Below are 139,040 nucleotides of genomic sequence, written 5' to 3'. Positions count from 1 at the left end.
GCATGTTGCATGTGCCTGTGAGCGTGCCCCACTGGCTGGCTCATGGCAACCGCACTGCACTGCTCTCATATGGCGTTTGCAGCTGATAACGCCGCCCTAATCCAGGGCGTTGTCACTGTTAGCTATGTCAGCAGTGTTACCGTTGTTTGCACTGCTAGCACCGTTAACATCGAGCTGCCGGCTCAGCCGCCTTTTCCCCGTAGACTTACATTGGGAAAGAGATGTCTGTAACTCAGTGGATATTATTTTTTATAGAATAGCCCTTTTTATAGAATAGCCCTTATGTAAATCATTAGGTCCTAAACGTTGTAAAATGCACTAATAGCTGAATCCAGAGTTATTTTCCTTCCTCCATTCATGTGTATGAGACCCAGACCGACCGCTACTGCGCCTGTTCTATGGGCCCAATGGATGCGGAAGATCGCCGGATGATCCAGGTACTTCATCACTCGGCAGTTGAGCTATTTTGGCTTCATGCACCACTGACCAACTCTCATAGGAATGTACGGGAGCCCGCCTCCAACGCTGTATCCAGTTCTCTTTATACATCCATGGTAATCTCCCATTCATCAGGCCTCTAAAAACCCATCAAAGTAAGCAAGAAAACAGCTCCCCTTTATCTTTTCTTTGTTATTACAGACCCATTTCTACCGGTATTTGACACTGAACAGCTAAAACTATGACTTGTTTATTTTGACATAAACATTCCATTTCTTCCAATGTATTATTGGGGTAAATTATTGTGAAATTGTTCTTCCCCTTGACATTTTAAATGTCTTTGGAAAGAGTTTCTGTGATGGATGTGATGACCAAACTGATGCTGTGTGATTTGTCCTGTAAATCTCACCCCAAAAAACAAAATACACAAATCACCGTTGCTAGACTTTCAACAACAGACAAAGTGACATTCCCCGTTAGCGAAGCCTGTTCCATTCACTTTCCTCCTGATGTTTGGTTTTCTTTCCCCCCCTTCTAATGATAAGACAGCAGCTGCAGCCTGATGAAAGGACATGATGTACAGTCCAAGATAGATGAGGCTTAAGGTAGAACAATTCAACGAAAGCTGGACAGCTGAGATGTCCGAAAGTGTACTAATCTTTTTCAGACATCTCTTTGAGTGCAGACAGATCTGACACTTTCCTAATTTGTCGATGTTATGACAAACCCCACCCGAGCAGCCCTTCGAGCAGGATGAAACAAACGCCTCGAGAGTTATTTGCAAACCCCTCCGTGACCCAGGTCTGGTGAGCAGGAGGAGGAAGACAGAGTGCCGGGCCTGTCTGTGATGATGAGAGTCATCCAAACATCATTAGGACCATTTCCTCCATGTGACCCTGTAGGAGACGCCGCACATGCAGATGTGGATTTCCTGGAAAGAGAGACAAACAAGGAGATAATGAGAGAGCAGAGGATGGAGAGAAGAAGAAGAATGAGAGATACAGTAGAGGAGGAGAATTGGCTAAGCCTCATTGACCCTCTGAGACCCACAATAGACCCGTTTTTGTCTTTTTTAGGGGGGGGCAGGGGGTCTTTAGGTGGAGATAGCAAGTCAACAAAAGATGCCACATAGAAGTGGTGTACATCATCTGAAAATATTGATGATTAATTTGAGATGCACCTCAGTACTGTGTGTCAAGTTGTTCTAGTCATAAATCAGAAATAAACATGAATTATTAATCAATTAAAATAAATTGTGAACGTGTATCAGGGCTTAGAACATTATGATAGAAGTATATGATGGCCATTTACATGCTCTATTATATGATTATAAATAATCCCAATAATTCCTCCAAAATACCACAAGACCTTGAGGAACACCATAGAAGAAGCCATGCTGTGATTTGGTATCAAACTTTTGACATTTTAAGATTTCTGCAAGAATTGCATTTTTGGGTGATTGTATGGCGAGCACGTCTGTTGTGTAAACTGCTCAGAAACCCACTTATTGTCAATCTACCTAGGAAAGCCATCCATCCTCTGAATGCTCTAGGTCTCTAGTTTGATCCCTCCATCCTCTGAATGCTCTAGGTCTCTAGTTTGTGGTTGTAAAGTTTCATGAGGCTGTGATTATCCTAGAGGTCACCACAGGTCATTTTATACAGTGAGGTCAAATAAAAAAACTAAAAATACATCTCACTACAATGAGATGGCTACTATGGGGATTAACATCATCACACATGAATACAGTTGATACAGTTGGGCTCATTGGATCCACAAGAGTCTCAGCTTTACAGTGATACCTAATTTATGTAATTCAATTTCCTCGTCAAAATTTAGCGTAAATTTGGGACGTTATTTAGCCTCCTTCCTGACAAGTTAGCATGATGAATGGATTCCTCAGGTTTTCTAGTTCCATATGATACCTGTACCTTCTACCACGGGATTCAGGGGGTTAAATCACTGTTGGCCAGAGCATCGCTGATTGACTGAGTGAGCACCTTTTAAATTTGACCACTCTCATTACAAAAAGTTTGGTGAGTATGTTCCTGTTAGTGACGCAGCTCCTCCTGGTTGGATGACTGTGTTCTCAAGCTTGAAAATGAACTACAGCGAAGCCGCCATCAACACTTCCACTATATTGCACTCATTGCGGTTTTCATAATAACTGCTTCTCCCATATTAAGTTCTCCTCCGACCGCCAACCAGATGCCAATGGCTCACGCTGCAGTGTGTTGATTGACTATTGTCACACTGGCTTTCACGGCTCTTCTAAAGAGAGCTACAGTAATGGATGAGACAGAGAAGCCAGGCGTCTGAAGGGTTTCTGCAGTCACATTCCTGCATAATTACAGCACGGTGTCGGGAAACGGCTCCGATGTTTCAGTATGTTGTAACAATGCAACGAATCAGGACTTGATGATCACTCTGGTAAACTGCCCCTACGCCCCCGAATTCATTTTAAAAGCCACATGAGAGCATGAGTGCTTTTTTCTTCAACCAATTACTGTAGAAGTTATGCATTTTTCAAAACCCACCATTTACACAAAAAGGGTCACACGTTAGTTTTTGAATGCCATTGATATATTATCCTGAGATTCAGGATCTGTAAATTTGACCATTTGTATACCAAACCACAGTATTTCCCTCCGGAATATTTGTTTTTGTCAGGATTGAAAAGCCTCTGGAACCCCAATGACACACTAAAATTGTCCACTGACATCCAGAGTTTGACTTAAAGGTTTTATATACAGGATTCAGAGCACTAATATAGCAGCAAACAACTATTTGCAACTATTTCATCGCAGAAGCAAAGTGCCCATTCTCCAGTTAACTCCCCCAGGTTAACAATTCTGTCAGCACTGTTGCTGTTGTTTGCACTGTTAGTGCTTTTAGCACCGTTAGATGCTAGCCGCCGGCTCAGCCGTCTCTATGTTGAAAGCTGTGTGGAGGCAATAGATATGCTCTAAATTCTGTATTGTGCAGCTTTAAATTATTAGTTAAAGGACCAGTGTGTAACAATTAGGTGGTTGTATTGGCAGAAATGCAATATAATATTAATAATATGTTTTTTTTTGTGTATAAACACCTGATAATTAGAATTGTTGTGTTTTAGTTTTGCCCATGTCCCATCTACCACCATAGAGGGGGCGGGACCTTCACTGCAGCCAGCCAACAGGGGCGATTGACATGTTTTGGCTTCACTTTTAGGGAGCTGTTATGTTGTCCATCTTTATATACAGTCTATGTGTCTGTGGAACTCAATCCAATTAGTTCCTAATAAAGACATCAGTCTTTAAAAACATGTCCCAAACGTATAAGGCTCAATAATTTCCATAAACAGCTGGTCACTGTAGTTTTTAGCAAACGTCACACAAATAGGAGTAAATAGTGCATTTATTGGGGACTATTTTCAGCAGCGGATTAATACACATTTGGTGCATAAGTATTTCTGGCCCCAGATTGGTGTATGTAGAATTGTCTAACCCCAAAAGGGAGTCACCTCTAGTGTGTTTTACTGGTCTCATCTCAACATCAGCATTTCCCAGAGCTGTGCAGCTTTTCCCAGCGGAGGAGGAGTGTTTTAGTGAATAAGGTTCTTGTTTCTCCAGCCAAGCCTCCGACATCCACAGCTGTTGCGGCAGACAAATGGAGAAGGAGTCGAGTCTCCAATATTACACTTATATTTATGCCTCCTGTGTCTCACAGTTAATCAGGCTCGTACTCAAATAGCCTGCCATCTTCACACAATAAATGTAACGCAGTGTAACAAACAGCGACCGCCCTGCTTCACACACACACACACACATACACACACACTCAGGACTGTAGCTTGTCTCCTCTCATTCCTCATGTTGCTCTGCTGGTGTGGTTTCCAACAGACCGTTCACTGAAGCTGTGAAACAGGCAGAGCACTGTACATGTTAATAAAGATCAAAACCTCTTTAGATGTTTGCAAATCGAAGATAGCCTTTCTATGTCTCTGTCGAATTTGAACCACAAGTACAACCAGCTGAGCAGATGTCAGTTGTTATCTGCTGTAGATGTTGCTGGTTTCTGATTTGGAATAAACATTAATGTGCTGAATTCCTGAACTTCCGTTTCCAATAAGTACTTCTAATTTCAAGTATTGACATATTGTCACCTTGTACAGTTGGTTGTGGTGTTAGCAAACAGTTTACTGATCCTGCAGTCATAAAGCAACATTAGCATTTGGAGTCATGTTTGTGTCAATCTGGCAAATGTCAGTCCAAAAGCCACTATCCTTTTACCTCTGTTTTGGTCTCCACCACCTCTTTAGAAGAATATCTGACTCTTTAGCCTTTAAATTCTCAACTATGTTCACCAGCTAGTTGCTAAACTTTTTCTGTCTGTCGTTTGGAGCTGAGCAGGTCGTGTACAGTGGCTTTTTTTGTACTTTTTCGCTGTCAAATTTGTTTAACGCCACTAATTTCTTTAACGCATAATGCAATCGATCTTTCGGAGGATGTACCAGGCTCAGTTTTGAAGATAGAGTGAAGCTACTGGTATCATATGAAACTAGAAAAACCGAAGGAATCCATTGGTCCATGTCTTCCTAGCTTGTGGAGGCGAAGGGGGCTAAATAATGCAACAAACTTACACTCAATTTTGGCAAGGAAAAACTGGCATGGCCATTTTCAAAGGGGTCCCTTGACCTCTGACCTCAAGATATGTGAATGCAAATGGGTTCTCTGGGTACCAACGAGTCTCCCCTTTACAGACATGCGCACTTTATGATAATCACATGCAGTTTGGGCCAAGTCATAGTCAAGTCAGCACACTGACACACTGACAGCTGTTGTTGCCTGTTGGTCTGCAGTTTGCCATGTTATGATTTGAGCATTTTTATGCTGATAAGAGTATTAAATACTTGACAAATCTCCCTTTAAGGTACATTTTGAACAGATACAAAAATGTGTGATTAATCGCGATTAACTATGGACAATCATGCCATTAATCGTGATTAAATATTTTTATCGATTGAACACCCTTAAAATAAATTCTAGCTGAAATACGCAACATGCTGCACAGCTGAGGGAAATTGGGAGTCGGGAGTTAATTTTCTGTAGATGACCTATTGTTAACATAAAAATCTTGAACAGTGCAGCTTTAAGTAGTCATAAAGGATAGTAAAAAAGCATTTTTCCACACTGTATGACAATTTTATGTTCTGTATGCTTTTTCCCCGACATCTGATTCCAGCTATGATACAATGTTAATATGGCTGCACTAGTACATCAAAATTAAATACTTCAGATGTCTGGACTATATGCATAAACATGACAGATTTCGGAAACTCAAATGCAGTTCTGTGGGTTTGAACAGTCGTTGGCTGTACAACATGTGCTGGTTGTGTTGGACCCACGGGTGGGTTTATGATGATTCAGACATCAGTTTTTACATGCTTGTTGAAAATTGCTCCACTTCTGAACTCATTGTAAGTCAGCCTAAAATACGAGATTCAGCTAAAAGTTATGAGTATGAAACTGAAAGTTAGAGGAGGGGAAAAGAAGAGGATGAGGATCGTAGAGGAAAATAGAGACGGGCCGAGGAAGAGGACGGAGGTGTCGGGTAAAAACAAGAGGGTGGGGTGTTTAAAACAAGGAGATCATGGGGTTACAGAGAGAGAGAGAGAGAAAGAGAGGACGAGAGAAGCTGCGGTAACATTGCTGACGCACATGTGAAACATGGAGGGGAGGGAGGGATGGAAAGGAATCTCTGGCAGGGATCACCAAACCTCGAGACGAGGTCAGAAAGCCACTGGCGACATGACGAACACACACACATACACACACACACACACACACTAGAGTCGGGGTAGTAATAATAACAGTGAATAGTAGTTTAATAGGTGATAATCATCGATGGGGTTATGATCGTGAAAACCACGAGGAGCGAGGGAACTGAGCGGCGAACCCAAAACCTCTCTCACACACACACACACACACACACACACACACACACACCTTTCCTCTTCGAAGACATTAAAAGTAGAGATTGTTTCTCTGGGTCAGCCCTCTGCCTCCACTCCTCTGTCCCTTTCCTCGGTGTGTGTGTGTATGTGTGTGTGTGTGTGTGTGTGTACATGCATTCTGACATTAGCCAGTGTGTTGAATGGTTTATGTTTTGGTTGTTTGTGTGGCTCTGTTTGACAGTTCCGCTGAGCGTTTTCTGTTGTGCAGCTTTTCACTATAAATGTCACACACACACTGTTTTATGTTGTATATGTGATTTGTCCAACAGCTTGTGTGTGTGTGTGTGTGTGTGTACTTCTGTGGGTGTGCCTCTCTGAGTCTGCGAAGGCTTGCGTGACCCTACAAGTGTTTTTATTTTAGCACGGGTATGTGCATACATGCATCTGTGCGTTCAGCATTCGTGCGAGTGAGACAGATAGAGATTCTCATCGGTATGTATACGCGGTACGTATGTGTGTGTGTGGTTGCATGCTTATGTGTTCTGGCCGGTCGGAGCGTGGGAATGTGGTGAAGGATTTCTGTGGTATTTTTAATGTTTGTTATTAAATATTACCGCAAGGGACCACGACCAAACCCCAGACACTCCCCCTCTGCTCCTTGTCCTCGTCCTCGTCCTCCTCCTCATTCTCCTCCTCCTCCTCCTCCTCCTCCTCCTCTTGTAACAATGAAAACAAAAAAACTCACCACTTGGTTTAAATAAATCTGAACACTTAAGGAAGAGGCCAAACTAATTTAGTCAGAACCAAACTATGGCAGGGTCAAAATAACCAGAGAAAACCATGGAAAACAGAGTGACACACAGCAGCAGGTGGGAATGATGACAACAGGTGTCTTAAATGCATGGTGAGACTGATGGTGAAGACCCACTGGTAGCAAAGAAATCAGGCAACATAGAGTAACACAGTCGGAGGAGCTATTTTGAGTGCCTCTGGCTCTGGAAGTAAATTTCCAATTCATTTCCCCCATAAAGAGTGTTACATAATCACAGCTAAAGATTACAGATTTTACAGTGTGCAGCTTAAGAATTCTTTGAATTCTCTACTGCTCTGATTTGCACCTCTGATTGGCTTCTCCATAGTGACCAGTTCTCGTGGGTATTGTAGTATTTATAGCTGTCCGCCATGCCAAACTGGTGGCCAAAACATGATTTGTCCCAGTAGTGCTAATTTGTCCCAGTGGTCATTTGCGTTATTGCAAAGAACAAATTCCCTGTGTCCCAAAAAACATTTTCTTATAAATCACCGTTATAAAAGAAAGAGACGTCTGTGAAACTGTTAGCAGGACTCAAACAAGGTCATTTATTAGTCTCTATATTATGATTTTTTTATTCCATAGATGTTTTATATTTCTAAAACTTTCCTAGTGCCTAGAAAAGCGATGATGTCATCCCAAAGAAAAGTTTATGGGATGGGGGGGGATGTGCAGGCAGAGCCAGTGGGAGGAACATGTGCATGTGCAGTGAGCCGCTCAATGCGTAAGCAGCCGTTGAGCAATTTTTTAATTCAAGTGACTTGGCGCTATTTTTGCATTCTGTTCTGTTGGTCTATGTTAACGCTACGAGGAACATTAATTTTTTGTTGATTTTGGCGGTCCCTGTGGACAAAAGCGGTAGTGTTTTCATGAGCACCAAAGTCCCTTTAGAAAACCTCTCATTTTACTGCAGCAGGGTCTGACAGTCTTCCCCTCTCATCTGGTTCTTCCGTGCCTCCCTTCCCTCCAGAGCGCCCGGTAATACGGCCTGCCATGGGCCTCCAGCGGCAACCGACGCTCTGCTGCTGGCCGGAGGAGGACCGACGCTCTGCTCCTGGCCGGAGGAGGAGCCGCTGCTGCTGGGCGCGCAGCTCTCCACCTCCCGTTGGAGCTCCGACTTGAAGTTGAAGGTGGGGCAGCGAAGCCGTATCTGGGTCTATTCGCGGCGGGCTGGTTGCTGCCGGAGGCCCCCGTTGGAGTCTGAGCTGAAGGAGTTTCAGGTGAACCTGCGTTGCATAAATAATTTCGTCTGATCTCGTGGGGAATGGGACTCGATGGCAAGCATTAAGAATAACTATATGGAAATGTACTCGCTGATGGTCTTGTTTACAGTATGTAGGTCATATCGAGCATCAGCAGCCCGTTCTCATTCCCAGGGCGTCAAATACCGACGATTTGTCACGGCCGTCGGCATTCGATACTACTAGGAGATGGACCAACTTTCCATTAACTACAATGTAAACCCATCTGAGGCAACAGTTACAGTAACACTCAGGGAGAGTGCTGTCATTGTAAAGAGAGAAAGAGACACACCGGGCAGACGGGATGGGAGGTTAATAGGTCCAACAAACACAGGGCTTTCATCCAGGAGACCGCTGTTTTTGTCCCGTGTGTTACGTTTCACTTCGACTTTAAAATCAGCTGATCGTCTGTGTCCCATTTTCACAACGTCAAGTCACAATTTCACCTGAACAAACATAGTCATGTTGTTTTTTCCTAAACCTAACTAAGTTGATTTGTCGCCTAAACATAAGCAAGTGATTTTGTTTAATTTACAATTTTTACTGCGACTGAGAAGTGACGCCAAGGGGTCTGTCAAAGCATCAGCCTCTTGGCGTCTCATCCAGTTGAGATGAGAACGTGTTGGCATCAGTATTAAATAGAGACTGTTTCCTATCCAGTTAAAAGTTCCTTGTGGTAACTTTAACTAAGATATTCAGAACCATAGAGTTATGTAAGGCTAACATTAAGCTACCTAGCTATGAAAAAAAAAAAAATTCATCAATTTCTTTCCATACTGATGTTGGCATCATATTTTTAGAGGTTTTATAAATTGGTTTATTCTGTCATTTTCATTCAATATTTCAACACATGATGGTATACTGCTGTCGCGTCAGTCCCGTGAATCACAAAGGGAGTTAAAGTCAGTTGAGAAACCAGACGGTCTGATGATGTGTTGGTCCACTTGTAGTCATAAAAACAGAAACGGGAGTACTGAGAAGAGTCAGAGCAGTTTTTACAGCGATACGCCGAGTAAACACTGTGAGTGTTTATCTGATCCTCCCTGCTCTACGCAGCTGATGAGTCCACAAGATACCAACCATGTTGTAAAGTAAGCTTGTTGAGTCACTCCAGCTGAGACGATTATCATCATCATCCTTTCGCTTTTGTCTTCATCTATCTATCCCAAACATGAAAACAGAATCCCATAGGGGCCCTTAATAGTTTCCCAGAAGTTCACCAAATATATTAGCAATTGTTTGACTGAAAATGACGATGACTATCCCCATTGATTCTTACAGTATGTCCCACCTACTCTGGAGTCATTTCTAAAAACAAAAACGCTTCCACATGAGGGTCAACATCTCATCAACGTTTGCTTGTTATTGTATTTAGGCTTGATATTCAAAAAGTGGGTGTAAACTATAGAATTCACCTCTTTTTGTTACTCTGCTGCTCAGTATAGCGCTTCATTCCTCTGACCGAGAGGTCTGGCATTAAGCTGCATTGTGCTCTCTTGTTGTCGGGGGTATAGGAGTTCAAGTTTTGGGTGGAGCTGACAAATGGAGGCTTTCATACCATACAGTAAACATCTTTTTTTACTTAACAAATGTCGCTTTTCCTCAGCGGAGTGCTTCCATCCTTCAACTCACACACCATCTAAATTCGATTCAAAGCTTTTTGTTTCGAACTCTTCCTCTTGTCCTAACCGGGTGATATGTGTGTCATTGTGGTAAAACATGAGGTTGATTTCCTGCCAAGGCAGATATATACAGCAGATCAGAGGTCATATAAACAGGAATTACACTGAAATACATTGCAGGAGGACTTATTTTTAGTTTAATACTGTTTGACATGAGGTAACCTCTTGTTTTTTTGTTTTGGCACAATTAATGAAAGATTTATTTTGAGTAGGGCTGTCAAAGTTATCATGTGAAACTAGAAAAACCTAAGGAATCCATTGGTACGATGTCATACTAGCTTGTCATGAAGGAGGCTAAATAACACTACAAAGTTACGCTAAATTTTGGTGAAGAAAAAATGGCATTTTCAAAGGGGTCCCTTGACCTCTGACCTCAAGATATGTGATGGAAATGGGTTCTATGGGTACCCAAGAGTCTCCCCTTTACAGACATGCCCACTTTATGATAATGTCATGCAGTTTGGGGCAAGTCATAGTCAAGTCAGCACACTGACACACTGACAACTGTTGTTGCCTATTGGGCTGCAGTTTGCCCTGTTATGATTTGAGCATATTCTTTTATGCTAAATGCAGTACCTGTGAGGGTTTCTGGACAGTATTTGTCATTGTCTTGTGTTGTTAATTGATTTCCAATAGTAAATATATACATATATTTGCATAAAGCAAGCATATTTGCCCACTCCTATGTTGATGAGTATTAAAAAATGTGTGATTAATTTGCGATTAGCTGTGTACAATCATGCGATTGATTGACAGGCCTAATTTTGAGCTTGAGCAGGCTCTTTTTCTCCCTATGTCACATTTTTTTTTAGTTTATCGATATCAATTATCAATATACTTAAAGCATGCTTCATGTGTTGTTCAGGACGTGTTTCAGCCTCAGAATAGTTTCTGTTTATTACTTTTCCGTTGTTCATCCCATATGTGTTTACAGTGCACAGACCTGTGTTGCAAACTTTTGACAGGAGTCCTCGCATTCCCCCATCAGCCCCCTGTTTTCCTTTTTATGTCATCCATCTGTTCCCAACTTTCTCCATTCCTGTGTTTGTTCCCCTCATCTCCGACTCGCTGCCTCTCAGCTATCTTTCTTCTTTTTTTTAAGAAGTATGTGAGAGCGCAATCACAGAGACTCCAAGCTTTTCCGCACAAGCAGCCAAATTTATCCTCGTGGTTTTCCGCATGTTTATTTTGGGTTTTCTTGAGGGACGACATATCTGCGGGAAAACCAAACGGCCCGGAGCGGGTGCTTTCCCTCTGGGGAGCATCGCGGCGCATGGGTAAAAATAGGAAAGTCTTTTTTGGGAAATGGAATTAAGGATTGGTGAGCGCCTCCCGAGGGTCCCGCTCTCTCTCAGAGCTGGGACAGGACGGGAGAGATCATCACTCATTTATTCCTTTGTTTGTTTTATTCCTCTCTTTCTACTCCGTAGAGCAAGTGAAAACAACAATTTGGGTCTTGTTTTAGACACAATAGAGAAGTACCACAGGCAGCCATTTTTAATATCACTGCAATTAGCAGCAAAACATCACATAATTACTTCACACACAAAACCCCCTTTTATAACAGATTAAACAAATCACTCAAACAAATCACGCTCTTCTTTCCTCTTTCTGCCTCCGTATGTAAATCTACTCCGCAGGGAGGATTCATCTGTCATCCCCTTCAAAACCCTCTTCTGCACTTTCCCTCATGCTTTTCTTCCCTGTCAGCTGAACTCGATGGCTGTCACTGTAGGATGTGTGTGTGGGTTGGGAGGAATTCTGGGATAGGAAAAAACCTCCTCCGCTCTGACTTCTTGGTTTGACCTGTGTTTAACATGCTGTCTGCTACGGCAATCTACTACTACTACTACTACTACTACCGCTGCTGCATTCATGGAAATAGTTCCTCTGCAGGGTGGGCGACCTGCTCAGGTTGCATCGAGAGGGATGGTGGGCGAGTAAATTATTTCGTTCACCCAGAATTTTGCTGCAGCTATCCTGCGGAAGTCTTTATAATATCTCCCTTTGCTGATATTGGCCGTCATCCAGCAACTGTCAGCGATACTGTGTGATGGAGGTTCTCCCCTGCAAAACCTTTGACCTTTTTAATAATTCTTTCTTCACTGGAAGGCAGCGAATGAGTATGGAAGCTGGCCTTGCAACAAGCTGTCAACACACCAGGTTTTTATTACTCCGGCTTTCTGTGGAGGGTTTTGGTGTCCCATGTTGTTCAAAATCCACTAAGAATGTGCAATTATTCAACATACAAATCTTCCAGTTCCACCCATATCTCCAATATCTTATTTTAAACTTCATGTTTTTACTTACTATTGTTATTTGTTGAACAGGAACAAGCATAACTCTTTATATCCATAGTAGGGCTGTCAAAGTTAACGCGATAATAACGCGTTATCGCAAATTTGTTTTAACGCCACTAATTTCTTTATATATACATACATTTGCATAAAGCAAGCATATTTGCCCATTCCCATATTGATAAGAGTATTAAGTACTTGACAAATCTCCCTTTAAGGTGCATTTTGAAGAGATAAAAATGTGCGATTAATTTGCGATTAATCTCAATTCGATTGACAGCCCTAATCCATCGTGCTTGTGCGTACCATGGCTACAGAAACCCCATCCACTATGAGTTCTGGCCTGTCAATATCAGGCAGCTCAAAGATAGAAGAAGTCATACCATATGCACATGGCTTTCAGGCTCATTTATGGAGCTTTTATTTTTATAATAAAAAAAAAAAAATGCATTATGCGTCAACGAAATTAGTGGCGTTAAAACAAATTTGCGTTAACGCGTTATTAACTTTGACAGCCCTAATTTATTGCATCAATGTTTACTGTTGGAGATAAATATTTTAACTGTAAATGGAAAATGAAAGTGAAACAGCCATTTCTAGTAACAACAGTTGGCCTGATCCTTTCCCATGTCGTCCTGCCTCGTCCTGTAGATGACACTCATAATTGCGTGGGCAGATGTGTTAGAAATGTGAACAGAAATTTAGCTGGAAACAAAAAGGGGATGTCTGTGGTTGGCAGTTGTTGTCCTGTTGGCATCAGCAGTATGATGCACAGCGGAGGTATGTGGTGAACTAAGGGAGAACTGTGAGGCAGTGAATGCTTTCGGAAAACTGCAGTTTAAATGTACAAACCCCAGGAACATAACTTTACTTACAAGGCAAACAACATGCAACTTATTACTGAAGCCAAGTACTGTCTATAATTATTGATATTCGGACTGCTCTTGTTCACTTTTCTATATTAAGTTGCCTCTAAGCAGCGTTATGTCCATGTCAGCACTGACCACAGCTTTCATCACTCAGCCGGTCAGTTGGGTGTGGTCGGTGCTCAGCAAGCTGCTGTGTCTGTGACTAATGAGACACAAGAACCCTCATGCTAGCATTCACACATAGAAAACTCCTTCAAGAGGAAGCTGCATTCTCAAGTATTTGCAGGAGAAATTCATATTCAAAACATAGTTTGTAATCTGTTTGATATACAAAGTGTTTGTGTGAAGGCTGCAGCAGTGATTGGAACCAGAAACCAGGAGAACATTGAGTCAAAACACATAGAAGGAAAACACAGAGTTAACAGAGAGCATTATTAAAGCCCTTACAGGAACACTGTGTAGCATTTCGGAGGATTTATTAGCAGAAATGGAATATAATATTCATAAGTATGTTTTCATTAGTGTATAATCAGCTGAAACTAAGAATGAGCCTTTCATATCTACATAGGGAGCGGGTCCTCTTCACGGAGTCCACCATGTTGTTATTTGTGCTTCCGTGGAGTTTGTGTTGGAGTCTGAGTTGTGGTGGGTGTTTGTTGGCGTCAGCGGACTCCATGAACGTTAGCTATGGTTGCACACTGTTAGTCCTGAAGGAAGTCACGAACGCGCATGACGTCAGATCCATTGGATTACCTTGGAAAAGCGGGCCCAGGTTCTTCACACTGAAAGCAGCCTTCAGGCTGATGGAGGAAACCCAGAAATTCACGGAAGGTCTCATTTTTTAGGTTAGGTTACAACCTGTTCACACATTGGCAATACAAAACGAATACTTTATGTTTATATGTGTAAAAACTTACATACAGTCCCTTTAACATTTCATCAGGTATGACATTTTTTTTTTAGATAAATTTGTCTGTACTTGTACGTCATTTGTGAGTCAAGAAAAGACTTGAATTACTGGCTTCGGAGTGGAAATAAACTAAAATGATCTCACTCAATTGATTCCCTCTTTAGGAAAAACAGGATTTTTAGATCAATATAATGTTTATCCACAGTTTCTCCAATCACTGAATTATTATTTGTTCAGCTGTTTTCACCATCTATGATTGAGTAGAGAGCATTCTTGGGGTTCCTTTTCTGCAGGTCAGGTCATGGTCTCTGGCCTCCGACCTGGTCAGAAGGTGAATGTTTTTAAAAGAGACTTGTCACCTCAGATACTACTATAGTGTTTTGGTTCCGACTACTGCTGGACAGACGGATATCTCACCAACTATGATTTACCTTTAAATGTTATTCTTGTCAGATGGCAGATACACACCAACACAAAGCATCAATCAATTCTACAATCAGCTTGTTATCGATCTAACTGCATCAAATCCGTCATGTCAGAGGTGACGACTGGACCAGATGTGATTTGGGGCTCCACACTGGTCTACTCAGTGAGTCCTGGTCTAGAGGACTGTAATTCTGTGTGCAGCCACAGAGTCAAGGTCCCCCATCAAAGAGGAAATGACTTCACGAGACTCAGAGGCCTCTGCAGCGCCTGGGGGGAGGGCTGGTATGTGACACACACACACACACACACACACTGCAAACCCATGCATGAACGTGCACAACAAGCTGCCACACACAAATGCACAATTGCAAGACACGATCAAACACAACACTGCAGGAACACACGTATAGGTGCTTTAACTACACACACACACACACTCTGGCCCTTGCCCTCCCAGGTCGGGTGCTGAGTGTGTTATTTATTTTAGCGCAGCCTGTGTGAGAGTTAAAAATGGAATGTTTCAGCTACATAAAACACTTCCTGTTTTGACGACTCCCTCGCTGAGCTGTTCCCTCAGCTAAATAGTCCCAGAGCATCACGTAATGACACAAGGGGAAAATGTGTGCGTACATAAACTGTGTACATTGACTCACGGCTATCCTACTCGTGTACGTGTTCTTGCACATTTTCGCCACCAGACTATGTGCTCGTGTGTGGTGGATGGTTTTGTTGTCCTTGTTTGTGTTGCATTGTTGCTTGTTTGCCTGCCCTTTATGTGTGTGTGTGTGTGTGTGTGTGTGTGTGTGTGTGTGTGTGTGTGTGTGTGTGTGTGTGATACCACAAGAACAGAAAGAAAGCACCGTGCTTCATTTGATGTGTACCTCACAGATACTGTTATGGTAGCGGACTCCGTTTACATTCAGCAGATGCTCTCCATGTTTTTTTTAGTGCATTATATTTTCTCAAACCACAGGTCAGGACCCACATTTAGGCTGCAGGTCCAACTCCTGCTGGGCACCCAAGTGGGTCTCTTGAGTCAATAAAACAACACTAAGGGGGTGATGATCACACTGAGACGTGCTGCTCCAGATGCATAACCCTGAGCCCTTCCATTAGACCCTCCTTTCAAAACCCTCACACCTCCAGTTGGTAATCCATGCTTTCTGTTGGAAGTCTCAAACCCAAACTGTGATAAATGCGTCATCAGGGTTATTTTTTTCAAACTTTGGGAATCTCCCTGCAGAGCCACAGAAGAAATTATGAAGCTGTTGTCACAGGATTAGTTGGACTCCTCGTGATGAGTAAACTGGAGTGCCACTTTTAGCTTGTTGCAAAAGGAAAAAATAAAACCATGGAAAAACTAGAGATCATCCAGCCATCTACTGCGTATGAGTAGAACACATCCTCCAATTGGACAGTATAAACAGAACTTTATTTATTTTAGAAGATATAAGTACATTAACAATATATACATACAAAAACTGCTCATGTCATTGGGTACATTTATAAAGCGAAAATTTAAATAAAATAAACAATATAAAAAAATACATCTATATGAAGAAAAAGTAATACAAATATCTTATTCTTAATGTTTCTTATCGAGGTGCCATATTGTCGCAGTTCTCGATAAAAAAAATTCAAAATTAGGTTTTGGAGTCCGCCCATGTCTTCTTATGAATGTGGAATTTCCCCAAAATTAGAATTAACTGTACAAAGAACATAATACCTTCAAAACGTATAAGAAGGTTTTTATCCTGAAATTAAATTGTTTGCCCAGTTTTCCTTCTTAAATAATGTTGAACATCCACCCAAAATATTCTGGTATACATACATTGATGAAACAAATGACATTGTTTCTTCTTCTAGTTCACAGAAAAAGGAAATTTCTTAAACTTTAAGACAAAATGTGTACCCAACTAGCCAAGTTTTCTGCCAATTAATTTCTCCATAAAGCGAAGCCCAAAAGAATCTTCCTGGACAGTATAAACAGAACTGCTTCGTGTCTGTGGTGTGGTGTCCTCAGCTATCCACTGGTTGGGGAGAATCTTTTCTGAACAACAACATATGTTTTGTTTAATGCAACGACAAAATAAACACTTATAATAACGTTCTAAAATAGGAAAGGTACCAAGCGAAGAGCTCTCCAGCTTGCAGTTACACCAAAAGACATCATTCTTCTCATTGTCAGATTTATTAACCACGCAAACCTCCTTTGTATAAAATTTGTCATCATTCCATAGTTATGATTAAAAACAGATAATCATCTGATGGCAGAAATCCCAGATCCAGATGTCTAACCATGTGATTTTTGGCCAAATCCCTTACTGCTCTCTGTCCAAATCACTCACAAGTTTTTCAGACATTCTGCTGACAAACCAAAGAAAACACAGACTCCTGCAGAGAGACGAGAGCTGATTACATCTCTGCACTGCGACACTGTCGACTTCTGGCTCAGTGAAAATACAGGTGTTTCCAACAACAAAGTATATATGAACACACACTTCCCACCCGCTGCCTTTAAACCACGAGCCCACCGCTAAGGCAAACCAACATATAGACACTTGCTATAGCACTGTGTTACGTATAGTTTGTGGTGCTGCTGCTGACTGTTCTCGTTATCTGCACACACACACTACATGCAAGAAAACACACTTGAGTGCACAGATGTTTTTTATATCTTTCCGCCACTTGACATATTTGTCTTTCTCGCCCACAACTCTTCTCTTAGTCGTCTCACACATACATAAATACACATACACTTCGCTTTACAACATTTTCACTCTCTCAGCCCCTACACACCCACGCACACACACAAACACACACACACTCCCTCTTCCCTTTCCCTCCCTTGTCTGTAATCCCTGCAGCTGTTGCTCTTACTCACACTGCTGCCCCCTCCAGCCAAAACCTCATATGTGTATGTGTGTGTGTGTGTGTGTGTGTGTGTGTGTGAGAGAGAGAGACAGACAGAAAAGCTAGATTCTGAATGAAGGAGGTGGGACAGAAGGAGCGAGGAGGAGATGTGAATGAGAGGATGGGAGATGGAGAGGTGGAAGAAAAATCCCCCTCCACTTTCCCCCTGAGAGAGCCTCCGTCTTCCCTTTCTTCCAGACCCATTGTGTTCCCTCCTCACCTCCTTCCTCCGTCCATCCATCTCCACATCCTCGGCTGTGCATTCGGATATCACAAATCTATCAGCCACATCTGGCTTCATCATGAATGTCGAGTGGGGAGTTTGGCTGCATGTGCAAATAATAGCTAAATATATAACAGGGATTTTATATCTCTAAAGACGGCTGTGGTTTTGGATGGAGTTCATAATGTGAGTGAACTGAGTCTGATAAAGTAGATATGTTTCCAAATGAAGGTATACAGTGACACAGGAAATCTCTTGTTTTTAGCTCTCTTTTCCATTTTTGTTTTATTTTCTCTGCTCTATCTGTTGCTGCACCTGATTCGACTGTTATCATGCCATTAAATAGGTGTTATCAGTCACTATAAACACCTTAGATGTGGGTCATTATGGGCCTACTATGCCTACTACGTTGTAAAAGTGAAAGGGAAAGTTCTTTAGGTTTAGGCAAAAAAAATCACTTAGTTAAGTTTAGGTTAAAATAATTACAAAACATAAAGACAACTACACATTGTTGGTTTTCACACGGGAGGCAAACTCCAGTCTCCTGGGTGAAACTGTGTTTTCTGTCCCATCCATAGTCCTCGACCTCCACCCTTTATGAAGTTTCACATTGTCTATGCTACAGCATCTGACTTCATCTTCTGCTCCTGTCATAATTACTACGGTAGCTAGAGGTCGCTGTCCTGTTCTTTTATACCTTCTTCCGATGATCTACCATGTGACTAGATGACAAAACTTTCTAGTGGATGTAGTAGGCCCCTACTGACCCACATCTATGGGGCTTATAGCGACTGATAACGCCTATTTAATAGCCTGACAACAGTCTAATCAGTTGGTTGTTTTGACTAAAAAAATTAACATAAAGCAACTGTTTTCATTCAGTTTTGGCCAGGTTGAACGTTTAGTAACAGTCTGCTGTTCACAGGCACTACAGGCCATGATCTTAAGGTGGCAGTATACTCCATCATAACTGCATGTTGGATGGTCGAACACCTTTGGAAACCCCCTCCACCGACACCTTTCTGATGTCGGACACCGTCTTCACACAGCAATTGGTCCGTAAGAAAGTAAGCTGGGTGTGAACTCTCGACACAAGCTTTGCTTTTTCATTTGTTACGCAAAAAATGATTGTTATTGTTTGTCTTTACATGTGTTCAAGTCTTCAAGTGTCCAGAAAATAACCCTGATGATGTCAGGGGCAATTTCAGACATATCTATAACAAAGTCTGCGTTAGAAAATAAGGGCATGAAATTTGAAAGATGTGGCTTTACCAGACAGGGTAATGTCTAACGAAAAGATGCTGTTGAGTTGCATTATGGGAAATGTAGGATCCAGTAGTTTTGGAGCTTGACCCCTGTTAGGGACAGACACCCCATTTGCACCTGGTATTAACACATGATTTGTCTGGATTAGAAAAAACACATGCTAATGCAAGGTGTAAATGCGCGCTGAATGCATTGCGATAAGCCAACAACAACAACAGCCTAGCTGCCAGAAAAAGTTTTGGCATTGTACGTTTTTGCAAACCACAGGATACAATGAATGTCAACATCTCTGAACCGAAAATACGTTTCATAAATACATTCCATTACAGCCTTGTATCACGCTTGCAGAAATGCACAATGCCACATAATTAACATTGTGAAACAATTAGTTACAAAACTATGGTTAGAATAAAGATCATGGTTTGTGTTAAAATAATAACATAACAAAGTAGCGTACAACGCAATCTAACAACGAAATCAAACAACGCAACCTAACAACGTAACCTAACAACGTTACTTAACAAAGTAAAGTAACAATGTAAAGTCATAACGTAAAGTCCCAACGTAAAGTCCCAACGTAACTAGCGTAAATAAATACATTTCTTACGTAACGTTATGTAACAAGCGTAAAGTCAACGTTTGCTTTTGGTTTCACACGGGACACGAACAGCGGTCTGGGCACCAAGTCATTATTTAGCCACCAACATCAGGTGTATGGGCTTGATCTCCATAGTGTCTTCATCACCTCTGATTCCAGCTGGTAAAAATGACCAAAAACTACTGTTCACCCCAGTTTTCTGGTGGTAAAACTACAGGAATAGTTATCAGGCTCAGAGTGTCATTGCATAATTTTCTGTCTCTGTATAAATCACCCACAGGTGCCGTGACTATAGTGACAGAGCTGCTATATAACTCTGTGTCATTTTAATGGACTATATCAAATGTGCATGTCATATCCAGATGTCTAAATTCACACATGCTATCGCACTGTAGATTACACACACAAAAGTTTATGCACATGCAGCGGCACACACTTGAATGTTCTTTTCTCATCGAGGGGATTTTAGGCTGTTTGACACTTTGGTTTATAAATACTCCGTCATCAGTCAGCTGTTCCCAATAGCTTCCTGTTGTTTTTTTTAATAGTGAGATTCATCCACTCTTATCCGATTTGATCTTTTCTGATTTTGTTCATTCAGTAATTTCCGACACTGCTTTATGAGTCTGTGGCTCTTATAAACAGTTTTAATGCGCTGGACAGACTGAACTGTCTACGCTGCCTCCATGAAGCTTGTATACTTCACTGGCAGCATCATGTACACACTGATGTTTGGATGAAACCATGGTTTATTTACATTCAAGTTAGGCCGTAACAACACACTGAAATATGACTGTTTATGCAGGCTGTGCACTCCTAATGATGTGCTGCTGTTAGGGCCAGCTTCATATCGGTCTTTGGCTGGACCGCAGAGGGCCAGCCCTACAAGCACAAAAATCTGTCACTGAGTGAGTGACTGAGTGACTGAGTGATGAAGTTACACGATTGGTTGGCCGAGTGTTGGAGTTTCCTCATTGGCCGCTACAGTCCTTTGTTTACGTTTTCAGGCAGGCGTGTCAGTGGTTCCACTCACCTGCGCGAGTGATCGCCTCGCTTCCCAGCACTGGATGCTTGATGGGCTGCCATTAGACACAATGCACCAGGCACCTGATTGGACAAACGCTTTTCTTATTGTCAAATAGTATCAATATACGTTCATTGCTCGTGAGCTGCTGCTCCCAGCTTTGAATGATGAATGAAAATGAATTTCTGAAAACATTTTATGCGAGAAATAAGCCATGCAGTTGCTAAATCTGTCTTCATTTTGGATCAACAATGGTTGGTCTAAAAGTTTCTAGGGAGTTTCCAGAGGCGACGAGTCGTGCCAGACTGCAACTCGATTTGCATAAAGTAGCCTAGACCTCAACCACGATACCAGAATGCATTGCATGCAATGCAGGGCAATGCTGCTTACGTAGATAATGAATGGGAAGCATGGAAAGGACGGAGGCTGTGGACATGTAAACAGGCGCTCTCTGAGTGTCGATCATCAGCCAGTTGAGACCAGTGATCCACATGTTGACCTCCTCCTCACTGAACGCAGCTACGCTAAGGGTCCTGAGGCGAAACTCCAGGCCGTAGAGCACGATGAAGCAGTGGCCGGTGTTCAGGATTTAACATTATAAACATGACCACTGACTATTTGTATAACAATTTTTGCCACAAATTCACAGACTGACTTGTTATCAGATTGTTACATGACTGGAACACAAGTTGTAATGCTGCTTTGCTTTAAAGCATAGCCTATTGGCACATTTGAATCTGAATCTGAATTTGTGACCATGTTTCCAGAGACACCGTTCTTTCTTCGTGATGTCATCAAGGGATAAATCCTGGATACGCCTCATTAGAGGTGTGTGAAAGAGTGTATGGCAGCTTTGTTGCCACAGTGACCATGGGTGATTTGGACACGTCCTCTGCTTCATAATTCACATTGTCAGTCCAACAGTTACTGTCATAGCTGTGAAACTCTACATTCTTGGTGATCTCATACTGTATGTGATATAGGTTCAGAGTTGTGTGTGTGTGTGTGTGTGTGTGTGTGTGTGTGTGTGTGTGTGTGTGTGTGTGTGTGTGTGTGTGTTAGTGTGTCCTATGTGGTTCACTAGCATTGAACAAAAAAGACATGACCCGTGTTGGAAGGCTGCTGCTTGAGAGGCCAGAACCACACCACTTAACCTCTGTATCACACACACGCTGCATACACACATCCTCGCCACAACCATTCACTGTAAAATCCTCCGACATATGGATGCTATAAATTCAAACAGACCTATAAATTCTTGAGCAACGCACTTCAATTTTTCAGCAGAATTGTTCGGACTCCTCTGGGTTTGATGCTGGTTTTTATAACCAGTTAAAACCGTAACTCTTTCCTAAAAGACAGCTGGCATGTCAAATGGACCATGATATTGACGAACCGTAGACTCTGACCCACGGGGGTTCATGCAGCTCTGTTACATTTTTTGTGATAAAAAGTGAGAAAGGTGGGCTGAGTCTTTGTGCTGCTAGCACTTTGTTAAAGAGGAAAAATGCTTGAGAAATGTTGTTTTTCTGAATGATTGTGTTCTTGACATTTCATTCTTTACTAAACAATCAGTTGACAAGTGCTTTGTGGGACTTCATTAAAAAAATGTTAGTACGACATAAAACGGATGAAAAACAGTTAGAAACTCAAAACAATTCACCCGAGAAGCAAGACATTTTAAGACCCTGCTTCCTTAATTATGCATTCTTTCAGCAACTGCTAATAAAAAGATTAAAAAAACAATGTGTGTTGCTGCACATCGGGTAGGAAGTGAGTGAGTGAGTGCTGGGAAGCCGGGGAGTATTGCATGTCATCTAACACTAACATTCTTTAAGTAGGTCAAGTAGAGAAGTGATTCCCAGCCTTTTCCATAAACCTACTGATGTAATGCTGACCTACAAAACAGCAGCAGCTGCTGGGATCAAGGGTCTGGACCCCATCGTATCCCCTCCTTCCTCCTCCTGCTCCTCCTCCTCCTCTTTGTCCTCCTGCTCCTTTCCTTACCTTCTGTTAGTTTCACTTTTACTCTTAACTTCACCCACATCATCATTACATCATTCTTTGTCAGTATTGCTATGGAATTACCCTTAATCCTACCCTTAACCAAATAGTTTTAGTTGCCTAATCTTAAGCCTAAACATAACCACAGCTGTTTACTCGTCTAAAGTTAAACTTTACCAGCATTGTTTCCCTGCAAGCGACATGGATTTGTTTAGCCTCACCATTTCACTCATGCAGAGTGTGTTATTAGACTGGACCGAAGTTATTACCTTTAAAGGTCTAGCTTTACATAACTGGGCCACATTGTTTACATCTGGGTTTCATTGCAGTGGCTTTGTAGAAGAAGCTCCCATCCCTTCATTTGATCGATGGATTGAGTCACAGGTGTTCCCAGTAATGTAGGCCAGTGGTTCTCAACATTTTTCATAAGGACCCCCTAAACTGACACACATTAGGTCACGGACCCCCATTTGATTAGATTTTGCCTCAGGGCCCTCCATCTGAAAAGATTTTGGTTGTTAGATATGATTAAGACCAGAATCTATAGTTGTCAGCTACAGTACAGAGGTGCAGAGGAGGAAGTGAAACCTATCAGAATAGTCACTATGACTCTCACTCAGATTGGGCTCACTTTTATAGTGAATTACATATTGAAACCCATTTTTCTGGGGACAACATGGAACTCCCTCAAGGACCACTGGGGGTTCCCGGACCACTGGTTGAGAACCACTGATGTAGGCTATACACAGCCTGCCCTAACCAAAGAGGCTAAAGAGCCATGGCGTCATACTGCATCATGTCATTTGGGTACAACACATGCACAGTCAAATTTGGTCTGCAGAAAGGCTCAATAGCTGCCGCATAATCATAGAACATGGGGATGATTGATATGTTTCATTGAAGGTCGGAATACGTTTTATATGAAAAATAAGGTGGACCATGTCATTAAATGAATCCAAAGAGCACCTGAGCAGACACCATCCCTTTATTTCTAGCACCGTCTGCTGTAACCCTTCAACATTGCCACTCCAGTTACATTGCACATGTGTCATACATAATAGCTCTCATGTGTCTCAGTCTTCATTTAATATCCTTGGCCATAACTTATAGAGTGCTACAGGGTTGTTGAGTTATTTTTGCAGGCCAATCCAGAAGTTAGAATCGCACGGGTTCCCTCGACAAAAATCCAATGGAATATTTCCATTTGGTTTTGGATTATTGCAGAAAATAAGCTCTGCGGCAAACAAACATTTATGATACAGTACTTACACACTTTGTTCAGTAAGATAATCTCCAAACGCTACTTTATGAGTTTTTTAAGTGTGAAAGCAATCGCCAGAAGTAAAAAGCTAACGTCAGACCATAAACAAACTACACCACGGTCACATGAACGCGAGTATACACAACGAGACTGTAATGGCGGACGAGTCGGCGTGATGACGTTTAGTAGTCTCATCTAGCCACTTGTTAGCAACAAGTTAAACGTTAAAATCTCTTAAACTTGTGTTAATCACAGACCTTAGTTCAGGTATTTAACTAAAAACCCATTCAAATTACCCATTGACTTCCAGATGAAGGAACACATTATTATCGCGTTAACTTTGACAGCCCTAATACGAATATCTTTACCTGCATATGAACATACATTTCTTACTGTTGATTTACTGTAATCTCATTAACCAGTACCCTGAACAGCAGCTCATCTGTGACGATCAGACATTTCTAGTTACTATGTGTTTATATGTAGTAAATTTCCACCAAAAAGGAAATTATTGATAAAGCTTCCTTATGAATGGGGTAAATAATGTAAAAGGCTTGTTTACTGTATGAAGAACATTGTAGTGCGTGGGGGAAATTCCGTGATTGACAAGCCAGCCCATTGTATGTGAATTGTTCTGAACACTCAGACCTCGGCCTTGTGTTTCTTCTCCTGACAGCGGGACTGATTAGTGAGGCTTAGCAGACAAGGCTGGTAACCAAAACAGAGAAAGGGAGGTGGAAACACACAACACAGCGCACTCACTCACTCGCTAATCACTGTGTACAAGCATCACACCCACATCTGGACGCATCTTTCCATGAGTGTGTGTGAGAGACGGCGAGTGTGAACAGGAGTTTAGTCAGAGAGAATGACAGAAAAGGTGTGTGACGGTTTGTGTGAGTGTGTGTGGTTAGGACAAAGATGTTTGTGTCTGTGGTTTGTTGAGGTTGAAGTCAGAGGGGTTTCTGGTTTGATTCCTAGTAGTGACGTTGTCAACGGCAGATAAGGACGTTTAACCTCTTTTAACAAGAGGAACCAGAGAGTAACATTCAAAAACAGTGCAAATCTGCTTTGTATGTGTGTGTGTGTGTAGGGTTGTTTTACTCATATTGTGAGGACATAAATCTGTTTACACAGTCACATTGTGGGGACTCGCCTTCCTTTTGGGGACAAAATGCATGTCCCGATAATATGAGTCATTACATTTTAGGGTGAAGACTTGGGTTAGGGTAAGGTAAGGTTAGGTTTAGGTTAAGGTTAGGGTAAGAGTTAGGATTAGGCAAGTAGCAGTTAGGGTAAAGGTAAGTCTCCAGGAAATTAATGTAGGTCAATGAAATGTCCTCTAAAGTGATGGAAACACAATGTGTGTGTGTGTGTTTGTGTGTGTGTTTGTGTGTGTGTGTGTGTGTGCGCGTGGATACCCACCCCTCCAGAGGGACATCGCCCTTGTATTCAGTCATTTTAATGATAAACACATTCTCTGCTTTTGGACACACACACACTTTCTTTCACTTTTTTTTTTAACACACACGCACGTGGACACACTCCTTATGTTTGCCATGCATTTGACAGTGACGCACGGCATTGTTTTATTTGGCCGAAATGAGACTCAGATGTGTTGAACACGTCTGATAAACAACCTGCAGCGAGCCAGCCGCTTCATCAGGCTGTACTACACAGAACCAGTGGAAACGCTTGCAGATCTGACCCTCTTAATACAAATTAAAGCAAGAACTTTTATTAAAATATTTCATCCCCGGGATCCAAATGAGAATTTAGTGTCTTACTGTGGGGCCCAGGATTGCATATTGCTAGCTTGTGTTCTGGTGGGACCTGCCAGAGGAAGGCCTGTAACCTATTTTGGGTCTGTGCCCCCAGTTTAAGAAACGTGGGAGGGGAACATGACAAAGTCAGAACAACGACTGATTCTCATCATATAAGCTGATGTAGTTCTGCATTGTGCATCTCCGCCCTGTTTTTAGTGATTTTGACTCATCAAACATCGTTTTCTTTGGAGGCTGTTATAGAAACCTCCACAGAGAGACCTCCAAACCTCCAACGGAGAAAAGAGTTCCGCTTTAATTAGTGTTTAGTGCTTTTACAACTGGACTGTAAAGCTATAAATCAAGAGTGTTGATGTAATTAAAAAGAATCTGCTGGATGGTTTTCATTACCAGCTCATAAGGCTATTCAGTTATCTCCATACTTACTCCATATGTCACAAAAGAGCTTGCATAACAGTGAAGGCTCATTCAGCTTAACATAAAGTGATCTGTCGTAATCTCAAACACCAAACCAAAACACTCAGTATTTTTCTATTCAAGCAAAAAAAAGGCACAACATGTAATGTATCATAGAGATGTTGCAGTAATATTTATAGTCTGTTGGCAACAACAATGAATCTCTGGCACATCCACCCTACTTGAGCAACGGTGGACTGCATTGTAACTTTACAGGATGTGCAAGACATTTGCAGCTGAATAGTATTTAAAATTGTTTTGATTTAGATTGGTCACATCATCAACGCAAAACACAAAAAATATACCTTTTTCCCTAAATATAAATGAGAGCCAATGAGAGTTGAATTCGTATGATATCTTACAGAAAGTTATTTCTCATATTTCATGCATTCTCCTATGAATGTCCAGCAACACAACCCATCAATGCGACTGCGCAAGTCCCTCCATTGCAGAACCTGTTTAGACAACAAAAATATTTGGTTAGGTTTAGGAAAAGACTGTGGTTTGGTTACTTAAAAAACTTGACTTAAGTTACTACTTACTTAAGTACTTATATTAACCTCAAACGTAAAAACAGACATAAAAAACTTGCGTTGGGGACAGTTAATTGTATGAGAATAGTTAAAGCTGAAGTAGGTAGAAATGGAGCAAATTTGATTTTAAAAAGTTATCTTTTATAAAACGGTCACTATATCCTGATAGTAGTGCATGAGACAGGTAATCTGAAAAAAATCATATGCCTCTGTGTCCTCCGTTGTCCTCCGGTGCTCCTAATGGCATCTGCAAGATTTCACAGACCGAAGGAAAACAACCAATCAGAGTCGAGCCTTGCCGTCTCTGAGCAGCTGTCAATCACTTGCAAACTCCAATCAAACGGTCAAACTGGGCAGCGCTGATCAAATATGAGTCAATATGCTGTTACTGTAATGCCTATTTCTCACCTCAAATGTTTTCAGAAACATCTTGTAGTGTACTGTTTAGCTGTAAAATTAGAAAGTTTGTGACCTGGCTGCAATTCTGAGATAAGTTAAGAAAATACCAAGCACCGCCCACCAGCTGGAGCACAGGTCAAAACACCAAAGTGTTTAATTAGGATGTACTTTTGAACCTCTTAAGTAATTTAACAACAAACATGATGATTTGACATGCAGGTGTTGCCTTCTCCAGCTGAGATGGTCCTTCTGTTCTTCTGTTAAATCCAGTGGGCAACTCCAAGGTCTGAAAAGTGAAGCCAATGCGGAAGTGCCTTAAACTTGCATTCTTTCTAATAGCCAGCAGGGGGCAACTCCTCTGGTTGCAAAAAGAAGTCTGATTTTAAAGAAGTCTATGAGAAAATGAGCCGACGTCTCTCTTGATTTATTACCTCAGTAAACATTGCAAACATGAGTTTATGGTCTCAATCGCTAGTTTCAAGTCTTCTTCAATACAGCATGATGTTCATTCAGTAAATTAATGGTCCCAGTTAGAGTCAAATAGACCATAAGCAGGGGATGCTTTAGGGCATGGCTACCTTGTGATTGACAGGTTGCTACCACAGCGTTGTGCGGTCTAGGAGTTGTCTTGGTTTTCATCTTTTACAGTGTGTTTTCAGTTCATGAAAGTTCATTTTAACATTTTTGGTTTGCGTAAAAATGTCTTATTCAGCATTTGGTTGTACTTAGCACCGTCCTCTCGTGTCACTTCTGGTTGCAAAATACCAATATGGCGACGGCCAAAATGACGAACTTGGGGCTTCAAAACGGCACTTGGTCGTGTCTAGACGGGAACCAGCAAATTGGGGATACTCTCACGAGATGGTTGTTAGGCATTGATCTTGAATAGTTAAGGTTAGGATAGGTCGTCAGACAGCGAGTCTCACAAGAGTTTTTGCAAGTTTTTACAGATCTCAGATCAGATTTCGCAATTTGCAGGTTAACTTCTAGACATGACTACAGCAGTCCACAAACCAATGGGTGACATCACATGACTACACCCACTTCTTATATACAGTCTATGCTTAAATCTGTTTGTGTTCTTCTACTCCATAGCACTACTAGTGATCAAACGTTCTACGAGGTATTTTTAAGTAAAAATTTGAGGAGGAAGAGAGCTGATTGAATCCAATCCATCAAGTTGATAATTTGATGCTTTTGCATTGAGTACAAGTCTTACATCACTCTAATAAACAATAATAGGTACAACTTGTACATCAACCATTATAAGTGAAATATGTTGCTTTACCAGCTCTACCTGCTTATAGCACCACAGAGCAGCTGATTCTCCAGCAGATGAAGTTTTACTTCCAACACAGAACAGCCAGAACTGGACAAACAACTACGGTATTGATCAGCGACCATATTAACCCCCCACAGATTATTACAGTCAGTTTTTGTGCAAGCAGCTTGTTCCCTTCAACAACTGCTTAATCAGGTCCTCCTTATGCACTCACACACATATATACACACACACACACACACACACACACACACACACACACACAAAGGTTGACCCTGAGGGGAGGAAATTGAATTAGCAGGGTGTAATGCAGCTCCTTGTGAGTGTAATCAGAGCAGGCTCAGAATACAGGGCCATTGTAAGTCACTGTGGTCGGAGTCGGAGAGCCAGCGACCGCTGGGGGAAGCTGCCCTTATCACTAGATATGATTACAGCCGAGGGAATGTGTGTGTGTGCGTGTGTGTGGGCGGTGGTGAGATTTGTGTGGGAGTCATGGCTGACTGAACGCACGGGGAATGCGCGTCTACATGCTTGGGATCGAATACAAGTGTGAGTTAGAGTAATTTATAAAAAGGCGGTGATGAACGCCAAAAAAAAGCTCAAAACTTTTGCATGTACAAAAATAACGCCAACATTTCTGACGATTTTTTTTTATATCCTGTGGTAATAACAACAACAAAAATGCCTTTTCTGCTCGGTGTTTCCACTATCATTGTTCGGCGCAGGCTGCAGGCTGTGTTTTCCACGGTGGATGTCATTGTTTTTCACTATCTGTTAATTATTTTTGTGCTGTTATTTTGCCTCCTCCTGATATAGTGTTTCCTGCTATTGTCTTTTTTCTACCAGGCTGGCTGCCTCTGGACTTGAGCCAGTCGGTCCCTCCTACCTTAAAATACACACACACACACACACACACACACACACACACCACACACACACACACATCCATGACCATGAATACACACACACACACACACACACACACACACACACACTCTGGTCTCCCTCTGCTCTCCCTTCCTCCTCTTGGCACTTGAGCGAAAACACAAGAAGTCAGTGATACGGCAAACCAACTGTGTGTGTGTGTGTGTGTGTGTGTGTGTGAGGGAGGGAGAGAGTCCACCAGTCAGTTCAGAGGGGTTAATCTCTCTCTCTCTCTCTCTCTCTCTCTCTCTCTCTCTTTCTCTCTCTCCCAACCTCGATCTCTCCCTCCCTCCCTCTGTTGCCTTTTGTTGCGGTTCCTCACTTTCTCAACACTTGGACAGAGGGAACTGATACTGCGCCTGTGTGTGTGTGTGTACGTATGTGTGTGCGTGTAGTTTGGGTGTCCCCACAACTCTCGATCTCTCTGGACTTAACTGTACGTGAACATGACTGACTGAACAGGACTTTCTAACACACTTCTCATGCTGAATGTTCACACAGACTGGTAAGGCAAAAGTTGTCTAATTTCAGTGTGTTTGGGGTTGCAGAGGGATGAGGGTGTGTGTGTGTGCCACTTTGCGTGTGTGTGCATGTGGGAAAAAGCTGTCTGGAATGCAACAGGTCATTTGTAAATGTGGCTTTCTTTATTTGTGTGAGCTCAAACTTCATGTTTTCAAGATGTGGAGACATGTATAGATCCTTTTCCTCCGCTCCCTATTCCACTTCTTCTTCTCCCTATCTCCCCCCTCTCTCTGCCCGGCCCAACGTTACTCAAGTTACCGGCTTCCTCCTGTTGTTATGAGCCCCGTGGTTTCTCTGCAGCACTCTGAGGGCGCTCCCACGCTCTCCCAAAGAGAAAGAAAGGAAGGAAAACAGGGATAACTATTTCAGAGCCACAAAAGAAGTGGGAGAAGTATGCTTGGTTTGGTCCCGTGTCTCCTCCTGGCATCTACATGCATGCTTTTGTCCCTTTAACACTGAGCAACTCGGGGAGCTGTCTCTGCTTTTTTTGCGTGTCTGGTTGGCTACTTTTTTGTTGTTTTCTGGACAAAAGTTTTCTCTTTTCTTCGGAGGTGGTGGGTTGGCTGAGGTGGTGAGAAAATTGGAAACAGAGCCACCCACAGTGGAAGTGAGTCAGCCCGGCATTTAGTGGTGTGTTGACTTTGGAAATGGCAGGGATTGGGGGGTGGTGGAGGTGCTGGGGGGGACAGATGGAATTGTCAGAAGAAAAAAGAGGAAAAAACAAAGTGTCAATTTGTTCATGTTTTTCTGCTGAGGGGCTCAGAATCCTTGCAAAGTGGGATCTGAGTTGTGTATAACAGGCATTAAAGGAAAGAAGAAGAGATTGACGGAGAGGAGAGGTAGAAGCCAGAGGCTGTTTATAAAGGGAGGGAGCGGCTTGTGTCCATCTGGGACAATCCCAAGTGCTGAAAGCTTCCCCACCCTGATCCCAAACAACTCTTTCCCCCCTTCTCTCCCTCTGTCTTTCTCCTTGTCTCTCTCTTTTGCTCCTTCACAATAAGGTGCAAGTGGGTGCATTTTTAATTGCAACCTGCAAAATGCATCCCACTTGTTGCATTTGTTCTTGCTGCATAATATCCTGATCTTTGTCACTCTCTGTTGCTTCCCTCTTCTCTCTTTGTTTGCAGCTCATCTGTGTCTGCCAGCATGCTACATGCAGTTGCTCCTAACAACATGAAAAACACTACAAGGAGTCTTTTCATGCACGTTCGCGTCCACTATCTGAAAAAAAATTGTTCTACATGGCCTGCAACATGTGGAATCTGTACTTTTATGTAATCTGAACCTCAACTTCAAATCTCAAACTTTCAACACAGTCTAACGGCAGTTTGTGAAATAGTCACGAAATTTGATGCATGTACATAGACACGAATTTGCCTTTTTTTTGTGACGCTCAATACGACTTTCAATAATACGTGACACACGTGTCAATTGCCGCTCTAATCTTTTCAAAATAAAACTATTTAGTTAAAGGAAAAGATTGTGATTTGACTTAAAATTACACTGGAAGTGCTGGAACTTAAGTTCAGAACTTCTGTGACAAAAACTACTTAGTTAGGTTCAGGAAAAAATCGTGGTTTGAAGTGCTGTAACTTCTGTAGGGAAGTTACGTGGCAAATAAATCCACTTTGACTTGTGGGTTCACATGGGACGCGAACACTGGTCTCCTGGGTGAAAGTCCTGTGTTTTTTGACCCACCCTTCTACACTGACCTCCTCCCTATGCAGCGTTCGCACTTCACGATTACGTGGATTACATACAAATTGATCACAATCACAAAATAAATGTGAAATTTGTGTCTATGTACACAAATCTATACATTACATTTTTTGACTATTTCACAATCTGCTGTGCAACTGGGCTGAAACCTTTTGGGGCCAGGGACCCCTTACAAGGTACAAATTGTTTCCAAGAACCCCCTTATAATCATACAAATGAATCGACAATAGTAATTAAGCATAATGCTTACCTCCATTTGTACTCTTTTACTCGTCATTGGAACTATTTGTATTGTAAAACCTTTTAACATAAATCCTTCAGACCTGTTTCATAGTGATGAACAGAAACACATTTCAATTTTAATCATCTTAACACCATTTATTAATACCAGTTAATATCCGAATGAATCCAGACATTTAAAATGACCAGTTAAATGCTGACTTTCAGTGTTTTAACTTTAAAGCAATGAACGTATTGGTCCTTGTTCAAATCATTGGCAGAAAGCTCTGAACAGAAGAAGAATTTATCATAACAGTGTTGCGAAACACATCATAGTAATTAAGCCTACTACTTCAGAAAAGTTGGATTTGAATATTTGCATTGGAATGAGTGAAGTGAATGATTCATGACAGATTGACGTAATGTGTCACAATCATATCAGAGTTTCTATTAGGGATGCACCGTTACCGGATCGGATAGCGGGCCGATACTGACTCAAATAGCTCGGGTATCGGTGACAATGGGTCCGATCTATTCAATTTGGTTCTATGTTTATATATTATATACATTATAGACTTGAATGTAATTGTTTTTACCAAGTTGCTGGTGTATAATTTATTATTTTAATAATAAATAACAATTCAGTAAATCTATATCTATGTATTTATCTGTAACATTTAATTTGACAAAGTTAGGAATGTAATATTTAAGTTAAGCCTGATGTTTCCTTACACAAAAAAAAGATCCCAGTCACTTCCGCACAGTGAGGCATACAGCTAAATAAATTAAACACTGGTATCAGATCGGTACTCGATCGGTATCGACCGATGACCAAAGCCCAGGTATCGGTGTCAGGACTGAAAAAGTTGAATTGACGCATCCCTAGTTTTCTATTGACCACAGCTAACATGGGTGGAAATAATGGACACAATATGCTTGTTTTATTGGTGCAAATGGTCCCCGTCTGTAGATATGCAATTTTTAATGATACAGCACAATTTTATAATTCCTAGCAAATTATTTCGCGGACCCCCTGGCAGAGTGTCACGGACCCCTGGGGGTCCCCGGACCTCACTTTAAGAATCACCGATCTAAACCATAAATAGTCTCACTTTAGCTGCTCGTTTGATCTCCATTAAAATCCTACTGACGTGCAACCAAGTATTGATAATGTTTTGGATCAAATAATGATTTCATATTTTATAACAAAGTATATGTTATAAGAAGCAATAGGCCTCTTTCAGTTCAACAAGCCTGCAGGATATAGTTTACACATGTTTTCCTCCTCATCATCTCAGCATTTTTCTGCCAGAAACCCCCAAAAATAAACAAATAAAAAACCAACTGGTGGACAACAGCCGTATCTGTCCTCTCCCTTTGTCTAGCCTGCGTCTCCTTCTCCTCTTCCTCTTCCCTCCCTGCCTTCCTCCCTCCGCGCTGCCTGTGTATCCAGCGATAAGGGGACAGCGACGGTAGCACTTCCTCTCGCCACAGGAAGCAGGAAGTGTTGATTTCCACCGCAGCCTCTCTGGGCAAACTCTGCGCTCGGTCCGCTGGGATCCTCGTCACTTACACACACACACTCCCAGACATGCAGTGACATACAGACATAGAAGTGCTCTGTGTGTGTGTGTGTGTGTGTGTGTGTGTGTGTGTCACCTGTCTGCAGACAATGACTCCACTATATCTCTGCAGGCCTGATGGTTTTCATGGGAAACCACCTGGGAAGCAGCCCGGTCTGTGTCTCTTTGACCTCAGGGTTGGCCCGCAGGTCAGAGGACGATTGGCTCATTATTCCTCTAATCACAGCAAATGTTTTCTTATCGCCCTCTTTGGCCACGCAGGCCATGGGTGGCGCTGTTGAGCTTAAAAAAACACAAACAACCATTCATCAGCTAATGGATTCCAGTTATACTGCTGGGTGGGAGGGCTGGGTGTGAGAGAGAGAGAGACAGAGGGACGGAGGGACGGAGGGAGGCTGACATTAAGAGAAAGTGGTGAAGACAAAGAATGGGGCATCCGAGGGCAAGAAACAATACCTGATGGATTTATTTCCAAAGCGAGAGCCTTACTCCTGTTTGTAGTCAAATTAAGACTTCTATAATTATTTTTGGCGGTTTCCTTGTGCGTGATTTTCAAGTTTGTACTGCCAAAGCAGTGACGATATGTTCAGTATCCTGAAAATGTTGGCAACAAATAATCTCAGGCTCATTGACAGATTTTCTCTTGTTCCAAGACAGTTTTAGGAGGGTATTCTTTTTCAGCTCGTGACGCACATGAACTGCACCATGATCAGAAAAACAAGTGAAATTACTGCGGTTTGAACATTGTTAAAAATAGGAGGGATTTAGAAAAGAAGTCTTGAAAGAACAACAAAGAACATGGTTGCGAGGAAAGTGAAAAACAGAATATGCAACATTTTTCAAAACACACTTCTTTTTCAGCCTTTTTTCATGCCTGCGGCTTTGACATTTCTGAAATGTCTCAGTTGTCATTGAACAGCCCTTGTTTGGTGAAAGATGAGTCAGTGAAAAGAGAACAGATCAAAGTGGGTGAAAGTAGTGGGTGCTGTCCTGTGCTGTGTCACTGACCAACACTTAAACACCTAAAGTTCATAGCATAGCCTATAGTTATCTATATTAGTGATGATCTACACCTCCCAGATGGTCAATAGATAAAATGGTAATTGGTACCAGGGATATGGATGTATCCATCAGGTCATTTAAGCCCTGAGCACTGAGAATTCAATTCCAACATAAAACTTTTGGACAACGTTTGGACATTAGGCCACATACAATATGTATAGGGCTGCAACTAACGATTAATTTCTCTATTAATCGATTAGTTGTTTGGTCTATAAAATATCAGAAAATGGTGAAAAATGTCGAAATGCCCAATATGACATCACCAAATGTCTTGTTTTGTCCACAACTCAAAGATATTCAGTTTACTGTCATAGAGGAGTAAAGAAACCAGAAAATATTCACATTTAAGAAGCTGGAATCAGAGACTTTTTCCTATTTTTCTATAAAAATTACTCAAACCGATTAATTGATTATCAAAATAGTTGGTGATTAACTTATTAGTTGACAAATAATTGATTAACTGATTAATCGTTGCAGGTTTACATATATACACTGGTCGTTGTATTAATGCATAAGCAACACATTTTCCAAAAATAGTTTTTTCAATAATGAAACTCATCAAACTCTCAGTTATAGATGTTAGGGAGCAGCGAAAAGCAAAGATTATGGGATTAACAATATATGTATTTTTGTTTGAACAAATTAAAATGTAGGCTATAGGATGAGATCACTTACAGCACACATACGTTTTAATTTGTCTTTTTTTTTTTTTAAATCAAATCAAAGACCATTATTTTAGCACACTATCTGAAAGATTAGTTTCAGAATCAATAAATCTGTCGTCATTTTTTAGATTAATCGTTTAGTCTATAAAACATCGGAAAATAGTGAAAAATGGCAACCACAATTTTTCAAATATTTTGTTTTGTCCACCTAAAAGTCCAAAAGATCAGACCAAAGATCTTCAATTTGCTATGGAGCTAAGACAAACATAGGCAGCACATTTTCACATTTGAGAGGCTGGAACCATCAAATATTTTTCTTGAAAAATTACTGAATAGGATTAATTAATTATCAAATTAGTTGAAAAACTAAGTAAATATTTAAATTTCTTTTCAGAAGAACTGGATAATGACTAGTCCTTAAATCAATATATAGGCATATAGGATTCCGTCTAAGTCTATTGTTGCTGTGACTTTACTGGCTATTGCTAATAGGACAAATGCTTTAAGAAAGGGAACATAATATAAAGCATATGAGGCTGGCACTAGATTGAGTGGGTGCAGACAAAGGAACAAAGACGAAAAGGAAGGAGGGAGAATTAAAGTGACACCTGTGAGTATGACGGAGGAGTTAGGAAGTTAGGAAGGAGAGAAAGCAAAGGGGCCATGGCCAAATTGAAAGAATACGAAGAGATTTGGGCGATTAGGAAACGTTGGAGATGTGAGCCTAAACTATGAGCGGGTCAGGGGTCAAGAGGGGTGAGGAGGTCAGAGTGGGCCCAGCAGCTCTACTTAGAACAGGATATCCTGCGAGGAAAACCCATCTGTCTCTCTCTCTCTCCCTCTCGGTCCGTCTCTTAAATTCCCACAGAGGGCACAGCGGAGAGGAGAGGTGTAACCTTTCACTCCAAACACCAGAGAAAACACCAGCTCCCGACTGAGAAGCTTCACTTTCATCAGTCATCGGTGGCAGAGACAGATAGCAGATATGCACGCCTGATGTGTCTTGACCTGACAAACTGAGAGTGTATGAAGTGTGTGTGATAACAGCTGTATGATGTTTCCATCCTGTGCTGATGTTTGTTGCTGTTTTCATCCACTCGCTGCAGGGGCGACATCAGCCAAGATCAATTACCCAGCAGGGAAGATGAAGTTGATCTTACTGTGTCTTATCTTAGCCAGACAGACAGTGAGTGAAAATTATGAAACATCCCAACTCTATTTTAAATATACTTAACGTTAATATCAGCAAGCTGGACCGTGGAAAACCACAACCACCCAGTTGTGGTATTGAATCCCTTATGCAAAATATTAATGAGACAGTAAAAATGGTGTTGTTCAGGTTTGGGTTACAGGGTTGCCTAAAGGTTCCAAAGGTCAGCCCCTTTTCTATGTGTTACCTGCTGTGCTGAAATGTCTTTGAGCAAGGCAATGACCCTCTGCCAGCTCCAGGCTGCTGTACTATGGCCAAGACTGACCCCAGGCCTATCAACACGTTTGCACCAAGGCACCCTTTAACGCCTTGTGAGACGCACCGGACTTTCAACTAACTCCAATGTAAACCCGTCTGCGTCAGGGCAACTGATGTGGTATAAAGAGCGAATGCCCGCTTAGGGAGGAGGTAGGGGTGGATGGTTAGGTCAAACAAATACGGACCGTACTGTGACACCCTGGAGACCACCGTTCATGTCCCGTGTGAAACCAAGCCAACGATGACTTATTTTACCTTACCGTTGTTACACAATTTATGTACTTAACTAACACTATGTACGTAAGTTATACAACAAACGTACTTATTTGAACCCAAACCACGATTTTTTCCTAAACCTTACCAAGTAGGCTACTTTTGTTACCTAAACCTAACCAAGTAAACCTATATTGGCAGTTTTTTTTTTAAAAAGACACTGTATGCGCGTAACAAGTGGAATCTGACACGTTGTAGCCTACCTGCATCACATTTTCACTCACAACGAGGGTCCCACGGCATCGAAGACCTGACGCATGGAGTACCCCTCTTGTATTACTGTTGGATAAGTCATGGACGGCGTGTCAATATATGCTTGTCACATGCATAGTGTCCTTTCAAAACAAATTTCCGTTTCACAGGAAGTTAGGTTTAGGCAACATATCCACACAGTTAGGTTTAGGAAACGGTCGTGATTGATGTTAACTTCACTGACTAACGGCTCACGTGACAAAATAATTCAACACGGGCCACCCAAAGTGGTCTCCTGGTTGAAAGTTTTGAGTTTGTTTGACCCATAAACCACCCATCCCACCTGCCCTTAGTAGACTCCCATGCTCTTTATACTATGCCACTTGCTCTGAACGTCGAATAACGCTGCAGGTGGGTTGACATTGGAGTTAATTGAAAGATCGGTGCATTGCAAACAGACACTAAAGGGTGCCTCCATGCGTCGGTTTCCAATGCCGAGGGGCACTTACCCATCAGCGGTATTTGATGAGTTGGGAGTGAGAACAGGTTGTTACCTGACATAACAGACACTAGAGGGGTACTACCTAGAGCGTCATAGTTTTGGGCCTACCTATGGAGGAGAGTTACATTGTTATAGGCAAAGAGATCAGTTTTGTAACAGATATGTGTGTTTGCTGCTGGAGAGTAAAGAGGGTGCCTTTTGACAGCGTATCAAAGCCACATTTCCTTTAGTTTCTCCCTTCATTTGGCCCTGTGAGAACAATAACATTCAAATTCAGATGATTACAAAAGGATGGCAGAAATTGTGAGGCACTCAGGAAACTGTACTGTGGTCTGTCAAGACTGAGAACAATCTTTTCTAATAACAGGAAACGACCCAAAACACAAGACTTAGGTTTTGTTGTTTCAAAGGTGTAGACATCAGCCAGCCAGAGCTCAAGGCAGAACACACCATGTCCCAGTGCATATACTGTTGATCCGCTTAACCTTTACAGTATTCTTGAATGTGAACATAAAAAATGCCCCCCCCCCCCAAAAAAAAAATATTTCCATAAGTAAATGTTAAAATTGATTTTGACCAGCCACTGTTATCCAAATCATATGAGGATAATTACAGTTTATTACAAATAGGGTTTATCTTTGTAGTTTTTGCCTTTTTTGTCATTCCTGTTAGTTAAGGTCCAAACACACCAGAAAGTATTACAGCCAAGTTAATCCTTGTCTTTATGAAATATTAATTTGTACTTACTTAATGATCCTCCAGGTTAGCCAAACCTATTTAGATGAGAAAACAAAGATTAACGGTAAATTTATCACCCAAACTGTCCTCTGAAAACATCCAGAACTGTTTACAGACTTTGCTGTAAACACATTCCCGGACTCCAGCAATTACCTGAGTGAATGAAATGTTATTGTTACCGAAAGATCGGATGGCTGAATTTCCTTCATGCACACACTCCGTTGTCTTAATATAGCTCAGGTTGATATTGCCAGAAACCCAAGTCCACACCAGCATGCTTTGCTTAACTGCAATTACATTTGTTTGAAAATCTAACCTTGCAGGATGACAGGTTACTAAAACTGCCCATTAAACATGCTTCTTGTGAGTCCATGTGACGTCTGTTTACAAGCCCTGCTTCACTTGTAATTGGAGATCCTGGAGCTAAACAAATATCTGTGGGTGTGACAGGATCCTAAAAATGGGGAAAAGATGCAGGGGAATAAAGCCTGATGAAAAGTTACATGGCTAAAACATGCAAACTTCGTGTGACTTTATCACTCTCTACAAGATTCTCAAGGAAGGTCTGATTCCAGTCCAATTCCACTGCAATTTGTGAAATAGTCACACAATTTTAGGTATTGATTCGTGTACATAGACACAAATTTAATTTTTTTTTCGTGATGGTCAATTCATTTGTAATCCACATAATTGTGAACCTGGAAGTATAGAGAGGGTTGGAGGTCAGGTTGGAGATCGGGCTGGATGGCTGGGTCAAAAAACACAGGACAGTCGCCCATGAGACTGGTGTTTGTGTACCATTTGAAACCAGAAATCAAAGTTGATTTTTTTTGTCACATAACTTCCGTACTTAAGTTACAGCACTTCCAGAGTTATTTTAACCCAAACCACAATCTTTTCCTAAAGCTAACTAAGTAGTTTTGTTGCCTAAACCTAACTAAGTTAATCTTTTCCTAAGCCTAACTAAGTAGTTCTTGTCAAGTAATTTCCGTAGTTAAATTACGCCACTTCTGGTGTTATTTAAACTCAAACCGCAATCTTTTCCTAAACCTAACTAAGTACTTTGTTGCCTAAGCCTAACCAAGTCAATCTATTCCTAAACCTGAGTAGTTTTATTTTGAAAAGACTGTAGCGGAAATTGACACGTGTGTCACGTCTTGCTGGATATTCGTAGGAAAAAGCACTAAAAATCTGTTGTTGAAAATCGTGCTGAGTGTCACAATAAAAATAAAAAAGGAATTTGTGTCTATGTGCATGAATCAAACAGATTCAATTTTGTGACTATTTCACATACTGCCTTCAGACTGTGTTGCAGACTCTTATCGCCTCGATGTGTCAGACAAAAAGACAAATTTCAACCTACTAATGTTTCCCTCCTGTGAGAAGCTTTATGTTTCCCCTTTTGCAACACTTATGTCAACATAGTCATTATTCTCTCCATATACACTCAATCATATACTCAGTCCGATATTCTCACATTCAAGCGCGCTCTTAAGTGGGTGATATTTTCCGTACGGGAACATTAACTTATTTTTTTTCCTACCAATGGTTTATAGTGATACGAGCTAGAGACATGGAGAGAAAGAGAAAGAGAGAGAGAGAGAGAGCAAGGGATTGAAAGCGAGAGATGGGGAACGAAAGCGTAGAGCTATTTTTGGCCTGTCTGGGTGTTTCCTACACACACACACGCTCACGCTTCGCAGGCTTGTTGTTGTTCAGAATGGTGGGTGTTGAAAGGGTGAGTTTTGATTTGATTTGACTTTACGTTTTGAGGATTCGTACGTGTGAGTGTGTGTGTTTTGTGTGTGTGTGCATTTGTGTGCTGTTGATATCCCTGGGACTTTCCTGTGGTTGCTATGGTTTCTTGCTGTGTTTTGAACAACTTGCCATAACTCCAAACATCCTTAGGGTGTAAAGGATCCTCAGCCCGTCATTATACACTCAGCTTGTGCTGTCGCCGGGGTTGACCTCAGCTCACTTTCAATTTAACCAGATCAAACGTCCAAAAGAAGCTGCGATTCATTCTTACACGACCATCTTTAAATTGAAGTCTTTTTTTTTTCTTTTTTTAAAATGTGTTTATTGGTTTTCAGTTTTACAGATAACCACAAAAAAAGAGCACAAAAAACCACAAAAGGAAAAGGAAGATTAAATAATTGGCAAAGGATTTAAAACCAAACAAAAACACACACAATGAGAAACAAATACAAATAATAAATAAATAGGATAAAATAATAAAATACTATTTCAAAAAGGGGGGATTCAAGTTCCTTACGAATTCAGCATGACATTTCATTGATGTGGTGTATCCAAAAATAATAACACTGACTGTAAGTCTGCAAATTACAGGAGGAGATTTTAAAAAAGGAGATTACAAAGCGAGTTCAACATACCCAGGGTATCTTCTCGCTGTCTGGCTTAACTAACCCTAACAAACGCAGACCCGCTAATCCGTCCCACGGAGGTGGTTATCAACTCGGTAAATCAACCCAGGATTTCTCAATCTGGCTATGAGCGCGTTAACATGAAGGGGACGGTGTTTGCAGCATCTGACCAATCAGTCCAGTCTACTGTCAGCAGAGCGGCACATTTGATAAACCAAGAGCAAACTATAATATTAGACAAATAAGAAGAAGTTAAGCACATAATCTAAAAGTAACATGGTTGAAGCTGCCAAAAGCAGGAAGGACAGCTGGCAAAAGAAAAAATTGCTGATTTGTGAATGCGTAAATTAACAGATTTATTAATTTAATGGAATTCTCTTAAGTCAGATATAGTCGTCTAAATGGGGCAGTGATATTATAAATAGCTTTGAAAATAGAACGGATGACTAGATTACACTTCATTATGCCCTTTGTGGCGTGTATGACTATTTTAGACTTCTCTCAGCTCTGACTCCGGCGGTGTGACACGGGCTTGAGAGCAAGTAAAAAAATAAATATAAAAACATAATTCAAAGTGGTTAGCACCCACAGCACACAGCCAGCTGTCCTTCCTGCAGTTGTCAGTTTAAACTGAGTTGTTTTTAGCCTGAATTATGACTGTAACCTCTTCTTCCTCGTGTTATATTATCATACGATCTGCGCACCGAGCTCTGATTGGTCAGTAGGCGGTGCTTTTATACGAGTTGGTCTCTTATCTGGAACATAACCTACTCCGGAGCAGGTTAGGTGTTCAGCATGTTACCATGGCGATCTATCCCAGTAACAAGTGAACCACCATGCAAACTAGAGAAATAATCATATTAATCAAATTAATTTGAAGTCTTAATCGTATTGGCTGTGGTGTTTCTGCACTACATTTCCCAGAGATCTCCTGTTTGTGGTGGCATTACTCACTTGGATTTGTCTGCTGAGGAAGTTTTTATTTGGACAACTCAATTGTATTATAATATGTGCAGTGTGTGATTGATTGGTATCTGTTATGCTACTCTTATTATTGTACGTGTCTCTGGAAAAAAAAGTCACATAACTTCTTTATTTCACCTCTCAACACTGGGTAGTGATGACTGCACACATGATTCCATTGCTCTGTTGTGGAAAATGTCTGTCAGCGATCCATTGTGTTTCTGTGGACTGCTCATGTCACCAAGGCTTTCGATGTGGCTAGTCAGACACTCGCTTTGTCTTTCTTTTTTCTCACACACACTCACACGCACACACACACACACACACACACACATACCAGGGAAACCTTTTGAAAATGTGTACGTGTAAGGGAATGTCTGATTGTATCTTGTTTGGGTTTCCAGTTATGTCTGCACTGTATATGCAGTGTAATGTAGCTGAGTGGGATATTTATTTATAGGTTGTGTGGGACACTGGATAACGTTATGACTTTTATGCAGCCTAACCCCCAAAACAGACTAGGAGAGTTCACAACCTAACTCCTCCTTGGTTTAGAGCAACATGTAGCAGTCCAATAAATTATTTAAAATATTTAGTTGTTTTTGATGAATGAAAACCATTTTTCTTTTTCTTTTTTCTTAATTGTTAATTAAAATGTGTAATTAATATATTTTTCTCATATGTTTCCATTATCTAAATTAGGTCATTGTATGTCTATTAAGTATTTATTTGTGCTTGATGTCACTGTTTTGTTCGTCTTGGAAGGATGCTGGGTGTGAGTGTGTGCATGGGGACTAAAATACAGATGCTTTTGATTACAACCAGGAACTATACATGACAAATTTATCATCATTCATCTAATGTAAAATACACAGTTTGCTATCTCCGCCAGGAGACTATGTTGTGTGTGTGTGTGTGTGTGTGTGTGTGTGCATCTCTGTGTCTGTCTGTCTTTCTGTCCACAGCTTATCGCGCATACCGCTGGGCCCATCAGCCTAATATTTTTGGTGCTCATTGGATAAATAGATAGATAAATAGATGTACCTTATTGATCCCAAATTGGGAAATTATTGTGTTAAAGCAGCAGGTTATCCAGGCAATGCATCGGAACAGTAATAAAATGTACATATCAACACTAGAGAAATATATTCATAAAATACACAATATAAAGAATATTAGAAGACACTAAATATACCAGACAACTATCATACAAAATCTAAAATCTAAACATAGAATAACCTACTATATGCATTAGCAAGAGTGCAAGTTACAATGTTTTGTTAATAAAATAAAAATTAAATTGAATGAGGTAGTAAACCTCATTAATGACTGTATAGCTCAAGGAGCTCTCATGGTTGTAGTGATTCACATATTTTAACAACATATTGTATTGACTGTTTCATACCATCCATTGACTGATGACTTCTCACTACTCTTAACCGGCCAGTAGTGATCAACAACTACTTCATTTTTTAATCATAGATTATAGATACGGTGGGGGGAGTGAGTAAATTTAGATTCAGCTAAGGCTAGCTGCGGCTGTTTCAACAGCTCTCTTGCTTTAGCTGTTGTATTGGCTGTCTTTCAGCAGTAAGTGTGATGGTTTGAGTTCTAGAGTAATTGGCAATTACTGCCAATTTGAATGTTTTCATAGATAGGATAATCATTCCCATTGAATAATAATGCCCATGGAATAAGATTCTGGTCCTAACCCAGTTTGCCCGTTGTAGGGCAGCACTGTGAGTATGTCTTCCGTGAGCTCAGTGAGCTCATTTTTTCTTGCAATAGCAGCATTCCTCGTATTCGGTGCTTTAAATAACTCCGTAGCCTTCACGTTATCTTCATGAAGCAGGAGAATCTCACAGGATTCCAGCGTGTACGTGCTGATGTGCAAAGTCTCTCTCTCTCTGTCTGTATCTCATGATTATCAACTGACCGCCACAAGACCGAAGCAGACCGAAGCGCTGAAAGAGCCGTCACACATGGAAGGAGAGGATTTTCTGTGAAATACTGCAGGTGTGAAATTTCTGGCACTGAGATTACTGGCAAAAGAGAAACTTTGAAAAGGAAATCCAGCTGCATTTAGAAAAGTGTAGTCCAGTCCTGTAGCTGACCACACCCTGATACTCTCGCTCACATATGAACACAAGTATGTAAACACACACAAACACATGGTTGCGTGCACACAGGAATACCCGCATGCGCAAGAATAAAAATAGGGCTCAAGTTTTTCCTCCCAAATGTTTTCCAGCCTTATTATTTTCATCTTCTTTGTTCTTGTGTTTACTCAGCCCGCTAAAGATAATAAGTCTCTTCCTCAGTGTCTCATATTTCTCCCTGCCTTCATCTCCCCGTTTCCCCCTTTCTATCTTCATCTCGCTCTGGATTCCCCGCTCCCCCCACCCTCCCCTCATCGTTCTCCTCATTCTTGGCTTTTCTTTCTTTCCCATCATCCTCCTGTGTTTCTCCCCCTCTCCTCCGCTCCTTCCTTTTTCTTCTCATGCAGCATTCCTCACATGCCTGTTGGCTTCTTAAGGGGAAGGACCCCGCTGGCAGACCAAGGCCAAACATTATTACAGCGCTCTCAGCTCCTCTCTCTGTTTCTCTCATCCTATCTCTCTTCTTCTCTCTTTCTCTCTTACTGATCCTACCTCTCCATTCACCTCTTATTCTCTTTCTGACTTTTTCCTTCTCTTCCTCAGTCACTTTTTTTCTTTCTAATCCCTCCCCTTGTTCTTTCACTCGTTCGTTTCTTCTCCTCTAAACCCTCCATCCCTGCTAATTCCATTTTACAGATAGTGACTGCATGCTTGTACTTTAACTGTGTCGAAACAGCTTACTGAGATCACTGTTTCATAATTAGTGGAAATACGGGTCATACCCTTCTTCTTCTTTACGTAAAACAGGCTCATTCATGTTTATACGAGCGCATGTGCTGTGTTTTTTAACAACGACACACTGTCTGCACATGGGAGATAAAGAATCAGACACATAATTACTCACAGAAAAGGCTCAGTGACACTCACTCACAAAACAAGGCCGTTTTCTCAATTAAGTGGAATAAGTATGTTTAACATGTATCTTTCCTTGTGTCTGCATATATGTGAATGTCCCAAATTAACTTAAATGTTCAAATTGAAGTTTTATTTGACAGTAGATTTGCTCTAGATGCCCCCAAATGTGTCCTATTTTTATTTCCTCATTACACAGAGATACTGTGTACTCACTCAGGAGAATTGAAACAACAGACCCAGATTGTAAATTAAAGCCGCGCTGCTTTAGTTTGATGTGCAGAGTCTATATGTGTCATGGGCAGGGTCGGGGAATTGTTCGTTTTAGTGTCGATATCATACCTGGTTTTGGGAACTGACACAAATATAAAAAAAAAAACATTCAATAGCTTACTTTGAGAAATTTAAGCAGGTTGTTTTTCTCCAAAACCTTTTTCCTAAGGCTGTCAATCGATTAAAATATTTAATCGCGATTAATCGCAGGATTGTCCATAGTTAATCGTGATTAATCGCAAATTAATCCCATATTTTTTATGCGTTCAAAATATACCTTAAAGTGAGATTCCTTAAGTATTTAATACTATTATCAACATGGGAGTGGGCAAATATGCTTGCTTTATGCAACTATATATATATATTTATTATTGGAGATCAATTAACAACACAAAACAATGACAAATATTGTCCAGAAATCCTCACAGGTACTGCATTTAGCATAAAACATATGCTCAAATCATAACATGGCAAACTGCAGACCAACAGGCAACAACAGCTGTCAGTGTGTCAGTGTGTTGACTTGACTATGACTTGCCCCAAACTGCATGTGATTATCATAAAGTGGGCATGTCTGTAAAGGGGAGACTCGTGGGTACCCATAGAACCCATTTTCATTCACATATTTTCAGGTCAGAGGTCAAGGGACCCCTTTGGAAATGGCCATGCCAGTTTACAAAGCGTAACTTTGCAGAGCTATAGCATGACATGGGTGGTACAAATGGATTCCTTAGGTTTTCTAGTTTCATATGATACCAGTATCTTCACTCTAGCTCTAAAACGGAGCCCACTACAACCTCCGAAAGATTGATTGCGTTAATGCATTAAAGAAATTAGTGGCGTTAAAACATTGACAGCCTTATTTTTTTCACTTAACAAAAGAAGCCAGAGTTCCTAAATAACATAATCTAAAGTAAAAAACAATAATACTTTTAAAAAGGAGCTATCTGATGAAAAAAAAAGTAAAAAAATAAAGAATTTGTCTCGACATTCATTTTTACTTTTTTTTTCACTTGACAGTTTCCTATATTTGGTTAGACAAACACATTTTGGCTCCAAAAAAGTACGGAGTTTCAATACCCAGTTCATTATCTCTACTCATTTGCTTTATGCATTCTGACCGTCATTCTGTGAGGATTTTAACTTAGTTTTGTAGACACTTTTATATTTTGTGAAAGATCTCTGCTTGTGTCAAATGTGGTGTTGTAGCAGGAGCATGTCTCTGCAGGTGGGGAGGCAACAGTGTAGCACACAGCTGACCACATCCTGCCCCATAAAGCTACATACGTCACACTGACTGTTTTTCACTGTGTCAGTTCATTATGATTTACTTTAAGGTTTGACTGATCGTGTTGATTCCAACATTTTTGCACTGAAGGGGAAATTTTCTGCACGGACCACACTTTCTTTGTAAAAGGTGTTGAATTAGCAGGGATTCCCTTTGTGTTTGCAGTCAACAGCAAGAACTGACTGAAGTTTGATTAGTCATTCAAAAAAAGTACTAAATAGTCTCATATATGGACTAACCAATATACAGTATATTGGGATAATTATATTTTGCTGTTACTTCATACAGTTGCATACCCCATGTGAAGGCTTTTACAATCAATCAAAATATTTTCAGTAGGGCTGTCAAAGTTAACGCATTAACGCAAATTTGTTTTAACGCCACAAATTTCTTTAACGCATTAACGCAACTTGCGATATTTAGGCTGTAGCGCTGTTGTACTGGCATCATATGAAACTAGAAAAACCTAAGGAATCCATTGGTACCAACTATGTCATACTAGCTTGTCGCAAAGGAGGCTAAATAACGCTCCAAATTGACACTAAATTTTGGTGAGGAAAAACTGGCATTGCCATTTTCAAAGGGGTCCCTTGACCTCTGACCTGAAGAGATGTGAATGAAAATGGGTTCTATGGGTACCCACGAGACTCCCCTTTACATACATGCCCTATTTATGATAATCACATGCAGTTTGGGGGCAAGTCATAGTCAAGTCAGCACACTGACACACTGACAGCTGTTGTTGCCTGTTTGGTTTGAGTTTGCCATGTTATTATTTGAGCATATTTGTTATGCTAAATGCAGTACCTGTGAGGGTTTCTGGACAATATGTGTCATTGTTTTGTGTTGATAATTGATTTTATGTAATACATTTACATAAAGCAGCCTATTTGACCACTCCCATGTTGATAAGAGTATTAAATACTTGACAAATCTCCCTTTAAGGTACATTTTGAACGGATAAAAAATGTTAATTAATTTGCGATTAATCATGATTAACTACTGACAATCATGCGATTAATTGCAATTCAATATTTTAATTGATTGACAGCCTTAGTTTTTTTAATAGATTTTTTAGCTACTGCAAGCAAATAGGCAGCAGGTCTGTAAAGGAAAGGTTCTTCTATTTTCTTTTAGATAAAATAGATGTTGTTTGTTGAAAGTGCTAACTGACCAGTGCTGGACTGTGTGTGTGTGTGTGTGTGTGTGTGTGCGTGTGTGTGTGTGTATTCCTCTGTCCCTGTGGGCGGTTGCCTGCTGCGCTGCTTTTCTGTCACCCTGTGGTTTTGTTATTTTCAGCTTGAAACCGGATGTGATTCAGACTGCATGGTAGATTGTGTAATTGAATGGACTAACCACATACACACACACACACACACACACACACACATGTGTACTGAGACATACTCACTCACACACACTTTATGTCAATGCACTTCACATGCAATCACAAACACACATAACACACAGCAGAAAGCTCACACACACACACACAGTTGTATAGCCGTGTACACCCACACACCGAGGGTTTCTGGGAACAGTTCTGGGTTCCCCCCGTTCACAGAGGCACCCGAGGGTGAGCGAGCGGACGACGGAGCATCACCAGCAGATGACAGATGCACGCTTCTTGGTTTCAATATTGGTCTGAAACATCAGTAGTTGACCTGGCTGACGCCGAGATCGGAAAAAAGGATAAAAGGCACACACACACACACACGCGCTTGTGCTCTGTGGAAACAAAGGGACGGTTGAAAGTGGGGAAAAACACCGAGAAGTGCGAGTGAAACTCATATGAAATGTCAGTTTCTGCCTCGAAAGATTTAAAAAACGGTTTTATGCAGATAGAGTTAATTTCAGAAAAACAGGGAAAAGATAGAGGTGGCACCTCTGTGCAACAGAGTCTCACTGTGGCAGTTCATCAATAGTCACGAAATTGAATCTATTTGATTCGTCTACATAGACACAAATTTCCTTTTTTTTCGTGACGTTCAGCACGACTTTTAACTACGTATTTTAGTGCCTTTTCCTACGAATGTCCGTCATCAACATGAGATGCAGGTGTCAATTTCAAAATAAAACTACTTAGTTTGGTTTAGGAAAATATTGAGTTGATTATAGTCTTAGGCAACAAAACACCTTAGTTAGGTTTAGGCAACAAAACTACTTAGTTAGGTTAAGGAAAACATCGACATGGTTAGGCTTCGGCAACAAACTACTTAGTTAGGTTTAGGAAAAGATCGACATGGTTAGGCTTAGGCAACAAAATGACTTAGTTTGGTTTAGGAAAAGATCGTGGTTTGAGTTTAAATAATTCTGATAGTGCCGTTAACTATATACACAAATTAATTTTGTACTGACCATCACAAAAAAAATGTGTCCATGTACACGAATCGATACATTAAATTTCGTGAGTGTTTCATGAACTGCTGTGCAACCGGGCTGATGGATAGATATTCCATGGGACGTCTTTTTAAGACTGTAATCATGACTAATCACTGTAGCTGTTTATCTTTGTTTGTTTTTCTAATTTACTGTAATTGTGAACTTTTTCATTTTAAGATTCATGATAGTTTTTGGATTGTTTTTTCTTTTTTTGCAGGACGGATATATGTTGAATAGACATGCTGACCACACTTTAGCAAGTGAGATGTAACGATTTAAGGATGTACATTGATTTTTATGATGTTAAATAGTTTATAATTAAACAGATAAAGGACTGAGCACTTCTGTCATGCTGACCACACTTTAGCATAATGAGACGTGACCATTTAAGGATGTACGTGACTCAGAGCTGCTAACGGCAAACAGCCTCTTGATTCTAGGAAGGTTTCGGACCAGAAAAACTGACAAGACGGTGGTCCTGCGTCATGCGAGCTACCACAGTAACGTATGTGCCGTAGGCGTGTGTGTGCGTTTGAACACCGTGGCTTACAGGATGCTCTACTTCCTCCTACATGGGCTCGGGGTGCCGTGCGCTAGCCGTGCGCCAGCAAGTAAAGATTTGTACCTGCAATGTCAAAAATGTAGAGAAGCCTTTTATTCCCCATAAACACGTGTGAAATACAATATGACCTAAATGTCTTTTAATGGGTATGCAAACATGTTGAATTATTGTCTCACTGTAAGAAATGATTTCCAAAGTAATTAACTTGCAGCAATTTACTACAAAAAAATTACAGTAAGTCAATTGTATTCACAGTGGTAAAAATGCAACTGTAAAATGCAACTCAATAGTTTTAGTGTATTTATAATTAAAGTAGGGATATTATACCTCTTTATGACTCTTTTATGCAATCATATCTATAGCTACAGTAGTGGTGTGTAACAAACAACTTTTCTGGTTCTAGGTACAAACAGACATATTGCTGTATATTCGAGTACAGCTACTACTGTAATGCTGTAAATTAACAAAGTATCATTATTAAAAAAGAAATACAATTTTACTCAACACTTTTCATTTTTATATTTTAGAAGTGTTAATAATAGGGATGTCAACCGATTCAAATATTTTGATGATTGTCGATAGCTCATAGTACATTTTTTAACCCAATTTCTTTTAAATATCTTCAGAAAGTTTGTGACCCGGCCGCCAAGTTAAGATCAGTTGAGGAAATACCGAGCACCGCCCACCAGCCGGAGCAAACTTTCTCATTTTACAGCTAAACAGTACACTACAAGATGTTTCTGAAAACATTTTAATGCGAGAAATAGGCATTACAGTAACAGAATATTGACTCATATTTTATCAGCGCTGCCTAGTTTGACTGTTTAATCGGAGTTCGCGAGTGATTGACAGCTGCCTCTGTCGAATGAACAGCCAATAGGAACGCTCTCCCTCTGAAATGACCTGTGATTGGCCAAAGTCTCCCGCCACAAAGCCTGAAAACAGAGCCATGAGGAGGTCTAGTTTTCTCTCAGAACTGTTGAATTACTATATACTGGAAGCTTATTATGGTATTTTTACCCAATGATGCCAAAACATTCTACCTACTGCAGCTTTAAACTCGCTCAGGTTTTTTCTGGGGGACCTCCAAAAAGGAGGGTGTCAGCCAGGACCCCCCAGAACCACATCACTGTGCTTGGTGCTGGTTTGGAGCTTTTTGACAGCAGATGGAGCCACAGTGTAGGGGGCCATTGTTTTAATTGACACTGAAACAAACTGTTGAACAAGTTGTAAGGAGCGGAGCGCGGATTGGCTGCAGTGCGCACCCAATGGGAGTCAGTCAGTGCGGGGAGACAATAGTCCTAAAGGTCTGTGTGAAGTGGAGTCCAGGCTATTTTTGGTGGGGCCCGCCTTGCTTGCTATTTCTGTCAGCATGGAGAGCGGGGGAGAAGGAGGGGAGGGGGCAGGACTTGAGGACTTGAGGGGCAGGACTTTCTTTTCTGCAACTTGCCTCCGATAAGTCTCTTTTCTTTCCCTCCTCCTCCTCCTCCTCCTCCTCCTCCTCTGTACTGTCTGCTGACAACAGCAGCGGATCTCACCATCACCACCCCTCAGGTTTCCGCTCTCTTGGATGCACAAGGACTTTTTGTTATTTTAGCTGGATTATTTTGAAGTTGTTTGGACTGCGACTCCTTCCAGAGGTTGTTTAGGAGGTTTCTGTCTTTACAAGGTAGGAAACACTGGTCCGATGTGGGAGCAGCTGGGAGCTCGTTATATGCCCCTTTACTTGTTCAATGTGCTGTTGTTGTTTCTATCGGAGTTTTGCACTGCTGAGATAAAGACACGGGGCTGCTACCTGCGCAGGTGTTTTAATTGCGCACGAGCGCATAAAAGTGACACGCGCAAGCGCGTCAGATAATAAGAACTTTTAGTTCTGCACTTATAAACTATCTTTCATCTTTATGTTGTTATTTTAGCGTTCTTATAGTGATACATGTCTCTCTACAGCTACCATACAGTCACCATTAAGCATATGTATCATAGACACAATGTTCTAACAGCGATATTATAGAAATATTCTTACTGATAAAAGTGTGATGAAGTCACTGTAATACCATAGACGCGCTCTAGAAATATCGTCATAATAGGAGTGTAATAAAATATCGAAAATATTGAATATCACGATATTATGTTTTGTGATACTGTATCGATTCCCCAATATACTGAATCAATTTTTAATAGTTTACATGCAAAGATTAACTCAGTCAATACTTTATTTCATTTGATGGTGTGTTCTTTATATGACAGCTAGTCTTACAACAAGTTAAAATTAGATTTTAAAAAATCGCAATATACCTCCTTGCTTACAGTATTGTGATATATCTTCATATATTGAATCGTAACCCCTGTATCATGACACATATTGTATCGCCAGTTTCTTGCCAATACACAGCTCTATCGTCATAGCTGGTTGTCTTCATAAAGCAGAAAAATTAAGGTTTTGTTGAAACAGCTTCATGTCTCTGTGATCCACAAAGCTGTAACTTTTTATCAGTCATTTCTCAGATATTAAACTTTATTACATTTGTCATATACATACAGGAACATACAGGAACATACATTTATTTATTTCATTTTTATTTCAATATTTATTGAGTTTTTGTTTGTACATACAACCAAATGTACACACATTTAATTAAAATGTTAAATATAAAGCATTATTTTATTCAAATATGATTTTCTTCTGGCACTTGTGTTTGACCCCAGTTAGCTTTTTGCTGCTGAACAGATGTTAACAAGCATCAGCAGCAACAAGTCTACCACACACACACACACACACACACACACACACACACACACACACACACACACACACGCACAGTCGTGTCGTGTTTCCTTGAGACTTACCTTAACCATAACTGCTACTTGCTTAATCCTAACCCTTTCCCTAACCCTAACCCAAACCTAAACCTAACCCTAACCCTGACCTAAACCTAACCCCAAAAGGAAAGCGAGTCCCCACAATGTGACTGTGTAAATGTATTTTATTTATTATTTCTTTTATTTGACCAGATAAGTCAATTGAGAAACAATACTCATTTACAATAATAACCTGGCCAACAGGCAGTGACAGAAGACAAGTCGATACAAGACATTAGAACATAGATCATAAATACAACTAGTACCATAAAACATTAGACAAAATTAAACTACTTTATTCGTCTCTGCATATATGCATATTTTGTGTGACCTTTCTATCCAGATGATCAGGGTCAAATATTCCACTTGAGGGTTGGGGGATTACTCAGATTATGACCGGCCGTTGCTAATACAAACCTGCAGTCATCTCTGACTTTTATCTGCCTCTGTTGGCTGCCAGCGTATTTGTAACAACTTCCCAGGGACAGTTTATGGTTTTCTACAGTTGACATTTTCACGCAGAAAGGAGAATTTTAGACTAGCAACAGCAACATTTTGGAGCTCAGAGATGCCAGTTGCCGTGTTTACTTGTTTTAATTATTTATTATTAGGGCTGTCAATCAATTCAAATATTTAAGCGCGATTAATCACGATTAACTTGTCAGTGTGCTGACTTGACAATGACTTGCCCCAAACTGCATGTGATTATCATAAAGTGGGCATGTCTGTAAAGGGGAGACTCAAATATCATTTCATTCAAATATCTTGAGGTCAGAGATCAAGAAACCCCTTTGAAAATGGCCATGCCAGTTTTTCCTCACCAAAATTTAGCGTAAATTCTGAGCGTTATTTAGCCTCCTTCGCGACAAGCTAGTATGACATGGTAAAACTGAGCTTGCTACAACCTAAAAATAGCAAAATGCGTTAAATAAATTAGTGGTGTTAAAACAAATTTTAACGTGTTATTATTGCGTTAACTTTGACAGGCCTAGTTATTATTGTTTTATGTTGTTTCTATGAGTCACATTTCACTGGTTTGTTCTTCTTTTTGTCTCCACAGATGGAATCCGCACCTCTGGGGACATCATAAAGACAGACAGACAGGACAACATATTTCATACAGTGGCAGGTAGGACTTTAAACCTCTTAAGAAAATGCACTAAATACCAACTGTAACTTAATAAGTAGCTGTGTTGTGGGTCGGTAATATTTTTCCTGAACATGTAAAAGTTAGGCCACAGCCGTCAGCGCTGAAACATGTGTCAAAGTGGAAAAAACCTGCCAGTCTTCAGTCACCCCCCCCCCTCAGGACTACATCTTGTCCTTTTTACGACTTTTTTTTTTTTTTTACAGCGTACACACACATTACACACAGCCTGGGTGACAGCAGTTTTTCCAGTGCAGAATGATCTAAGGCTGTTTGATTCTCCGAGAAGTGTAGTAAAGTACAGAACAGGTGTTGTCCTAGTTGGAAAGACGTACTCGGCCCGCTGTGTTTTTCATGTGTGGGTTTAGAAATCTGGTTTGCTGCAGGTCATGCAGCAAGTGTGGTTTATTATGTGTCGAAAAAGGCCTACAAAATTGTGTTACAGTTAAATTCAACACAAGACATTCAATGTTTTGCTGGCTTTGGCTAACACTGTAAAACATATCCATTTGTGGTTTTTAAAAAAAGTTATTTAATCCTGAATTCTAATTAGTCATGCTGAAAATGTAAAAATCAGTCGTAGGAATTATTTCACTTTTTTCACTTCCATGATTGTGTAATTTTCTTCTTAGTGATCTGGTTTATCTTAAAATCCTGGCATTTATTCTCAGAATTTTTTCTTACGCAATTGAAATAAACATGAGAAACATCTGGAATTAGACATCAGACCGGCACATACAGGTTCTTCACAAAAAGTTAAGACCAGATCCCATAGACTTCAATGCAATTTGACATATGTTTGGATTGTAATTTTCACAAATTTGTATGCATTCATCTCTTCTTAAACAAACGTTTGTTTCATACAAATGAAGTCTAATGATTATTTTGTGATCTTACCTGAAACTGAGCATTCGCGATACATTAATAAATTCAGGTTGACCGCCGCCATGTCCCTTCAGCCTTCCCCCCGTCCAACACAGTGGCCGGATATTGCTTATCTAGACATCTCTATTTGATTGAATCACTTTAGGCTAAGTGTTGTCTGTAAATAACCAACCTGTTAATAGACAACCTGTTTGATCTATAGGCTGATATTTAGTTGCCATACTTGTCACTGTCACCAGCATCATTTAGCCATTTACCACACTGACAGTGAATATTCACGTATCGTATGTGCCTCAAATCTCAGTGTGAAAGCCTCGGTTAACCCGCTACACAACAGCTTTTCGTTGTTTTCCATTTTCTCTTCTGTGACAGCGAGTTTCTTTCCCCCTAAAGGGAGCGCAGCCTCGGTGATGACACCATGCTGATCTGGTCTATAGCTTGGAGTCATAAAGCTCCTCTATTATATGTTTTTTAGGACATTGCATGGGAACAAATCAGAGATCAGCGTTTTGGGATTTTGGTGCAACCAACTACACAGCAACTCTTCAGCATAGCGTTATTACTGTTAGAGGTTTGTTTAAAGTAGAAATTTGGAAACATGTTTCAACTCCCTCTGTTTACTCTGTTACCGTCTACAAGGGACACGGGATTGTTTTCCCCCAAAAGGGGGCGTGGCCATGAGAGCCTACTCTGGATGACGTATTGCCAGTCTGATGTATACAAACTTGTTTCCTACAAATATTGTTCCCACAAAATGTTCAGTTGCAACTGTTTTTTATTTGTAATTGCTTTATTTTCATTTGGATTTGGAACATTGATTGCTGTGTGATACAGGAAGTGAACCTGACCTAACCCCTAAACACTTATCTCATCCCACTTCAAGAAAAATCTAACTTTGCAACTAAATATAACACTATGATGGGTATGTTTGGAATGCCTTTCTTTATAATAACCATCATTTTCCATCATGGCAGCAGCAGTTTCTATATCTTTATGGCAAATTCCTCTCCATTCTGCTTCCCCTCACTATGTGGGAAACCTCAGAAACCTCACAGCGACTCGTCTCGGTGCGTGCTAACTCACGTGGGAAACGCTCAAAGGTTTCTTCGTCACCTGAGATTAAAATGTATTTGATCCGCTGCTCCACCCGTCAGAAACTAGTCACCCGGCTGTTTCTTTGTGTCCGGCCTTTTTAGTTTAGATTAGCATTCTCCGCTGTGAAGCATGCCTGTGTGATCACACTGTGTAGGATTACAATGCATGACTCTCTGAATGGAAGCCGGCTCTCGCTGTGCCAGGCTCCGCTGACTGTATGCTAACCAAGGACCTGCTATGTGTGTGTGTGTGTGTGTGTGTGTATGTGTGTGTGTGTGTGTGTGTGTGCGCGCGCCTGTGGAAAAACCCGGTGAGGTCATGGCCGTGGCTGTAGGGTCTGGTTACATGTGTGTTGTCCACGCAGGGCAACTGACACTGGCTCTTTCTCCATTGTCTTCCTCTCTAATCTCGCTCTCCTTACTCACACACACACAAATACAAACATATAACCTCACATTTTCACTGTCGAGCGTACGTAGTGCCCCGATGCCAGTCGTCTCTGAAGTTGGAGACTGGTTTGCAGTCGATGGTGGCAGCAGTCTGGGCCAGATGTGTATAACGTGTTTAAAAGCGTCTAGAGCTCAAACAGCCCTTTAAACTATACACATGGCTGCTATAATAGAGCTGCAGGCCTCCAGGATTACTTCCCACGTATGTTCCTCTTGGTACTTATGTAGTAATTCTAAAACTCTCTGTAAAACTCCCCAAAAAGGAATTCAACACATGCTTTTTTTTTTTTTCATGCAGTGTGCTCTCTTCCTGTTCATTTTGAGTTTTTCCTCTCTAAATATTTGTATGTCTTTCATTCAGTCCTCTCTGGCTCACCAAACACAGTAGGGACGGATAACAACAGGCATGATTGTAATAGCTGCAGTGGAGATCACATATCCCCTTCCTGATCCTGGTTCCCAAACAATTGGGTCAGCTGATCTGGGTGCTTTGCTTCTTTCTGTCCCTGGTTTGTGCTGAATGGGAGCGCTGATGGAGGAAGAGTTAGTTACAGTAGATACAGTGGGAATGATAAAAAGAACTAAGGGAGGATAGAATATATGTAATTAGGACAACTAACCATTATTTTCATTATCGAATAATCTGTTGATGACATTCTCAATTAACTGATTAATCATTTTGCCTATAAAAAAGTCATTAAACATTAAAAAAAATGCTCATCACAACTCCTAAAAGCCCAAGTTCACATATTGACATTTTTTTGTTTTGTCTAACAACACTCCAAAAGCCAAAGATATTCAGTCTCATATCATAGAACATTCAGCAAATATTCACACTTTACAAGCTGGAACCAGTGAATTTTTGCCATTTTTGCTTCAAACAACAACAAACCAAAAAACAATGAATCAACTATTTAAATAGTTGCAGATTCATTTTAAGTTGATCAACTGATAAAATGTAATAATCATTTAATAAAATGTTAGGTTATTATTAAAGCTGTCGATCGATTAAAATAGTTAATCCCGATTAATCGCAATTTTTTTTATATGTTCAAAATCTTGCTTTATACAAATATATGTATATATTTTATTTTTGGAAATCAATTAACAACACAAAACAATGACAAATATTGTCCAGAAACCCTCACAGGTACTGCATTTAGCATAAAAAATATGCTCAAATCATAACATGGCAAACTGCAGCCCAACGGGCAACAACAGCTGTCAGTGTGTCAGTGTGCTGACTTGACTATGACTTGCCCCAAACTGCATGTGATTATCTTAAAGTGGGCATGTCTGTAAAGGGCAGACTCGTGGGTACCCATAGAATCCATTTTCATTCACATATCTTGAGGTCAAAGGTCAAGAGACCCCTTTGAAAATGTCAATGCCAGTTTTTCCTCTCCAAAATTTTGCGTAAATTGGAGTGTTATTTTGCCTCCTTTGCGACAAGCTAGTATGACATGGTTGGTACCACTGGATTCCTTAGGTTTTGTAGTTTCATATAATGCCAGGATCTTCACTCTAGCTTCTTAGCGTCGCTTAGCTTCTAAAACTGAGCCAGCTACAACCTCTGAAAGATTGAGTGAGTAAATACGTTAAAGAAATTAGTGGCATTAAATCGACTTTGCGTTAACTTTGACAGCCCTAATAAATATAGAAGTATATTCTTTCTGTCTTGGAGACAAAATTCCAATGTCAATTTAAGTGTTTACCATACAGTATATGTCAATACGATACGATGATATATACTGTATATATATATATATATTTCAGGCATTATAATGCAGTAATCAGAGGGAGTGAATGAGTGACAAAGCTTTATTCCACAGAGCTTCTGTTAATCCCTAACACTAGTTTAATGTTTTTTCTTTTTCTTTTTCCTACCACTAATCTTCCTCACTTCTTTATACGTCTGAGTAACCTGACCTCACTTTACCATTTAATCAACCGGCTACTTTAGTCATCATTGAGTGCAGGGGTAATACATCACTACTGGAATGGTAATAGCTACTACACTATTTATTCAAGTCTTGAATTTCCAGTGTGTGTATAGCGTTTTTGTTCCAAAACAGTATAGAGTCATTAAATCCCAGCAGCTGGCCCCCCAAAAATTGATTGACTTCTTAGTACTGATCAACAACCCTATTAACCTCTGCAGATATATTATGGTCATTATGAACCATGGGGCCCCTCAAAGCTGAAATGCAGTGCAAGCTGCGCAGTAAGTTGTGGTAGTAAAGGTAGTAATAGTAGACGGCGGGGAAGGAGGCGGCTATTTTTGACTTGCTGAACAAATGGCTCGATTGTCCCTCCTCTAGGTGCATGAAATCACTTGATATGTCAGGGGGGAATGTTATATAATACCCTCTAAGGGGGGGCATGGCACTGTGTGTGTGTGTGTGTGTGTGTGTGTAGTTTAGTCCTTTTCATGTCTATTAATTGTGTGTATTCTTCTGTTTCTCTGTGTATTTGGTGTAAATGAGACATGAGAGGCTGTGTGTGAGTGTATGTGGTGTGGCCTGAGGTAACATTGTCCTTTACATTCTAGTAGTGTGTCAAATCAATTTCTGTTGTATTAACCTTTGAGCTAAAGGCTCCTTGCTGTGGTCAGCTGGGTAATCGGTCTGTTATTGGCCTCCAGCTGCAGTCTGCATCCCCTCTCAGGACGTCCCTCTCTCTCTCTCTCTCTCTCTCTCTCTCTGTCATACACATAAGCACATACACGTAGACACACTTAATCCCATTGAAATTTACAGGTTGAATTATTTTTCTAAGGATTTATTCCTGTGGCATTTGGGGAGGAAAAACCTTCAATTTTCACCTCAGTCCCACCCACTGCTCCAGACCAGAGGCCTTGGAATCTAAAAAAAAACATTTTGAGTCTCCAGCAATTTGTGTTTTACTATTCTGCTTCTATCAAAAAGCACATTTATTTTTATTTAGCCTCCTTTGCGATAAGCTAGTATGACATGGTTGGTACCGATGGATTCCTTAGGTTTTTTAGTTTCATATGATGCTAGTATATCCACTCTAGTTTTAAAACTGAACCTACAACCTAAACATCGCAAGTTGTATTAATTAGAAATTAGTGGCAGAGATACTCATCATCCGGCCCCATATATCAGTCTAGCCCTAATCACAGCTCCTCGCCGTATTTTGATATTGTCTGACCTAAAGCGCAGCAGAGAGTAATGGACGGCTCGCATTCACTCCAGATCACCGAGGTGACTGACACCGACCTCGGATCAGATAACCTGTTGTTAGCGCAGATGTAATAGGATCATCTCTCATCTGGATGGACTCCTGCCTTTACATTTGACTGTGTGTGTGCGCGTCCATGCGTGTGTGCACGCTGAATGGTCTCCAGTGACGTTTACTGATTCAGGCTAATCTCAACAACCTGGTGAAGTGGAGGATGAGAGAGACACAATGCATGTTTATTTAATGTGCGTCTGTGTTTGTGTCTGTCTGTGGGTGTTTGCACACACCAGGGTGTTGTGTGTGTGTGTGTGTTAGTGTGTGTGTGTGTGTGTTTGTATAGACGGATTTCTCAGAGACGCCCTTCTGAGATGCGCACACACAGACGGTGCAGAAAACTGACAACAGTATTTCAGAGAGCAGAGGGGGGAGTTCCTGTGCAGTAAACTTTGCAAATCACAAATGGCGCGGGGCGGAATATGTTCATATCACAAGGAGGAAGTATAGAAGATACACAATGATATATGTGCAGTGATGTATAAGCATGCAGGCTCATTGTGCTTCTTTACCAGATTCACCAGTGTGCACAGAGTCAGTCTTTCTCTTTAATTCTAGAATTTGAAATTAAAATGTGCTATAATGCACTGAAGGTATCTTATATTTAACGTCTGGCATACGTCTAACTAATGTCTGCTATATTTTCCTGGCAAATGGAAGGAAATTCAAATACAAGTAGCTTTTAATAAGTTGTGCTGCCTATTTGTGGTCTGAGACACCTAATAAACCAAGTCATTTCTCACCATGTGCAGAGTTAAAACGGCAGTAGGCAGAATATTTTTGGCATCATTGAGCGAAAATTCCGTAATAACCTATCGGCATATTGGAATTCAAGTGTTCAAACTAAACTTCTGCACCTCCTCATGGCTCTGTTTTCAGACTTTAGAAAATCTAGCCCGTGACAGGAGACTTTGGCCAATCACAGGTCATTTCAGAGAGAGAGAGCGTTCCTATTGGCTGTTCATTCAAAGGAGGCAGCTGTCAATCACTCGCAAACTCTGATCAAATGGTCAAACTAGGCAGCGCCGATGAAATATGAATCAATATTCTGTTACTGTAATGCCTATTTCTCTTTCTAGAATATACAAAGCCTGAGCTTCCATATTCAAACTGCTTGTTTTGTCCGACCAACAGTCCAAAATTCAAAGATATTCAGTTCACTAGACCAAGACAAAGAAAACCAGCAAATATTCACATTTTTCGGAGGCTGGAACCAGATACTTTTTGGCATTTCTGTTAAGGAAATTACATACATGATTCATAAAATATCAAATAACCAGAAGGGCAGTAGGAGAGCGCAGACCTCCGCCAAGGCCGTTTCCATAAATGAAATCCACCCCGTGATCCGGATCCGCTCCAAAATGTAATGGCTACATCCTTGGCCCATGCACACCCTTCCACCAAGTTTCATGAGAATTGGGCCAGTATAGTTTTTCTGTAATTCTGCTGACATCTACAACTCAAGCTGAAAACATAACCTCCGTGTCAGAGGTAATAATAATTGTTTCAGCTCTAAACTAGAGCTATCAGCTGTTCACCAATCTGTGGCTCAACTCTGTAATAAATCATAATTGGGTTTTTTTCCCATCAACTTACACCATTTCATGTAATGTCTGCTCCATGCACCCGTCTATGTGTTTCAGTATCAGTGCATCGAGGTTTGTCCACGACTGCCTTTATGTATGGATTCTTTTTTTGTCCATGTGTGTGTGTATGTGTGTGTGTGTTCATCCCTGACCAGAGTGCAGAGCATGTGCAGGAATGTTAATGTCTTCTTCCTTTGTTGTCCGTGCAGACGGCCGAGTGTGACTGTGCATATTCATGAAGCTGCCTTCCTGGAACACGTTAACTTTTACCAAGGAAAGAACGCGGATGAAAAAATAAGATGAAGGAATAGAAAGGAAGCAAAAGGAGTAGAGATATATATCCACAGTGTGCATATAGAAATAGACATAGGGGGATGGAAAGATGTATCAAAATAAAACATGAAATAAGAGACGGAGGCAAATGTCAGAATCCTTTTTTGGCACGTTCACTTCAGTTCATTAATCTTTAGCATTTGCAACAGGAACCAAAGTTGTTTTTCTATGGTAATGCTCTGGCTGTCAGCCAACGCGAGATGTTATTTTCACGATAAAAAATCTCCATGTGAACAGACAACCAGTTCTCACTCCCAAGTCATCAAATACGACTAGTATACGACTAATACGAAAATCTAGCCTGTGATGGGAGACTTTGACCAATCACAGGTCATTTCATTGAGAGAGCGTTCCTATTGGCTGTGCTCCGGTCATGTGACCGAAACTTGGCGTTCCTTCAACAGATTTCACAATGGCGGCGGCGTCACAAACTTTCTCATTTTACAGCTAAACCGTGCACTACAAGATGATTCTGAAAACATTTGAGGCGAGAAATAGGCATTAACGTAACATGATTCATATTTGAATAGCGTTGCCTAGTTTGACCGTTTGGTCGGAGTTCGCGAGTGATTGACAGCCGGCTCTCATAGACGGCGGCTGGACAGCAGACCTCAGATCAGCTCAGATCTTACTGCTTGTTTTCCTCCGGTCTGTGAAATCTTGCAGATGCCGTTAGGAGCACCGGAGGACACCAGAGGACACCGGAGGCACATGATTTTTTTCAGGTTACCTGTTTCATGTACTACTGTCATGATATAGTGACCGTTTTATAAAAACAACTTTTTTTAATCATATTTGCTCCAATCTTGCCTACTTCAGCTTTAAAGGACCAATATTAGGGTGCTGCTAACGCTAATTTTGAAAAAAAATGTAACCGTTAACCGACCCTCATTAACTGACAAGATTTGTGCGTTTCACGCAGCGGTGCTATTGTTAGTGCCTAACGAGCCGCCCAGCTGCAAACGAAAAGCCGATGCACAAACAGGTTAAATCCATCATTTATCACCAGCTGCAGTGTATGCGCAAAACAGAAGAAGGAATGAATAAATATGAATAAGTCAACAGAGATTGCTGATAGCGGCCGATACACACGGCAACATGTGAATAAGAGAGTACTGGCACTTATTTTTTTCTACTTCAAGCACTGGTCTTCACTAACAGGAAGTTTTTTTTTCTTTGGTATTTATTAAATGCTCTTTGGTTAATATTTGAAAACAAGTTACTGAACCGAAAGTGAATTTGTGAATCTGTGTTCTTTATCAAAGTTGTATTCTCGGCACGCTGAACCCGGTTTTAAAATGAGTTTGTGTCTAATTATGTCAAGTTAAATCAAATAGTCTCCTGTCTGCAGGGTGGACTGAGGCTTCAACAGGAAAAGCAGATAATCTACTCTAGTTCTTATCAGAAGAAAAGCCTTTGCTGAAGATTGTAGTTTCTTTTGTTGTAGCTACCACTCTCTCCACCACTACCACAGGCTGTCAGTCACCACTGTTTTCATGACTCTGTTTTCACCGCTGATAACCAGCAACATCATTCAGCTCATTTGAAATCATTTCCCTTTCAGTATGGCAAAGTATGTGTGAGAAGAGATTAAACAACTGACACTAAAGAGTTGTGTGGCGTTAGGATTTGTTTGCCTGATCCGATACTGTGTTTAAAAGTGTGAGTGTGCCGTGTGAGTGTATTGAGGATGGTGATGATAAAGGTGGACTGATATCTGTGTGACTGCATGTGATATGTGTGTGTGTGTTAAAAGATAAAGATGGGAGATCCCTTTGAGTGAGCTGCTGTGTTGAGTGGCTTTATCTGTGTTGGGATATGTGGAGAATGTGTTTGATGTTAAAAACAGCAGGAGTGTGTGTGTGTGGGAGAGAGAGACAGAGAGAGTGATGGAAAGGGAGCTTGGACAGATGTGTAGAAAAATTGAAGTTAATTTGTCATCTTGAATTTTTGAAAATACGTACTGTCCAGTGACACTGTTATAAAATATAAAAGTGGGCATGTCTGTAAAGGGGAGACTCGTGGGTATCGATAGAACCCATTTTCATTCACATATCTTGAGGTCAGAGGTCAAGGAACCCCATTGAAAATGGCCATGCCAGTTTTTTCTCGCCAAAATTGAGCGTAACTTTGGAGCGTTATTAATTCTCTTTCGCAACATTGAAATATGACATGGCTGGTACCAATGGATTCCTTGGGGTTTCCAGGTTCCTATGATGCCAGTATCTTCACTGTAGCTTTAAAACAGAGCCCTCTACAACCTCCGCAAGACAGAACAGCGGCCGGGCCCACTGGCAGGCCGTCGGATTTCTAAGAGGTTAATTGAAAATCGATACAGCGTTCTGGAGAATGTATCGCAAAACATAATATCGCGATACTCATGTGTATCGATATTTTCTTACATCCGTAGTGCATACATTTAAAGCATGTGTATTTCTTACCTCATGTATAATTTGTATTTGCCAGTTGAGGAGGGGTTTTCCTGGGAACTGCCCAGTTTGACCAGTGCTGCTGTTGGTTGTTGAGCAGCTGTATCTTATCTACTGGAGGAAACATTGCTTTGCCAAAGGGCATTTCCACAGTACTTATTCCTGTCAGGTGTTCCATGAGACTCCACATTCCTGATGGGTTAAACATTCAGCAAGATGATTAGATACTAGGGCTGACAATCCATTCAAATATTTAATCGTCATTAATCGCATTACTGACCATAGTTTTCTATTCTGTTCAAAATGTACCTTATTGGGAGATGTGGGCAAATATGCTTGCTTTATGCAAATGTATGTATATATTTATTACTGGAAATCAGTTAACAACAAAACAATGAAAAATATTGTCCAGAAACCCTCACAGGTACTGCATTTAGCATAAAAAATATGCTCAAATCATGACATGGCAAACTCAAGACCAATAGGCAACAACAGCTGACTATGACTTGCCCCAAAACTGCATGTGATTATCATAAAGTGGGCATGTCTGTAAAGGGGAGACTCGTGGGTACCCATAGAACCCATTTTCATTCACATATCTTGAGGTCAGAGGTCAAGGGACCCCTTTGAAAATGGCCATGCCAGTTTTTCCTCGCTAAAATTTAGCGCAAGTTTTGAGTGTTATTTAGCGACAGGCTAGTATGACATGGATGGTCCAATGGATTCTTAAGGTTTTTTCTAGTTTCATATGATGCCAGTATCTCCACTATAGCTTTAAAACTAAGCCCGCTACAAACTCTAAAATGTCGGTGGCCAATCAGAGTTTTATGAGGTTAATTCAAAATCGCAAGTTGCGTTAATGCGTTAAAGAAATTAGTGACGTCAAAAAGAAATTGCAATAAGCCATTATTATCGCGTTAACTTTGACAGTCCTATTAGATACTTAAACAGGTATTCTTCCTGCTACACTGATACACACTAGAATTAGTTTTTTAGAAAGTCACTGAGTGGGTCAGCACTGCTCTTTGACACCGCTGATGTGTCCACGGGCAAAGCAGTGAATGCCCTCCAGCCTCAGCTCATCTGTTTGTAACCGATCGTGACCTCTGACCTCCCCGTGGAGGACCACACAAGGAAAAAAAAAGAATTTACCCGCAGGAAGCAACAAAGATTATTTGCATAGATTAGCAGCTGATTCAAAGCATGACTGTTCCAAGAGAGGAATTTGGTTTTGTCAGAGAAGTGTCGTGAATAGTTCAACGATGAAGCTCTCACGCATCACCTGTCTGTATGATACATGGAGATGACGCAATGCAAGTTGAGATCCAGTAGATCACTTGTCAATCAGACATAGTGCTCATTGTCTTGTTTGTTCAGTCACTACTCACGCTCACCCACAACCATGAAACAAACGGTATCACTGATTGTTTAGAACGGACAAAAGGAAGATTCTTCACGAAGTGGAGTACAATCAGATTTATTCTTGAAAGTTGACCAAAGCTACTGGTGTATTGTGTTCAGCCGATAGTGTTCAAGACAGGAAACAGAATGTCAATAAAGTCCTGAGCGGGACTCTTAGCTTTGCTTTTGTTGTCTGTGTAGCAGAAGAAGGAGGATTCTCTGTCATTTGTCAAACTGGACAGCACACCTGGTGCCTGTGTAATGAATGAGTTGTTCAGGCAGGCGAATTGCAACACAGAGTCGAGCGAAAGATGACAGGGACACATGGAATGTTTATGTGTGTGTGTGTGTGTGTGAGTTATGTAAATGGATGTATTATTGGCATGCAGACCTGGTGGAATCCTAAAGCACCTGTTTATTTGAAGCGTAACAGGATGTTATAGCTCATTTAGATTCCTCTTTTAGGAGCTCGTCCGACATTCATACATTTCTTTTCAGAAGACGAAAAAGCGTCTACATAGGTTGTTTGTTCGACCCACATGAGCGCTTCCTAAATTAGCGCCCTTACCGGTTAATGCAATAATAACGCATTAACGCAAATTTGTTTTAATGCCACTACTTTCTTTAACGCATTGAGGCAACCTGCGATCTTTAGGTTGTAGCGGGCTCAGTTATAAAGCAAGAGCGAACAAACTGATATCATATGAAAAACCTAAGGAATCCATTGGTACCAATCATGTCATACTAGCTTGTCGTGAAGGAGGCTAAATAACGCTCCAAACTTGCGCTAAATTTTGGTGAGGAAAAACTGGCATGGCCATTTTCAAAGCGGTCTGTTGACCTCTGACCTCAAGATATGTGAATGAAAATGAATTCTATGGGTACCCACAAGTCTCCCCTTTACAAACATGCCCACTTTATGATAATCACATGCAGTTTGGGGCAAGTCATAGTCAAGTCAGCACACTGACACACTGACAGCTGCTGTTGCCTGTTGGGCTGCAGTTTGCCATGTTATGATTTGAGCATATGTTTTATGCTAAATGCAGTACCTGTGAGAGTTTCTGGACAATATTTGTCATTGCTTTGTGTTGTTCATTGATTTCCAATGATGATTATATACATACATTTGCATAAAGCGAGCATATTTGCCCACTCCCATGTTGATAAGAGTATTAAATACTTGACAAATCTCCCTTTAAGGTACATTTTGAACAGATAAAAAATGTGCGATTAATCACGATTAAATATTTGAATGGATTGACAGCCCTAATCTTTGTACTTTACATTTTGAAGTCTACTTTATTTTAATTGGTCCATTTTTCGTGTTTCTTAAGTCAACAACACACTAAACGTAATTTTTGTCTCTCCAGAATCTGACATTATGCAGTCAAACAAGGTTACATTCATGAAAATATACCAGCGTCTGCATTCATTGTGACATTAGTAGACCAGAATGCATTGCAGAACATGTTAAACATGATATGTGTTAAACATCAGCATGCTAATGTATTATGTATTTTGCTCAAAGCACCACTGCGCCAAAGTACATCGTCTCAATGCTGCTAGCATGGCTGTTGACTATTAGTCTTGTATTTTCAATGGCAGAAACCCTGAAAAAACAGTATAGCAGTGCTGCTGTGGCATAAAAATGGTTGTTATATTTTGAGATGAATTATTCATCAATTTGTTTTACTTGTTTAAACAGAAATTACATTAATACATCCTGCTTTTTGCCTGAATGCAACATGTCTGGCAACCACTGAAAGGGGGCTGTCAAAATGCATTCTGCAAAATGTAGGCAAATAGAGTTAAGTATATAGAAAGTAGTGAGAACACGTCATGAATATAGTATTTAATGTACTGAACATGGCAGATGAGTTTGGGGAGTATGAGAATTTCTGAGCGTGGATTTTTTCCGTACATGATAAGAACATAAATTCATCCTTCCTCCACAAGGCCTGGTGCCAGAGATCTAGCAGAGACACATTGATGATTTAGGTGGCCCTGGTGTCCTCACTTAACCCTCTGTAGATGTGAGCACCGGCAAAATGTTCTCACTTAAGAGGGTCGTCCTCATCTTGCTCTCCTTGTAACCCACACATACACACACACACACACACAGTAAAGGGTAGTTCTTGAACTTGTCGACAGCCACACACACTACCATTTACACTTGAACACTCAAGTATGCACCAACCGAGCAGCACCATAAATATAGAAATAGTTTGGCGACAGTTGTAGGAGGGCAGGCAGGCCTACCCACACACACACACACACACACAGAAACCACAGTCTGGCCAGCTGCTATGGGAAGAGGAGAGGTTTTGAATGGGAGCGACAGCTGTGGATTCCTCAGGATGAAGGAGGGAGAGAGAGAGATAGGAGATAGAGAGAGTAAGGGAGGGAGGGAGATAAGTTGGAGAGGGAATGAATGTTAGTGAGAGCAGGAGGTGGAGACAGAGAGAGAGAGAGAATGGCAAAGAAAGAGAGAGACGAGGAGGAAAAAAAAGAGGTGGAGTGTGAGAGATTTGTTTTTCCTTTCTCCTTTTAGGTACTTTTAATGACTTTTTTCTAGGGCTGTCAATCGATTAAAGTGGTTAATCGCGATTAATCGCAAATGAATCACACATTTTTGTATCCGTTCAAAATGTCGCTTAATTTTATAAGATTTTGTCAAGTATTTAATACTCTTATCAACATGGGAGTGGACAAATAGGCTTGCTTTCTGCAAATGTACGTATATAATCAATTAACAATACAAAACAATGACAAATATTGTCTAGAAACCCTCACAGGTATTGCATTTAGCATAAAAAATAATGCTCAAATCATAACATGGCAAACTGCAGCCCAACAGGCAACAGCAGCTGTCAGTGTGTCAGTGTGCTGACTTGACTATGACTTGCCCCAAAACTGCATGTGATTATCTTAAAGTGGGCATGCCTGTAAAGGGGAGACTCGTGGGTACCCATAGAACCCATTTGCATTCACATATCTTGAGGTCAGAGGTCAACAGACCGCTTTGAAAATGACCATGCCAGTTTTTCCTCACCATGATTTAGCACAAGTTTGAAGCGTTACTTCACTCTAGCTTTAAAACTGAGCCCACTACAACCTAAAAAATCACAAAACACAGGACTTTCCCCAAGGAAGCCACTTTTCATGTCCCTTGTGAATCCAAAAAGTTGACCTTGACTTATTTCAACTTACTATTGTTACGGAACTTGCGTACTTAATAAACGTCACCTACATATGTTACGAAACAAACATAATTATTTTACGTAACAAATGTAGTTATTTTAACCAAAACCACAATCTTTTCCTAAACCTAAGTAGTTTTGTTGTCTAAACCGGTTCTGCACTGCAGTGGGCTTTCACAGGCACGCTGATTGCTCGTGTGAACGCACAAAAAAATTAGATATAACTTTTTGAAAGATATCATACGAACCGTCATAAGAAGATAGGATGCACTATATGTCTACAAAAACCTCTTCTTTTCTTTTAACAAAATGACTTAAACTTTTACGTTATGCAATAAAATCAATCACTATCTGATTTAAGAATGACTGATAACATGTTTTGACATTCAGTGTTACACACGCCGTTCAGTCGGTTGTGTAAAAGTATTGGGGTCTGATGGGAGAGAGTCATAGAGAGCTTCCAGAGTAAAGAGCATGTGATCCTAACTGTCAGTTTACCAGACTATTCATAGAGATCCTGTGTTGCACAAGGCGGATTTAGCAACTCTGTAGATTTTTATAGTGAAAACACCCTCACCTCCTGCACCTTTTACTCAATTAGAGTAATAATCACTTCAATACTGATATATGTGTTTTGCCCTATACTAAACACTGATTGTTATAAACAACAGTGAATCAAAATTATTCAAAATTGTTGCTCTAAACTCTAGATGTCTTGTTGGTCTTTCCTTGGAAAATGGTTTGGTTGCAATTCCAGAAGAACAGATCCTTGTTTTAAACAAATAAAACTCATCTCGAGCTGCTACACCCGACATGGTTGAACGGACAAAGAAAACAAACAGCACCACCTACAGAAAGGTGTCACATTGGCGCAACGGGTTTGATTGGCAGGTGATCTCTGCAGACACATCACACCACTACACTTCCCCAAAACTGAAGTAAGCAGACTGTAGCATTGCAAAAGCAGTACCAGTCAGCTGAAATGACCCATGCCGGGAAATAGTTTCTCCCCCATAATGTAAGCTATTAGTCAGTGATTATAATCGACCATATATATACTGGAAAAACAAAGTTTGGAAACTTGTGTTTGGTGGATTATTTCTCTGTTGTTACAATGCTAATGGTCATTGTATTTTACATCGTTGGAAAGCCTGTTTATTTACCTTCGCAATGATGTCCCACTTGTAAGGATCATGCATTTGTGGGATGAGCAGCACAGCTGATTATGTAGGTAGCGCCCAAGAAAAATTTGCCAAAATGCTCCGTCAATGGTAATCAGTGTATTCTCCTGTTGGTGTTGACTCTTGTTTTGAGTTGTTTGGTGGATTGGATGATTGAACTCTCTATCAGTAACAAGGAACAAACAAGACATATTGGCTATTTTACACTTTATTCATTTAATACAATATGTCAGGAGCCTCAGTAGCATTGGAAGATCCATACGCAGCCACAACAGCCTGGCACCTCCTCCTCATGCTGGTCACCAACCTGGTCACACGTTGCTGTGGGATGGCGTTCCATTCCTCAACCAGGATTCGTTGCAGGTCAGCCAACGAGGTTGTGTTGGTCACTCTAACACGTACAGCACGCCCAACCTGATCCCACATGTTGAATTGGGTTGAGGTGTGGACTCTTGGCAGGCCGTTCCATTCTCTCTACTCCCACATTGTGGAGGTAGTCTGTGATAACCCTGGCTCTGTGGGGGCAAGCGTTGTCATCTTGGAGGATGAAGTTAGGTCCCAGATTGTGGAGATATGGGATCGCCACTGGCTGCAGAATCTCATCCCGATATCTCCCTGCATTGAGATGGCCTTCAATGTTGACAAGCCTTGTTTTGCCAGTGAGGAAGATGCCGCCCCACACCATGACACAGCCCCCACCAAAAGCTGTTACTCCATCGGTGCTACAATCAGCATAGCGTTCTCCGCGTCGTCTCCATACTTTGACCGTGGCGTCCAACTTTTGCAGACAGAACCTGGACTCATCACTGAACATGACATTCCCCCACATGTTCAGGTTCCATTGTCTGTGTTGTCGACACCAGCGCAAACGGGCCTGACGGTGAAGGGCAGTCATTGCAGGCTTCCTGGTAGCCTTATGAGAATACACTGTTTAGAGCATTTTGGCAAATTTTTCTTGGGCGCTACCCACATAATCAGCTGTGCTGCTCATCCCACAAATGCATGATCCTTACAAGTGGGACATCATTGCGAAGGTAAATAAACAGGCTTTCCAACGATGTAAAATACAATGCCAATTAGCATTGTAACAACAGAGAAATAATCCACCAAACACAAGTTTCCAAACTTTGTTTTTCCAGTTTATATTATAGGCTATTGTGTCTGCACCCCGCTATATATTTGAAAAAATAAAAACATTGGAAACGCTTCGCATTATTATGTTATGGCAAATTTAAAGGAATGGTTTGACATGTTGAGAGATATATTTGTTCTCTTTCTTGCTGAAAGTTAAGGTCTTTGCACACCAAGAACCTATTTTTCGTATGCTTTTTTTTTTTTAATCCATCATCCGCTAAAAAACGTTACGCACAGAAAACTTGCTCACTGAGTCTGGTGCGTTTTATTATTCAATTTGTTGCGAAAACCAGACAAAACTGAATTAATTATGTAGGTCCAATGGATAGTGCTAGTCCCAAACGGGACGAATGAATGAATGACATTAGCAAGAATCTGTCGTTTAGCTGCCTGGAGCACAATTACTACTGTGTAATCTTTAGTACATCCTTTGTTTTGCAACCATGCCTGACTCTGAGCTGTTCTGCAATCACCTATCACAATCTATCTTTAATTTCCGCATCTCTGTAGTATTGTATTTCTTTATCGTAAAGTGCTTTGTTCTGGGAGACGAAGTGAATGTTTATCATGCCATTTTAGATGATGACGTTTCCTCGGACGGTGGCTCTGAGTGATCAAACAACACTCTTGCGCAGAAATCGAACTCGTTCTGAAAACTTTAATGACGGATGAAAGTTTCAGAGCCGGTGTGTAAACGTGATTGACACAACGTCAGGTCGTATTTATTTTTAAACGTGTGACAATTTTGGGACGGAAAATACGGACTTGGTGTGCAAAGGCCTTTTAGATGAGAAGATCGATACCACTGTAACTAATCTGTTACATATGAAGCTACAGCCAGGAGACGCTTAGCTTAGCTTAGCTTAGCATAGCTTAGCATAAAGACTGGAAGCAGGTGGAAACAGTTAGCCTGGCATGCCTGCCTGAACATGCACCGAAAGCACGCACGGCCGGCAGTAAACAAAGCATGAAGAAGCTCGAATTACAACACACACAGAGGGAGAGCGACTTCATTCTATGCTCAGGTAGACATTACTCCTCTATATCTTTACATAGCAAATAGTTGCTACTATATTATTGCTCTGGCTATATGGATAGAGCACCTTTTAAGTTCCTTACTTATACAAGTTTGATTCAACCCCATTCACTCCCACGAGCAATTGAAACACAATTTAACTGGATTGTCAATCGTTTACTTGGTAGTTTTCCATGTTCCTGTAATGGGTGTGTTTGTGAGTGATGTGTGTGTTCAGTACATTAGTGTGCTGTCTTCAGGGCCACTGTTAGTCATTAATCGGAGTCGTTAATGGGTGTCAGCTTTTCACTAAAGCCATACATTGAGGGCAACGGGAACAGTGATTTGGGAGTCGGTGTGTATGAGAAAGAGTCGGTATTGTGCCGTGTCAGAGAAGCCACGGCCGTTTTTAGTTTTACCATCCGAGCATGTAATCCAGTGGGGAACTTTACTGCCGTAGGGCTCGAGGGCACTGCGGCAGCAGCGTCACAACAGCAGCAGGGGGAGGAGAGGGGAGGAAATGGGAGTCTAAACTCAGCTCTTAAACAGGAAGCCACCCTGCTTCTCTCATTGTTGTGTTTTTATAGACTCAACTTCCTGCCGGCCCGACCACCCCCGTTACCGTGGTTACAAATCCACGTTGTTTATGGGATGGATTGTAAAGATCCTGCAATGGCAAAGAGCTGACGGTCGTCACTGACCAAAGTGTGACAATTGAAATGATTGTAGTGTAAGAGAAGCTGAAATGCAACAAGGTCCTTAAACAGTTATTAAAGGTCTTATATTTCATCACATTATAAATTTCTTGTTAACCGTTTTCTTAGTCTGCACATTTAGTTTCAGGTTGAATGACTGCACAGTTCTTCATTTTGATTTCAATTTAGATTTGATTCCTAGGCAGCATTTAAAAGAGTTAAACACTTTTTTAAAAAAAAGCCTTTTCTGTCTGTAGTCTGCAGATACTCCCCCAGACAAGGTGCTTCTGTGTGTGAATGAAATGATGAAATCAACAGTTTGGTGTCGGACAGCAGCGTCAACAAATACAGACAGAGAGATAGAGAGAGAGAGAGGGAGGAGAAGAAAGAGAAGGAGTTAAAGAAAAGAGGATGTGGCCGACAGTAAAAGATGACTGGAGGGGAGTGGAGCTCGCTGTCTAATTATAGATCCTGCTGTGAGCTGGCTGAGGCAGAAGTGCTACTGGGGTTTTCACACAGCTGGATATTTACAAGACAAACACGGGTATGTGCCTTTGACATTATTTACCGTTTATTCAGTGTGTGTGTATGTGTGCAATCTGTTGTTTCTGTGGACATGTATATCTTGTGAATGGGGAGGTGAGACCTGTTGTGTCAAAACTCCTTGGATCTTAACTGCGCTCTGGAAGCCTGCTGTGTGTGTTTGTGAGTGTGTTGAGCTGTGATGAGAGAGAGAGCGGTAGAAAGAGACAGAGAGAGAGAGAGAGAGAGAGAGAGAGATATTCTTTCTTGTGTTAATTAATTCCTTTTCTGTCTGTCTCACTCATTCTGTGAGACTCTTCTTGCACTGCTGTCGCTACTACACTTGTTTTAACAGCAGCAACACAATACAAGAGATGTACTCTGTGTGTGTGTGTGTGTGTGTGTGTGTGTGTGTGTGTGTGTGTGTGTGTGTGTGTGTGTGTGTGTGTGTGTGCATGTGTGTGTGTGCGTTTGTGTGTGTGTATGTGTTTGTGAGAGCCTGCTGACCTAACAGACAGTGGCCTTGGATGTTTATGGAAACTCAGTGAGGACTTAGGAAACTGGACCCATGCTGCATTATATATCAACCTTCCTCTGTTACTGTCACACACACACACACACACACACACACACAAAGCACGTACACTCACAGTCCTCTCCGCCGTCACGCACACACACTCTTACATGCACATGCACACAAATGTATGCACGTATCTATGTGTAAATGTCTAATACTATTATCAATTCTCTCTCACACACAGCGTGTTTTCCATACAGCAGATGACTTGAAATGCACCTTTAATGTGAATAGGAATGTCCAGTGTGGGATCGGTTGCAGGGGGCCACTGACATTGGCCTGTGTGTTGTTGCACAGTAGCTGCGTCTGTTTTGGGAACGCTGCTATTTTGGGTTTGTTTAGTGTCCCACACTTTTGTTCCTATGAGAAAGCTGCTGTACTTCTAAATATCTAACTCCTAGATGAATGTTCTTAATTTTTTTTTTTTTTTGCAAATTAAATTAAATTAAATTAACAACTTTAAGATCAAGTTTGTAGCAATGACTTAAATTGCCCAAAAGAAAATGTCCTAGCGAGTTATCCTGTTTCAACTGAACTCCCTGCAGTAATTTATCTGTTGTCTGTTTTCTAGATAAATCCCCGAATACCTCTTGTCATGATTAATGGAGTCAGAACCAACCGTCTAGAGGAAGGTCAAAAATGCACTTTCAGCATAAAGTTCAGTTTTTGATTTCATAAATCAGGAAGTGAGGAATAGTAAGATCCTGACAGTATACAACTCAATTTGGTACCAGTTAAAGCAGGGGTAGGCAGTATATTTTTGGCATCATATGGCAAAAAGAAATTCCATAATAATCTTTCAGCATATTGTAATTCAAGTGGTACCCCAGGGTGGGCAGTTTTCTGGAAAAAGAAAACAAAAATTGAAAATACAGCCCTCATCCTGCAGCTCTCCCCTCTCTGTCCTAAGCCTCTCCCACCAGACGAGCGCGGACATGCACTAGTTTTTTGTTTTAAGACTAACAAAATATCAGTGCTCTGTTATGCCAGATAAATATTTGATCAGAAAACGGAAACTTTTAAACTTATTTGCTCAAAGTTGTTTGCTATAAATTTGTCAAGAACTGACTCCAAGAACTGACCATTTCACATCCAGTCCCATAATTCCTGCTGCAGTGAGATATTTTTTTTTTGCAGATTATCAGGCATCTTCACTTGTTTAAGAAAAGCCAGACTTGAACCCGTGGCTTTGACCCTGCGTTTGTTTGCTTTAGATGAAATGGGAACTGTTTTCTTTGGCAAAGAGCTGGAAAGACTCGCTGTAAACTTGGATCAGTAATTGTTTGGAACGAACACTCTCTCGCTCTCTCACTCACTCACACACACACGTGCACACACACAGGAAACAAATGACAAAATCAAACATGTTTTAATTGCAGTGGCACAAAGAAAGAGGTAAGAGATGCAGCTCACTTTATGCAAATAACCTTTTCAACACACTGTACACACAACATGCAACAATACACATTATAATAACACAGCTGCAAGCCACTCCAATGTTGAGGTTAAGAGAGTGATAGAGATGGAGCCAAGATGCTTGTCCTGTCAGTCCTCTCCCCTCTGTCTCTTACTCCATTCTTTATCCCTCTTTATTTTCTTTCAGTCTGTTTTTTTTCATCTGCTCTTCCTCCCTGACTCTTCTCTCTTGATTTCCCTCTTTCTCAGACATCTAGTAACTCTGCTTATGAGTTTCCCTCGCCTGAAATGGCTTTAATTTGCATCAAAGTCTTTTTTCGTACTAACGACCTCACAGATACCCCGAGGTAATGACATCTTTATCTACTGAAAGTAGCTGCTGTCGCCTCTAAAAGGTGTAATGTGATTTCACTCACACACACACACAGAGTACAGTCAAAACAGATGAAGGCGTTATGCAGCTATATTTGGACGTGTGTCAAGACACAAAATGGTGGCGTCTGCTCGGTCGGTTGTTGACTTTGTACAGAGTGTCTGTCACTAGTGGCACTATGCTGGCTGTCAGCTCTCCTTCAGTGTGCAGACAGCGACTAGACTTATCTACAGGTTGTTAAAGATTGCTGACCAACTTGCCTTTTGACTTCCTTCTCTGGTCTGGTCTGTCCCATTTTTTCGTTTTCTTATTATTATTTTTCTGATTTTATTGGTCATGTTCTCTCACACCGTGTGTCTTTTTCTCTCCTCACCCTTTTCTCTCTCTGTGAGAGAGAGAGAGAGAGAGAGATAGAGAGAGAGAGAGAGAGAGAGAGAGAGAGAGAGACACCTTTTGTATATCCTTGTCTTACCTGTAGAACGAGTCCTGAGTCGAAGCAGGACACTAGTTCAGAATGAAAGAATAGAGAGGGGAGGAATCAGCAGGAAGGGATTACCAAATGTCATGCTGTGGGATAGACTATCTCTGTCAGTCACACACATGCACACACATACATATACATGCACAGAGTATTTCATGTTGTCTGCACGGAGCATAAATACATGTGCCTGTAATCTACCTAATCTGTCAGATAAATCAGCACATTCCCAACGGCCTCTATAACCAGACAGGCTGTATCACACTGCGTCGTTGGTGATTTCCATAATGACGCACTGACACTCCCACATAATACTCACACACACACACACACACACACACACACACACACACACACACACACAAAGTCAACCTACTGTGCATTGTTTCAAGAGGAGCTGACTGTACCTGACATCAACACCTGTGGTTCCTGCTGGTAACAATAATTGCTTTTTGATAACACGTGTGTCAGTGTTCTGTTCAACATTACCCACCTTGAGCAGCTACTGTCAGAAATACAACAGAAGAAGAACAACTCTTACTGTCTCTCTATTAAACGGTTTTGTCTAGAAGGTAACCCACAATTTGGGAAACTCTTGCGAGATGGTTAAGGTTAAGCATCGACCTGGAATAGTTAAGGTTAGGATAGGTCATGGGGCAGCGAGTCTCGCGAGAGTTTTGCACGTTTTTGCAAGTTTTCACAATTTGCAGGTTACCTTCAAGACACGACCCTGTTAAACTGTGGGCTTAGTTGTGCTTCACTTCGTTTCAGTGACAACCCGGTCTCACAGGAACGCGTATAAATACCACAACATTACACTGACATTCCGCTTGTCATGAGTAGCATGAGTAGCATTTTAGCCTTTTTGCGTGTCATTTGTATGCCACGCAAACCTCTGCAGTTAGGCAAGAAAAACACTTAGTTAGGGTAAGGGAAAACGTCATGGTTTTGCTTAAAATAAATACGTCAGCTGAGTAAAACTAACTCTTGCTGTAGCATTTATACGCAGATGCGTTTACCGGATATATGCCGCACAAAAGACATGCCTAAATCAAGACAGGCGCTCTATAAACACCTTGCACTTCATCGTGGCATTTATATGCCTTTTTGTGCAAACGGGCTGTTAGTAAAGAAGACTATAGATGTCAACAATGTAATACTGAACACATGACCATGTTGTCTTCTGTGTTATGCGTCATCACGTCCTTTGTGCGCACTCATCTTTTCATGTTGCATACCCTTGTTCACGGGTATGCAATTTGGCGGACCCAGCTAATAACAATGAAAACTATATATAGAGAAGCAGTTACAGTATGCAAAGAATTTGACTGGCTGTAGCTGAATAATGGCCTCCATAAATAGTATGAAAATGGGTTTGATGTAATGCAAATTTTAAAAGGAGAATAACTTTAAGGACATCTTTGAACACCAACATTTAATCTGAACAGGACTGACACATTTGGTGTTTTCTATTTACACCAGTGATGACACTGATAGTTGTAAAGGTTGGTGTTTTTTTTAAGTCTGAATTTCCCACAAATCCTGCAGCGTCCTGACCCACCTCAACCAACAAAATATATGGCAGCTTTAAAATGCAGCTGATGAAAATTCCAAAATAATGCAGTTTCAGTTGTCGAAAAAAAGTTTGAAACTACTCAATAGTGATGCATGTTTGAAGTACAGGTACAACTCACACTCTCATAATGTTTAAGCACTGCATTTGTGTTGTTAATTGTTGACTTTCCTGACACTCGTAGGCTCTCTCAAGGCCAACATATCATATTACCTCATGCTCTCACATGGGCCAGCTGCTTAAATATATGTCTACATGTGTGCACATGCTTTGTGTGTTATTCTAGTACATGCCTTCCTAGCTCTATTTGCACAGAAAAAAAAAAAAGTGCTATTTAAATGAAATCAACACAGAATCACAACCACAGGGTCAGAATGTGTTATTCTTCCCTGAGTACAGCACGCAGATGTAATGAACTGTAACACAATATCATTCTTTAAGAGAACTAAAAACATTAGAGCCTCGTATTACTCGGAGAGACCCAGGAGAGAGAGAGACTGTGGTGGGATTAAATGTGGTTGCAGAGGTCCAGAGACTAAACCGCAACACGGTTCCTAGACTTAAAATCATGTTGGCTACATGGGAACTGTGTCATTATCAGTTATTTTAACAATTCTGAGAGACATCATGTATCCACTCACTGGGCAGCAGGGTGGCTAAGTGGTCAGCGAGATTATTCCTCAACTGAAGGACCCAGTTTCATGTGCTGCTGAAGTGCTACTGACTACACACTGAGTAATTTGTGAAAACTGTAGATGCAACAAAGCCATCATGTACTTACTGGTGTTAAAGCTGGGGTAGGAACTTTGGAGCAAATATGATTTTAAAAAAAAGTTTTTTTTATAAAACGGTCACTATATCCTGACAGTATTGTATGAGACAGGTAATCTGAAAAAGGTGAGAAATAGAGGCCAATTAGACTGTTGTCTGGTTATTAAATAGGCGTTATCAGTCGCTATAAGCCCTGTATATGTTGGTCAATAGGGGCCTATTACACCTGCTGGTAGGTTTTATCATCTATTCACATGGTAGATCACTGAAAAAAGGTGTGTGTTGGTATGTGTAGCTGTCTTTGTGTTCGTAGTTATTTTAACTCAAGACACGATGCTTTTCCCTAAACTTAATAATAATAATAATAATAATAGCTTGGATTTATATAGCGCCTTTCATGAAACCCAAGGACGCTTAACAAAGACATAAATAAACACAACAAATATAACAGTAGCTAGAGGCTTAACCAAGTGTTTTTTTTTGCCTAAACCTAAAGAAGCCTTTTTGTTTGTGTTCAAAACGTGATGTTTCATTCAGTTTTACATCTTAGAACGTGTTGCTTTTAAGTTTCACTTTCACTTTTACAACGCAGAAGACGTAGTAGGCCCCTAATGTCTCACTTAATGGCCTGATAACAGTTGAATCGGGTGGAAATGGGCATTACAGTAACAGAATGTTAATTCATATTTGATCAGCCCTGCCTAGTTTGACCGTCTGGTCGGAGTTTGCGAGTGATTGACAGCTCCTTCCGTTGAATGAACAGCCAATAGGAACGCTCTCTCTCTGAAATTACCTGTGATTGACCAAAGTCTCCCTTCACGAGCTAGATTTTTTTAAAGCCTGAAAACAGAGCCATGAGGAGGTGCAGAAGTCTAGTTTTCTCTCAGAACACTTGAATTACAATATGCTGAAAGGTTATTATGGAATTTTTTACCCAATGATGCCAAAAACATTCTACCTACTGGCGCTTTAATCTAAACCTGCCTTTAAAGAAGTCAACGCAGTAACTTTACAGTTGCTTAATAAAGCAAAAATCACATTTCATCACAGTTCGTTTCAGGCCATGTAGACTCATCCACACGTCCTTAATCATATAGAGATCCATCCATCCATCTTCAACCGCTTATCCGGGATCGGGTCGCGGGGGCAACAGCTCCAGCAGGGGACCCCAAATAGGACCCCCTTTTTCCTCGCCAAAATGTAGCACAAGTTTGGAGCGTTATTTAGCCTTCTTCTCAACAAGTTATATGACATGGTTGGTACCAATGGATTCTTGATGTTTTTTAGTTTCATATGATGCTAGTATCCGCTACAACCTCCGAAATTGCAAATTGCGTTAATGCATTCAAGAAATTAGTGGCGCTAAAACGAATTTGCGTTAACGCGTTATTATCGCGTTGACTTTCACAGCCCTATTTTCAACATTTCGTAATACTGAGGATTTTTTAAAAGTGGAACATGCAAGGTGATAATGGTCATAATGACACGGTGAAGAAGTGAATAAACCATCTTTTCTCTCAGCAAACCTCAGGTACAAAATCAACAAGAGAAACATTTTGCATCCTCCTGTTCTCTGTTTCTTGCCTTCATCCTTAATCCCTTTACTGTTTCTTTTTCTTGCACCCTCATTTTACATTTATTTATTTATACTTTACCAACAACTGGAAACTGGAGGTGACATCACTGGATTACTCTACGAGTGTGTGTGTGTGTGTATGTGCGTGTGTTTTCCCTGTAGAAACAAAAGGCCTTGTGTAGGTAAATGTTGGACCAGTGTATGTTTTGCCATTTATAACTCATGGGAAGCAAGGAATAAGAGAGACGCTGGTGTTCCTGACTGTGAGCGTGTGTGAATATGTGTGTACTGTAGCAGCCTTTGTTTCCTTGTATAAGCATGTTCTCCTCTTCTTTCTCTCAGAATAATAGCTTTGTTATTCCTTGCTGTCATTACAGAGACTGTGTGTGTTTGTGTGTGTGTGTTTGCCAAGGGATTTCTGTCATTCCAGCCATGTTCGGCATTCAGACTGTCTCTCTGCATTCGTACCTCCTAATATGGAGGAGGAGTTCTGATACTGCACACACACACACACACACACACACACACACACACACACACACACACATACACACACATACACACACACACACACACATACTGCCATGTCACATTAACCCAAACAGTGATGCTAATGAGACCACAGTAACTCAAGCTCACTGTGTGTGCATGTGCATGCGTGTGTTTGTGTGTGTGTGTGTGTGTGCGCACTATTAGAAACAACGACAATAACATCCGTCTTTTCTGTTCTTTTGTTTTCTGTTCTATTCTATTCTTTTCTATTCCCTTTCACCCATTCCCAATGCTGCTGTTGGCATCAGGCCAAGCCCCTCTATGAGTGACATTTACTTCACACACTGACATCTGAGCACCAGGCGCAGCAGCAAGGAGATGATGTCACACCAAGTTATTTCAAGGCTCGCTCTGTGTGTGTGTTTAAAGTTTTGGTTTAAGGCAGGTTTGTGCAATAGGTGTTTGCTCAAGCCTGTCTTGTGTGTGCAGCTGTGTATGAGTGTGCCACATGTGGATGTGTGTGTGTGCGGGTTTATTTAAGTGTACGGATAAACGTATATACATTTGTGAACGTGTGTGTCACTTGCTACAGTATTATCCACGTGTGCGTTCATGTTAGTTAGTGGTGGGACCCATGTGAGTGTCTGTGTTTGTTAACAGCTGTGTTTCTGTGTCAGTGTGTGAGTCAGTGTGCATTTTTTTGCGCGTATGCAAGTGCATCTGTATGCTTGAGTGTGTGCGTGCGTGCAAATAATGTGTGTGTATGTGTGTCTCATAGACAGAAACCACCCCCAGCCTTTTCCCAAGCTGTTCCCTTCCTGGATCCTGTTTTTAGCGCCGGATGAGGCAATCTTTCCCATTGACTCAGCCATGCAATGCAAATAACCCCAGTAGCATGCAAAGAGCATGGAAATGTGTGTGTGTGTGTGTGTGTGTGTGTGCGTGTAAGAGACAGACACACAGACAGACAGAGAGAGTGATATATAGTGTAACTCAAAGAAAACAAAGCACTGACAATCTTTTTTTATTTTACTAGTTTATTTTACTAGTTTAGAAATTAAAAGACATACTGTTTGATCTAATTTGTGTACAAAAATAACTTTTGATCAGCAGTTGATTTCATTGCTGTCGGACAGTTTCATCATCGTTTTTTAATAATTTTTTATCTGGATCACTTTGAGGCTCAGTATCCTGCTTGGGGCACCTGTTTGGGTGGTTGTTGCCAGAGAGTCCATGTAACGCTTCCTTTTTACCAATTTTCTCAGTTAGGATACAAAACTTGTAGTCACATGCTTTTCACATCTAAGAAAGGCCGCTAAATGTAATTGAGTCTACTTTGGTGGCCTCTCCCAGCTACAGCTCCCATGAGGCTTTGCCTGTGTACCAATGGCTAAGACTCATGGGATATGTCAACCCTGAATGCTAACAAAATAGGCTAATTGTCGTTTATCTTTGTTTAAAGATGAGGTGCTCATATTTTACTGCTAAGTACAGTTATAGATAGTCATTTATCTTAAACTATGGACTGAAAGCCAACTGTCATGTTTTAGCTTTAGAAATTAAATGAATAAAAGAAAATAATGAAAGAAAATGAGAAAATACATTTCTGTTAGAGGCTAGTAGAGCAGGCTAGCTTAACAAGTAGTAGCCTACTGTCCCACCTCCTTTCTCAGCTAGCCGTTGCATGGCTAATAGCTAGCAGTGCCTGGCAGCCTAGTTCCAACATAGTTTCATATCATTTTCTGTGCTAAATGTAATACATTTTAAGGTTGCAGCAGTGGTTGCTTGCTAAAAAAACAAAATAAAGCCAAATGTTTGTTCACCTCAAGTGACTCTAAAGCTACAATTCAGGGTTATTATGATATAGCCTGAAACGTAGTTTACACAGTGAACTGTCTTGTCTTAAGTCTTCTTTGTTTGTCCAGCCTGCAGTTCTCCCAGAATGTTTGAAATGGTGCTAACCTGCACTGAGTTTTGCAGTTGCAAAGTATCTGTTATATGAAACCATAACTCTGGTGTATTTTTTAATGTGTTTTCTCCAAACACTGGTTTATTTTGCCTCTGTTTACATGTGCTCATTGTTTTTCAGGTAGGGTTTTCCCACAGAGTATTGTGTAAATCGACTGCTCTTAGTGGGGATGAAGCAAATTGACGCCTCTCTCGTCTCCCTCTTCTCTTTTCCCAGATTCCTCCGTGGCAGTGCCGGTGTCGTGCGCGACCTTGTTTCCCATGGACCTCAGGGTGGGAGAGCGGGGGATGCGCCCTGGTTCGGACACGGCGCTCCTCACCCCTCTGCACCCGCCTTTACTCCTCACGCCGTTCTCCTCTCAGCCCCGCACCATCTCCCAACAGCAACTACACCAGCACATCCGGGTAAAGGATATAAAACATTAAGTATAATTTTAACTGTCTGTATAAAAACTTGAAATAATATGTTACATTATATTTTCTTTTCTTACCTGACAGTTGGCTTTATATATACTGTGTGTTGCTATAATCTAAATGTATGTGTGTTGTTTTAGTTTAATATGGAGCAGAGGAGGCGAGAGCAGGAGCACCATGAGAAACAACAGGAGTTGCAGCAGCTAAAGCACAAAGACAAGAGTCAACAGAGTGAGTCCATTCACACTCACTCACTCACACGTTACTACAAGTTTCAGTTTAGATTTGAAGTTGTAATTTTATTTTCATTTTTAATTGGGGCCAGTGAGGAAAGTCCCTGTAAGAGATCATATTCAAGTTTATTGTACAGTGTTCCTGCACTTTCAAAGCTGTTTGCTTTGAAACGAGAGCTAAATATAACCTTACAAGAGGAGCGACAACAGTGGAGTTAATTATAGCTTTGGGTCCGGGCACATAAAGTCACTGGGTCAATATTGACTTGATCACTCCTAGCACCTCCTGCCACCTCTGTCTGCACACACATGCACACACACAGAAATAGCAACGAACATACTCTCAAAACCAGTGACCTTACTGTGCATCACACACAAATACTCATGGCACCATGCATGCATGGCATTCATATATTTGCAGAAACTCTCCATAGTAATATTCCAATTGTCTTTGTCATATATTTTAGAATTAGTCACTGATATTGTCCTGCTCACTGTGCTATTGGCAGGGCCTTTCCTTGCTCCTCCTTTTATGATGTTGGTGAGTCCTTCCTTTGAGTTTTTCAATGCTTGTTTGTGTTATTGATTGACAGGTGCAGTGGCCAGTTCCCTGGTGAAACAGAAACTCCAGGAGGTGATTCTTAAGAAGCAGAAACAGGCGCTGGAAAGAACTAACTCCAACACTCTGACTTCAGCTCCTGTAGCATACAGGTCTCACAAAATACACACAAACAGTATAAGATGTAGTAGTATATATGTCTAAATCTACTATGCACCGATAATTCTTTAAATAAATGTCTATTTGTGTGTGTGCGTTGTGTTTTCCCAGAAAGCTGGGCCCAGACCCCAGCTTATCCTCCCAGCCTCTGGTCTCGTCTCCGTCACATCCTTCCTCTGAGGGTTCAGAAGGGACGCCGCTACGCAGAGCAGGTGAAACATCTGACGTCCACTGTCACACTTAGACTTTAAAATCTAATCACACAGAATAAACTAATACAGTTTCCTTTCATCTTAACTCCGTACGGTCAGTTCGCCTTTATCTTTCATACTCACTAACTGTTATGCTGTGGGGTTTTTTGTTTGTTTGTTGCTGTACCACGTGTCATTCATTGGCCTTTTCACAGAAGAGATTTAGTCATGTCACATTTAGAACTGCCCAGGTTTAAACAATATTATTAGGGATGACTGAATTCCATGTGCGTCAGACTTCAGTGTACTTGTTTTGTGCGTGCTGGCTCACCAGGACACAGGAGCCATTGTTAATGTTATCAATAACACTTGTCCTACTATGACAAGTCAAAATGTCTGCTGTGAACAGTAAATGTAAAATATTTCATTAACTGGAAATAGGTTGAATCCTTGTTGTTGTATTGTACTGTAAGCTACAAGATGTAGTAAACCTTTTGCACATAATAGCATAAAGTAACATCTCCCAACGTTGCTTTAATTTGTCAGCGTCTGAGCCCAATCTGAAGGTGAAACACAAGCTGAAGAAACACCTGAACACCCGCAAGAGCCCGCTCACCCGCAAAGAGAGTGCCCCGGCCACTGTCAGGCACAGAGTACCTGACACACTGGGTAATTAGACTCAAACACACACACACAAATGAATGAGTGGTAATGCATTATTACTTTTTAACATGTGATCATTTCAGTGAGTCAAACAAAGATTTTTATTCTTTTTTACTATGATTAATTTAAAGGTTCTAAATTCCAAATTCAGAGCATATCTATGATTGAGGGATTACCTCCACACGGCTCTCAACACGGCAACAGTTGAGCCGGCGGCCAGCAGCAACAACGGTGCTAACAGCACAACAATTTTTGGCATCATTCAAAATTCCATAATAACCTTTAAGCATATTGTAATTCAAGTGTTCTGAGAAAACTAAACTTCTGCACCTCCTCATGGCTCTGTTTTCAGGCTTTAGAGAATCTAGCCTGTGACGGGAAACTTTGGCCAATCACAGGTCATTTTAGAGAGAGCGCGTTCCTATTGGCTGTTCATTTAACAGAGACAGCTTTCAATCACTCCCACACTCAGATCAAACGGTAAAAATAGGCAGCACTGATCAAATATTAATTAATATATAATTAATATTAATATATGAGTATTTCCTCAATAGATCTCAGCATGGCGGCTGGTTCAAAAATTTCTCATTTTACACCTAAACAGTACACTACGAGATGTTTCTGATAACATTTTGAGCAAGAAATAGATATAACAAAATATTGATTCATATTTGATCAGCGCTGCCTAGTTTGACCGTTTGATCGGAGTTTGCGAGTGATTGACAGCTGCTCAGAGACAGCAAGGCTCCAGCTCGGCTCTGATTGGTTGTTTTCCTCCGGTCTGTGAAATCTTGCAGATGCCATTAGGAGCACCGGAGGACGCCGAGGCTCATGATTTTTTTCAGATTACTACTAAATTAAGCACCTTTTAAGTAATGATTCACTGATATGATAAATGTAATGTAATTGAAATATGATGAAGATAGCATAATCATTTCTAAACTCACACCCTGCTTTTGTCTCACCAGACTCGTCCCCCAGCAGCAGCAGCACTCCAGTCTCAGGCTGTAGTTCTCCTAATGACAGTCTGCCCATTGAGAATGGGCTACTGCCATCTACAGGCGGCCTCTCGCATGAGGTTAGCATACACATTATGTTGTTGAGTCATTTCAGGATATTGATAAAGCAAAGCTAACTTAAACATCAGCTCAAGATTAACTGGAATAGAATACCTAAACCTGTGTTTCTACAACAAATCAGTCCATTTGACAGTTTGAGAAATTACCTTTTTGTTAGAAAACTAGTGTGGCATTTCCTTTTAGCTTTAGTCTCTTATATTTTTTATCCAACTTCATCTGGATAAAAAATATAAAAGACTAAAGCTTAAAGGGAATACTTTATATATTTTGTGCCTTTCAGCCAGGCTCTTTTCTCTTAGACATGGAAAAACATGACCACTTTAAACAAGTAGGCACACGGTTTGATTAAAAAAAAAAGAGATGTTGTTTCATGTACGTGAGCTGTGCCGAGACGCTGAGTAATGACATGTTTAAAGCAACGACACAAGAGTATGGGAGCACTGAGTTCGTCAGCTGTTTATAGATAATTCATGTAATCACATAAATTCAACCTCAGTCACACCTGCTGTGGATGTCTGACTCATTGCTCTCCAGTGTCCAGTGACAGCACACTCACTATCTTAGGTTTAATTAGACTACATTGGTTTAGATTACTGTAGATTTACATCAACACGGACATGTATTCACCGTGGTAGAAAATATTTAGCGCATATAGCATAGACAAGTTGTGTATCTATAGCAGAGCAGAGATCAATGAGGGGGTCTTTATTATGGGATACATAACCAGCACTTTTTAGGAACACAGTTCAATTCAGATTTGAATATACATTTATAATTTTTTTTATAGTAATTATGTTTGGCATTTCCAGGCCCAGAGGCTGCTGCTCAGAGATGGCACCATAGCTAACTTCACCATTCCGAGTCCTTCCACTCTGCCCACCATCACACTGGGACTACCAGCCAACGCCAGGGTAAACACTCAACTGCAACAAACGTCTATCGTAACAACTCATTTATTCTTAAATCTTGTATTTTCCTTGAAACCGGTGAGAGAAGTGTTCAGTTCTTTCAAAAATGTTATGTAATCTCAATTATATTTTCACCAGACTAATGCAGTGATCTGCTCCATTTAAGACATATATTTTAAAACATGTGCATTATATTCACAAATACTTATAGTGATTTGTAAGACAAACAAGTCCCAGACTAAGTGTCTTAAAGGAAAAATGTGTCATCCTTTTAGTTGGATGTCCAATCAGTGTTGATGGTAAATGTAGTAAGTTGAAGCAATACATTCCTCAGTGCGTATATTGACAGAGAAAGCGGAGTTTGCAGCTGCAAAATCTTTTGTTCTTCCCGCTTCTGGCGCCGTTATTTGACGTGACGTAATGTAGTTGGAGGCGATGACTTTCTAACCTTATAGTCTCCTCCTAACAGCGTAAATGGCATCCAAAAATATGAGTGCAGAGGATGTTATGGACGAGGATACATTTTACAGTATTTTGACTGACAGATATTCAGCCGTATTTATTTGAGCCAGAGTATACGGCCGAAGAAACGAAGCGGAGAGAGGGCCGAGGCTGCGGCTACATTAGCCACGCAAGAGGATATGGCCGGCGGGAACCCTCCGAGCATAAGAAGCTTGCGCGCAATGCTTCCTGGTACATGGAGGCTCTGGCAGCACGGCTCTGCTAGCAGGAGAACTCAACTTTCTCGGCCAATATAGCACTCACTGTGGAATTTATTGCTTCAATCGACCATAAACACTGATTGGACCTCCACCTAAATGGTGGTGAAATTTCCCTTTAAGGATATTTGTTTTTAAGATGTGATGACTGTACACTACAGTCTGTACAGTGTAAAAGTAATTTAAAAAGCTCACATAACATAACATCTCATGACTTAAATTTCTCAATGAAATGAATGAATGAAATCTACCATCCCCAATATCCTGTTATAAACAGGAAGTACATCAAATACGGGAAGCATGGTGCTCTTTAAATGTTGTTTCACTATGACATTGATGTTTGGGGCTTTTGGAGTACTGCATATTTAAGTTAAGGTGGCTCGAGAGTTTTTCTCATCGTGTCACCTGGACAAATAATTTTGTGTCATCAGAACTGATCACCTTCTGTCCCCATACTGATATATATTAATGTCATTCTATGTCGTCCTCTAAATTCAGCCTTGATAAAACATCAGATAGCTTGTTATCTGTAGCTATAAAAGCTGTTTAACTGTCTTGTGTGCAGGCTGAAGGAGAGCTGACTTCTCTGAGGGTCGGCCGGATGGGCTCAACGGTCTTCCTCCCCCTGAGCAGAGAGGATCAGGCAGGGCAGCTGAACCATCATCTGCCTGTCATCATCCTGGAGTCCTCTAGTCTGGTACACACTCCGCTACTTACTGGTGAGACACACATACACCGACACATACTGTATACTGCAGACATGTACATGCATATTAACACACCCAGTATATGCACACGTGAACACAATTTAGGATGTTGAAACACTGATAAGGAATAACTCATTTCACTTTAACATTCTGCAACTGATCTATATATCAGACTATGATTGTATGCACATGAAAAAATCAAATACACACATCCAAGATGTTACCAAATAGCCACAAAAGGACACACATACATTCATCAACTTTCACCGAGGTCTTTTAATTTTATTATCTGAGATGTTAGAGCACCACCCAGTGGTTATATTTAGAATATTAGTTTTCTTTAATGGACAAGTAAACTACTTCGGCATTGTTACATGTATATTCAGTCTCCTTTAATCCACATCCACCTGCGCTCTCATTTTTCTCTTAGTTCAGTGGATTTATTGTCAAGGTAACACAAAAGAAAACATTATGTGTTACACATTTAGAAATAAACAATATTCATGGATACCAATTATTTGTTTTGCTGCTTTGTGTCTCTGTCTCTGACCAGTTCAAGGCCTAGATTCCATCCCGCTACAGTTTTCACCCCAGTTAGACCACCTGGCTCCTGGAGGTGCTCACCCTCACAAGCCCCTGAGCAGAACACGCTCAGAGCCCCTCCCCCAGAACACGCGGACCCTTCACGCACATCTCCTCCAACAACAGCACAACACACAACTACTGGAGAGGCTCAAACAGCAAACTCACCTGGGCAAGGTACGGAGAAGTGAAGGCACACACTAATACATAGATAGATTGTATTGTCACAGAGGGAGATTTGTTCTTAAAGCCAGTACACATTCCATACAGCAACAAGCAGATATACACAATACCTGAAATATACACTTGGTCACAGCTACGCATATACATTCATGCCCCCTGCCTGTAGCTTACACATATATGTATGCACTCACACACATTATGTTGAGATATCTTCAGAAGTCCCGTATCTGCGCCCAGATGGCAGTAATGTGAAGTGTGGATCGACAGGGTGCTCAATGTCATGTGCTATAGAGAGCTGCAGGAATGAGTCCTAAAATCCGGAAATTAGTTGGCATTTTAGCACTTCAGGTTGCCTCGTCTGGAAGTCAATGGGTTTTTTGTTAGATTCCTGAAATAAGGTCTGTGGTTAACACAGGCTTAAGAGATTTTGTTCTACGACATAAAATACATCAATAAATACCCCACATGTGAATTTTGAGATGTTTGTGTCTTAAAAAAAAGCAGTTGCTAACAAGTGGCTAAATGAGACTACTAAACTATTATCACGCCGACTCGTCCGCCTTTACAGCCTCGTTGTGTACACTCGGTCTCATGCGACTCATTAGTTTATAGCCTAACGTTAACTTTTTACTTCTGGCAATTGCACTTACGCTTAAAAAATCATCAAAGTGGTGTTCGTTTGTGAAGATTATCTTATGGAACAAAAACGTGTAAGTCTCATAAATGTTCATCGGCCACAGAGCTTATTTTCTGCAATAATTCAAAACCCAATGGAAAAATCCCATTTGCTTTTTTGTTGAGGGAACCAGGGCGATGCTAACTTCCTGGTTAGCCCACAAAAATACGTCATCTCTGGAGTACTCTATTGTGAGCACTAGGCGTGTGATGGCTCTGGTCATATCTGAGAGATAGGGTGTGAGGAGGCAGTAGGCAGTATGTATGGTGCTGTTAAGTTAGTTTTTGTTGGAGATAGTTAACAAGGGAAGAAGCAAGGGGAACAATACAGCAGGAAGGGCTAAATGATGCTTTTGTAAAGCAACAACCATGAAGGGGGTGGGTGGGAAGGGGGGCGGACAGCACTCTGAGTTTGTGTATGACATGGAGTCTTTGCTGGGCTAGTGATGTATTGATCAAAACTGAGTTTATTGTCTATAATGAGTCCAAGGTATTTGAAATTGTTCTACTGTCTTGCCGTGGTGGTGGGAGCTCAGTCCAGTGTAGGGTGTGTTTAATGTGCTAACAGCCAGATCTTTTGTTTTGTCCATGTTCAGTCTTATGGTTATGTTGGTATCATTTGAATTTATACAGAAGTTTACTTAGGCTGTAATTACAGTACGGAAATTACATTTTTGCTGCCTTATGCCACGTTTGCATCAGATCAGCTGCATCCTGGAAAAACTTGTTTAAGTTAGCCTCCTGGTGAAGGATTTAAAGACTCTGTTTTACACATTTTACAAATTATAATCTGGAAGCGACACAGGATGCAGATATGGCAGCAAATTGTCTTTCAGAAGATAACGGCTGAATATGAATTTACCTTATGATATGAAGAACTTTCTAAAGATTCTTGTGGCGCTCTGTCTGCAAAAGGACAAAAACAATCTTGGATCTGGACATTAGAGGTTAAATATTTCAACATTTGTAAATTGTAGCAATGAAATGTCTTCCTCCAACAGCAAACTTCAGAAGATAATCTAGCTTGTGTTGTTTACACGTATATATCCCACTCCTGTTAAATCCACTTTAGCATGGTTAGATGAGGTTCATGTTGTGGTAACTGATACAGGAATTTTTGAGTAAAAGAGAGAAAAGGGTTTTCGTTGACATGTCAGTGTGTCATGGTAGGTGACTGTTTACAGCTGATGGAAAACACCAGTAGACTGCATCAGCATTTCTGTTTGTACATTTTTGATTTTGCTGTCTGGCAGCATCACGCGAATGAAAATGTGCAAATACACATATTAGTATATATTTGCATGTGTACTTTTTCCAACTGAAATGTGTGTGTATGTGTATGTGCAGCTGATGTCTAAATCCAGCGAGAAGCCCAGACTGCATCAGATCCCCTCTGAGGATATGGACTCAGAGGATGGTGGCGCATCGTCGCCCACTGAGCCAACCTATCAGAGCAGAGTTAGGGCGGAGTCACTGAGGGAGGCAGAGCCAACAGCATCTAAGAGCCACGAAGAGCAACTGAACCTGCAACATGCACTCATACTCAACCAGGTAAGAAAACACACCGTCACACATGAGATCCACACATGCAGAAAGCAGGTAGATAGATTAACTGTTGTTCATCCAACAGTCCTGTAGGTGGCAGCCTAACACTTGCACTTATACTTACATGATCCTATTGCCATTGCATGGTTTTGTGGTTTGACAAGTACTCATTACAATACAGTGGTTATGTTAGCATGACATGGTTACAGGGTGAATGCACTGTAAGCTGAGCTATTACTCTTTCAGAAAATGTGTCAGGCACTGATCAGACAAACCACATGCTCAGGAGTCAGAAGGTATTGAATGGTTTTAATAACCTGATTTTTAAGGAAGAGATCAGAGTCAAATGACTTCCAGATTCAAAGCGACGTGATATTGACACACCCAGAGGTCAGATTGGAAGGGGCCAAATATCACCATCTCAGATTTTATTGACATTAAGCTAGAGGAAGTTCTGTGGCTTTCAGCACTTAACATCAGCCTTGAATACAGATCACTTCGAGAGTTTTAGAGGGACGTACAGCTGCATACCATATGTGTAGCAATGGAACTGAATGACCACTGATATTCACTGAAATTTTCTATGGTTTAAAACAGTGGTTTTCAAAGTGGGGTCCAGGGATCCCCAGGGGTCCTTGAGGGTGTTCCAGGGGGTCCCCAGCAAAAAAGGGGAATAATTTATTTTCACTATAATTCCTTCAATAAAAGACACAGAATGTATGACTATTTTGGTCATGGGTTTCATACACTTTCTGTAATCATCTAAAAAAAACCATCTAAAAGCAAAGACCCTATCAGATGAGGGACCCTGGGACAAAATCTTATCAAATGGGGGTTCGGGGTCTAAGTTGTGTCAGTAGTAACACAATACTGCACACAACAATGTGAGTAGTTACCATGGAACAAATGAGGAACAAATTATGAACTGCTGGTGAACCGTTAGTTAATGAGTAACTCCTAATCAAATATTATAGAGTAGCTAATGATTAGTTAAAGCTGAAGTAGGCGAGATTGGAGCAAATATGATTTAAAAAAGTTATTTTTTATAAAACGTTCACTATATCGTGACAGTAGTACATGAAACAGGTAACTTGAAAAAAAAACATGTGCCTCTGGTGTCCGCCGGTGCTCCTAATGGCATCTGCAGGATTTCACAGACCGGAGGAAAACAACCAATCAGAGCCAAGCTGGAGCCTTGCCGTCTCTGAGCAGCTGTCAATCACTAGCGAACTCCGACCAAACGGTCAAACTAGGCAGCGCTGATCAAATAAATCAATATTATGTTACGTTAATGCATATTTCTCATACTATATACAGAATCATTCAGAATCATCTTGTAGTGTGCTGTTTAGCTGTAAAATGAGAAAGTTTGTGACCCGGCAGTCATGTTGAGATCTCTTGAGGGAATACCAAGCACCGCCCACCAGCCGGAGCACAGCCAATAGGAATGCTTTCTCTCTGAAATGACCTATGATTGGTTGAAGTCTTTTAGGTTTTTTAAAGCCTGAAAACAGAGCCATGAGAAGGTGCAGAAGTCTAGTTATCTCTTAGAACACTTGAATTACAATATGCTGAAAGGTTATTATGGAATCTTTGCACAATGATGCCAAAAACTTGTTGCCTACTGAAGCTTTAATGAGTAGTTATTTGAGAAACTAGTCAGGAACAAATAAGGAACGACTTGATAATTGATGAATTGTTAATGAGTTATTCTCTAACAATTCTTAATGCAGGACTATATAGTACATAATGATGAGTTTCTAGAGAACAGACTGGGAGATCCTCTATTATTTTTTTGGCATCATTGGGCAAAAAGTCCATAATAAGTTTTCAGCATATTGTAATTCAAGTGTTCTGAGAGAAATCTAGACTTCTGCACCTCCTCATGGCTCTGTTTTCAGGCTTTAAATTGAAAAATCTAGCTCGTGATGGAAGACTTCAACCATTCACAGGTCGTTTCAGAGGGAGCATTCCTATTGGCTGTGCTCCGGCTGGTGGGAGGTGCTTAGTATTTCCTCAGCGGATCTAAACATGGCTGCCGGGTCGTACACTTTCTCATTTTACAGCTAAACAGTACACTACAAGATGATTCTGAAAACGTTTGAGGTGAGAAATAGGCATTACAGTAACAGAATATTGATTCATATTTGATCAGCGCCGCCTAGTTTGACCGTTTGATCGGAGTTTGCGAGTGATTTACAGCCGGCTCATAGACGGCAGCTGGACCGCAGACTCCAGCTTGGCTCTGATTAGTTGTTTTCCTCCGGTCTGTGAAATCTTTCAGATGCCATTAGGAGCACCAACTTTGTCATTTTTATGTTTATGATAGTTCGTTAATAAATCTATGACTTGACTATGTTTCATCTTTATCACCTTCACTCTTTCTGTAGTCGTTGCTATGGGAACAGCAGAAGCAGCTGCAGCAGCTGCATCGACAGATGGAGACCCTGGCAGTACCTATGTTACGCGGCAATGGCGGCGTTGGTAGTGGGTTGGGTGTCCATCGCACCCTGTCACGTACACAGTCATCCCCAGCCTCCACCTCTCTCACTCTACCTGAGAAACAACTGAGCCTGTCTGCACAGGATACCAGCAGCAAACCACGCTTCACTACTGGTGAGTCACATACAGTATTATAATTCATAATTTTCTGAATGATATTTCAAATTCAGGGCGCCCCCATTGCTGAGGGGTTAAATCGCTGATCATACTGTATAACCGCAATATCCTTGATTCGAAACCTGCCTGGGACCTTTGTTGCATGTCATCGCCCATCTCTCACCCTTATTTCCAGTCATGTCCCAAATGATAGTAATAATAATAGAACCAAAAATTATATATCATATCATTTCTAGCATCAAGCATCATGTATTGATCAGCAGAGGTAAATGTCACAGTTACAAGTGAAGGAAAATGAATGTCTATCCCCCAGAAGGTCCGACTTACATTATGAACAAACCAATATGAAGATGCTCTGCACCTCATGGCGATGTTAAAATGTGTATAAAAAATGAAGAAGAAATAAAAGAAAAACAAAAGTAAATAATTAAATCACCAGTTTAAAAAAACTTTACTGACACTGTAATTCAGTCTAAGTCTAAAACAGTGCAGTTTTAAAAGTGGAAAGGCCTTTTATGGATCAATCAAAACACTACTGCCCAATGGGAACATGTGGAATTAAAGACTCAGAGAACGCTGTAGGTGTTTGTCCAAAACATGTTGTGGAGTGTTTAAACCCTCCTGAGTGTAAGCACCGCCTGGAAAGTGAATGAAGTAGCACTTATAAAATGTTTATTGATGTTCTGTCTTGGAAAGTAATAAAACATGTAGAAGAGGCAATAAAATCTGAAAAAAGTGGTGCTTTGAATGCCACAAATATGTGTAAGTGTAAATATATGGAAAAAAAAAAATGTCACCTGATGCAACTGGAGTAAATGGTCCAAGGTCAGCGTCAACAATTTCCGACTCCTAGTGGTAATATACTGTATATTGTCTCTGCAAAATGTAAAATGTTGAGATTAAATCTGTTTTTGTGTGTGTATGCAGGCCTGGTGTATGATTCTCAGATGCTGAAGCACCAGTGTACATGTGGAGACAACAGCAGTCACCCAGAGCATGCTGGGAGGATACAGAGCATCTGGTCCAGACTACAGGAGAGAGGCCTCAGGGGACAGTGTGAGGTACGTACGACACGGGACACCGTTTCATCCTGATCTGACCTACAAAAATTACACTTTATTCGTCTGTCTGAAAATAGAGAGGTTGAGTTTACCGGCACATGAGACTGAGAAACAATCTGGCTTTCTGTCTGTTTAACATTATTATTCATTATATGTTATATTTTATCCAAGTGCATATGATGCCGTATGTACTGTCATGTTCTTGGTCCTAACGTCAAATGAATATTCTCTGTTCATACAGACTATTCGTGGTCGTAAAGCCACTCTGGAGGAGCTGCAGTCGGTCCATACCGAGCGCCATGTGTTGCTCTACGGCACCAACCCGCTCAACAGACTCAAACTGGATAACCGCAAACTGGCCGGTATGCCACACCTCAGATTTCTAGATTTGTAAATTAAAAAAATGTGTTCTTAATTCTGAGCCAAATTATGTAGTTTCAAAACACTTTCAAGTGATTCAATAGTGAAATATTTGTCTCTGCAGAGTAAATATGATCAGGAACATCAATACCAAACAGTGTTCCAGATGTCCAGTTCTTCTCAATAACAGAACTAAAGCCATGTTATGAACTTTAGTTTTTACAATTCAGAAAAATATTGTGTTCATATTTTTGTCTTTGAACTACGTTAATTAAGTTAAAAAAAAAATTACAAAGATGTGATGTCATACATAGTGTACCGGATATATCATCACATATCATGTCATGCCATTAATACTCTCAGGGGCGAATTCACAAAAGGATTGTGCAAATTTTGCGACTGCTAAACCTGCACAAATAAGACAAAAAGGAACCGCGTAATTCTCAAAGCACCCGCAGAGGGTGAAATGCACCTTAAATGAGCTGCCAGGCAAAGAGTGTCTCAGTCCTCCTGTGCTATTTGCACATATTTCAATTTGGCAATAGAGTGCTCCTGGGATGACATATTTTTGTAGGCCAACCAGGAAGTTAGCATCGCCCTGGGTTACCTCAACAAAAAGCCAATTGAATTTTTTCATTGGGTTTTGGATTATTGTAGAAAATAAACTCCGTGGCAAACACACGTTTATGACACTGATTTGTTCCGTAAAATAATCCTCACAAACGAACACCACTTTGATGATTTTTTAAGCGTAAATGCAATCGCCAGAAGTAAAAAGCTAACGTAAAGCTATAGACAAACTACACCATGGTCACGTGAACGTGAGTATACACAACGAAGCTGTAAAGGCGGACAAGTTGGCCTGATGTAGTCTCATTAAGCCACTTGTTAGCAACCGCCTTTTCTAAGACACATAAAGGCTTCAAAATTCACGAGTGGGGTATTTACTGACGTAAGCTTGTGTTAACCACAGACCTTATTTCAGGCATCTAACTAAAAACCCATTAAAAAAAAACATTGACTTCCAGACGAGGGAACCGGAAGTGCTAAAATGCTAACTCATTCCCGCGTTTTAGGACTCATTCCTGTAGTACTCCATATGCAGACATTTGGCCCAAATTGGGTCCTTTCTATGCAAGTGAGCCTCATTGCGAAACAGTCCAATTCACAAAGATCAACGCTAATAGCCACATGCTGTGACAGGGAAATTATTAGCGTCTTCAAAGAGTTGGTGGTAACTTAAGCACCGACAGACTGGGATATTTAATGCTAAATGCGATTTCTCTCTGTCACGTTTAAATTCCTTAAGTGAAGCTTTTAGGATTTTTTTTCTTTTTCTCTCTGCCTTTGTTCTGCCGACTGTGTTCTTGGCGCAAAAGCAATATTTATACTTTGCCACATGGATAATTGCAATCAGATGCATAAAAGGGCAGATTACACTCAGCTGGAAAACTTTATGGGCGTGTTTGCGCTGTAATATCATCAGCGCAATATCTTTTGCGAATCGGACCTCGACACGGGGCAGATAGCAGTTGCAGGTGATGCGCAATTCATGGTGCTATCACCGACCGCAATCCGTTCTTTGTGAGTTTGCCCGTTAATTTGGTTGATTATGCCGGGTCAGTTTATGGCTTTTCTTCTCAATAGCCATTTTGGCATCAAAAGAATTATGTTGAAACTGAGATGTAATTGAATGAATGTATAAATATACAGTATTTTTTTGTGTTTCTGTTTCCTAAGGAATCCTCTCTCAAAGGATGTTTGTGATGTTACCATGTGGGGGTGTAGGGGTAAGAGAAAACACACACACACACACACAGCTCCATTTTTGATCATACTGTAAATCTCCAAAGCTCTTAATGAAAGCTATACAATACTGTGTTGATGAAAGACGATATTGTTTCAAAGAAAAGCATCGAAGACAAGAAAGAGAAAATGACAGGAAACACAGCGCATTAAAGAGGAAAAGAGAGTTGGCTTGGCCCAGTGCTAACGTTTGCCTGACAGTCCGTGTCGGACCATGACAAGTCAGCGCTAATGAGAACAACATGTCCATGACCAGGGATAAAAGAAATGCCTCAGATTTCATTGTCCGAGCCAGATGGACAGTAATGCCAGTTTGTGAACAAACAGAGGAGAGTAAGAAAAAACAGAATGGAAAAGAAAATTACCAGCTCTATGGATCTGGACATTTTTATTCTGGAGTCGCAGCTGTACGTCTGGTCATCCATGTTTTAGAGAAATTCTTCAGTTTCCTTTTATTGTCCCAGAGTGATTTTAGACATAGTCAGGTTTCATACAATAGAAATTATTAATATGTCCACGCTGTTTGTTGTTACTCTGTCACTCAGTGGCCTCCGTCATTTTGTCTTTTGATTGGCAGGTTGATAATGACACCATCTGGAACGAGTCGCACACTTCAACGGCATCACGCATGGCAGCAGGCAGCGTTGTTGAGCTTTCCTCCAGAGTGGCCAGAGGAGAGCTAAAGGTGAGAAACTAAACCTGGCAGAAAGAGCCAGACGTCATTCTGTCACCTCCAGATCTTAAGATAAAGGTTGTGGATACATTTTGTTGCCTCATCCCCGAGTTTTCATTCCATTCCGCCTGAATTGCTTTAAGCACAGTCGGCTCAAGGCATTGGAGTGATGTGGAGAATTCAAACTTGGTTTACGGATTAATTGTTCCCATAAACATATAATTCAAAATGTACCACAGACTTCCTTATGCGTCTATAGACGGTTAGCACAAAACAATATCTCAACAATAATACACAAAGAATTGTCCCCTCAACCTCTTACTATTCCATTTTTTTAGAGGGGTAGGGATGGGGGACAGGGGATGTTCATGGGTAGATAAAAAGTCAACAGTAGTAGATGTCACACAGAAGTAGTGTACATCATCTGAAAGCTGGGGACCTGGAGATTAATTTGAGATGCAGCTCAGCACTGTGTGTCAAGTTGTTCTTGTCATGAATCAGAAATTAAAATAATTCATTAAAATAAATTGTGAAAGTATATAAGGGCTTAGAACATTATGACAGAAGTATATGATTCCCATGTTTTATAAGCCATGCTGTGATTTGGTATCAAAAACTTTTGACATTTGGAGATTTCTTCAAGAATTGCATTTTTCGGTGATTGGATGGCAAGCGCTTCTGTTATGGAAACTGCTCGGACCCTAACTCCCTTATTGTCAATCTACCTAGGAAAGCCATCCATCCTCTGAAGGGTTCTGCTCCATCTGCTCTAGGTCTCTAGTTTGTGGTTGTAAAGTTCCATGAGGCTGTGATTATCCTAGAGGTCACCACAGGTCATTATATACAGTGAGGTCAAATTTTTAAAAAATGGTCTCACTAAAATGAAATGTCTACTATGTGGACTAACATCACACATGAATACAATTGGGCTCATTGGAACCACAAGAGTCTCAGCTTTACAGTCGTACCCAATTTATGTAATTCCAAGACTGTTTATGGACCCCAGTATGCAGAAATATTCAAATACAACATTTTAGAATAGGAGAAAATAACACATTTATACTGCATGAAAAAAACTGCATGGTTTTTGCCCAAAACTGCATGTGATTATCAGAAAGTGGGCATGTATGTAAAGAGGAGACTCTTGGGTACCCATAGAACCCATTTTCATTCTCATTTCACTCACTTGAGGTCAGAGGTCAATGGACCCCTTTGAAAATGGCAATGCCAGTTTTTCCTCACCAAATTTAGCACAAGTTTGGAGCATTATTTAGCCTCCTTCCCGACAAGCTAGCATGACATGACACCAATGGATTCCTTAGGTTTTCTAGTTTCATATGATGCCAATACCTTCGCTCTAGCTTTAAAGCCCATTAAAGTCTCTTAAAGACTGGGATGCCACGGTGCAGACAGTTATACAAACAGTTATAGTATAGTTGTATTGTTGTTATTTATTACTGTCATGATGTAACAAACACAAGGAAGAACACCTCCTATGCTAAACCTTTGCTGACTAAATGCAGCTTTATCATGTCAGAAGGTGGGAAATGACCATACCAACGCACACAGAGTCACTGCTTTTCAGGCGCTGGGTCGTGGGCCAGAAACAACTTTGAGAACTCAAAGTTACTGTGATGTAATTCTGGAGTACGTATCCACCCCTGGCAGTGCAAGGATCAGAAAGACACATCAGTTTAGGAATGCATCCGGCAAACAAGCGTGCCTCACCCTGCCTAACCCACTTCAAAGATGAATGGGTTTCAGAAAAGAGTTTTCCTGTCTCATCGTGGCCCAAAACGCTCTTCCTCTTCCTCCTCACAATGATTAAAAGTCTGGGATAAACATGAAATTGTTGTTGTTTTTTATTTTAATTGGTCAAATGTAAAAATATAATTGGCAAAAAGTATTTATAGCTGGCCGCTTCAATCCACACAGTTGTACCCTAAAAAACAAACAGAAAACAGATTGTGTAAAACAAAGCATGCAGGCGGGCGGAGAATGAAAACAATAAACACCACCCTGAGGCTCGGTCTATACTGAGCATTGGTAGTACACGGCCATTACAGCACAGTACAACCACAGCACAACCACTCGACCTCCGAAAAGCTATACATATGCTAGGGAACGTATACTATATATACTAACTTACAAGACAACATAATGAGTATCTTGAATGGCCTCCATTGTACATTGCTAGAAGTCTTGCATTTGATATTGTGTGTTCATGAAATGTTTGACTTTATGCTTTTAGTTTTACTCTCTAGGATAATAAAGATGAAGTTGAATCTTCACTTCACTGTCTTTCCAAAAAGTAAAGTGAAAAAAATCTTAAATCCTCATTTAGGATTTTATAAGGTTGGCCTTCGTACTGTATGTATGAATAATACAAAAAATAAATGCAAAATAAATGCAAAATTGAATAAATTAATAAATTAAAAATTAATAAAAATAAAACATAAATAATTAAAAGGGAAAATTAAACAGAAGAGTAAATAAATAAGGGAATTAATACAAAGATAAATAAAAAAAGGTAATTAAAACAAAAATATCTTTTGATTTCACATTTTAGCAATTAATTAATGGCTACATTTATTTGTATTAATATAATTTTTCTACATGTAATGACATTTATTTATTTATGCTGTCATTTATTCATTTGTTTATTTATTTTCTTATTTTGGCAGGTTCCTTCCTCCATATGTGTGAACCCCCCAAAAATAACAAAGAACCCACATCATGTGTCTAGAATATTTATACTGGATTTAAAGTCCAAATAAGTCATTTGTTATTACATTAGATAGCAATGCTTTCAGTTGTATCATTGAAGAACGTGATCATAAAGCTACTTTACTGTTATAAATACAAGCATTGCTGATGTCAACAAACCTTACACGAACCAGGAAACATTAGTTCATGTCTAGTGTTATGTTAGAGACTGGTCTATCAATTTCTAAATGACAGGTTTTGAATTTTGGCAGTGGGATTGTGCCTTTTAAGGAAGAGTTTTCTTCATGTACGTGTGCCAAAACTGTTCTAGTCCTGTACATTATGAAAGCCTATAACTTTGAAACAGTACACTTAAAGTTCGTCATATCCACTGAAACACTGATTAATAGCGTCTTCTTCTGTACAGAACGGCTTTGCTGTGGTCAGGCCGCCGGGGCATCACGCAGACCCCTCTAATCCAATGTAAGTACGTGTGTGTGTGTGTGTGTGTGTGTGTGTGTGTGTGTGTGTGTGTGTGTGTGTGTGTGTGTGTGTGTGTGTGTGTGTGTGTGTGTGCATGTGTCATGCTCAGCCTGACCAGAGTGAGTTTCCTTCTTGCTGCACTGTCAGCAGCTTCTCTGTGGAGGATATATATGAAGTGACAGAGAGAAAACAAAAGGGACAAAATAAGGAAGATTAATATTTTTTTTGTGTATGTTGTTTTTCTGTTGTACGGATGCTTGGACTACTCATCGTCTTCTCATTTATCCTGAGCTCAGTCCTGTGCAGATTCTGTACTGTTTGCAATTTTACATTTCTGACATACAGTATACATTAGCGGATGCTCTCATGAACAAGCGGAACACGTATAAGAAGTCTTTTATTCCCGATGACTGTACATCACTCAAGAACTAAAGGAGACACTCAGCATTTCTTCTTGTCAGTTAAAGGCAAGTGTAGAGCACATTTCAGCAACAGGGCAATTCAAAGTGCTATACATAAACATTCAAGAACATTACGACAAAGTGCAAAAGAACATTAAGACATCATTAAAACAGTTATAAAAACATTAAAGATCAGAAAATAAAAACAAGCAAAAAATAAAAGCTAGGATAGAAGCTAAAATAGAGTATAACACACACGAGTATAAGCTCTAGTGCAGTATAAGATCATTATCTGGTTTAATAAAAGGCACCAGCAAACAGGAACGTTTTAAGCTTTGATTTAAAATAAGTGAGAGTCGGAGAGGTCCTGTAGGTTTCTGGGAGCTTGTTCCAAATATTTGGTGCATAAAAACTGAATGCTGCTTCTGCATGTTTAGTTCTGACTCCGGGGACACTAAGCAGACCTGATCCAGATGACCTGAGAGGTCTGGATGGTTCATAACATAGCAGAAGATCAGAAATATATTTTGGCCCTAAACCATTTAGTGCTTTGTAAACCAGCAGGAGTATTTTGAAATCAATTCTCTGAGAGACAGAGAACCACTGTAGAGACCTCAGAACTGGACTGATATGATCCACTTTCTTGGTCTTAGTGAGGACTCTCACTGTCTGATCAACAGCTACAGCTGTCTGATCGATTTTTTAAATGTTTTTCCTTCCTTCAGAACTGTCTTTAAACCTCTGTTTCATCCTCTCTATCTGTGTCTATCAGGGGTTTCTGTTACTTCAATTCCGTGGCCATAGCCGCCAAGCAGCTCCAACACAAGCTCAGCGTCAGCAAGATCCTCATTGTTGACTGGGTAAGATGGTTTGTTATTTCTGGCCTCATGCTGGTTTTTTCACTATGTGTCTGCGATATTCAATAGTGAATTTATCTCCTGTGGTATTGCCATGTATAATATACATATGTCGTCCCTCATCCTATTGCTAGGACGTTCACCATGGTAATGGCACCCAGGAAGTGTTCTACAGCGACCCCAGCATTCTCTACATCTCACTTCATCGCTATGACGATGGAAACTTCTTCCCTGGCAGTGGGTCGCCAGCTGAGGTGGGTGACGTCCAGGCCACATTGTAGTCCATTGTATTCCATGAAGGGCTGTCAAAGTTAAAGCGATAACAACGCGTTAAAGCAAATTTGTTTTAACGACACTAATTTAATGCAACTTGCGATTTTTAGGTTGTAGCGGGCTCAGTTTGAAAGCTAGAGTGAAGATACTGGCATCATATGAAACTAGAAAACCTAAGGAATCTACTAGCATACTAGTTTGTTGTGAAGGAGGCTAAGTTACGCTAAATTTTGGCGAGAAAAAAATGTAATGGCCATTTTCAGAGGGGTCTCTTGACCTCTGACCTCAAGATATGTGAATGAAAATGGGTTCTATGGGTATCTTTTGTTGCCTGTTGAGCTTGAGTTTGCCATGTTATGATTTCAGCATACTTTTTATGCTAAATACAGTTTTTGGACAATATTTGTCATTGTTTTGTGTTGTTAATTGATTTCCAATAATACATATATACATACATTCGCATAAAGCAGCATATTTGCCCTCTCCCATGTTGATAAGAGTATTAAATACTTGACAAATCTCCCTTAAAGGTACATTTGAACAGAAAAATATGTGTGTTTAATTTGCAATTAATCCCGATTAACTATGGACAAGCCCTAATCCCTTGATATTACAGTTTGACTTGTGACAAATACACTGCAGATTTTTTTCTGAGAAATGGCAACGCATAACTGAAATGCAACTATTTTGGGGTTTAGGTTGGTTCTGGAGCAGGCGAGGGCTTCAATGTGAATGTGGCGTGGACAGGAGGACTGGACCCACCCATGGGGGATGCTGAGTACATCGCTGCATTCAGGTAGATCCTCTTCTCAAACACGGCAACACAAGCTTACAAGATAAGAAGAGTGATACAGATGGGTGACACATTAAAGGAAAAAGCATTTAGTGTCTGAGTTGTTTTAACACAAGCCTCCTGAACAACATCGATGCTTCCTGGCATGAAGTGTCTGGAACTCTACTGGGATGAACACCATCCCATGTTGCTCCACAATCTCCCATAGGTGTTCATTTGGGTTGAGATCTGCTTACTGAAAAGGATATAGCTTCTGATTCACATCATTATCATACTAGAAAACATACAGCGACCCGTCTTGCCTTTTATTGAAGTATCTGTATTTATTGTATTTTTCCACTTACAAATTTTTAGTTTAAATTTGTCACCCGTTTGTATGTTGTGGTACTTCCCACAGAAATGTAGAGACACTTTCTACAGACTATTGTACGCTACTGGTTCTCATATTCAACACATAATATATCTGTTATACTGCACACAACAGAAAGTCTGGAATGGCTGAATCATGCTTTGTTGTTTTACCCATTTTATCATATATGGTATCCTGCTAATTATTTCTAATGTAGAGATATTATCATGTAGAGAAAGTGAGCTAAAATAGATATTTATTCGGTTTCAGCATGCCCTAAAGGTTAGCCCAATACATATTGAAAACAGATAGTTATCTCTGTGTCTTGGATGTGAAATCGAGTAGATTAGGCAACAGACAGAAAAGTCCAAGTTGGTTCACTGTCCCAATAGTTTGGCCACCAGCTGTGTTACAGTTTGTATTGATCAGGATAAGGATATTCAGTGGAGCTGTAATAAGACAGTTTCTCTTTACACCGAGCCACAACAAACATACGTAAGCTGATCAGAGGCTCCACTTCACATCACCTCTGACGTATTACTTGCGTAAATTAATAATCTTCCTCATTTGGAGAGCATGTGTCTGGCACTCCCTGTTTCCAATAACTTCAGATACTTTGCAGTAAATGGTCTCCAGGTCTTACGTCTGACAGACTGCGGGTCGTTGCTTCCTGCTCGTGGGTTGAATAATTGTCATCAGACGGTGTTCAGCACCAATAAAGTTTCAGTAGTGTGGGCTTTTTGGTTGTCTGGTGCATCCAACCCAAAGGAAACTGTGGCAACCGCAAGGTTACTGGAAAAGTCGCAGACATAAGGGGGGGAAATTGTGCACAGTGCTTGAGCACAAACACACAAGTTCAAACATTCAAGCACTCACACACAAATATACAGAAGCCCTGAGAGGCATGTGAAAGAAAAAACCTGGTGATCCATTTTCTAAGTCTGATCTGAATTATTTTCTCTCCTGTGTTTATGAGTTAAGAACAGGTGAAAAACGGTTTTGCCATGATAATCTTTTTAAGTTCCTTCATTTTTTTTTATTCATCTATGAAACAGGTGGGAAAAAAAGTTTTGCCAGGATCATTTCTTTTTTTCACATCTGTTTTTTAAGTGTTTGTTGTTGTAATACTGATTTCACCCACAATAGGATGAAGTGCACCACTTCCCCATGCTCTAGATAGGACTAAAAGCTTAACAAGATATGTAAATTAAATCTCACCTGGACGAAAAGATGAACAACAACAAAGACCTGGCAAAACGTTTTCCCCCATCCGTTTCACAGATGAAAAAAGGAATTTAGTATGTTAATCATGGCAAAAACCTTTTTCTGTTTTCAGTAGGGCTTTCAAAGTTAACGCAATAACAAAGCGTTAATGCAAATTAGTTTTAGCGTTGCTAATTTCTTTAACGCATTAACGCAACTTGAGAATTTTACGATTGTAGCGGGCTCAGTTTTAAAGCTACAGCACCAACCATGTCATACTAGCTTATCAGGAAGAATAGTAAATAACGCTTCATAATTAGGGTAGATTTTGGCGAGGAAAAACTGACATGGCCATTTTGAAAGGGGTCCCTTGACTCAAGATCAGTGAATGTAAATGGGCTCTATGGGTACCCACGAGTCTCCTCTTTACAGACATGCCCACTTTATGATAATCACATGCAGTTTGGGGCAAGTCATAGTCAAGTCAGCACACTGACACACTGACAGCTGTTGTTGCCTGTTGGGCTGCAGTTTGCCACGTTATGATTTTAGCATATTTTTGTGCTAAATGTAGTACCTGTGAGGGTTTCTGGACAATATTTGTCATTGTTTTGTGTTGTTAATTGATTTCCAATAACAAATACATACAGAAATTTGCATAAAGCAGCATATTTGCCCTCTCCCATTTTGATAAGAGTATTAAATACTTGAAAAATCTCCCTTTAAAGTACATTTTGAACCTTCTTAAGTGTTCTTGAGTAATACACTCATTCCCTGCCAGCTCCGGGACTGCCTATTTGTAGCCTGACCCTGACCTCTGACCTTTCTGTGGAGTAGAGCAACAGAATTTCCTATGAGAATAATTCAAAGCAGGGGGTTTGTGCGCCCAGTGTTTTTGAGGGGGAACAGTTCACCTCCATGGCAGTGACATTTTCAATTTTACCAACACTCACAATGTACTTGCAAGCTGAGCACGGATGGTTAGATTAGATTAGATTTATGTATAGGGGTTAGTAAAAGCATTTGGTATACAAGAGAAAATGTCTAGTATTCATCTGGCTGGATTCATGCAGATCCATCTGCTCATAATTTAGATTTAAATCTGTCCCTCCCTGTTTGTTCCTTAACATCAGAACTGAGCAGCAAAAGTTGTGAGCGCAGTGAACTAATGCTGGCTTCAGTGTTTTGTTTTCATGGTGAGAGACCTCCTTAAAGTTTGGGACATTGTGGAGTTTCTGTGTTCTCTTGAGGACTCAAAGAGTAAGTTTCAAGCTTCAAGTTAGGCCACCAGTAGTACAGTTTAATTATGTAGTCCAATATCAGATACAACATCTCAATGAGCTTTACAGGCCAGAACAGAGCTGTCCATTAATTAATATGTTAAGAGCAGAGGTGCAGAATAAGTAAATAACTGAACTGCATTTACTGAGAAGTAATAGATGGTGATATTTTGAGCTGTTGTCGAAAGGAAATATCTTGTGGGAATTAATAACAATTATTATGATTAGCCTGTCGGTTCGCATAATCTCTTTTTAGGCCCTGATGTGGAGGCACTTTGCCTTAACAACTCCAAAAGAGCATTTTTCCTTTCATGGTCAAAGTAAAAAATCTAAAAGTCCCCCACCCACCACTTACACACCATGCACCCTCTTTCGTAATTAATAACGCTTGCAAATGTTGAATGGTCTGTGGAAAAAAAATACATTCAGTGGATAAGCCATTGAATGGAAATACATTTTATGGGTTAAAGTTCGCGAGTTCTTCAGATATTTTCACCTTATCCTTCACTCTCACCCCCTTCTTTTCCATCATCCGTGACCCTCACCAACACCCCCCCAACATACACACACACACACACACACACACACACACACGTTCTCCCTCTTCCTCTCCTCCATTGATTGATCTTTAATAAGCGTCCAACCCGCCCTCCCTCCTTCCCTCCATCTTTCCATTAGTTTGTCTGTAGTTACTCTCTCTGGGGGGAGCGTGGCAGCTTTAATGGGTCTACAGGGGAGGTGGGGTTGGGCTTTGCGGTTAGGTGTGTGTGTGTTTGTGTGAGTAGAGAGTGTGTGCACGCTCTGCTCTCACATCCACGTGACTATGGTAAAGATTTTATGGATTGAAATTATTCAATGAATCAAAACTTAAAACACCACCAACAGGATGGCGTGGTACGATCATTTCCTGCTGCATGTGTTTGCGTCTGTACGTGTGTGAAACTCAATCCATGTGTTGTGTACGTCTTTTTGTTGTGTATTTGCGTGCATATGCTGGAATGTGTTTGTGCGTTCTTTATCTCCGTGCGTCCTCATTTTTGTCTATGAGCTCATGTTGTCCATCTGTATGCAGTCATGACAGCAGTATGTGTTTGGATATGTGCGTGTGTGCTTGAATGTACTGTATGTGTGTGTATGTGTATGAAGGGGAGGGAGGGAGGGGGTCTCCAAAGTCCCCAGGCACAATAATGAAGGTAAATGGATCCCAGATGGACTGTTTTTCCTCTTTTTCTCTGTGTTGTCAATGACGTGAGGAGAGTGACAAGCCTCTAATGGGAAACAGACTCACACACTCCGGCTTTGAACTCCGCCGACAGCATCGTGCCGCAGAGCTGAGCCTCCCTCCGCCTCGGGACGGCACCGCTCTCGTCCTAACAACAATAGCATTAAGGGAACCTTCATCTGTTTGAAGTCCACAAACAACGCCGAGCAGCTACGGTATAAGAGCTGACAAAACAATTTGACTTTGTCAAGCAGACTTTGTTTTACTCGAGGCTGTGCAGCTTGTCCAACGGAGAAACAATAGTCCATTGTCAGCTCTGTTGGAGCTGCTGAGTCTGGGATCAGCCAAACCGTGGTTTCACTTGTCATGTTAATGACTTTTTTAGATTTAATCATGAATATTTGTCATTTCCAGGGGACTGGAAATGCCCAGTTCTATTTGAAAACGGGCTACATTTTGCTGAATATTAGGAACAGTCTTCATGAGCAAACTAATGAAATAAATCCAAGTTAAGCCTATCGATCAGTGACTTATTAACCGTAGTCCAGATTTGACTTATTTTCTCTCCCATCCAACGCAAACACATTTTGCTATGCCAACAGTAATTTGACACCATGTCCACAGTACTTTCTGGCTGGACTGCAGAGGGCCAGCCCTACAAACGTAAAAGTCTCTCAAAGAATGACTTACTGAGTGATGAAGTTACACGATTGGTCGGCCGAGTGTTGGAGGTTCCTCATTGGCCGTTGCTCTTTCAAAATGAAAAGGCTGGAACAGTCCTTTATGCAAAAGAGCCCGTCCAGCGGGACGCGTCCGGATTGCAAAACTTGGACATAGCTGTCGAACTAGGAGATCTAGTTATAAAATGAAATGAGATTCAGTGTCATAGTGGCATAGCCTATTTCTCACTTAAAACATTTTCAGAAGTAGATTTTGGTGGATTGTTTAGACGGAATAACAGAAAGTTTACGAGCAGGCCACCATGTTGTTTCCTGTTTGAAATGGCGAGCAGAAAACCAGGGACCAATCAGGTGCATTCAACGATAGGGTACGTCACCGCTTCAATGGCCAGTTGAGTGGAGCAGCGCGTCCCCTAGTGTCCTCACCGGACCTGGTGGACATGTACCGCTGGATTTAACATTATAGACATGACCACTGACTATTTGTGTAACAATTTAGCCACAAATTCACAGACTGACCGTACACAGTCCAGACATATACTCTGTTTTGACCGAGTTTTCTTTCAGTGTTACAGTAGTAAGCATTGATTTTTTTGACAGTTGCTCCAAGTTGACAGGTTTTGACTGCAGAGATTGAGCTTTTAAACAGTTTTCCAGAACTACGTGTTAAACCTCTCCGGAGTGCCAACGGGTAGAATCACTGGCATAGTGTTGATTTTTAAAATCAGATTTCATAAGTTGTCATTGAGGCTTGTGTAGGAACTCTCCCTTCCTAACTATACTCTGCAGTGTTCTTCTGTTGTTATTTATAATGTGACTCTAAAGAAAAAGACCAATTTCCTCTCCTTCTATTCTTTGGGTTTAACTATATAATTTAAAGGGGACCCATTATGCGTTTGTGCTTTTTCTCTTTCCTCTACTGTGTTATATAATTGTTGTGCATGTAAAAGGGCTGCAAAGTTGCAAAGCCCAAGGTCCACGCCAAAGGGAGTTACTCTCACCCACAGAAACACTGCTCCTGAACCGCCTGAAACGCCGCGCTTCAAGTCTCGCCTTTTTTTTACCGTAACATGGTGATGTCACAAAGTAACACATTTGCACACCCTCAAACAAAGCTAGTTAGAGCGGAGCTGTAGGGGAATCCAAAGAGTTTGGTTTGATTGACCAATCACAGCAGAGGGCCAGCTGACCAATCAGAGCAGACTGGGCTTTTTGGGAGGGAGGGGCGGGGCAGGAGCTCAAACAGAGTGTTTCAGACAGAGGGTGAGAAGAGGTGCTGCAGCACAGCCAGTGTGAGAAAAGTAAAGTGTTTTCTGAATATTAAAGCATGTTAACATGTTCTAGTAGAAACCCACAATACAAGTATGAACCTGAAAATAAGCATAATAGGTCCTTTTTAAGGCTCATATATGCGCTTATCAGGGAAAAAACTACAAGAAACACGTAATTTAAATTGTCAGATTTTGTTTGTCAATGCAGCACCGTGTTTCTGACTTCTTTATTGTGTTATTATAAAACAACAGGTGCATGTTACAGCCAGGGATCACACAAACCTGCATTAGATCAGACATTACGTGGCAGTATTTTCATTAGCATGCATAGTGGTAAAAATGAAAAAATTAAATTACACATTGCCATTATCGTTTTAAAGAGATCAGCCTCTATTGGCAACCAGTAGGAACTGCAACAACACAGACGTCCCCTGACGTTACAGTGTCCTGTGTGTTTGTGTCCCTACAGGTCTGTGGTGATGCCCATCGCCCAGGAGTTCTCCCCGGACGTCGTTCTGGTGTCGGCTGGGTTTGATGCCGCAGAGGGCAACCCCGCTCCTCTGGGAGGGTACAAGGTCTCCGCCAAATGTAAGCCAGTTCTCCACCACAGACTGCACAGTCTGTCCTTCAGTCTTTACCTCATGGTCTCGTTTTCAGCAAAGGGGTGCCAATAAGAACTTTACTTTATGATCGTGTGGGTATTTAGAGATATTAATAGATTATTACAGCTCCTGTCAAGCATGGACCAAAGAGAAGGAGTTGTTCTTCTACCGTACCTCACTGCATCCCTGATGTAACCATAATTACAGTAAATTGCTAGTTGGTACGTTGCTGTGGGAGGATCCACAAGGTAAAAATATACGTTTTTCATAGAGTATCGGAAATTATAGCAAATCACGTTTTGGTAAGTCTTACAGTCAGTGGTCTCATGACGATGAAGTTGTATTCTGGTTGGCTTTCGCACAGTTCATACTTCATGTTAACACTTCTGTGTGTGTCGACCTCAGGTTTCAGCTTCCTGACCAGCCAGCTGATGTCTCTAGCAGGGGGTCGTGTGGTTTTGTCCCTTGAGGGAGGTCACGACCTCACAGCTATCTGTGACGCATCTGAGGCCTGTGTCAGTGCACTCCTGGACATACAGGTAAGGCATGCTGCTGGGTAATGGACTTATTTTTACATCTACTTTAGGGTTATCTGTTTCCCCAACAAATGAGGGAGGCATCTATATTCAGTGCTCAAATGCTTTCCAGGGTTATTGGAATTTGTATTTGTGGACTATCAGAGGGTTTGGAAAGGTTGGACACAACAGCATGGAAACTTCCAAGCCAAATTTATGTTATTTTTCTCCTTTATATAGAAAATAATAGTAATTTTAACACATGGACACATAGTATATTGTAATACAACCTACTGTAAAAAAAAAAAAAACTTTAACATTTTTGTATGGACTCAGGAGATATCTGTATTTTACTGACAGGAAATTAACAATTTTAATAAAAGTATTTATTGTTGTTTTGCTATAGGTTTACACTATTTTTTACCATATCTCTTCAGTCACTTCTTAACCAAGCATTTAACCATTGAAAAAATACTACATTAAAGGTAATTTGATTGTCTTCATGGCTGCCTCTCTGACCTGTAGGACCCACTGCCAGAAGAAGTCCTACTCCAGAAGCCCAACGCTAACGCAGTCCGCTCCCTTCAGACCGTCATACAGATACAGAGTGAGCAGCACTTACATTTTATTCAATTATTCTTCTTTGTGTGTGGTAATTTTTTTTACCTTTTATTTATCTTGTGAAAGTCACCTGAGTGTCATGTTCATTCTTTCCCTTTTGTGCCTTCTTCTTACTATTGTAATCAACCAACACGTTCTCATCACAACTGGTCACATACCACCGCTTTGTCACACCCTTTGGCGTTACTTTATTTTTGCCATCAAAACAGCTATACTTACCCTTGCAGTCACTTTAGGATTAAACAACGAATCCACTATAGCTAGGTTTAGGTACTACATAGTTGTAGGACTGGGAGATATGGAGAAAATCAAATATCATAATATTTTTCACCAAATACCTTGATATCGATATTGTGACGATATTGTAGGGTTGAACTTTGGTGATATCACAAAATATATACACAATGAGATTTTTGATAAATGACTAAGTGAGTAACGGCAAATAATAGAACAGCTAGAACAGTCTGGTAAGTTCAGAAAATGACATCACTTTACTGTAATGCAGCCTTTAAAACCAGGAAAAGACAACACTTAGTCTAGTCTCATATCACAATATCAATATAATATTGATATATTGCCCAGCCCTACATGGTTGGGCTTAAAACTCCTACGTTTGTACAGTGAAAATTACACCGAACGTTGTGAACACGGGACATGAACGAACAGCTGAATGTAACGTGAAAGTGAAACTTAACGCACGGGACACAAAAAGCGTTCTCCTGGATGAAAGCCTGTGTTTGTTGGACCCATCCACCTCTCCTCCCGCCCGTATTTTCGCTCTTTAAACTACGTCCACTACCACACTCCCAGCGCACTTTCTCTGAGTGTTTACTGTTGCTGCAGATGGATTTACATTATAGTAACTGTAACACCCACTGTGTTTCATACCGGCGCTAAAGGGTGCCTTGTGCGGTGGTACAAGACGCCGACGTCCGTGACAAAGCCTCTGTATTTCACGCCCTGGGAATGAGAAGGGGCTGTGGCCTCCGGGATATGATACTGAGATGAGAACAGGATCCACATCCGTGTGCTGTTTTTGCATGGTAACACCAGTAACCTGTATGTACTGTATGTGGTTGTTGCAGGTCAATACTGGCAGAGTTTAAAGGCTTACAGTGGATCAGTGGGTCTGTCCTACCTGGCCGCGCAAAGAAGAGACTGTGAGGAAACAGATGCTGTCAATGCTCTGGCCTCGCTCTCTGTGGGAGTCCTTTCCAACAAAAGGTACAGAGGCACACACACAAACATACACACCAAGCAAAGATACAAATTACGCTTCATGTTGGCACACTCAGCTCTCCACTCACTTCTGTTTTTCACCCTTTTTCCTCCAGCCTCTCTGACGAGCCAATGGAGCACGACAGCGACTCCATGTAGAAGAATCCGACCAATCACCTCACAGAACTCACTTTCAGGATTTGGGGCCTCACCTGTAGCCTCAGATCTCTCGCATTTGTCACACGACCATGAAGGGGGGCACGTTTGTAATGCCACTGAGCCCCACCCATCTGCCTTATTCACAAACACACACGGACATCCATCAACACACAACGCTGAGCCTCTACAGACCTGCAGTACGAGCACCTCAATGCTGGTAACCACTCAGCTGACGCCAGCAGCACTACCTGCAGCCAGGAAACCTTCTGAAACCTCACCAAAGAGCAATACAAGACGACCTTTTAATACTTTTCATGTCTCCTGACTGACATTGGATTTTGTGTGTGTTGAGAGGTCCAGCGCCACAGCAGCTCTGTGACACACAGACCGTATATATAGGAACAGACAGAATTCAGATGCAGCTCTGAATCCTCTTGAAGCACTATGTACCAGCAGCTGTTTTGTTGCCTTAACTTTGCCTTAACGTTAGGACCAACAGGTTTCAGAAGGAAGAGACTTTGGATCATAAATTACTTTCTCTTCTGCCACTTTAGCAGAATGAACCTATGACATCAGGTAAAAGCGTGTACCTGATGGATGCAAGAATATCAACAAGAAGATGTGGCCACGTCACAAAGGAAAGAATATAAGACATGGAGATTGTCTGTTTTAATGATGTCATTACATGCCGTTTAACCACTAAAAGAAGACAACAAAGAACTCGAGGGAGAGGGAAGAGAGAAAATGAAGACACACAATGGACATCTGTGGTTTTGTAGAAACAAAGAAAAAAGGCAAATGTCCTTGTTGTTTTATTGCACTGTTCATTCCATAATGTGAACCATAAGAAATTCCAAAGCTCTGGGATATAAAAAAAAAGAAACTCCTCTCTGTAGGTTATTTAATAGTTTTTTGAAGATTTGGATGAAATTGTGTTTGCTATTATTTTTCCCGCTCTTCATCTGAGATGTCTTATGAAGTCTCTGACTCACTCTATTGGCCGAAATACTGTCGAGTTGCATTTCCTATGAAGTTAATCCGAAAAAGTAGGCAAGATTTTACGAGCAGGATTATTTTTCACTGCTGTTCAGTGTCTTACACATGCACATACACATACCTACACACACATGTACAGAGCAATGATGAACTGTCGATGTACCACTAGTATTGATTACTGTATATTATTGTTTATATCTGAGACTAAAGGAGCGTTCATTCCACCGTGGCACCACTGAGGACCATTGTATTGTTCTAGTAGCAATAATGTTAATGCACTTAATGGACATCACCCAAAGAAAACTGCCTTAATACAGCCGGCACTTGGCAACGGGACTGTATGGGAGCAACACAAGGGACCGGTATGGATACTGCTCTTACAGTGACTCTGCTTTTAAAAGACAACGTTTGAACCTGTGGATATAGGTGAACATCATATATGCAGACTTGTGTTTACTGTTTATTTTGATGACGAGCCTGGTTTGAATGTCTTCTTCATTATCTTAAAACAGTTTCAGGCTTTATCACAGTCTAATTAAGGAAACTAAAGCATTGTGTTTTGTTTGGAAGTGAGTTGTTTTTTCCGTATCAGACTCTTCTCTGCAGCTGTGCTCAGTATAGCAGTCATGCTCTCTTGTTGCTCACCTTGCTTCATGCTCTTCTTGTCACGTTACAATCAACCTAGACGATGCCATGCTAAACATGTCGGTCCGTCATCTACGCTGATGTTTGAAGAAGTTGCTTATTCATTTGGAAGAATTTTCTGACTGCCCCGCTATAGGGGCACGTAAGGGCTCTGCATTCCAAAAGTAAAAAATAACAAGATCATGTTTCTTAGTTTGGAGGTTTTTTGTTGAAATCCCTTTCTCATGCACGCTAGGTTTGACCGGTTTAAAGGCTTTCGATGACCAAGACTTATGTTTTTGGCTGGACCGCAGAGGGCCAGCCCTACAAAACGTGAAAAGTCTGTCAATGAGTGATGAAGTTACACAATTGGTCAGCCGAGTGTTAAGAGTTTCCTCATTTGCCGTTGCTCTTGCAAAATGAAAAGGTGGGGTAACAGCCCTTTATGCAAATGAACCCAGTCCAGCGTGACGCGTCCAGCTCCCGAAAATTGGACTGAGCTGTCAAACTATGCGATCTAGTTCTAAAATTAGACGAGATTCAGCAGTGGCATAGCCTATTAATGTTTTCAGATGTAGATTTTGATGGATTGTTTAGACGGATTAACAGAAAGTTTACGAGCAGGCCGCCATGTTGTTTCTTGTTTGAAACATGGATGTATAAAGAGAACTGGATACAGCGTTGTAGGCGGGCTCCCGTTCATTCCTATGAGAGTTGCTCAGTGGCGCATTAAGCCAAAATGGCTCGACTGCCGAGTGATAAAGTACCCGGATCTTCCAGCGATCTTCCGCATCCATTGGGCCCGTAGAGCAGGCGCAGTTGCGTTTCCTTTAACTCCGCCTCCCAGCTCTCAGTCTGAGTCTCATTCACATGAACGGAGGAAGGGAAATAACTCTGGATTCAGCTATCAGTGCATTTTATAACTTTTAGGACCTAAGGATTTAAATAAGGGCTGTTCTAGTGTTCATACTGGGAAGTTGATTCACCTCAAACAAAAATGATACGCTGAGTTACAGACGTCTCTTTTCCAATGTAAGTCTATGGGAAAAAGTATTTTTGGGCCCAATGGCATCATCTGACGGACAGAGAGTTGTAGTACCGCCTTTTGGCCACGACGAAAATTTGCTTCACAGCCCCTCGCTCTTCCTGGGGGCTTGGTTTGAATTGGCAAGCAGAAAACCAAGGACCAATCACGCGCATTCAATGATAGGGTATATCACCGCTTGAACGACGGACATGCACCGCTGGATTTAACACTATAGACATGACCACTGTCTATTTGTGTAACAATTTAGCCACAATTTCACAGACTGACCAAACATGGTCCAGACATACTCGGTTTTGCCCGAGTCTTGTCAGATTAGATCTGCAGATAGCGGAGTCTAAATAATTAAATTTGACAAAATTTGTAGCCAAAAAAAGCTTTCTGTACTTCTTATATTTTAGGGTTTAGTTTAGTTTGAGCTTCTAAAACTGCATCTAAACACTAGAACTCTCCAATGAAACTGAGACTAATAAAAAATTCATGTTTGACAACTTACATGGCTTTGTCTGAAAAGTGCTGCTTTAGAGCTTTCCTTTGAGTTTTTAATTTACATCCATAATTGGATTTAAAGCAGCGCAATCAGATTTTCAACTCTTGTTGGCAAAGATTTGATAAAAAGAGCCTTTATTTTGGTGTTTGTGTATAAACGTAGCTTTTTGTAAATTGAAATTAGCACAATCTCCACAGCAAGTTAATGGGACTGGTCGAAGGAGATGTATCCAGGTAGGAAACTGTGTGAGTGTTCAGTTTGCTTTAATCAGACCCTGGGCATCGTCTGCCCAACAGAAGGCCTCAGAGCTTTTATATGAAGCAAAATGAGAGCTAAAAGTTCAGACTGTGCCTTCCGCAGAAGTCCCGCTGTTGTTGCGCTACTGCTCTAGCCCAGTATGAATTATAAAGAAAATGTTGCATAGAGGATTGGTGTTCTGTAATGGGTGTAACTGAAAAGTGTGTCATTCTTTTAGTGTTGTTCATAGTATTCTTAACAGCAAGTGACGGCATTGAAACAATATGCTGTGTCTCTCTTATCCAGCGTGCCCAGCAGGTGCATATGAAGTAAATGTGTGTGAGAGAGAGCGTTGGCGAATGCATGTGCACGAACACATATGTAGACTTCTGTTATGTGTTTTGCGCATGCATTTGCAAGAGTTAGTATGTGTGTGTTTGTTTGTCTGTCAAATACTGTAAATGACCTCCTGTATTATATTCCCAGTGGCTGTTCTTTTGTCTTACTGTGTATGTAGAGGCCAGTATTGCCTCAACTCTTAATTCCCCTTTATCCTTTGTACCTTCTTCTTAAAGAAAGACACTGTAAATAGAAACTCCATGACCAAAATACACATGTCACACATGTGCCTTGATGCATTCAGTAGTATTGTGTATTGGTAACTCTTAACAAACTGGACTTACAGTAACTCTGTATATCTATAAACATGACATTGAAATCTTGTGTTTCATACTATTTTTCATTATTTACTTGTTCTATTTTTCCTTCACATTTCCTACCACGTGTATGTATAGAAAGATTGTCTATTTTGTACTGTTATTTTTGTCTTTTACGCTTGATTAAAAAAATAATTTCCAGTATAAGCCCATTTTTGTCTTACCTCTTTGTCCAAACATCATCATATAAACTTGTGTAACCTGTGTGTGTAAATGAATATAACAATGATAATTCTCACAATACATTAATTATATTCACTCAATAAGAAGAAATGGAAGAAAAATGAAATTAGTTTCCTCATCTAATGTCTCTAATTCAAGTGTTATGATTTTGGCCAATAACAGGTCATTTCAGAGAGAGAGCATTCCTATTGACTGTTCATTCAACGGAGGCAGCTGTCGTCACTGGCGAACTCCAATCGAACGGTCAAACTATTCTGTTACTGTAATGCCTATTTCTCTCTTCAAATGTTTTCAGAAACATCTTGTAGTGTACTGTTTAGCTGTGAAATGAGAAAGTATGCTCCGGCTGGTGGGCGGTGCTTGGTATTTCCTCAACTGATCTCAACATGGCTGCCGGGTCACAAACTTTCTCATTTTACAGCTAAATAGCACACTACAAGATGTTTCTGAAAAAATTTGAGGAGAGAAATAGGCATTACAGTAACAGAATATTGATTCATATTTGATCAGCGTTGCCTAGTTTAACCGTTTGATTCGAGTTAGCGAGTTATTGACAGCTGCTCATAGACGGCAAGGCTCCAGCTCGGCTCTGATTGGTTGTTTTCCTCCGGTCTGTGAAATCTTGCAGATGCCGTTAGGACACCAGAGGAGACAGGCGTATGATTTTTTTTTCTCATGCACTACTGTCAGGATATAGTGACCGTTTGATAAAAATAACTCTTTTAAATATTTGCTCCAACCTGCCTACTTCAATAGGCAATATTTATGAGTGCAGTTTGAGTGACAGCTGCTGTGTTGTCCCTAGTAGCAAGCTAATTTACTAAATACATTCTGGCTGTTTGGATCACATTCATGCATATTGTAATAACCGTAATTACTACTTTCTGAATTTTAAATTGTGGGTTAGAACAGCCTCAGGTTAAAAGTAGCCCGACTGGCTGAGTTAGGATAAACTCTGAAAAATAGTGCCTGAAAAAGCAAACAAATACAGATGCTTTAGCTCAGCCATCATTCATGGCAATTAAACCAAATGCATTTTTAACCGTAACACGACCAACACTGTAGTCAGACATCCGTCTTGTTCATAAATTCCACATTTTTGGTATACTGTGAACAGTAGGCGTGACAAGCTATGGCTTCAAGGGATACACTTTCAGTCATTGCTATAATGTCTTATTTCATATTTAATTTAACTTTGTGACTACATAAGTATTTGGGTACATTTCTGTTTCAATCAGTCAATCTATCTTGAAATAGCGTGAACGCTTGGATGACGTAAACATATTTCACATCCATTCCACATGTGGCATTGATCCCAGCTGTGAAATCATGTGATCGGTGTAACTCCTCATCCTCCCTGAGCAGTCATCTGTTAAAAACCTGGATCCACAGAACAAGCAAACTTCTCAGGTCTGTGAACTGAAACTTAATCAATTTTTTATCAATGAGCGGACATCAGATAACTGGTCTACTGGCAATCAGGCAGAAAGAAAACTGATATCAGGCAAGGAATTGTTTCATGGAAAATTTGAGCTGTAGAGCAGCAGTTCAGAACAGAACATTATTATCAGCCGTCCCTATAAAACAGCATTGGTACTAAATTTGATACAAAATAGGCATTTAGTTACCAATCACTTTTAGAAAAGATTATTTTACATTTTTTAGATCAAGCCTCATCATGGTCCACCCACACAGGTGTTTTCACTTCTTGTGTGTACTGTGTAGGCGTGTACAGATTAGACTGTTTGATTGGCATCTCCCTCAGTCTCCTGTTGGCTTTGTTGCACCTGTTCATTTGGAACAATTTACACCTTTATCTTTCTAATTTGTACACCTTGGTGACAGCACGTCCTTTCCATCGTAACTCTGCCCACGTTCATCCTGAGCAGAGGTCTAATCAGATGAACTGGAGAAACACCCTTCAACTAGCTGCATCAGTGTTTTTGCATCTTTTTGCTCATTTACTGAAAATACTGCACATTACGGCAAAGCCTTTTTTTCAAAGCATGCTGTTGATTTTTAGAGGAAGAAGAGAGCACCAGTTAAAATTAATGTAGAGTTACAACTAAGCACTGAATGTAGGGGAGACCGGGGGAAATTTTAACATCTCAAATATCTCAAATCAGAAACGCAACAGAACCATGAAACTCATTATGCACATGGTCTGAGATGATGCCTGCTAAAGGACAAACTGATGTCTCATATTTCAGCCATTTTTTTTAGGTATGAAAGTAATTAATTGTTCAATGGATATGAAATTGTTTTAACTATATCTATCTATAGTATTGGTAGTTTATTGCGGTCCTTGTTTTTATATGAAGATATTACTTGTATTGTTTCAATTGCCCCATAGGAATGAGTCCTAAAACCCGGAAATGAGTTGGCATTTTAACAATTCCGGTTCCCTTGTCTGGAAGTCAATGGGGTTTATTTTTTTAATGGGTTTTTAGTAGGGATGTCAAAGTTAACGCGATAATAGCAATGTTAAAGCAAAATCGTTTTAACGCCACTAATTTCTTTAACACATTAACACAATTGATCTTTCGGAGGTTGTAGCGGGCTCAGCTGTAAAGCTAGAGTGAAGATACTGGTATCACATGAAACTTAAAAACCTAAGAAATCCATTGATACCAACCATGTCATGTAGCTTGTCATGAAGGAGGCTAAATAACGCTCCAAACTTACACAAAATCTTGGCAAGGAAAAGCTTGCATGGTCATTTTCAAAGGGGTCCTTTGACCTCTGACCTCAAGATATGTGAATAAAAATGGATTATATTGGTACCCACGAGTCTCCCCTTTACAGACATGCCCACTTTATGATAATCACATGCAGTTTTGGGGCAAGTCATAGTCAAGTCAGCACACTGACACACTGACAGCTGTTGTTGCCTGTTGGGCTGCAGTTTGCCATGTTATGATTTGGGCATAGTTTGTATGCTTAATGCAGTACCTTAAATATTCTAATCGATTGACAGCCCTAGTTTTTAGTTAGATGCCTGAATTAAGGTCTGTGGTTAACACAAGCTTAAGAGATTTTAACGTTTTGTTCTACAATATAAAATACGTCAGTTAATATCCCAATCTTGAGTTTTGAAGCCTTTTTTTATCTTAAAAAAGGCGGTTGCTAACAAGTGGTTAAATTTGACTACTAAACATTATCACGCCGACTCGTCCTCCTTTACAGCCTCGTTGTGTATACTCGCATTCATGCGACTGTGGTGTAGTTCGTTTATAGCTTAACGTTAACTTTTTACTTCTGATGATTTACACTTCAGAAATCATAACAGTGGTGTTTAATTTTTTTTAGATTATCTTGCTGAACAGAACGTGCAAGTATCATAAACGTTTGTTTGCCACAGAGCTTATTTTCTGTAATAATCCAAAACCCAATGGAAAAATCCCATCGGCTTTTTGTCGAGTGAACCAGGGTGATGCTAACTTCCTACAAAATATGTCATCCCTGGAGCACTCTATAGCTCAAAAGGTTTTTGAGCAATGAAATCAAAACCAAAAATTTTTATAATTGCCCCCGGTCTCCCCTAATAGTAATCACATCAAACCAAAATGATGTTAAAATATGCCTCAGCTTTTTCTGTAAACCCACAGCAAATTAGAATCGGACTGGTTCTAATTTGTCTCTAACATTCTTACAGTGTTGATTAAAAAAACAACTATATGTAAAGCAAACAATGAAGAAAGTTGTCCCCATGTATGGGGTGAAGTGAATTTCTTTTTTCATCATTTGACATCAGGAAACATGGCCAGCAGTCCACACTGATCAAAGTAGTTATACCATACTGTAACTACGTTTCCATTGTGTGAAAGCTTTAATGATCTAACTCTCGCTAAAGCATCAGGATATGCAACAGTAAACCTGCATGCCGCTGTAGCGTAACTGAAAAGATCAAGCTTCAACTTAGAAATTTGGGCCCAAACAGGCTATAAATATTCTCATAGCCCTTAATTGCACATTAACGTGTTCTTTTTTGGAGGAATTAACTGTTCCTGACTGACCAGGCACACAGACCTCATTAAAAAAAAAAAGAGCGGGGGAAGGAGGAAGGAAGGGAAAACAAGAGAGGCAGTTTAACAAGAGAGACAGGAGACAAAGAGGGTGTGGTGCCAGTATAAATCTTTGCACCGTTCATCATCCACTTTTACCAAAACAACAAGAATCTCGTGAATAGTTTGAAGACAGCTTTATTTTCTCAGACAAATAATGACTCATGTGCAGTATTACTACATCGAATTCTCTAGGGACATTTCTGCTTTTCTGTGATAATCAGAATCAGTCATACTGTATCAGTATCTTATTTTTGTAAAGCACCATTCTGTATATACTTCAAGTAAATTGTCCTTAAAAAAAGAAGAAGCAAAGCCTGTAAACTGGTGTACAAGAGACAAACACACTGATCACTGTCTGAGATTGAAGTCTCTTACAGTGACAGCTATTATATGTTACTGAGAAGAACATCCAGGGGAAAATAGTATGAAACAAAACAACTGAACACAAATACTGGTCCAACTGGACTTGTATTGTCAACTTCTGTATTTCTCAGTAAATAAAAGTTCTTTGTTGGTTTAGTTGGTCCAGAAATGTCCTCTTTTCCCATGTCGGAAATATTCTTAAACAGTCCTTTTCTCCAAAAAAAGTGCCATTTGCATCAAAGTCCATATGATTAGAATGGCAGTAATGGTAGCATGGAGCAGAGATGTACAGGGAGGATCACAGTCACTTTATTCAGCAGCTGGAAAGACAAAAAGACAGATACAGTCACTGCTGTAACAGCTGATATTCATTTAAGAGTTTGTAGAGGTCACATTGGAAACATCTTCGCCATTGGATGTTGGACATATTAATAAAAAATAATTGCTCCCTAGGACATCATTGGGACACTGACCATCAACGAGAGAAAGAATAACATTAATCTTTTTCATTAATTTCATTATTGGAAAAATAACAAAAATAAATGTCACAGTTTTTTGATTCATAACATGCTAGAATCAATATACCAAGTCAGAAAACAACTTGATTTAAATGATAGTAATAATTTAATATAGCAATGGTAATAATTAGGGCTGTCAAAGATAACATGATAATAACACGTTAACGCAAATTTGTTTTAACGCCACTAATTTCTTCAATGCATTAACGCAACTTGCGATTTTTCGGTTGTAGCGAGCTCAGTTTTAAAGCTGAAGTGAAGATCCTGGTATCATATGAAACCTAATGAATCCATTGGTACCAACCATGTCTAGCTTGTTGCGAAGGAGAATAAATAACAAACTTACACAAAAGTTTGGCGAGGAATATCTGGCATGGCCATTTGAAAAAAGGGGTCCCTTGACCTCTGACCTCAAGATATGTGAATGAAAATGGGTTCTATGGGTACCCACGAGTCTCCCCTTTACAGACATGCCCACTTTATGATAATCACATGCAGTTTTGGGGCAAGTCATAGTCAAGTCAGCACACTGACACACTGACAGCTGTTGTTGCCTGTTGGGCTGCAGTTTGCCATGTTATGATTTGAACATATTTTTTATGCTAAATACAGTACCTGTGAGGGTTTCTGGACAATATCTGTCATTGTTTTGTGTTATTAATTGATTTCCAATAATAAATATATACATAAATTTGCATAAAGCAAGCATATTTGTCCACTCACATGTTGATAAGAGTATTAAATACTTGACAAATCTTCCTGTAAGGTACATTTTAAACAGATAAAAAATGTGGATTAATTTGCGATTAATGGCGATTAACTATGGACAATCATGCTATTAATTGTGATTAAATATTTTAATTGATTGACAGCCCTAGTGATAATACAAAGTTCACCGTAGAAAAAGAAGAAGTTCTGATACCATTAAGTAGTTGTCATACGGTCTCAGTAATTAGACGAATGCTATTAATTCATCTCCGTGATTCTTAAAGCCAGTCACTCTCATTTTATTTACAAAATGCACAGGCGCTGCTTTTCTCTTTTGGCCCAAAACTGAATTCTTTTAAATGTCAAGTGTCTTCTAACATGTCAGTGAAGGTTAGTCCTCTGAGACCACACTGTGCTGACTGTGGGGCTCAGTAAAAGACTTCATTAGTCTACATGGGAGCTGGAAACATTAGCTACTTCCCTGGGACATTCTAATGATAGGTTACTGGCTTCATGCATATTGGCAATGAAGGAAGAAGTGGTTTGTCATGGATATGTATCGAATACAAACAGCATGTCAACTCCCATCTCTTTGGAGTTTGGTTGGTTATATGTAATGAAAGCTAAACTTTGCATGTGATGTTCATTTGCTTGGTATTCGTTTCTAAAATCCGTACAAAAATCAGTGGTGTGATAATACAAAACTGACTTTTTGTTGCTTTTTTGCATGCATATAATTTGGCAATTATGGATCTTGACATTTAAAGAAAATGGTTCTTTTTCAAACTAAAGACATTGGAGAGGTGTGTGTTTTTGTGCATGGGTGCGTGCGTACGGCTACACCTATGCATGCATGCACATGTGTGTGTGTGTGTGTGTGTGTGTGTGTATATAAATCAGCTCTCACCTCCTCCATCACTTCCAGTGGTTTATGGGAGCCCAGCGGAGCGCCACATCAGCCTCCCCTTTGATGGTGACACACGTGATTCATGGCTTTTCGAGACCGTTTGTTTTCATTACGCCTCCTCGTCAGCTCGCCGTAGCTGCATCACGGCTTCGTGCAACGCAAGCAAATTTGGGCCAGAATGAGAGGAAAGAATTTCAAGAGGAGAGGTTTTTTTTGGCACAAGAAGAAACAAAGGGGCTTGGTTTTTGGTATAAAGAGGAGAAACTCAAGTCAGGACGACGGCTGCCCCGCGGCTACTTTTTCCACCGTCGCTTGTGTTCAGAGGTGGTCAGGGATTCATGACATGTCAGTCTCAGAGGAAAAGGAGTTGAAAGGGTACGGAAAAGTCAAATGTCCAATCTCTCTTGAAGCATCCCAGTTCTGACTTTACTCGAATCCCTCCTCTGCATTCTCTACTTCTTGCTCTTTTAAATATTATACAAAAGTTTATAGTCCAAGGCAGAAATAGTTCAATAAAAATATGAAGTTCAAATATGGCTCAAAGTATGCATACCTAATGACGATGACGATAGTAATGATGATGATGATACTGATGGCAGTTATGGTGATAAATTCAAGGGTGATGATGAGGATGAAACCAGAGGTCAAGCTTCAAGAAAGTCGATGCTGTCATGTGGAGGCAACATTTAAGAACTAGTCATCCTTGACCATCAGGTTGTTGAATTGAATGAATGTTGAATGATGTTCCAGATGTTTTTATCTGTTACCTGTCCTGTCCTCCAATGTGATCTATGTAAACAGAGTACAAATGTCGTAAAAAAAAAAAATAGCAATCTTAAACTGAGCACAATGTCCCTGTTATGATTCTTTTCTTGAACACTAGCATTGACACACTTGATCAGTAACAGCTGCTTTTGGCAAGCAAATAACAATAACAATCAATCTGATATGTAGCTTGACAGCAATGAAAACTTTATGTAGGGATAGTGGCTTAAAAATCAGCTCTGTCCAAATGCTCATGATCATCATTGAGGCAAAGCGATGATCTAAGTAGAGGTGTTAAAAAGTCCGCTGGTGAGCAGAAACAGTTCAGACGTCTCCTCAGCACCTCTGTGTCAAGTAAGAATATTTCCCCGTCATGTGGAATTCGTCATACCTTATAGGGCAACAGTCAAAAGACGAACCTTGACTTTCAGGCCGGGCTAGTGACCAGCAGACATGGTCGACCAGGCCCCCTCCATCCTCCACACAGAGAAGGCGTAGCTCAGTCTCTCGTGGGCCAGGTAGTTACATCCAGCCAGCTTAGCGTCCATCTCGTCATTCTCCAGAACCTGGTACAGAAAGTCAATGTAGCGTGACGCCAATTTAAGGGTCTGGATCTTGCTCAGTTTGTCAGAGGGGAGCGTTGGGATTATCTTACGCAACGAGGAGAAGGCGTCGTTCAGAGATTGCGTCCGCTGGCGCTCCCGGATGTTGGCGATCACCCGCTGGCCGTGCGGGTCCTCGAGGGATTCGAGATCTCCAGGACTGGGACCGGAGCCGGGAGAAAGGGACGGGCCTGAGGAAGGCGGCCGATGTTGAGGGCTCCTCTTGAGTCTTTTGGGTTCAGTCAGGGTGTAGATCTGTATGTCCTCCACTGGCTTCACCTTGCCATCGTGTGCCGATGTAGTCGGAGTAACCGTCGTAACGTGATCCTCCGTCTGCCGTTTACGCCCGGTGACCCCCGGTGTCGCTACGACAACAGGACAGGCGTTAGAAGGTGGTCTTCCCATGTTCTCCTCGCTGGAAACCACCCCTCCCTCAGGGTGGTCATCATTAGACTGCTCCTCCTCTCTCATGCTTGGCCACGTTTTTTCTCCTGTCTTCTCTCTCCTTGATGTGACTCTCTATCCTTCACTCCTTCTCTGAATATCTCCAGCGCTTCTCTCTCCTTCGAAATACCTCTCCGCTCCCCCTCTGCGTCTCTCACACAGTTTTCCTCTCCCGTTCTGTTTCGTCTTCAGGAACTCCCTCTGTTACGTTGTGTGTTTCTCCGGCCTTCTGCTATGTTGTTCTTCTCCTGCAACAGTTATCAGCTTTCTACTTTGTCACATCCGAACGCGCCAAGCCAAAATGGGTGAGTAATCAGCACTTTGGATCGCCACAGTGCTTCTTCTTCTTCCACACATGTGGAAACCTGCCAGCGATCTCTTCGCAGTCTCTGTGAGTGTAAGCTGCATCAGCGAACCAGACTGTTCTCATGTCCTGCTCCTGTAGCTGCATGTGAGACAACAGCAACCTGAATCTGACTTTTTAAAGGGAGGGAACCATGAAACTTCAAGCTGCCCACCCATCCTACCCACTGATTGGTCCGGAGGACTTTTTTTGGACGGCTTTGCTTAAGACAACAGGAAGAATGAATCCGAAGCGATTGGTTCGATCAAAGAGACGAGGCGGAGACAAAGGTGTGCCGTACAGCCAACCAAAGTGAACCGTTGTGACGTTTGCTTCTTGTCATAGAAGTTGCCCAAGTTTATAGGTTCCAGATTTCCTCCGAAGCAAGTCGCTACCATCCCCCCCTCTCGCTGCCTGGCTCTCTGTCCCCCCTGCTTCCACTCTCCACAACTCAGCACCATCATTTCCAATATAGTTCAGAGGAAAGAAACAAAAACTGTAAAAGAAAGCTCCAGAAATGTTGTTGTTTCTGGTTTGAAAGCCACATAGTACTTCTGTCTTCTGCTTCATAAATAGTGAAATGTGATGACTCTTTAACACATAACATTCCAGGCAGATGGAGTAATGGTTAGGTAATAATTCTTTCATTGTTCATTTTCTGTTTCTGTAGTTTGAAAAAAAAGACATTGTTGCAGTAGTGGCAGGTCTGCCATCATTAGACATTACGGAGGAATAGAAATGACTGTATACAATACTTTTATAAATGTAAATAAAAATCAATACCACATTTCTTTTACCATTAAATAAACTATGGCCTCCAATCAGACGTCATCATGAGGCAAATAACCATCTATTTAATAAATTATATAAATTAGAGCTGTCAAAGTTAACACGATAATAACGCGTTAACGCAAATTGGTTTTGACGCCACTAATTTCTTTTAACGCTTAGGTTGTAGTGGGCTTTTGAAGCTAGAGTGAAGATACTGGCATCATATGAAACTAAAAAACCAAACCATGTCATACTATCTTGTCGCGAAGGAGGCTAAATAATGCTCCAACCTTGTGCTAGATCTTGGTGAGGAAAAACTGGCATGGCCATTTTCAAAGGGGTCCCTTGACCTCTGACCTCCAGATATGTGAATGAAAATGAATTCTATGGGTACCCACAAGTCTCCCCTTTACAAACATGCCCACTTTATGATAATCACATGCAGTTTGGGGCAAGTCATAGTCAAGTCAGCACACTGACACACTGACAGCTGTTGTTGCCTGTTGGGCTGCAGTTTGCCATGTTATGATTTGAGCATATTTTTTATGCTAAATGCAGTACCTGTGAGGGATTCTGGACAATATCTGTCATTGTTTTGTGTTGTTACTTGATTTCCAGTAATAAATATAATACATATATTTGCATAAAGCAGCATATTTTCCCTCTCCCATGTTGATAAGAGTATGAAATACTTGACAAATCTCCCTTTAAGGTACATTTTTAAACAGATAAAAAATGTGAGATTCATTTGCAATTAATCGTGATTAACTATTGATAATCATGCGATTAATCACGATTAAATATTTTAATCGATTGACAGCCCTAATATAAATATTTTAAAAATAATGCTTAATATATTTCACCTCTTATTAAGAGAGGAAGAGACAGTGGGTTTTATTTCACTGCCAGTCACTTGGCTGTTGTTTCTCAGCACAAACCTGGAGGGAGGAAAGAGCTGGCATCCAGTCAGCACTGCAGCCCTGATGTCTAATCACAGCATTAAGGAAAGAATTAGCTGTGTGGATCGGAGGGGAGGCCTGTGGGACAATTTGTTACTTTCATCCAATGAGCTACATCTAGAACAAGCCTCTGTCCAGGTCCAATGTGGACTTTGCTCTCCTGAAATCTGGGTGAGCCTCCAGCATGGCCCACAGCCAAAAACCGAAAAGAGAAGAGTCTATTGTTTTGTACTGAAAACACTTGAGTCCAAATGGTTTTGTACAGGCACGGTTAGGACACAGAACTGGAAAGTCTCTCCGCTGAGTCATCTCAAAGATGGCTCAATACACAACAAGAAGAGAAACCTCTATTGTCTGACCACAGATGATACCATTTCTCTTGTGCACACACCACTGCTCACCACGACCGTGTATGTTTTTGTTGCCACAACAATAGTTGTGTGTGTAATATGTACAGCTCCATGTCCTCATGAGCCCCATTTTAGGCTCCCATGATCCGGTCTTATCTTCTTCTTCATCATCTCCTTCTTCTATACTTGTGCAAATCAAATGGAACAAGCCTCAACACAGTGTCCTGATATGACTATAACACACTGGAGGTTATAGGTCTGGAGGATGTTACAGAGAGAGGGGATGTTAGTGGCATCATCAATGTGTGCAAAAACGTAAAATGTCACAGAATGATGCATGTTTTTGGGATACAGTGTGAAATATAGTACACACAGCATTTTTAGCTTTATAAAATGTTTAACTATGTATGGAGCTGTAATGTATGCAAAAACATTCAGACAACATACAGGTTTACAACATCTATCAATCAGCACTCATGAACCTTTTTTCCTCTGTCTATCTACACAGTACCCATTTATCATATATTAGACTACATTGTGCTATTTAATATGATAATATAGGCAACATTTACAAAAGGATTAGACACTTCTGAAGACTGAAAAGAAGAAAGATTTGCTTCATATAGTAGACCTACTAAAGTTTTTCAGCAGGGCATGTGGCAACTGTTGGATAATGTCAGAGCTTGTCCAAATGTAATAAAATTAGTTTATATTTAATTTAGTTTGCTATTTGCTTGATAATGTAATGAACTGGGACTGGGTTTGGTACTTTATAACAGATGGAACAGGTGACAGATGGATCTTTTTGCTGGTTTATTTGGAAAGATAAAACGTTAAAAAGGTAAAGTTACAAATAGAACTTGTGCAAACACACTTTAAAAACAGATGTGCGTGTAACCCACCCAAAATCTTCATCAACATTATCATCATAATCATAATTATCATAATGTGACATGTAGTTTAATTTTACAAGCTCACTTGAATTTAAGTTTGGAAGAAAAGTGTTGAATTGATTTATGAGTTTTCTATTTCACTGCCTAATCAGACACAGATAGACCAGGCTAAGCCACTTTGTTTTGCTTGAGTCATTTGTTTTCAACATTTTGCAGCAGTTGTCAAACGCTTGGTGGTAATGACCTCTAGGTGGCAGCTTGGCTGCGCGATGTGTTTTCTTTTCGTTGCATGCTGTAGAGGGAGAAGACGAGAAGCTAGCTCTCTGTAAGAGAAGGAACATAAGATCCAGACCTGGGGATATTACAACGTGGTGTCTGAAAACTTTATTCTGTTGAAATAGGTAAGCTCATATTTCTTGTTTAACTGTCATTTTTTTTAGTTTAGAACTAAATGTTACCGTACAATAGTAGTGAATACAAACGTTCAGATTAGCCGCACCGCTCGTCTTGGAGATAGTGTGTGTGTGTGTGTGCTGTCTTTTAATGTATGACATTTATGCTAACTGTTGTTGCATACTATTAGTTACGATTTTATAAAGTCATGAGGCCAGTGTTTAATGATTTTACCGTGGTTAAGTTTGACTTTTAGCTAACATGTATGAAGGTGTAATGTGTTTGAGTCTAGCCTGTTTGTAGCTAAGAGCTGCGCAGTGTGTTTTTTTCTTTTCGATGCATGCTGTAGACCAGGGGTGCCCACACTTTTTCAGCATGCGAGCTACTTATAAAATGACCAAGTCAAAATGATCTACCTACTATAAAAATGCAAAACATATATTTATTTATAAATATATTGAGTATTCTTTATATGTACAATATATGTTGGTGTACCTTGCATAACTGCATGAACCCATATTGTACAATATAACTCTGTAAATTTTTTGTCATTACCTTACTCTGATGACTTGCACTGAATGGAATCAGCTAGGGATGCATAGTCCGGACAGTAGCTGCTGATAGCCAGCCTCAAGCACACTTCCAAATGATCATCAGTCAAGGTGGAACGGTATTTGGACTTAATAATCTTCATGTGGGAAAAGGCTGACTCGCATAAATAAGTGGAGCCGAATAATGCAGTCAAGGAGGTAGCACATTTCCTCATGTTGGGGTACTTTTCCTCTGTGAGTAAGTTCCAGAACTGTCCATGAGCCCTGGATTTAAGCTGAATGTCAGCTTGTAGTGTCAAAATCTCATCCTCCACTCCAGATGAGTTCAGGTGAAACAGTGTTGCAATTTTTGATGCGAGTGAATCAACCTCAGCATCTTCCCGAAAAGGGTAGCACATGAATGTAGCGACTGGCTCCAGTAAAACAAAATCTTGAAAGCGTCTGTCAAACTCTGACAGACAGTTCTCAATCTGCTCTGTGTAGCGTGTACTGTCAAGTTGCACACCCGCTTTGCCTTGCGTCTCCAGCTCTGACGCGAGGTTCTGGAAGTTTGCCAAATCATGGCGCTGCATCTTTGAGGACAGATGTTGCATTTTCCGTTTGAAAGCATTAACTGAGCTGATCATATTGATTATGATTTTGTCTTTTCCTTGCAGCTCTACATTAAGGTCATTTAACATGTTGGTCAGATCGGTTAAAAATGCTAAGTCTAGCAGCCACTGATCGTCATTTAGTTAGTTGTATTCTGCATGTTTAGCTACACGGAAAAACTCCTTAATCTCCGGACAGAGCTCTCGAAATCTTTGCAGGAATTTCCCTCGACTAAGCCATCTCACGTCAGTGTGTAGCAACAACTCAGAGTGGTCGCAGTCAGCCTTCTCCAGATGCGCACGGAATAGCCGTCTTTGAAGCGATCTGGCACGAATAGAACAGGCGATCTTTGTTGCCACATCCATTATCTCTTTCATGTTGAGCATTTTTGCGCATAACGCTTATATATTATGCAGTGGTAATTGAGGAAGTCTGGGAAAGCATCGTCCTCCCTGCACTTGGCAATAAATCCATTTGAGCAGCCAACCATCGCGGGCGCTCCGTCCGTGGTGATGGACACCAATTTCCACACTGGGAGCTGGGTTTTCTCGATAAAGTTTTTGAAAGACTGAAAAATGTCCTCTCCTCGCGTGTGTTCTTTCATGGGCAGTACTGTTAACAGCTCCTCTTTTGCAGTCATATCGGGAAACACCATCCGAATAAAAATGCACAACTGGGCTGTGTCACTCACGTCTGTAGACTCGTCCAATTGCAGTGAGAAACACTCGCAGTCCGCGATATCCTTCCAAAGTTGCTGGGTCAAATCCTCGGCCATGGCTTCACTGCGCCGTGTAACTGTACTTCTTGATAGCTGGAGAGCTTTGATTGAAGATAATATTTCTGGTTTGTTTTTAAAGTCTCGGAACAACGAGTCAGCTGCTGCAACGAATGCCTCTTTTACCATCTCTCCGTCTTGGAAGGACTTCTTGTGCTTAACGATGAAGTGACTCACCCGGAATGATGCTTCGGTGGCTGCCTTCGCTTTTGTGGTCAGCTGTGAGAAAAATGACTGCTGTCCGGACAACTGGGATTTTAGTTCCTTCACCTTTCTCTTTCTCAGCTCGCTTTTCGGAGGGAAGTCAGTGTTGTAGTTTTTGTGAACAGTCCGAAAATGCCGCTCCACATTTCCCTTCTTCGGAATAGCAATGGTAGACTGGCAGATGAGGCAAACGCACTTCGAATATGACATTGTGAAAAAAAAGTCCTCCTCCCATTCCATATGGAAGTGGTAGGTTTTTGGCTTCTTACTTGGTCCAGCTCCCCCACTCATTTTTATACCCTTTCTTAAGTTTAGAAGAAATAAATTGGAGGCTAACTAGGCAACTCGGTAGCTTGCTAGAGTTTTGCCGCACTTGGCGCGCTTGTATGCGCATGCGTGGTGACCCATGTGTCAGAAAAGATCAGATGTCAGACTGGCTGCCCTGTATGTCAATCAAGTGACAAATTTCATAGTGAGGATGGATGATAGGCTGACGTCTATTTTTTTAATGCCATGCGATCTACCCACACTACCTTTGCGATCGACCGGTAGATCGCGATCAACGTATTGGGCACCCCTGCTCTACAGCATGCATCGAAAAGTTACACAATCAACCCTGGTTCAACCCTGGTTGAGTCCTCGGTGTGAAAGGGGTAAGACAGGAGCACCTACACCAAAGCAAAGCAATTCAGTGCTGTGGACGGGGACGGCATAACAAAAAGCATTTTAGCCATCTAAAAGGTAGGCTCACCTAAAAAAACTATCCGTTTAAGTGTACGCTATATTTAGAATATTTTCAACGCTTTATCTTGCCATCAGACAGCCCTTTCTGACGAGGATCTGAACTGAAAGTGAAACTTATGTTTCACTTTCAGTTCAGTTCAGTGTCAAAATATTCTAAATTTACTATCCCTTTAATGTTTAGATATTGTAAAACTTATGAAATGAGCAATAACTAACTGAAGCTTTGTCAGGACATGGTAGCAGTTAAGATGATCATCCAGTTATTCAGTTCCAGAGTATGAACAGTGTGCTCTTTATCACATCCTCTGTTCATGAAGATACCAGCTGCTAGAAATTTTCCTCATGTTGTCCTTCTTGGCGCCATGGTTCAGTGGTTAACATTGCTGGATGTATAACATCTGTTGCCCTAGCCTTGCATAGCTTGCACAGCAAAGAAAAGAGCAACTGAATTTAATCTCTACCTTTCTAAGGTTGGCATAGACAGCGCTATGTGGCAGAGTAACGTATATGTATCGAGAAGTATTCTCGATAGGGTTTCCTCTCACCCTAGGTATTAGAAACACAGTCCTCCTGAGTGACCACGGTACTGGTATTAACTGCAACTAATGAGTGTGGCGCTGGGGCTGCCCATTGCTTCCAAAGAGTTGCCAGCAGTTGTGCCAAGAAATGTATCAATGCACCAGCAAAGGCCAGGAGTAAGGCCGCTAGCTGATTGTAAATATGGATGTAAAGAATGCAGGATTTTATGTACTTTAAATGTCCAGTGTGTAGGATCTGGTGGTATCTAACGGTGAGGTGAGGAGACTGCAACCAACTGAAGGCTCTCCCGTGTGCCAAGCGTCTTGGAGAACTACAGTGGACGACTTGAAAACACGGATGGCCCTTTCTAGAGCCAGTTGTTGTAAGAATAGCGTCGGTAATCTGGAGCAGAGTCAGTGCGTAGAGTGTGTGTGTACGCGGGAAGTGAGTGAAGAAGCAAGAGAGAGAGAGAGCGGCGGCGTCAGGAGCGAGTAACGTTATCGACGTTAACAGTGTTTGGTTTGTCCATTCTGGGCTACTAACATGGCTGTGCAACTTGGCGGACTCAATGGAGGGGATGAGCTCCCTATGTAGATATAAACGGCTCATTCTAAGCTAACGAAAACACAATGATTCTTATTATCAGGTGATTATACACAAAAAAAACATACTTATGAATATTATATTCCATTTCTGCCAATAGAGCCTCCTAATTGTTACACACTGGTCCTTTTAAAATGCGGCTGAGCAGGTCTTTTACGAGGAGGAAAATGCATTCAACACATACTGTAGGTAGGCCTCAAGGATACACGCGTTTTGGTGAGAATACTGAATGTAGACATAACTTTATTTGTGTCCAAGAACTACACAGGGTACCACAGGGTGGCGGAATAAACTAAAAACATTGGATCTACCATATTAGCGGCTTAAACAATTTAGAAAAACTTGAAGATAATATGTGAGTAACAGTTGCTCAAACTTTATATGACAAGGCATGTGGTCACACAATGATCAAATTAATATAAACACAATCAGTCTGCTGTTGAATGACTAGAAATATTTACATCACAAAGCCCGAGTAACAATCCTGCTCTCATGCAATGATTTTAGAAGTTGTGTAAATTTGTGCCCATAAATATTCATTGATTTCTTTTCATCTTCTTCTGTTTAACCATCATCAGACCGTGCGTCCTCTCTGTGGGCGATGGGACACCTGTGATGGATCACAACTATTTACATATCACAGCTCCCTTGAAACTGTGCCTTGCTTGCTAAAAATAAATACCTCCGAGCTACAGGAGTTAGTGATGGAAAATGGATATCAGGTCTTGATATAAACACACATATATTGGGGCAGGGAAGAGGGGGGAGGGGTTGGGCAACGCTCACAATGCTTCGTCTTGTCTGGGAAGGCCCCCCCGGAGGCTGACTGCGTTTGGAAAAAGGGGAAAGAACACCGGACCCCGTCTGTTTGAACTGCATGCTCAAATGAGGTTTTAGCATAAATATTTCCACCAAGAGAAATGGGAGAATGTTATCACATGTGGAGCTTATATATACACACACACACATGGCACACACACATGTTTGAAAATTCATGGGTTTACACTGTGGCAGGCATTTACACAGACACACAAATAAAGATGATCCACTATATAAACAAGTCCGTTAAAGCAGCAGCCTACCCGCTGCTGCTTTAACTGACTTGTTTATATAGTGGAGTGAATTGAAGCAAATATGATTTAAAAACTAGAAATTGAAGATATCCACAATAACTTACTAGTAGAAATTGTATTTCAAGATATCTACAACATTAATTGTACGAGTCAAAACATACTTCCCTAAAATAAGAGTACCAAAACCGCCCAGTTTTGGGACAGGTCAGTTAACTACATTTTTCATAAAGTCTTTTACTCCTATGGTCCTTTATAATAGTAATATTAACTGTAATATTATTATTATTATTATTATTATTATTATTAATAATAATAATAATAATAATAATAATAATAATAATAATTATTATTATTATTATTATTATTATTATTCTACTACTACTACTACGACTAATAATAATAATAATAATAGCAAGACAGCCTCACTGAAGTATCATTATTTAATGTATTTATTTATTTTTGCTTGATTCACAGAGGAAATTGCTGTGATACTTTGGCATTAAATATGCTTAATGTGCTGTATGTTTTATGTTTTTTATGATATATTAAAGAAACCTACACTGTTATAATCATTTTTATTGTAGGATGTTGTATGAATGGATGATGCACAGTGTTGTAGCAGTTGTGCTGTAATTGTATGTGTAACTCTTCAGGGATAACAACATCGGGGACTGTGGGTTGGAGATGTTATTCTCTGTTGACAAAGAGATCCTGGGGGAAATCTCCACCCATGAGCTGAAACCAGGAGGAGGAGACATCCAGGACACTGAGGAGAACAAGGAGGAGTACATCAGGTAAATTATTCCTATGATTCAGTCATTTTCATTCAGCCTTTTTAATTCGTATATAATAATTCAAAGTAGATTATGTGTCAGATTGGTTTTACTCCTTGGGCTATAATGTAGTTTTTCTGAAAATGAAGCACATAATGTCACTGTTCTTAGTGTTTCTGAGTATTTGATGAAGTAGAGTGTAATATGTGAGTGTATTGCCTCTGTCTCCCCCTGCAGGCTGGAAGCAGAGTGGAGGATGTCCAGAGGAGTGGAAAGTCGGTGTGTATTTGCAGCAGTCATATTTGTTTACTTTTTACTGTAACTCTGACAAATTCAAGAACATATACGTAGCAACTTTTTTGGACTGTGCTAAAAGTAGACTTTGATTTGCATTTGTGGGCCCATCACACATAAGCAATTACTGGTTTTCTCCTTTTCGTGTATACGTTTAATATGTCTGTTCATTATTGGTATATATAAAAAAAAAACAAAGATAAAAGAAATCCCTCAACCCAGTGTTGTAGTCAAGACCACCTAATCCATATATATATATATATATATATATATATAATTAATTTAAATATATATATATATATAATTTAATGCTATCCCTGCAGTTGTGGTCTTGAAGTATTGAAATAAAATCCAGAGAACACTTTGTCTCAGCAGCAAAACTACGCTTCCGCCATTTTGGACTGAAAGCGACGCCAGTTAAACGTCCGCCTAAACAGTGGCCTACAAAAGTAAAATCAAATTAATTCTATTCTATTGTCATAATTTTAATGTCTCTACTGAAATGACCTGTGTTGAACAATAAAATATTATAAATATGCATACCTATTTACTTACTTCTTTATTTATTAAACTTTTTTCCCGGTTGCTTACTAGAGGAGCATAAATTGAGCGATGGACATAAATAGAAGTTAGAAAAATCCAGCACACAGATTTTGAGAGCAATCTCAAACTTTTTCATATCAAGGACCTTCAAAATAGATGAACTATAGACCACAGACCATGGATGTATAAGAGGTTGGGTCCTGTGCTTTTGCCCTGCGTTTTAGTAAATAGCCTATAACTAAATTAATTCTGATTATGTCCTGCTACTAGCACTACTGGCCAATAGCCGGTTTGGGAACAGAGGCGTTAATACATCCACCACGGTACAGGCCTACAGCATACAGCCCATGGGTATATCATAAGATAATAAAAGTAATGAATTACAGCCAATATATCCATTATTACAGCCACATACAGCTAGCAGGAAGCTGGCAGAACCGGATATGTCATATGAGCGTGCAGGGCGGTGCAGTCCCGTGGGTCTGATGCACGTTCATTATGCCGAGGAAAATAACTCTGGATTCAACAATTAGTGAATTTTACATTTAGTACATAGTGATTTAAATGAGAGCTATTCAAAGATGCAGTGGGTAAATATGATTAATAAATTATTTTTATAAAATAATATATATGTTAAGCTGTAAAATTAGAAATTTTGTGACCCGGCAGCCATGTTGAGATCTGCTGAGGAAACACCAAGCACCGCCCACCAGTCGGAGCTCAGACAATAGTAACGCTCTCTCTCTCTGAAATAACCTGTGATTGGTCAAAGTTTTCTGTCACGGGCTAGATTTTTTTTTTTAAACCTGAAAACAGAGCCAAGAGGAGGTGCAGAAGTCTAGTTTTCTCTCAGAGCAATTGAATTACAATATGCTGAAGGTTATTATGGAATTTTTGCCCAATGATGCTGTAAAAAATGTTGCCTACTGAAGCTTTAAGTGTTCGTAAAATATTCTCTGATTTACAAACGTCTCTTTATATATATATATGTGTGTGTGTGTGTGTGTGTGTGTGTGTGTGTGTGTGTTTGTGTTGATGACATAGGTAACATTCTAGAATCCTTGACGTTAGAAGTCTTGCAGCGTTCTGAGGTTCTGAGTATCATAAGGAGAGCACACAGACCAGAAGACACCTCAATAGTGCACAGGACAGCAACAGGTAGAGTACACAACTGGATTTTGCTTTCCAACAGATGTTTTTGCCGGATGAATTTTCAGCTGCTTTGAAATTGGACAGAAGGAGATAGCAGGTAACCCGAAATGACTCGTCAGGATCTCAGTAAGGTAGGGAAATCTCCACTTAAAGGTTTTCACCAAGCTAACTTACATGGCGTGAGTTTCCGGTACTATCCCCGCTGGTGAGTAGGCTAACCTGCCCTATAGTTAAATCATTTTTGTCAACTTACGTGTTGGGTGAAAACCTTTTAATGTTACCAACTTAACGGTCGAAACTAGCTTCAGCTTTTGTTGAACAAGCTTTAAGAAGGATGTTTATGCGTAGTAAAATGGTGGTAGGATTAGTTTATCTACAGAGCTAAGGTAGCTTGTTAGTTTTTTACACGCTGCACACAAATCATGATCTTGTTCTCACAAGTTGCGTGCTAAAAATATAATATTTCATATGGTGTCTTCAAATGAAACTCGTGAGCTGGTGTTTACAACATGGGAAAATCGTGTACATGATATGTTTGGCGTTCAAGTGGTTAAATTGTGAGAATAGCGGCTAAGCAACGGCAATATTAACGTTACTGTCGCTGACGAGAAGCCACAGAGGCTAACGATTTAGCAAGCTAGCAATTGGGTAACATAATACAGTAAATGCAAAGGCATAGTGACAGAGGAAAAGACGCTACTGCAGCGCCATCTAGCGGCTGTTCTCAAAAAACACCAGAGTTTCATTTCGTTGCTTCTTTACTCTTTGAGGAGGGTGAAAAGAGGACATGTCTCGCATCATAGCATTGAGTACAAAACATGCGCCGTAAAATCTGGTCTGCACGCGCTGAAATTAAGCGCGCGCGTGCGTGCACGGGTATGTGTGTGCGTGCACCTGTGTCTAGAATTGATGACATAGGCAACATTCTAGAATCCCTGACATTAGAAGTCTTGCAGGGTTCTGAGGTTCTGAGTGTCATAAGGAGAGCACACAGACCAGAAGACACCTCAATAGTTCAAAGGACAGAAACAGCTAGAGGACACAACTGGGTTTTGCTTTCAAACTGACGTTTTTTGCAGAATGAATTTTCAGCTGCTTTGAAATTGGACAGAAGGAGATAGCAGGTAACCCGAAATGACTCGTCAGGATCTCAGTAAGGTAGGGAAATCTCCACATGAAGGTGTTCACCAAGCTAACTTACATGGCGTGAGTTTCCGGTACTATCCCCGCTGGTGAGTAGGCTAACCTGCCCTATAGTAAACTTAATTTTTGTAAACTTACGTGTTGGGTGAAAACCTTTTAATGTTACCAACTTAACGGTCAAAACTAGCTTCAGCTTTTGTTGAACAAGCTTTAAGAAAGATGTTTATGCGTAGTAAAATGGTGGTAAGATTAGTTTATCTACAGAGCTAAGCAAGCATGTTAGCTTTTTACACTGTGCACACAAATTATGATCTTGTTCTCACAAGTTGCGTGCTAAACATATAATGTTTCATATGGTGTCTTCAAATGACACTTGTGAGCTGGTGTTTACAACATGGGAAGTCGTGTACACGATGTATGCTTGGCGTTCAAGTGGTTAAGTTGTGAGAATAGCTGCTAAGCAACGGCAATATTAACGTTACTGTCGCTGACGAGAAGCCACAGAGACTAACAATTTAGCAAGCTAGCAATTGGGTAACATAATACAGTAAATGCAAAGGCATAGTGACAGAGGAAAAGACATCTAGCGGCTGTTCTCAAAAAACACCAGAGTTTCATTTCGTTGCTTCTTTACTCTTTGAGGAGGGTGAAAAGAGGACATGTCTCGCGTCATAGCATTGAGTACAACACATGCGGAGTAAAATCTGGTCTGCACGCGCTGAAATTGAGCCAATAGCAACGCACTACGGCAGTTCCAGTTACAGCGTAGGCCTATGTGACATATGGACTCATTCCTGTATCACTCTATTGTGTGTGTGTGTGTGTGTGTGTGTGTGTGCGTGCGTGTGCGTGTGCGTGCATCTTTGTGAGCGTTCGAACGTGTGTCTGGAATTGATGACATAGGTAACATTCTAGAATCCTTGACGTTAGAAGTCTTGCAGCGTTCTGAGGTTCTGAGTATCATAAGGAGAGCACACAGACCAGAAGACACCTCAATAGTGCACAGGACAGCAACAGGTAGAGTACACAACTGGATTTTGCTTTCCAACAGATGTTTTTGCCGGATGAATTTTCAGCTGCTTTGAAATTGGACAGAAGGAGATAGCAGGTAACCCGAAATGACTCGTCAGGATCTCAGTAAGGTAGGGAAATCTCCACTTAAAGGTTTTCACCAAGCTAACTTACATGGCGTGAGTTTCCGGTACTATCCCCGCTGGTGAGTAGGCTAACCTGCCCTATAGTTAAATCATTTTTGTCAACTTACGTGTTGGGTGAAAACCTTTTAATGTTACCAACTTAACGGTCGAAACTAGCTTCAGCTTTTGTTGAACAAGCTTTAAGAAGGATGTTTATGTGTAGTAAAATGGTGGTAGGATTAGTTTATCTACAGAGCTAAGCTAGCTTGTTAGTTTTTTACACGCTGCACACAAATCATGATCTTGTTCTCACAAGTTGCGTGCTAAAAATATAATATTTCATATGGTGTCTTCAAATGAAACTCGTGAGCTGGTGTTTACAACATGGGAAAATCGTGTACATGATATGTTTGGCGTTCAAGTGGTTAAATTGTGAGAATAGCGGCTAAGCAACGGCAATATTAACGTTACTGTCGCTGACGAGAAGCCACAGAGGCTAACAATTTAGCAAGCTAGCAATTGGGTAACATAATACAGTAAATGCAAAGGCATAGTGACAGAGGAAAAGACGCTACTGCAGCGCCATCTAGCGGCTGTTCTCAAAAAACACCAGAGTTTCATTTCGTTGCTTCTTTACTCTTTGAGGAGGGTGAAAAGAGGACATGTCTCGCATCATAGCATTGAGTACAAAACATGCGCCGTAAAATCTGGTCTGCACGCGCTGAAATTAAGCGCGCGCGTGCGTGCACGGGCATGTGTGTGCGTGCACCTGTGTCTAGAATTGATGACATAGGCAACATTCTAGAATCCCTGACATTAGAAGTCTTGCAGGGTTCTGAGGTTCTGAGTGTCATAAGGAGAGCACACAGACCAGAAGACACCTCAATAGTTCAAAGGACAGAAACAGCTAGAGGACACAACTGGGTTTTGCTTTCAAACTGACGTTTTTTGCAGAATGAATTTTCAGCTGCTTTGAAATTGGACAGAAGGAGATAGCAGGTAACCCGAAATGACTCGTCAGGATCTCAGTAAGGTAGGGAAATCTCCACATGAAGGTGTTCACCAAGCTAACTTACATGGCGTGAGTTTCCGGTACTATCCCCACTGGTGAGTAGGCTAACCTGCCCTATAGTAAACTTAATTTTTGTAAACTTACGTGTTGGGTGAAAACCTTTTAATGTTACCAACTTAACGGTCAAAACTAGCTTCAGCTTTTGTTGAACAAGCTTTAAGAAAGATGTTTATGCGTAGTAAAATGGTGGTAAGATTAGTTTATCTACAGAGCTAAGCAAGCATGT

The 139,040-nt window shown here is 40.7% G+C and overlaps 2 protein-coding genes and 2 long non-coding RNA genes across 9 annotated transcripts; 2 read left to right on the top strand and 2 right to left on the bottom strand.

Moving 5' to 3' along the window:
• Positions 1-29,585: 29,585 nt before the first annotated feature.
• hdac7a (histone deacetylase 7a) lies at positions 29,586-114,308 on the top strand. 5 transcript variants are annotated; one of them, XM_074642874.1, is made up of 26 exons: positions 29,586-29,781; positions 53,002-53,070; positions 81,716-81,903; positions 82,053-82,143; positions 82,739-82,856; positions 82,975-83,075; positions 83,601-83,723; positions 84,686-84,795; positions 85,606-85,707; positions 86,989-87,142; positions 87,684-87,889; positions 89,918-90,121; positions 92,506-92,731; positions 93,662-93,795; positions 94,037-94,157; positions 95,896-95,945; positions 96,539-96,646; positions 99,768-99,823; positions 100,997-101,084; positions 101,216-101,335; positions 102,053-102,150; positions 108,622-108,740; positions 109,160-109,293; positions 109,795-109,876; positions 110,976-111,114; positions 111,225-114,308. In XM_074642874.1, the coding sequence occupies exons 1-26, from the start codon at positions 29,766-29,768 to the stop codon at positions 111,265-111,267; spliced, it is 3,000 nt and encodes a 999-aa protein (XP_074498975.1). In that variant the 5' UTR covers positions 29,586-29,765; the 3' UTR covers positions 111,268-114,308. The 5 variants fall into 5 exon arrangements, with proteins under 5 accessions (XP_074498975.1, XP_074498978.1, XP_074498979.1 ...); XM_074642878.1 differs by lacking the exon at positions 29,586-29,781 and adding an exon at positions 50,574-50,751; XM_074642877.1 differs by lacking the exon at positions 53,002-53,070 and having other exon boundaries at positions 29,618-29,781.
• Positions 114,309-122,772: 8,464 nt separating this feature from the next.
• On the bottom strand, positions 122,773-124,094 carry LOC141772183 (protein twist-like). 2 transcript variants are annotated; one of them, XM_074642886.1, is made up of 2 exons: positions 123,306-124,094; positions 122,773-122,910 (listed from the first exon to the last, which is right to left on the bottom strand). In XM_074642886.1, exon 1 carries the CDS (start codon positions 123,957-123,959, stop codon positions 123,324-123,326), a length of 636 nt encoding a protein of 211 aa, XP_074498987.1. In that variant the 5' UTR covers positions 123,960-124,094; the 3' UTR covers positions 122,773-122,910; positions 123,306-123,323. The 2 variants fall into 2 exon arrangements, with proteins under 2 accessions (XP_074498987.1, XP_074498986.1); XM_074642885.1 differs by having other exon boundaries at positions 122,775-122,910; positions 123,278-124,094.
• Positions 124,095-130,348: 6,254 nt separating this feature from the next.
• Positions 130,349-133,797, top strand: LOC141772173 (uncharacterized). Its single transcript, XR_012594870.1, has 3 exons — positions 130,349-130,503; positions 131,271-133,495; positions 133,712-133,797. It is a non-coding gene; the product is annotated as an uncharacterized LOC141772173 (long non-coding RNA).
• LOC141772174 (uncharacterized) lies at positions 133,260-135,213 on the bottom strand. Its single transcript, XR_012594871.1, has 2 exons — positions 134,324-135,213; positions 133,260-133,467 (listed from the first exon to the last, which is right to left on the bottom strand). It is a non-coding gene; the product is annotated as an uncharacterized LOC141772174 (long non-coding RNA).
• Positions 135,214-139,040: the final 3,827 nt, after the last annotated feature.

This window comes from Sebastes fasciatus, chromosome 8 (genome assembly GCF_043250625.1).
Source record: "Sebastes fasciatus isolate fSebFas1 chromosome 8, fSebFas1.pri, whole genome shotgun sequence".
NCBI classification, from domain to species: Eukaryota; Metazoa; Chordata; class Actinopteri; order Perciformes; family Sebastidae; genus Sebastes; species Sebastes fasciatus.
Note: the sequence above shows the minus strand (reverse complement) of the source record. Positions and strands in the feature narration are given on the sequence as shown.

Bases quoted from the DNA above. Each gene is read 5' to 3' on its own strand.
- hdac7a (XM_074642874.1), top strand. The intron at 94,158-95,895 runs GTATGCCACACC...CTGTTTCCTAAG, and splicing joins GGATAACCGCAAACTGGCCG to GAATCCTCTCTCAAAGGATG. The intron at 102,151-108,621 runs GTAGATCCTCTT...GTGTCCCTACAG, and splicing joins GAGTACATCGCTGCATTCAG to GTCTGTGGTGATGCCCATCG.
- LOC141772183 (XM_074642886.1), bottom strand. From the start codon at position 123,959: ATGAGAGAGGAGGAGCAGTCTAATGATGACCACCCTGAGGGAGGGGTG.